Source organism: Mesocricetus auratus, unplaced genomic scaffold (assembly GCF_017639785.1).
Source record: "Mesocricetus auratus isolate SY011 unplaced genomic scaffold, BCM_Maur_2.0 Super-Scaffold_4256, whole genome shotgun sequence".
NCBI lineage: Eukaryota > Metazoa > Chordata > Mammalia > Rodentia > Cricetidae > Mesocricetus > Mesocricetus auratus.
Genome location: NW_024429182.1, coordinates 48,898,939 through 49,031,550, shown reverse-complemented (window position 1 = coordinate 49,031,550; position 132,612 = coordinate 48,898,939). Strand labels below are relative to the sequence as shown.

Below are 132,612 nucleotides of genomic sequence, written 5' to 3'. Positions count from 1 at the left end.
AGTGCCCAAATTGATGCTTCTGCTGTAGGTAGAGAGGACGAATGTGACAGAGAAACAAACACCCCACTCCCTGTCACAGCATGAGGACTCAGCGTGTTTGCTTAACTGAGGATGGAGCGATCCTGCAACTGAGAGAACAACTCTCAGAATTCCAAAGCAGATTCAAGAGAACAAAGAGGCCCCCAAGTCCAGAGGACCCAGGTTTAGGGTTTCCTGATAGCAAATTCCAAGCAGTCTTGAGTCCTAGGTGCATAATGGAATGGAGCTCACAGGGCTGGGTCAGTCTCCGCCATGCCTGTCCTCCAGCCCAGTGAAGCACAAGCCCAGATGTGGCTTTTGGACCACACAGAATCCTAGTGCATGGTCACCTGCTTACACCTTCCACCCCTCCTCTCTCCTGGGACAACAGAGCCCCAGCAACAGAGGTGGCAGACCCAGCCTATCATGGTGGATCCTAGTGGTTCCTGACCAGGTGACCCTGTCGTGGGTTGTCGGATTGAAGGCTGTTCAGGGTGTGAGCTCTAGGAGAGTAGCAGCCTCTGTTTCATGCTCTCATGGGATCACCTGTTCCCTTGAGCTCCTCATTCTCTCTGAATCCCAATCCTTCCTTACACCTGGAGAACAAGCCTGAACTGAGTGTAGGGTGGGGGGAGGCACTTGCCATGTCTCAAAACCAGAAAGGCATTAGTTGCTGATGTATTTGCCTCAAAACCATGGAGACATGAATCTGATTCCCAGAGCTCATGTAAAAAGCTATGTGGTGACATGTGCTTGAAACTCCAGCACTGGAGAGGCAGATGAAGATGGATCCCCAGGGCACACGGGCCAGCCAGGCCTAATCAACAAGTTCCAAGCAAGTGAGAGACCCTGTCTCAAAAAACAAGGTGGACAGCCTCTGAGGAACAATACTCAAGTTGTCTTTTGACCTCCAAAACCACACACACACACACATACACATGCTGTGTATCTGCACACACATGAATACATGAACAAGCACACACACCAAATTTAAACAATAAGGGCTGAAAAACTAAGATAGAAAACTTGTTCATAAGTAAATAACACTTTCATGCAATGTGTGTGTCAGGTACACACATCTAAGCACAAAGGCCAGAGAGAACTTGACTGCCCTACTCTAACACTTTCTCCCTTACTCCTTTGAGACAGGGTTGTCACTGAGCCTGGGGCTAGGCTATTGGTCAGCAAACCCCAGTGACCCTGTCTCCATCCCTCACCTTACCCCAGCTCTGGAGTTACAGCTACACGGATTCATGCCCACTTTTTTATGTAGATTCTGGTTCCCCCCTCCATCTTTCCATCCCTCACCCCCTCTCTCTGTCTCTCCCTCCCTCTCTCTCCTTCACCCCTTCTCTCTCCCTCCCTTTCTCATTCCCTTCCTCTCCCTCTCCCTGTGTGTCTCTCTCCTCTCTCTCTCCCTCTCCCCCTTCTCCCCTCTCTCCCTCACCCCTCTCTCCTCCCTCCCTCCCTCGCTCTCTGTGTCCCTCACCCCTCTCTCTGTATGTGGATACATGTGTGTATAAAGGCACACATGTGGGTAGTGTTTGTTCCTTCGAGTATGCATGAGTACAGATGATCACAGTTGATGTTAGGAATTATCCTTGTTTACTCTTCCTCTTCATTCAACGAGACAAGGTCTCTCAATCAAGCCCAGAGCTTCCTCTTCATTCAATGAGACAAGGTCTCTCAATCAAGCCCAGGGCTTCCTCAGTGTTTCTGCCTCCTGAGGCTGGAATTATGGGAGGATGGGGCTACCAGACCCACCCATCATTTATCTAAATTCTGAGGATCCAAACTCTGGGCCCCATGCTTGTGAGGCAAGTGTTTAACCACTGAGCTATCTCCCCAGCCCCTAATTCTCAGCAATTCTCAGGATCTCATGCTTGGCCAGGAAGTGCTCTTACCTGTTAAGATATCTACCAACCTAATTTTTGGCACTCTCTAAAGTGTGGTCTCCTTCTCCCTCCCTCTCCAGTCCACAAGGGACAGAACCACTCTGCCTTGGGGAATCTCCATGAAGCTCAGGGCAGGGTGGCTGGTCAAGCAAAGCCAGGTTCTTCAGAAGACACTATCTATCCTCCATCCTTTCCCTCCATTCATAAGCGGAGCTGGCTTCCCAGCCTGCTACTCTCCAGGGGAACCAGAACAAAGAGGCAAATCCTAGGCTCAGAGTTGCAAAAGAGGCTTTGAAATCCAGAGCTGAGACTAGACTCTTATAATAGCCAGGGTTTGAATGAGAAAAAGAATCTTTGTAGGTCCAAAAGCCTGCCTTTGAAATTGAAGAGCAGACAGCTGATGTCTATAAGCTCTGGAGAGGGACAGCATGCATAATTACAGAAGCCAAGATTCTACCCAAAAGAACATCCAGGCTGGACCTGCAGGTGAGAGAGAAGGAAAGGAACCTCACAGGTGCCAGGGAGAGAGGCCTAGGGGGATAGGAAAGAAGCCCCATCTGTATGGGGCCACCAGCACATGAGGCACCAGCCCTGAGGCCTGAGAATGTGGCCAGCTTCTGCCTGTCGCAGAAGCCTTGGAGCAGAGGCAGAGGTCAGCTAGTTCTCCTCTGACTCCTTCCTCACCAGGTTCGAGCAGATGTTTCTGAAGCTCCAAGATGGGTATAGGTGTGTCAATGCTCAGGGTGTCAGGCTCAAAGGGGCTGAACAGTAGAGGTCATAAGCCAGCTGCAGGGGCAGTTCTGCGACCCTAAAGAATCATGGGCCAGGTCGTATGGGCAGTTGGAAGAGGATGGATCGTGATGAATGACACAGAGATAACAGACCTGGTGGCACTCACCTGCCATCCCATCCGTTGAGAAGTGATGGCAGAAGGGGCAGGAGTTAAGGCCAGCTTCAATGACATAGCAAGTTTGAGACTAACCTGATACACGTGAAACCCTGTCTCAAGAAAGCCCAAACTGGGCCAAGGAGATTACTTAGTGGATTAAAAAAAAAAAAAAGAGCTCATCTTGCTTGCCTGACTACCTGAGGCTGATCCCATTACTACTAAGGTAGAAAGCTGACTCTACAACGTTGCTCTCTGACCTCCAAATGCTGTGATACACACCACACACACACACACTCACACACACACACACACACACTCACACACCATGAAGATACACATATATACACTAGTAATTTTTATAAAGATTTTGTGTAAGAGTGTTTTGCCTGTGTGTGTGTGTGTGTGTGTGCGTGCACGCATGTGTGTGTGTACACTACCAGCTTGCCTCGTCCATGAGGAGGTCAGAGAGGGTATTAGATCCCCCTGGAACTGGAGTTACAGGTGTTTGTGAGCTGCTATGTGGGTCCTGAGAAACCAGTCTGAGTCATCTGCAATTCAGCTCCAATATTAACATTTTCTTTATTTCTTTATTTTTTGTTTTTGAGACAGAACCTCACTATGAAGCCCTGGCTTGCCTGGAACTTGCTATGTCTAATAGGCTGATCTCAGACATCTTCCTATCTCTGCCTCCCAAACGCTGAGATTAAAGGCACATACCATACCACCATGCGCCATTGAAAAGGCTTTTTAAAAGTCAAAACAAAACCATGTGAATAGGTATGTCTCTCCTGCTTACAAGCTGTGTGGAAGGCAGTCCACTCCCCAGGGAGAAGGAAATGACAAGGAAGACAGAAGTCCAGACCTGCTTAGATTTGAGACTTTAAGGACAGATTCATTCACTGGAAATTGAGACTGGGAATAACTAGACTAATATCTTTATTAAGTCTAACTACTAAAAGACCAAGACACAAGTGAGCACACATGCACACATACACATCTATCTATCTATCTATCTATCTATCTATCTATCTATCTATCTCCCCCTTCTCTCCCTTGAGACACTGTTTCATGTACTATAGCCCAGGCTGGCCTTGAACTCAGTATGTGGGATGGCCCTGAACTGCTGATCCTTCTGGGGCCATCTTCCAAATGCTGGGATCATAGGCATGTGCTGCTTCTACCAAGTTTTAAGTGGTTCTGGGGATGAAACCCAGGACTTGTGTATGCTAGGCAAGAACTCTATCAACTGAGCTACATCCTCAGTTACATAACAAGATGTAGACTCCCAGCTCACTGCGAGTGGTGCCATCCCTAGGCTATTTGTTCTGGGTGCTGTGAGAAAGCAGGTTCAGCACACCATGGGGAACAAGCCAGCAAGGAGCACTCCTCTGCTGGCCCTGCTTCAATTCCTGCCTCCAGATCCCTGTTTTGAGTTCCTTCCCTGACTTCACTGGATGATGGACTATAAGCTGTAAGAAGAAATAAACCCTTCCCTCTCCAAATTGAATTTAGTCATGGAGTTTTATCACAGCAATACACAGCTAGCTAAGACACTAAGCTGAGCACATGTATGCTACCTACGTGTCCCAGGAGTCTCCCCAGTAAGCACCACAGATTTTGAAGCAGAGTGGAGAACAGCCAAGCAGGATTCTGCCTGATGAAGGGGACCAGCAGCTGGGGATCTATCCAGAGCAGTGGAGAACAGCCAAGCAGGATTCTGCCTGATGAAGGGGACCAGCAGCTGGGGATCTATCCAGAGCAGTGGAGAACAGCCAAGCAGGATTCTGCCTGATGAAGGGGACCAGCAGCTGGGGATCTATCCAGAGCAGTGGGGAACAGCCAAGCAGGATTCTGCCTGATGAAGGGGACCAGCAGCTGGGGATCTATCCAGAGCAGTGGAGAACAGCCAAGCAGGATTCTGCCTGATGAAGGGGACCAGCAGCTGGGGATCTATCCAGAGCAGTGGAGAACAGCCAAGCAGGATTCTGCCTGATGAAGGGGACCAGCAGCTGGGGATCTATCCAGAGCAGTGGAGAACAGCCAAGCAGGATTCTGCCTGATGAAGGGGACCAGCAGCTGGGGATCTATCCAGAGCAGTGGGGGCACTCAGGACCATAGCAGATAACTGTGTGCCTCTAAGCCTTGTCCTCACATCCACTTGAGGATTGTGTGAGAGTTCAAAACCCTTAAAATGCTGTCATTATGTTTTTTGTTATATGGTGGGGAGGGAACGGTTTGTACATTCAGAGTGTCCTGCATTTGGAGTGTCACGGCTGTCTGTAATCCCAGCACTTGGTAGATTGAATCCAAAAGATTGTCATAGGATGTCATAGGCCAAAGGATATCAGAGGAAATGGACAGATGGTTCAGTGGTTAAGATTGCTGGCTATTCTTCCAGAGGACCTGGGTTCAATCCACAACACTCACATGGTAGCTCACAACTGTAACTCCAGTTCCAGGGAATCCAATAACCTCACCCAGACATACATATAGGAAAAACACCAATGCACATAAAACTAAAAAAAATAATTTTTTAAAGGTTGTTATAGGATTGACACTATCCTGAGCTACAAAGTGGGATTCTGACTCCCAAAATAATAAAATAAAATAGGACACCACGTCAGCAGGCCGTTCAGAGGGTAAATTTGCCTGCTGCCAAGCCTGACGACCCCAGCTGGATCCAAATGATGGAGAGAATCAACTCCTTCAAGCTGTCCTCTGGCCTAAGAGAGCTATGGCACATTTGTACTCACCTCCCCTACCCACACAAAATAAATGAGTAATGTATATTGTCAAATATAAAATAAGGTCATCAAATTGGTTTCTGTTTCTTTCAAGGAGCTCTGAGACCCAGATTGCTATCACTCTGGGAGTCACATGAGCTACCTCCCCCCATCCCCACCTCCACCCACCTTCTCCCATGTGACCCAGGAGTCCCCACCACCAGATGCTGTTCCTGTGGGTTGGCAGTGTGAGCCTTCTGCCTAGGGTGCCAGGGCCCGGAGGAAGGAGGTGACTGTTGTAAGATTGTGTGCCTAGGGTCCTACCCTGTCACTGGACACTGGAGCTCATAGCACCTTCACTGAAAACAGCTCAACATCATCCGACCCTGGGTCACATGGGCAGTTGCCTCTCTGACTTGGCTGTTTACCTAGGACTTCACCCAAACACACACAAGCACCTTACACATTCTAACACATACACCCACACCCTCTCCATTTAACACAAAAACAAATGAAGCCCTTACTGTCACTGACTGCAAATAAGAAGCTTCTAGGCTCCAGCCCATCCCAGGCCCCCAGCTAAGTGACCTGATAAGAAAGGCCAGAGACTGCATGTACTCCCAAGTCACAAGACTTTGGGCAGGTGGCTTCTTCTCTCTGGCTCAGGTTGACCTGGTTATTCCAAAGGTCTTTGGGCGTTGAGGGAGGACATGTGTTCCTCAAAGACTTTTCTTGGCAGATCTGTTTGGAGCAGTGCCTGGAGGAAGCCAGAACTACTCAGGGCCCTGACCCTTCAAGAAAAACCCTGGGTGGGCGGCCCCTGGTCCCATGCCTCCCTTCTGCCTGTGTGGTTGTTTGGGGAACAGTTCCTGGGGAATGGGTGGCTCTCCAGATGGTCAGAGAGGAAATCGGAGAAGTTTCATGTGCTCCATCTGCCTGTGTGTATCATGCCCACTAGCCTCATCCCTCAACCAGCCCAGAGCCTCCAGTTCCCACAGACAGATGCCTTGGAGCAACACCCCCTTCACTCTCCTGGGAGCCCTGTTTTCCCAGCTGGCCAGCTGCTGAGCCCATGGGCTGCTGGTTCTGTGTTATCACGTGCTCCAGGCCAGATGGGCCCTGCCAACATCAGTTGTCATGCTGCTGTGACAGGCAGCAGCCTCACACACGTCCCTGTGCGCCAGAGGTACAGCCCAACCCAGCTTCATTCCCTCTCTGCCCTACACTGTGCCCCCACCCCAATGCCGTCACCGCCCTGCCTACATGTGTCCTCAGCATGCCCCCACAGGGAGACACTCTGTGCTCTAGCTGCAGAAGGGAAGGCCCACGGAATATTCTCAGCACCTGGCAAGCCGTGGGAGCTTAATAAAGGTTAATCACGAGCGTGGCAGCCCTAGAACCTTTTCTAAGGTATCTGTAGCATGGGGAAGCAAGCATTCTGGAAGATACAGTAGGCAGCTGCCACACAGGTCTGCCACAGTGTGACTCTGGGGACAGGTGGGGCCCTGCCCTGCTGAGGGACAGCCTCCCTGCCAGGTTAGACAGACTGACTGCTCACCTGCCAGGTTGGAATGTAGGGCCCCTTCACCCCGACAGGAAAGCTGCTAGGGTCAGAGAGGGCAATCAAAAAGAGCACAACAGATGTCCTGAGGGTCACAGCCTGGTGGCTAGGCAGGTAGCACGGCAGAGCCTGAGCTGTCTGCTGCACAGGTGCAAGGGGCCTGCTGACCAACATCCTATTGTTGACAGGGCAGGTGACACCAAGAAACCACAGCTGGTACTTCACAGGCAAACAGCGTAATCCCACCCACCCACCCACCCACCCACCCACCCACCCACCCACCTGTATTTACCATGTTCTTCCAAACATTCTGGACAGCACCGTGCTGGGCTCTGGTATGTCAGCTACTAACAAGACAGATGTTGTTTGTGCCCCTGCTGAGTCTTATTTGGCCAGGAGGTAAATATGGAGAGCCATGAGCAAGGTCTTCAGACCAGAGGGGCCTGCCTTCTCCAGGGTGCCCATTTCTTCCTTCCTTCCTTCCTTCCTTCCTTCCTTTCTATCTTTCTTCTTCTTTTTTTTTTTTTTTGTTTGTTTTTCAAGACAGGGTTTCTCTGTGGCTTTGGAGGCTGTCCTGGAACTCGCTCTTGTAGACCAGGCTGGCCTCGAACTCACAAAGATCCTCCTGCCTCTGCCTCCCAAGTGCTGGGATTAAAGGCATGTGCCACCAACGCCCGGCTTCAGGGTGCCCATTTCTAAGGCCCCTAGCCATGGCCCAGGCTCAGCCCATCCCCCACTGTCTTCCTATACCTCAGCTCCCTGTAGGCCCATTGCAGATATTTCTAAGGAAGCAAGCTTGACTTGGGATGAGTCACCCTACCAGGCTATAGTTGCCACTGAGGGATCCCAACTCCACCCCTTACCAGCAGGCCTTACTCACATCCCTTATGGCTATGTGGCCTGAGACAACTCAGGCCTACAACCACCACCATGGCCCCGCCTTGACCCTTTCTAGACATCCTTTCTGCCCCAGGACCTTAGGCTGCCTTGTCCTCACAGAGTTCCTTGGGCTGGGGCAGAGGACCCAAACAAGGACCCATGAACTGTCTACCTGGAAGCAGGTGGTACCTGTGCTGAAGGTAGAAACAGATTCAGGGAGCACACAGTATTTCTTCATGCCTGCTCAAGTCATTATTGGGTGCCTCACCTCACATGTCATGGAAACTGGGCATGCAGGGTACAGAATAAAGAGAAGAAATGGAGACAGGGTGTTATCAGACTCCGGTGTCTCTGACGCAGACACCATGTCCCTGTTGGGTCAGGTGGAGAAACAGAACAAGCAGGAAACATGAGCTGTAGAGAGACTCATGGGAAACAGATTCAAGAAGTGAAGTGGGGGTGGTGAATGTAGTGTGTGTGTGTGAGTGTGTGTGTATGTGTGTGTGTGTGTGTGTGTGTGCCATGCAGGTTGTTATATGCACACCCATTTGTGTGTGTGTGATGTATGTGTGAGTGTTTGCATGTGCGTTTATGCTTGAGGGAGGGGTAGAGTTTCACCTTGAATGTCTTCCTCCGTTGTCTCTCAACTTATTTTTTAAGGCAGAGTCTCTCATCAAACCCAAAGCTCATGGACTGACCAGGCTGTCTCCAGAAGCTCCAGGAATCTTCTGTGTCTACCCGCCCAGCACTGGGACCAGAGACACATGCCACTGCGCCTAGCTTTTGGAGACACATGCCACTGCGCCTAGCTTTTGTCCGTGGGTGTCTGGGATCCAAACTCGTCGTCATGCTTGTGCAACAGTCAATGTGCTGACTGAGCTGTCTCCCCACCCCTGTATGTCTATTCTCCTGTGTCTGCATTCCCATGTCCTTGGTCATCGCTGTGTTCAAATGTGCATGTTCGAGCATCTTAAGTGCTCATGAACATCCATGTATTGTGTACATGTTCTTCTTGTGTTTTTAGGTGTGCTCATGTTTTTGTTATTGCCTTTTTTTTTTAAGTTTTCCTGACCCGCCGGGTGGCGGTGGCGCACACCTTTAATCCCAGCACTCGGGAGGCAGAGGCAGGCGGATCTCTGTGAGTTCGAGGCCAGGCTGGACCGACAGCCTCCAAAACAATACAGAGAAACCTGCCTCGTAAAACCCAAAAAAAAAAAGTTTTCCTGAAACAAGGTCTCATGTAGTCCAGGCTGGCCCATGTAGCTGAAGATGATCTTAAATTCCCGATCCTCTTGTTTCTGCCTCACTAGTGCTCCTCAGACATGTGCCACCATGCCCAAGTGTGTAACTGCTGTATTTTGTTGCCACAAATGTGCCTGTGTGTTTGTATATAGGTGTGTTCAGGACTCTGTGTCCTTTTTAACTGCTTGTGTGTGCTTTTGTGCTGACTGTGTGTGTGTGTGCACATGTGTGTGCATGTGTGTGTGAGTGCGTGTGAGTGTGTGTGTGTGTGTTTTGGGCAGGGTGGGACAAGGGTAATTACGGATGCCCTCACCCCAGTATGAAATTATGACAAGACACTGTTGAGACCCAGGCCTGTCTCGGGTTGGTGACTCACCCCTAATGTTGTAGGCCATGGAGCAGCAAGTCCCCACGCACAGCTTGTGAGCCTGTCACTGGGCCCTGAGTCTGGCTGGGTTTAGAGCCCAGAGACTGTGTGTCCCTGACTCCCCTCCTCCAACCCTGGAACCAGCTGGAGCCTCCCACAGCCCACATGGAGCCCCTTCCAGGCTGTGGACAGCCCCCGGGCCTGCTACACAGGACTGCACGGGGTATAGCTGGGCTCCAGGGCCAGCAAAACTGCAACATGGACTCCCACTGAGAAGCGCAGAAGGACACAAGAGTGGTGAATGGCTGCCGGACGGGAGAGTCCCCTCCGTCTCCCTGGCATCTTCCTGGCCTATCCCCATAGATTTCTGTCTTCTGAGACCATCAGTGGGACCCAAAAGTCCTACTTTAATATGCGCTCCCCTTTTATTGAGGTAACCAGACCTAGGGAATTCAGTAAGTGGCCTCTCACCTGCCCCTGCCCTGCATCCCACCTCTGTCCTGGCCTGACTGATCGCTATCCTCGACAGCATATGCCGAGGGCAGGAAACAGTGGTGCATCTTGTCTGTGAAGCCACTGTGGCTCAGATGCTCCAGTGTGTCCCCTGACTCCAAATCTCCAGAGTGTCCCCTGACCTCTACCCAGACACACCCTAGCTCAGTACCTTTCCCCAGCACCACCCTGCCCCACAGGGACTGCAACACTGTGCAGATTCAGTGTCCTTTATTTCCTTAGAAAAGTAACTGGGGATCTTGGGGAGCATGGGGAAAGCAGCTTGTCCCATCACGGCAAACCTGGGTAGAAGGAACAAAGATAAGGTCTGAGGAGGACCCTGGGGTGGTCCTGAACACATCCTGACCCCATCCCTCAAAACCTAACTTAGCCCAGGGAAGGGAGCTGACCAATGACGCCTTCCCCCCAGGGAGTGGGGGCAGGAGGGGACCCTATCCCTTACCCCTCAAGACTCAGCTGGAAGCCGTGTAGCGATTGCTATGAGGCGTGTCTCGATAGAAGGGGTCAACTGAAGTCAAGGTTCTGCAGGAATAGGGGAAGTCGATAGAAGGATGGTGACCAGGTTTGTGCCTCTCTCCTGTGCCTCCCTCCCTGAGATCCCAAGAGCCTGCAAGGCCCAGACAAGGACAGCCAAACCACAGATATTCTCTGCCTGCCAAGTGGAGCCTTTACTGTCCAAGTGGAGGTTCTGAAGAGCTGAGTAGGAGTCACAGGAGGGGCAGGCCTACAGTTCATTCATCCTTAAATCCATCCTCCACAGCCCTGACACCATGGAGGGCGGGAGACATGCAGAGGAAGGAGTCACCAAACAGCCAACGGACTGAATCTGGGCAGGTAGCAGGCCAGAGGCCATAGATTCTAACGGCCTGCCTGAGGAAACGGCCTTACAGACACAACAGAGGCAGGGGAGAGGGCTGAGCCCAGGGAGGAGGCTACCAAGTGAGGAAAGGGGACAAGGGCAGAACTGAGGTGGCATACTACCTTCCCACATGGGGGTGCAGGTGCCGCAGCGTCTCCGTGGGGTTGGGGGTGGCGTCCATGCGGGTAACTGGCTCGTTGAGGGCGAAGCCTCCTGCTTTCTGGGGCTGGATGCCACCTCGAGTCCAGCCTTCGCGGTCCAGCCCCTTGGGGATGTTCTCGAAGTACCTAATGTGGTACGAGGGTCCTTGACCACCGCTTACCTCTTCCTGAGGCCTGTCTCACCCTTCACGGCCAACAGGTCTTGGGCTTCAGAGCTCTCCAGTTCCCTCACCTCTGCCCACATGTCTCCTCTGCCTGTCATGCCTGAGTCCTTGTCCACCAAGGACACTCTCACTCAGGAAGCCTGTCCCCATCCCTGCAGCTGAGTGCCTCTTACCTCACTCCAAAGTTGAGATAGCAAAGGTCTGAGGTGTTCCCACCTGTGGCGCTGCCAGAACCCAGGGAGGAGCCCTGCTCCACCAGCCTCCCCTGAGCCTCTGATTCCCTTCCATGCACCAAAAGAACTGAGCCTTTGGCCAGGCTTTTGTGTGTGTGGTTGTTTTTGTTGTTGTTGTTTTGTTTTCTGAGACTGGGTTTCTCTGTATTGTTTTGGAACCTGTACTGGAACTCGCTCTATAGACCAAGCTGGCCTCAAACTCACAGAGATCCGCCTGCCTCTGCCTCCTAAGTGCTGGGATTAAAGGTGTGCGCCACCAACACCCAGCTTAGGCCGGGTTTTAAGACCCTTGGCTTATGGAGATGCAATGCCAAGATGTCAATAGGTCCATTTGGAAATCAATGATTACAACCCCTGCGGGCTTTGAACTCTCCAGCAAAGAACAGGATGCCTGAAACCCGGCAGGAATCCCTGACAGCTAATAGAGACAGGTGTGTGGACAGAGTAGGGACTTGCAGAAAGACTAGAGCCCGAGGAAGCCTACTGGGGCTTCAGAAGGGGAGTGGTCAGCTAAAGAGGGACAGACCTTTGTCTCCCAACACCCAAAGTGCTCTCCCTTTCCTACCCACCTCGTGGGAAGGAGAGCAGTTACTGTGCCCCTAAGCTGAGGCCCAGGGGTTTAGCCCAGAAGCCACAAGGGCTCTTCTATCTCACACCTCTACTGCTGGCTGGCCCTCAGTCAGAACATTCCGCTGTCTAGACTCCAATGCCACCCTATCCCAGCTCCTCCTCTCCGCCAACCATACTGCCCATGTGACCACACGGTTTGCCCACCAGGGCCTAGGCTAAAATCTGCCCTCAGGACCCTGAAAAAACAGGAAGTACCCTAGGACAGGAGTAGGAGAAGGAAGGCCTGACAAGTCAGAGAAACTTGGAGTACTCGGGTATCGGGGGGCAGTGTGCGTATATCGATAAGAGGTGTGCTGGCAGGAAGCCTGGATTTCCCAGCTTTAGGATTCTGTCCCCCCCCATAACCACTTCCCATGGGCTAATAAATGTGTAATTCCAATGCTCAGAAGGCAAAGACATAAGGGGCTATCGCCACAAGCTCCAGGCCAGTCTGGGCAGCAAAACTATCTCAAAAAAAAAAAAAAAAAAAAAAAAAGGGAAAGACATTGCACTATTGCACTTCCTTTTTGTTGTTCCTTCTGACCTGGTCTCAGAAGCTGCCCCGGTGGCTCTTGGGCTGCCTCCCCCTGGAAGCCCTCCTCCAGGCCTCAGGCATGGCTCATAGCTTGCCTATGAGGGAACACTGAGCCTACCTGGCATGCAAACAATGCAGTACCTAAGGCAACTTAGCTGCAGACCCCTGTGTTCATTTACCCTTCCTGAGCCCACCAGCCTGCCCTAGCATCTTGCTCTGCCTGTCGGTGTGAGAGCTGCCCTTGAGTTGCTAACCCTGCCTCTGAGCAAAGAGCCCCCATGAAACTTAATGTAACCCTGGGGACAGCTTTTTAACTAGTGACTAATGGGCCTGGGATGTGACAATCCTGGAGGGGGGCAGCTCAGAGCTGTGCGCCTTACACTGTTATCTGGAGTTCCTGTCACAGGGCAGCTGACCTCATAACAGCCCATCGCTGTCCTGGCACGCAGTGCTCAGCTGACGGTCAGTGTCTGGGAGAGTTCAGTGTGGGTCTTAGTTCTCCTTCCAGAGGCTATAGACTCATTATTTGCTCTGCCTCACTCGCAGTCTGTCAAATGGGTCTCAGCTTTCAGCCAGGAAAGGAGCCTCACCCTTGGTTGTAGGTAGTCAGGTACCGTTGATCTTTGTCAGGTTCATAGGTGTTCCGGACATAGCTGGGGTTGTTAATAGTGAACCCTGTGGGTTCCTGCACAAGATGAAAGGGGGGCGGTCAGGACTTAGGAGCATAGTTAGGGCAGGGATGGGTGTGGCGCTCTTACCTTGTTCCCCACAGACTCCCTGCCAAGCATGGCAACATTTGTCTGTTGCATCCTCTGGGGAGGCTGGTAGGACCTGTGGCTCATGCTGATAGGCTGTGGGCTTGGAGCAGGCATCTGTAGGGAACACAGCCACAAGATGGGAGGCTGGGTGGCTGGCTATGGTCATAGGTCATAGGTCATAGGTCATAGGACGGAGGATGGGTGGACAGAGCTGATTTCACCCCTGCCAAATCATTCTGCATTTCAAAGTACACAGCCCCAGCCCCCAGCTTCACACAGCATCTGAGATGCCCTTCCTCGACTTCTCCGGATAGTCTGCCTGTTCCCATTCTTCCCTGCTGGGCCCCTGTCACTCACTCTAGGGTTCAAGGTCCTTTCATTCACTCGGCTGTATCCTGTGTCACGATCAGAGCCTCTGGCCAGCGCAGGGAGAAACTCATTTCCCTGAAGGGAGCAAAGCAGTTGTGGGTACCACCCCTTCACAATTCCAACCCAGGTGCAACTGTCCTCACAAGTGGTCCTGCCCGCCCCCAGGAGCACAGAGCTTACCTGAGGGTGAGTTATAGGGAGGAAGTGTGACTTGGTGACACTCTGTCCTGGGTGGAGGACCTGGAATGCACAGTGGGGAATCAGCCTAGCCTCCCTTGCCCTTAGTGGCTCCCACACCCTCTGACTCCAGCCCCCACTGTGTCAAGCATGCAGAAGGGCTCTGTACAGACAGGTATGACTAGACACTAAGGGACAGGTAGAGTTTGTGTAGAACGACCAACCCCAAGGTCCTGAATGGCAGCCAGCAGGGAAGGTTTCCATCTGAGCACTGAGTGACCTCGGCCCTGCCCCTTCATCTACTTGGACCTCAGTATTCTCATCTGTAAAGTGGTGGTCTCTCATACTCTTTCACTCCATATTTGACTGGAAGGCTTTGTGTCAGAAGTTTAAAAGGTAACTATAGAGCCCTAGCCTTGAGCATTTCAATGATCCTGAGTCCACACTTACAGGATCCCCAGGAAATGCCTGTGAGTGCGGCTGGAAGACAATGGGATTCTTGGTAGACTCTTCAGTGAAGCCACTCTCTTCTTTGGCGCCAATTGTCTTCTTGAGCAAGAGATCTGCAAAAGCACAGTTCTCTGTACTTAGTGGGGCTGCCTCATTGTCCCAGCAGGAGAGGGACAGACTTCAGGCGCTAGGACAGGAAAGCGAAGGAAGAATGGGAACTGACAGGCCAGGAGGAGCTGCTGTCAGGCCTTAGTGACATGCCACAATAGCAGGCCAGAGCACTGAAATCAGTGCTGGGACATGACACAGCTCCCTGAAGCCACTTGTACGTTTGTCCTTCTTTGTCCCCTGATGGCTTCTGAGAACTGTACTAGCTCCAGTGCCCCCTTGAGTCTCCCCTAGGGGTTGGAGAAGGAAGACGAAGTTGGGAGGTCCTACCTGGATGGCTTGGAGTCTCCTTCATATACTTGGAATTGTATTCAGAAGTCATGAAGCGTGGACCCTGAAACACACAGCAGGGCAGTAGGGACACAGTGGGCCAGGGTTCGAGGTGGCAGTAGGGACACAGTGGGCCAGGGTGCGGGGTGGCAGTAGGGACACAGTGGGCCAGGGTGCGGGGTGGCAGTAGCTCTTTGGCTACGGGAACTCCCTGTAGGCCTTGGAGGAGGAAACTAACACAACACCACAAAAGACATCTAATATGCCTGGTAAGGCATGGCTATGTCCCAAGTGCCTCCATGATAAGTTCCTGGAAATGACCCTGAGGAACCCAGACAGAAGCAAGGGGGTCATGATGAAGGGGGAAAAGCTGATGGCAGAAAACATATAAGCTTGGTCACGAGACACATGGGACAGGGCAGGGTATGGTGGCCACTTTGATGCAGTTGATAACTATCAAATTGAAAATGCCTTGCTCTCTGCATTGTTTCTTGGGGCCCAAGCCCATGTGCAGCAGCTCCCAGGGAGAGTAATCACAGGTCCAACCTCTGCGGGGGGAGGAGGCTGTTGTGACCCCCAACCCTTCCCATCCCAGCCCTAGCAGACACACACTCACATAGTGCGAGTTCTCCCACTCTACAGAGCCCTTGCCCTGATGCTGGTGGAGCAGGGGAGCCTCCTTGGGCTCCAGTCCTGGGATGATCTGAGGCCCGTGATCCTGGGTGTCAAAATGAACCTTCTTAACCTGGAGAGGGAATACAAATGGTTATCCTGGCAGGTGAGGGAGTGCCGTACACTTTCTACCCTCCTTGTGCAAAGCACCTTCACGGCAGTCTACGTGACTCTCTGATAGTGAAGCTCCTGTATCAGAGCTCGCAACATCTTGCTCATAGTGACTCTCATACCCTGGCAGAGTCTGTGGGAACTTGGGGTCCTCAGGCTGCTGCAGACACTCAACCCCTTGTTGGGCCCCTCAACTAGAGAGACCGGCCTCGGGGCCTTTGCACTGATACGTCCCTTGAGTAGCCATGGCTAGAGGAATACCAGCCTCTTTAAACCTTTCTCGGTGTCACCATAGTAACCTCTGCCCCAGCCTTGGGCTTGAACTTCATCCCTCCTTCTCCCGTGTTGCAGTTTCCTCTGCTCTTATCCCTTCCAATTTTTCAGAATTCATTTTATCCTAAAAGATTTATTAGTGGGGCTGGAGAGATGGCTCAGAGGTTAAGAGCACTGGCTGTTCTTCCCGAGGACCTGAGTTCAATTCCTAGCAATCACATGGTGGCTCACAACCATCTGTAATGATATCTGGTGTACAGTATATATACAGATATAACAAATCATTAAAAATAGATTTATTAGTATGCGTCTGTGCTTATGTATGCCACATGTAGACGGGTATCCACAGAAGCCAGATGAGGCACCAGATACCCTGGAGCTGGAATTCCAGGAAGTTATGAGTCTCCTGAGGTGGGTGCTGGGAACTGAATCACACCCTCTCCAAGGACAGCAAACACTCAATCTCTGAGCCACATCTCCTGTCACCATCATCATCATTATCATCATCATTTAAACTGAGATGCAGTCTCATGTGACTCAGGCTGGCCTCAAACTTGGTATGTAGCTAAGGATAATTTTGAACTTCTTATATTGCTGCCTCCATCGCCCCAGTGCTGGGATTACAGGTAGATACCATTATTCCTGGCAACGGAGCCCAGAATCATGAATGTTAGGCAAGCACCATACCCACAGCCTAAGCACACTCCCTCCAAATTTAAAATGTGTTCAGAACAGACTGGTTGGATGAATGAATACCTGTCCTCATGACCATGGTGGTGATGATGTCAGAAGCAAGGACGACGGGTGGCTATGACAGTGAGTGTGAGGCAGAGTGGCGGCCAGGGTTTGGACATGTGAATAGGACACTGGTATGTGAGGATGGGGGAGAGGGGAGGGTGGTGGCAGGGCTGTGGGCAGCAACGGAGATGGGAGTCATGGTAGGGATAGCATGGGTGAAGATGAGATCACAGCGGGGAGTGGCCCCTTGCCCTCGACTGCAGCTCCTCCACGCTATGTCATCTCAGTTCTGTGCAACGGTTCCTGCTTGCTAGAAGGAACCCCCCACCCTCCCTGCCCTCCTGTACACATCCTGGATTCACTCCTCCCCAGCATGGGCCCAGGACTGACCTCCTTGGAGAGTGGCACACTACTGAGCTTATCTCGCCCATAGCCAGAGGTGGTCTGGTACAGGTTCCAGGGTAAGGGGTGCTTGCCATCAGGCACTTCTAGGGGACAGTAGCTCTGACTGGTCACAGACTTGGAAGTGTCACGGAGTTGTTCCCTAAGGGGTAGGAGGGAGCAAGAGCTGGGACCTCCGGGACCGTCTGCCTTTGTTCTGGGGCTGAAGCTGCCCAGAAGCTTCCATCTCTCCTGTCCCTCTCCCAAACATTGCAACAGGGCAGCATGCCCAGAGCCACCCAGACCCTACCTTGGAGCTTGGGGCAATGACATCGCTTATATCTAAGATCCAGCAGGGCAGAGGTGGGAGGAAAGGGGTAATGGGAACTGTACCCCATGGCTGGATTATCCAGGGTATCCAGGTGGGGTTGGTAGGAGACCAGAGGCCGATAGTTGGATTTGTAGCCTGTGCCTATGTGGCTTCCCATTCGGGGCTTGAACTCCTCCCGACCTGCCAGGGGGCAAGAGGGAGACAGGACCAAAGGTCATCAGAAGGGGAGGAGTGGCTTCCCAGGCAAGGTTAGCATCCCCAGGGCCCAGGGGCCACCCAACGCCCCAGGTGACAGAAGCTGGGTAGGCCTGACTCTTCAGAGCACTTTGATGGCAGGAAACAGAGCCAATGGCATGGGGACCCAAGAACCATGTGGCAGACTTACTGCAGTGACAGGACGAGAGGGAAGAGGGCGGCCAGACAAGACCACCCTGACAGTGTAAGCCCTTGGGTTCAGGGAATAATAGGTTAGTTCTGTGCAGCAGGTCGCAGGGGTAGGATGGACCTAGAGACGGCGCCTCTCCTGGTCCTTTCCCACCCAGGATCCTGAAGGGCGCTCCCATGTAGGGGGTCCTCACCATAGGCTGTGCAGTAGCTGGTAGCATAAAACTTCAGAGGGTCAGAGCATCCCCCTGAACTCATCTTCACATAAGGAGAGACAACGCCAAGAGGGAGTTTTCCCATCATGGTGCTGTGGGCAGGGCCCTGTGGGCCTGAAAAGAAACGCAGGAGGCCATCAGGAGTCCTGATCCCAGGCCCCAACCTCAGCAGTGGCGATCACCCCTCATGACTTGAGTCCTTCTCATAAGGCTCCTGTCCCCATTTCTCAACACTGCTTCCCAAGCCAAAGGAAGAACCCTTCTCCAACTCTCACACTGGCTTGTCTCATACCCGCTCTCAAATGCCCCCATTTTAGAGTCAAGAAATGAACTGACACTCTTAACAAGAAACAAGAGCTGGGATTCAGACCTGGGGTATCTGAACCCTGTCCTCTGGTCCAACCCCTCCTGACATGTACATCTTAGGGCGAACATGACCAGATAACAGACTACCTGGGATCTCTCTCCTGTGAACTCGGTTGCTTCCCCAGCCGCCTCCCCCTGGAAGTCCTCTAAGCTCTCCTGGGGCCCCAGAGAGTCAGCCCCACCGTCACCTGCCCTCTGCAACTGGCTCTGAGGTCGGCAGAGGCCACAGGAGGCAGGAGCAGCTCAAAAGAAGCCGGCCCTCCTGAGGTGGAGATGGCCAAGCTAGAAGAAACAGAATGTTGCTTAGCAACCAGCACCTAGCAACAGCGTCCCATGAAGGGCTGACCTGTCCAGGAGGGGAAAGCCAGGCATGGCACAGACTTGGTCCTGTCTCCATGACTCTGGCTCCAGCAGCCAGACCATGAATAGTTGCTTGTCTAACTGAGATGAAATAAAAGATAAGTCTGGACAATTATTCCCATTTATAGAGTACCCACTTCTCACCAGACACTTTATATCCTTCACCTCCATCCTCCTATCCGCTCTTCCAGGTACCTATTGTTATCCTCTCTTCGCTGGGGAACAAGATCTTGGCGTAGATAGGCAAAGTAGCTCAACCAGCCGAAGAGCTCATAATAATAAAAAAAAAAATAGTAAAATAACCCAGTTGAGAGTCCACGTGGGTGGATCCTGATCCCACTCATGCCTCTTGGTAAATTAATGTTTACTATGTTCTGCTCCAGTCAAATCTGTGCTAAGCTCTCTATACACATTACCTCTTACAATCCCCCAGACTCTCGCATGAGCTTGGGGCTCTTGGTATATGGCCAATAACCACAGCAGTGGTTCAAGTCACAGCTCCAACCAGGCCTGTTGGCTTTGATAATGTGTCTTTCCTTTTCACACCCTCGCTTCTCCATCTTCATCAAGTATGTGATTTCTGGCAGAAAGTGTGGGTCCAGTACTTAATGAAGGGAGGGGCAACATTGGTACTTCCCTGCAAGCCATGGTCTAGAGGCAGCCCCCAGCCAGCTCTCTGGGGACTTCTGTTGTTAGCCTGCATGCCTAAAGCTGGTTTTCAGCCTTGTAAACATTATGATGACAGTTGGATCTCCAGGGGTAGGGCGGAGCTGCCAATGACTGGGGTGCAAATTCTACCATCACTGCTGCTTTCCAACAGCCAATGCAGTGTCCCAAGTGGAAACTTTAAATAATTTCATTTTTAAGACATCAGGGGTTAACAGTCAGCCTACAGATTTCCTGCCTTCCGCTGTCATGAGTGTGTGAGCTTCTCTTCTGGGATAGGTGAAGAAAAGGAACACAGAAAGTAGCCACCGTGCATGTCACATTAGCCTTACCGGCACCAGGGACCCTGAGCTTGTCATACCCCAACAGAAAAACCCTGAACTCAGAAGTAACCATAGTCTAGGAGGGCTTCAGGACAAATTGAGGCACACTGGATTCTCACCCTCCAAAGTCATGACTCAGCCCAGAGATCAGGGGCTACAAGGCAGAGGAGTGAATGCACTCAGCCTTGTCATCATCAAGCAGCTCCCAGCTTGCAAATTGAGAGTGCTCATGGGCACTCCACACATGGAACATGGGAAGGTTGAGACGGCCATGGTGGGACTCACTCAGGGCAAAGGCGGAGAGCTGTGCTTTTCCAGGCATCCCTGGAGAAGAGGTCACAGCCTGAGCTCAGATTCTGAAGTGGGGTGGTATGGGCTCTGACTCTGCCACTAAATGCATATGAAACTTGGTACCGGGATGTGTGCCTGAATAGCCCTTTCTAGAAAATAGGGACAATAATGACCACTGTCTGTGGGTTGCAGCACAAATGGAGCACTTAACCAAGCACTAATGCATGGTAAAGGACATCTACTGAGTTAGGGAAAGCCCTAGAGAGAGGCTCCGTGTGTGTATGTGTGTGTGTGTGTGTGTGTGTATGTGTCTATGTCTGTGTGTCTGTATGTGTGTGCCTGTGTGTCTGTGTGTCTCTGTGTGTGTGTATGTGTCTGTGTCTGTGTGTCTGTATGTGTGTGTCTGTGTGTCTGTGTGTGTGTATGTGTCTGTGTGTCTGTATGTGTGTGTATGTGTCTGTGTCTATGTGTCTGTATGTGAGTGTGTCTGTGTGTCTGTGTGTGTGTCTGTGTGTCTGTGTGAATGTATGAATGTATGTATGAATGAACATGATTTGCATGTGCATGTCAGAGGTTGGCCTCAGTTTATGACCTTAGGCACTGCCTCAGTTTCTTTCCCTGTTGCTGTGACAAGATACTCTGAAAAGAGCAACTTATGGGTTTATTCCACTCGCAGTTCAAGTGTTCAGCCCAGCAAGGCAGAGAAGTCAAAGTGACAGAGGCTTGAAGTAGCTGGTCTCATTGCATGCACAGCTGGAAAGCGGAGAGCAGGGTCTGGAGAGGCGGCTTGGTGGTTAAGAGCACTTCCTGCTCTTGCAGAAAACACCTCTTCAGGTGACTCACAGTCATCTATAATTCCAGCTCCAGGAAATCCTATGCCCTCTAAGAAAACAGCGAATGAATACATCCTACTGTTCAGCTAGCTTTCTCCATTTTACACAGTCCAGCTTCCCCTTCTTATCCAGGAAATGGTGCTGTTCATAATTTAAATAAAATTTTCCCACATCAGTTAATCCAGGGGCAGAGGCAGGGAGACCTCTGGAGGTTTGAGGCCAGCCTAGTCTACATATGGAGTTCCAGGACAGCCAGGCCTCCAGAGAGAGAAAGACCTTGCATCAAAAACAAAACAAAACAACCCATCTTATAAGCATACTCTATGGCTCATCTCCCAGTAAAACCTAGGTCCTGTCAATTTGACAATGAGCCCTTACCATTGTAGACTCTTTCCACATTCTGTTTGAGACCCAGTAGTCCCTCATTGGTCTGGAACTCTGCCACATAAACCACACTATCTGGTCCCTAAGCTTCCAGGAATCTGCCTGTCTCTATCTCCTATCCTGCCATGGCTGGAATTACAAGTCCATTCCTTCACACACATGTTTTATACATTGTATCAGGCTTTCTTGGTCTGCCAGCCCCCAAATCATGACATGGAGACTTACTAATTATTAATGCTCAGTCTTAGCTTAGGCTTGTTTCTATCTAGCTCTTCTTTCTGTTTAACTTAAATGAACCTATTTCTATTACTCTATGTGCTGCCCTGAGACCCATTTACCTCATCTTTGTACTGTCCATCCTGCTTTCCTGCTTCCCCATGTCTGTCTAGCCAGCTCCCCCTTTTTCTCTGCCCACCAGTCCCGCCTACCCCTCCTCTGCCTGGCTATTGGCCATTCAGCTTTTTATTAGACCAATCAGGCAGGCAAGGTAAAGCAGCAACACATCTTTTTGTTTGTTTGTTTGTTTTTGTTTTTTGTTTTTCGAGACAGGGTTTCTCTGTATTGTTTTGGAGGCTGTCCTGGAACTCACTCTGTAGACCAGACTGGCCTCAAACTCACAGTGATCCACCTGCCTCTGCCTCCCAAGTGCTGGGATTAAAGGCATGCACCACCAATGCCCGGCTTACAGCAACACATCTTTACATAAACAAATACAGCATAAACAAAAACAACACAGCTTTACACAGTTAAATAAATGTAATTCACCTTTACATAGTTGAACAATTATTCTATTCCACAATAATGCATGGATTCTTTTTTTTTTTTTTTTTTTTTTTTTGGTTTTACGAGACAGGGTTTCTCTGTATTTGGAGGCTGTCGGTCCAGCCTGGCCTCAAACTCACAGAGATCCGCCTGCCTCTGCCTCCCGAGTGCTGGGATTAAAGGCATGCGCCACCACTGCCCGGCAATAATGCATGAATTCTAGGGATCTGAAATCAGGTCTGCATGCTTGTGAGGCAAGTGCTTTACCTACTGAGGCATGTCCCAGCTCTCTAGGGAAAATGGTTGAGGCAAACAGTTGAAGACAGAATTCCACAGGATCTCATGTGATGGGGTGAAAGAAAGTTCTACTCTGAGTCTGAGCTCAAAAACTCTCCTCTGTAGGACTTCTTTGAGCCTGTTTCTGCATCTGCAAGCCAAGAGGACACATCTGACTCACGAGATCATGGTCTTTGGTAAGATGAAATACCTGACAACCATGTCTGGCAGTCTGCAAAGGCAGAGGGGAGAGAGGACTCTCCACCAGGAAGGTATGGCAAGCATGAAGTGGCCTTCAGCCTGGGTTCTGAGATGGATTCTGTGAGGCTGGATGCTGTACAGGGAAGAGGTGGGGGAAAGTTCTGAATAGCTTTGTTGGGCATTTTGAACTGCTGGGGCTTAAAAAGCGTCTGCTTAGGGCTGACAACCCCAGGATGCACAGACCTTCTTTTGTGATGCAGCGGCATCTAGTGGCTGTAATGCAGACCTGCGGGTCAGGACATTAACAGAGCTGGGACTCCTTGGAGTAACTTCCCTGAGAGTGGACAGATGGCTAGAGCCTGGTTCACGTTTGCACCCCTACCTACACATCCACTCTTTAGAGCAAATGGGACAGGCCTGGATCTCATGAGGGCCTGAAACCTAAGGGTTTCCCACATGGTTGAAGGTCCTTGTAGCCAAATTGTGTGACTTGGGCCTCTCTGCGTTTTTCTACCTCTACAGAGAAGCTTGAATATTCAAGGCCCACATCACCCCCTTATGCTTCCCATACTCATTACTATTTATTAACTACAATCTCTGTTCCAGGCATCAACCGAGGAAACATCTCCCAGCTCTTTAATTTAGAGACAGGGCTTCATGTCTATTTGATACGTAGCCACTGGTGGCCTTGGCTTTGTAATCTTGCTGTGTCCACCCCCAAGTGCTGGGATCACAGGCATGGACTACTATATTCAGTTTATGCAGTGCTTTGTGTATGCCAGGCAAGCACTTTACCAAGAGAGTTACACTCCCAGTCCTCTCCCCACAGTAGCTCATCAATTTTTGCTCCAGCCCTAAGAGCTAGGAATTATTGTTAATAAACCTGTTTTACAAATGGAGAGGCCAACTGCAGTGCCACAGGCGGGAAGAGGTGGATCTTGGATCCAAATCCAGCTTTAACTCAAGAGTCCATTCCCTTCTTGCCGGGAAATCCTCTGAAGAGTGCTGGACAGCAGCAGTGAGCTCTGACACCCACTTGCTTCAACTTAATGGTTTTGCTAAGTAATGGCCGCCTCAGGCAGGAGGGCAGCATCCTCCTCTTTTTTGGATGTGAATCAGTTCAGATATTTATGCTCTGGGTTGCAGATCCCCATAAGAGGACTAAATGGAGCATGTAAGATGTCATACCATCAAGCATGCATGGTTTCACCTTGGTTGGTGCATCTCGATGGCTGATCTCAGAGTGCAGAGCTCCCAAGAAGAGACAGGCCAGTAGATTCCAGCTTAATGGAAGGACACCGTCCAAAAAGGGCATTCAAGCAAGAAGCTCGCAGGCCGACAACAGCAGCAGACCGACTCGGGATTTGCTGGGTACCAGACACCATTCTAATCATCGCCCACATATTAGCACATCTTACCACATGCAAATGGAAAAGATCAGATCCTCCATTTCATGGATGAAGGAACCGAGACACAGAGAGAGTGCCTGACTTAGCTGGGGTCACACAGCCTGTAAAGGAAGCAGCCACTGTTTGAAGCAGGTTGGCCTGCCTCCAAGGCCATGCTGCTAGCCACTGTGATAGCACATCAGAGATTGTGTCAGAGGTTCTCCGAGCTCTTTCAAAAATCTTGCTTTTGATGACATGTTTTTAAATCCCTTTTTGTTTGTTAGGTTGGTTGGCTTTTGTTTTTTGAGATAGTGTTTCTCTATGTACCCTTGGCTATCTTGTAGCTCAATTTGTAGACCAGGTTGGCTTCAAATTTGGAGATTCACCTGCTTCTGCCTCCCAAATGCTAGGATTAAAATCATGTGCTGGGCTGGAGAGATGTTTCAGTGGTTATGTAAGAGCTGCTCTTGCAGAGGACCCAGGTTAAATTCCCAGCATCCACATGGCAGCTCACAACTGTCTGTAACTCCAGTTCCAGGGGATCTGACAGTCTCACACAGACACATGTGCAGGCAAAACACCAATGCATATAAAATAAATCTTAAAATTATTATAAGCCATCACTGCCCACCCTTAATTCTTTTAAAAATACTCATCTATCCCTCTGGTGGTCTCTCACATCCAGTTCCTCAAATGCCCTGGGCAAACAATTCACGAAAGAAAAACATCAAAAGTGGGAAGAGGGGAGTGGAGGTAGTTCAGTTGGTAGAGTGCTTGCCCAGCATGCATGAGGCCCTGGGTTCAATTCCCAGTGCTGTATAAAACTGGTGATGCCGCCGGGCGGTGGTGGCGCACACCTTTAATCCCAGCACTCGGGAGGCAGAGGCAGGCGGATCTCTGTGAGTTCGAGGCCAGGCTGGACCGACAGCCTCCAAAACAATACAGAGAATCCCTGTCTCGAAAAAAAAAAGAAAGAAAGAAAGAAAGAAAAACTGGTGATGCCACCACACTGTGTAAAACTGGTGATGCCACCACACAGTGGCACACGCATGCAATCACAACAGCCAGGGGGTGGGAGCAGGGGGGTCCTAGAAGTTCAGTGTCGTCTCAGCTACATAGTGAATTCAAGGCCAGCTTAGGCTATGTGAAACCTTAACTCAAAAAGAAAACAGATAATGAAGATTTTAAAGAGCCCGAATTTGGGAGCTTAGTGGACATGCCTTACATCAGAGACCTGTCACAGACTGACCAAGGAGGCGTGTCCTAGTCATGACAGTGGAAGGTGGCTGCTTCCTAGGTTGGAGTAAAGAGAGATGACAGAACCAGAGAGTGAAGGGAAGTCTGAATTGTGCCAGCATGATGGCCATGGGGGAGTGGCAGGTGATGAGACTACTTGGGTAGATAGATCATGTGTCCAGAGATGCCAGTGGACAAGGCCCCATCTCTAGTTTCTCTCTGCACTGGAACCAGTGAGCCTTAGTGAGGCAGAGATGCTGGGACAGGAACAACCTTTAAAGCCTGCTTTGAGAGACTGTGGTGGCAGGACAGTTACCAGCATGTTTGCCAGGCAAGCATGGGGGCCTGAGGTCAATCCCCAGAACCCACATTTTTTTGTTTTCATTTTTGTTTTTGTTTTGAGCCAGGGTTTCTCTGTGTTGCTTTGTAGACCAGCCTGGCCTCAAACTCACAGAGATCCACAGGTCTCTGCCTCCCAAGTGCTGAGATTAAAAGAGTGTGCCACCACTGCCCCCCAGCAAACCCATATTTTCTAAAAGGAGAAGAGGACTGGAGAGATAGCTCAGCACATGTTGCTCTTACAGAGGACCCAGTTTCATTTCCCAGTACCCATACGGTGGTTCACAGTCATCTCTACTCCAGTTCAAGGAGATCTGAGGCCACCTGACCTCCACAGGCAACATGAACACATGTGGTGATGCTGTGTGACCAAACCAGGCAGACATCTACCATCAAAGTCCAACCTGATTAACCAGAGAGTTTTGTTGAGGTTACTTACAGGTGTGTGGGTGAGGAGTTACTTACAATTACTCAGAGACAGCTACATCACCAAAGCCAGCATGGGTGACAGCTCACAAAGCTGGGAACGTGGAGCTCACTGCACAGCCTGCAGGCAGCTCAAAAAGTTGACGTGTCAGGTGCCTCCATTGGTCTAAGCCTCTTTCAGGCTGATCGATTTGTTTCTTTCAGGCAGCTGGTCTGGTCTCAGAGTCTTCTTTGCAGCCTGGCTTGTCTAAGAGGGACTCTCACTTTTATAGCTGGCAGACAGGGGCACAAGTGAATCTTATCAGTTTCAGGGACTTCCTGAAGCTATTTTGAATCCTTTACCATCCTGCTTAAAGAACTTCTCCGCAGGATGGAATGTTTCAATCTCAGAGGAAACTGTTGCGGCATGAGCACACACACATATACACTCACACAAGCATTCAAGCACGTGCGCATAAACCAGGTGTGGTGACTGTAATCTTATCACTTGGAAGGCAGAGATAAGAGAACACTTGCTTGGAGTACCCTAGTCAGCTGGCCCAGCCTACTGGGCAAGTTTCAAGGCAGTGAGACACCCTATCTCAAAAATACAAGGCTGATGGTGGCAATGACTCTGTCAGTAAAGTGCTTGTCATGCAGGCATGAGGAGCTGAGCCTGATCTCCCAGAGACATGGGGACAGCAGCCCATGCCTGTAATCCCAGTCCCGTGCACCACACTGCTGTTTGGGGTCCACTGTGCATTCTGCCAATGCTCTCTTGTCTGAGGTTACTGTCCCAACCTCAGTCTCTAGTGGGTCCCATTGCACCTCAAGATTAGCCTCTTGATCCTTCTAGTAGCTGGTAGCACACAAGAGCCCACTTCTTAAATCTTCTTTGTGAAGCCAGGAGGGTGGATCGCTGGGGCTCACTGACAAGCCAATCTAGCCAATCTGTGAGTTCCAGGTTCAGTGAGAGACTCCATCTAAAATAGTGACTGAGGAAGATACCTGGCCTTCACACACACGCACACCCATGTACACACACAAACATGCATACACATACATAAAAAATAAACACGGTGGACAGTTATAAGCAGTGACAGTTAAGGGTGTTCTCTGACTTCCACATGCAAATTTAAATGCACACACTCTCTCTCTCTCTCTCTCTCTCTCTCTCTCTCTCTCTCTCTCTCTCTCTCTCTCTCTCTCTCTCTCTCTCTCTCTCTCTCTCTCTCTCTCTCTTTCTCTTTGGGGACTCTGTTCATGGAGTGACATTACCACTGGGAACTGAAATGCCCTGAGTCTAACGTTGAATGCAATCTCTCCCTACTCCCTTCTCAAAGGCACTGACTCCCAGGATGGATAGTGGCTCTCTCTGCTTCCCGCTCCTAGTGTAACTCTGTTTCCCTCTTTTAGCCTCCCATGAACATTTCCTGGAAGAATTCTGCAGCGCTGATTTGATGGCTGCTCTGGCTCTGCCTGTTCTGTTCTCTCGCTGTCTCCTCTGGGCTTTGCTGATCTTGCACAAGATTTAAAAATGTGTGAGTCCCTCAGAAGATGCAGCACGATGGAAGAGCAAGCAGGAGCCAGTCTCGGTCTCGCGCAGCAAGGGGGATTCTCCAAAGCTATCAGCAAGAGAGACACTCGGGGAAGGGGTGAGAGGGCGAGTCCTGCAGAGCCCAGGGACCTGGGCTCACATCCCAAACCCAGGCCTCCCCTGTCTAAGCCCATTTCCTCTTCTGCATGCTGGAATCATGGAGAAATGGTTCCGAATGGGGTGGAGGATCCAGAAAAGGCAGTGTTCGAGTGCTGAACACACAGCCTGCCACTCTGACCGCGGACACTCCCAGCCCGCCTAGCGTTGGATTGGCTGGTGCTATGGGAGGAGCTACTCTGTGCTACTCGAATTGAAGTCCCATGGAGGTACAAGGGTCCCCTCAAGGATGGAGACTAAATGTGGGACCTGGAAGATGGGAACAGCCTGGTGCTATATTATGGCATGTGTTTGATGGTATAAAGATGTGGTTAGAGTTAGATGATGTCAGGCAGGTTGGGCCCACGATGGCAACATTAGTGGCTTTTCATGAAGAGGAAGGGGCCGCTGAGCTGATACCCTTACTATCTAACAGGTACTGACTTGTCCCTCTGTCACTGGATGACCTGTACAAAGGTCATCACCAGATTGCACCATACTCTGGACTTCCCAGGCTCTGGAGCTGTAAACTAAATCAACTTCTGTTTCTAATTGATCTAGTCAGTGGCATTCTGTAAAGCAGCAGAAGACAGACACAACCTGAACCCGCTAACACATCCCTGTCTGTGACCTGCAGCATCCCACATGGGCACAGGGAGTGCTCTGCCAAAGCAATGGGTCTGTCCAGTCCTAGACCAGAATCTCTGAAACCTTGGACCAAACGACTTTTTTTGTATTAATAAATTATCTTAGCTGTTTCATCATAAACCTAAAACCACTGCTTTACTTTATAATTGGGGTTGTTTTAGCATGCCATACACGATCTGCCATTCTCCCCTCTTGAAGCCCCAACCTAATGCTTTCCCAGCAGATGCCCTCTGCTCTCACCCTGCCACGAACTCTGCAGCCCTCTCCAAGCACATTCTGCAGTCTCCAGGCGCTTGCTTTTGCCTGCACAACTTCCTCTGCCTGCAATCCCTCTTCTTGTTGGGGCACCCCTTCCAGAGCACAGACTTGAAAAGTCTCTTCCTGCACAGAGATCCTCGGTGGTTCCTGGAGTGACAAGAGATCCTTCTTCAGCTGCATTTGTGTTTTGTTTGGAAAGATGAAGCCATATTTAAGAAGTAGTCTACCAGCTACTAGAAGGATCAAGAGGCTAATCTTGAGGTGCAATGGGACCCACTAGAGACTGAGGTTGGGACAGTAACCTCAGACAAGAGAGCATTGGCAGAATGCATAGTAGACCCCAAACAGCAGTGTGGTGCACAGGAGACAGCTCCCCACCATTTTAGGAGGGATACAGACAAACCAGAAGATGGGGTTACACAAGGAGCGTGACATCGCAATGCCTCTGCTTTGCTCCTGCTTTTCTTTGTGAGATATGAGTGAGATATTTTGGCGGCACACTTCACACATGACAAGCACTTCTCAGCTTATGGTCTCAGACTCAGGCTCCCAGAGGTGATGGATAACCAAATTAGGGGAAGGAGGTGGTGTTTGACTGTCTTCCTGACACTGACCAGGCAACAAGCATACCATGTGACCCAGTATCCCAGTTCCAGAGCCTCTGGCAATGCTGCAGAGGGGCCTAGTAGGTGGCAAGGGTCTCTGTGGCTTCTGGAAACTACACCCGCACACACATCACTAAAACAAAACATTCTGGACATTTTATCCTCGTTGGTGACAAACTTACACTTGTGCCAGAGCAACCAACAGAAATCTTTTAAATCTTTTGCTTTCTCCCCTCCATGCATAGGGCTCTGGCTGGTGATTAACTAAGACAACCCAAGGACAGTACAGTAGAGAGGCCTCAGTACTCAGTCCCTTCCTTCTGGTCTATGGAGACAGATTAAGGACGTGCCTTCTGGGAAAGCTGAGGAAGCATCCAATGAGGCTGTGTGTGTGTGTGTTGCTGAGTCATTTTTTAAAAAAAGATTTGTTTATTTATTTTGGGTAAATGAGTGTTCTATCTACAAGTATGCCTTTATGTCAGAAAAGGGCATCAGATTGATGGTTGTGAGCCACCATGTGGTTGCTGGGAATTGAACTCAGGACCTCTGGAAGAGCTGAACCATCTCTCCAGCCCAGGTCTTTTTCTTCTTAAACATGTTTATTGATTCTCTGGGAGGTTTACATCATGTACCCCATCTCAATCATTTCCCATTCCTCCCACATCAGTCCTCCATCCTCGGAACCCCCCAAAGTAAATTTTTTAAAAAGTGAAAATTTAAAACAACAACAACCTGCCAGGCGGTGGTGGCGCACACCTTTAATCCCAGCACTCGGGAGGCAGAGGCAGGCGGATCTCTGTGAGTTCAAGGCCGGGCTGGACCGACAGCCTCCGAAACAATACAGAGAAACCCTGTCTCGTAAAAAAAAAAAAAAAAGAAAAAAGAAAAAAGAAAAAAGAAAAAAAAACAACAACCAAAAAACAGTTGGACAGTCATGCTACACACCCTTAATCTCAGCACTCAGGAGGTGGGGCGGGCAGATCTCTGTGAGTCTGAGGCCAGCCTGGTCTACAGAGTGAGTTCCAGGACAGCCAGGGTTCTTCTATTGATGGCAGACTTCTCTCACTCTTGCCACAGCCGTGTGCATCTCCGGTTCTGCTGTACATAGACCATCCCGCTCCTCCATCCTGCCTGCCTCTCCATCAGTATTCACTGGCCGTAGTGGCACTGGAAGCTGTGGCGTGTTACACAGTACACCCTTTTGCCCAAATAGCTTTACTTGCAAATGCTCATTGCAATGAATCATTGGTCTTGTTCAAGGCCTCTGGCTTCTGCTACACAATCAATACTGGACCCTCACCAAGATTCCTCTTGGATATCCTGTTGTCCTGAGTCACGGAGCTCCTGTGGCTATGGTTCTACAGGGCCAGCCCCTTCTCACACCCCAGTAACTCATAGATGGGATAGACAGGTGTTGGGGTGGGCCAACATCTAAATCTGAGCCTCAGTGGTATCTGAGTTAGTCAGCCTGCCAGCTGTCCTGTGCCCATGCCACCAGGGTCAGTTCTCCCATGCTGCCCATGTGAGGGGTGGGGTGTTGCTGAGTCTTGAACCCAGAGCTTTGTACATAATAAGTAAGAGCTCTACCACAGAGCTATGTTCCTGGATTCCTGGCCCTGTCCAGCCTTTAACGCATAGTAGAGGGGTCACATTAGCAGTCAGCTCTGTGGCTGGAACTCAGAGCATGGTTTGAAGCAGAATAATTCACATACAGGTGGTCAGGGACTCCCTGATGTGATGAGGTCACTATAGAAGAGTATACATAGAAAAGAGGTTAGCATCACAAAGATCGTCATTTTCCATGACTTGGGCATGACTCACAGAGGCAAAGGTATGACCAGCGATGCAGCAGGAAACCCAAGGAAATGTCAGACCACAAAGCCAAGGGCAGAAGTTTCTCCTACTGTCCAGAAGCAATGTCAACAGCTGCTTAAGGTCCACTCGGTGTGAGAATGCACAGATCGGTGTGCTTGGGAAGGGACACTATTCTAATGAGGTGGAAAGCTAGTGACACGCCATGAGTCCACTGTCCCCAGTTGCACTGGTGACACACCATGAGCCTTCTGTTCTAAGATGTGTCAGACTGCAGCAAGCAATAATAAGGAAATGACTATTGAGCCAAATTTATGACTTACCATGGGAAAGGTGGTTTTTCTCATACTCAGTTTGAAAGATATAGGTGACCCTCCTGCTTTGTGTAGCCCACTGTTCCGACCAGTGGCTTCTGGGAAATAAGTAGCAGTGTAATGGCAGGTTGAAGGGCCTGAGGACCAGGGCCTTTCGTTCCTTTTACCCACATTCCTCTGGCTTAACACAACACCAACCTCCTTACTGAGGCTCCCTCTGGTTTCCTGTGTATCTAGAAGTTCCCCACACACCATAGTAAACCAGAAAGTGGAAATAGTACCCTGGCCAGACATCCTCATTCCTAGCACTGTCAACCCTTTTGCTTGCCAAATCAAGGTTTACTTCACACTCAGGGCACAAAGTCCAGAATCTGCGGTGACATGCAGGAGTCTTATCTCGAGCTTATGGGCTTCTTTTTACAGCCACTCAGCCACCAAAGACCTGGCAGGCCACCTGGCCACCTGCTCAAGGTGGGTGGGATAGCCAGCTGCTGCTGGGCTCCTGGACTCTTCCTGCTGGCCCAGCTCTTCTCTCCGGGTGGGTGGGGGATCTTCCTTTGTCATCCTACTCCTTGGCTGTAAGGAAGTGGAATGGCAGAGCGTGCTATCCCTAGGAACAGCATAGTGCCCCCACTGCTAACCCAATGTCTGGCTGGAGTAAATAATCAATAGCATTAGTCATCACTTGCTGTTCAAATAGCAAAGGAGAAAATGTACATGCTCAGGTGAGATTGATGTACTAAGTGCCTAGAGTTGGAGATATTAAGTAACTACCTTCAAAAAATTGAGAACTTCAGTAGGTAAAGGTGCTTGCATCAGCCTAGGGCGTTCAATCCCCAGAACCTACATGGTGAAGGGCGAGAAGTGACTTCCACAAGCTGATCACTGACAAACTGGTAGCTAATGCCAGGACCATGGCTGATCCCATCAAAGCATAAGGCTGCCAGGCTTACGAATCTGTTTGGCAGGGCTGGAGAGATGGCTCAGAGGTTAAGAGCACTGACTGCTCTCCCAGGAGTCCTGAGTTCAATTCCCAGCAACCACATGATGGCTCACAACCATCAGTAATGATATCTGGTGCCCCTTTCTGGCCTGCAGGCATGCATGCAAACAGAACACTGTATACATAATAAATAAATAAATAAATCTTGAAAAAAATAATCTGTCTGGCAATCCTGATTGGTGAGCTGAATTTCAGAAGAAGGAGCTTAATATATGCATGGCCTTAAAGGTCCCATGGCCTGGTGTCCTCATCAATATTGCAAAGACAGATCTATCACTCCTGCTGTTGCCTTCGGGGGTCAGTGGCTGAGACACACAGACAAGGTCTCCCATGCCTTCCATTCAGCCGTTCCTCTTCAGCAGTCCCTAGGGTGTGAGCTGTATCTCATTGATCTGTCTGTGTGTCTGGTACTGAGTGTAGCACACTGCTTGGCAATCAATGAAATAAAGCACAGAAGACAACAGTGAGTGCTTCAAGGAAAGACAAGGCACATTCTTTTCCATCCCCGGTGGCTAGTGAAAACCATTACAGTATATCTTTCCAATTAGATTTCTGAGCATCACTCATCCTGTTCCCACTTAGACAGGAGACACGCTATCTAATCCAGTATCCACTAAAACCTCCACGGCATACCCACTGAGGGATGCAAGCCAGGAGCAGCAGGGGTCAGGGGTCAAAAACAACTAGCCCCAGGGTCTCCAGCCTCAGGAGGAACCAGTGTCAGCTAGTCAGCGACAGCCTTGGAGCAGCAGCTGTGATGGGATGAGAGTCAATCTGGGGTCCCTGGAATGAGGAGGTCCCTGTGTGCTTCCAGACGACTCTCATCCAACCCTCAACCATCCCCCTCACCCACACTCTGAGGAAACGGCCAGCTAGTGACAGGACAACCCTGTAAGCATCAGGGGAGTAGAAAATACTCAAAGCAGGGTGGGAATTCTAATCCTTTCCTCTTGCTCCCCCCTCCCTAAGCCCAGAGAAAGTTTGAGCTCAAACTGTCAGCAAGAGAGGCTGGCTCGGTGTGTCCTACTTGGAAGGCTTAAGTAATTAAGTCTGCAGTGGCTAAGGCTGTGACCATCTCTCTGTGAAAAGCAATGCCCCAGGGTACTCATTACAGCTTGAATATGAAATGTCCCCCTACAGACTCATATACTGGGGACTGCATTGCCGGCTTTTGGGAAGTGACTGGCCCCTGAGGACTCTGACCTCGTTCCTTATGGAGTTATCACATGGTGGCATTATTGGAAGGTAGTGAAAAGTAAGAGATGGGACCTAGTTGGAGGAAGTAGGTCCTGGAGACACACCCAGGATGCATCTTGTCCTTTCTGTCTGTCTCTCTCTACTGCCTGGACACTATGAGATGGGGAATGTTGGTCCTCCATACCTTCCTGCTGTGATGCTCTGTTTCAACAGCCCCGAAGCATCAGAGTCAGCCAACCATGGACCATAACTTTTAAAACTGTGAGTCAAAACAAATCTTTCCTCCTTTTAAGTTATTATCTTACAAGTGACTAACAGTTCTTCAGGGAGCCACTAGAGAGAGGGTAGCTACAGCCTAGTCATCAGGATCAGTGCCCTTCCATAGACCGTGGCAAGATCTTCAAAGGGGTTCATGCCATGACGCAGTCTGGCACATGGTAGCCCTGGGAACCACTGCCTCCTTTTAGACCCTAGTCCTATTGCTTTCTACCTGTGACTCTGAGCAAACAACCCATTTTACCAAGCCTTACTTCCTTCAAAGAATGGGGGGAGGAATGACAAACAAGGATTAAATGATAAAACAATAAAGCCCTTAGCAATCTGGGCACATGGCCAGAGCAAACCATTTACTATAGCTACTATTGCGTCACTAGGGCTCCAGGTACCACACTGAGCACTTTCAATGCATTCCTTCCTTTAGTCCTTGTCCCTGCACTAGGTTAGGTTCAGATACATCCACAGAAGAGAAGCAGAAGCTGGAGAAGAGCCATGGCCAGGGTCACCAGGCTGATCAGTGACAGCTCTAGGGTTCTGAACATGAGTTCCAAACAGCAGTTTTAGTTGTTTTTTTTTTTTAATGTGCATTGGTGTTTTTGCCTGCATGTATGCCTGTGTGAGGGTGTTGGGTCCCCGGAACTGGAGTTACAGGTAGTTGTGAGCTGCTATGTGGATACTGGGAATTGAGTCTGGGTCCTCTGGAAGAGCAATCAGTGCTCTTAACTGCTGACCTATCTCTCCAGCCCTGCTGCTGCTTTGGTTTTACAGATTTGTTGTAGGGCTAGGGATTGAACTCAAGATCTCATGCATACTAGGTAAGTGCTTAACCACTGGGCCATACCCTGAACCCCCACTCTCAAATACCTACTCTTAACAGCTTTGTTCTTTGCGTTGTAGGGTAAAATAGGCACTTTATTTTTTTTAACATTTGTGTGTGTGTGTGTGTGTGTGCAGGCGCACTTGTGCAGATGCTCTCTGACATCAGAAGAGGAAGTCAGATGCCCTGGGGCTAGAGCTACAGGTGATTATGAGCTGCCTGATGAGTACTGGGAAATAAACTTAGGACCTCTGCAAGAACAGCAATTGTTCTTAACCACTGAGATGTCTCTCTTGATTCACATTTTTATTGTATTTAATTCTGAGTCCATGTGGGGTATGTGCATGTGAATGTGGGTGTACATGGAAGTCAAAGAGGCTGGATCCCTCTGGAGCTTAGTTACAGGAAGTTGTGATTCCCCCAACATGAATGCTAGACTAGGAACCAAACTCAAGTCGTCTGCAAGAGCAGTAGTCACTGTTAACCATTAAGCCATCTCTCCAGCCCCCATAGGCGATTATCACTATTAAATATTAGCAAGCTGGGTATGGTAGCACACACCTGTATTTTGTGTGTGAGATGCTACAGCACGTGTGTGGAGGTTAGAGGACACTTGGAGGAGTCAGTTCTTTGACTGACCTCAGGCTCTAAGGCTTGGTGGAAAAGTAAGTACCTTTACCAGCTGAGCCAGATCACTGGCCTCACAGTACACTTGTAGTCTCAGCATGTGGTAAAGGCAGGAGGACCATTAAGGTCATAAGCTCAAGGCCAGCTAGCCTGCGCTACATGAGACCACGCCTAACATTAACAGCAACAAAAACAATCAATCACATGCAGTGCTGCCTAGTTACATAAGATGATGTGTCAATTTCAAGTTTTCAGACAACACTCTCACGTTGGCCAAGAATCTCTAGATTCAGGTTCAACCTGGGCTCCGGCTTTAACACCTCTCATCATTGTGGGTCAGAATTCTTTATACATGTCCACTTTTCAAGACTGATGCTGTCCTGCATAGCTTAGATGTCTACATTTCTCCCAGTTGACTGCTTTTAAAAGTTCATCTTTGGAAGCAGGACCCCACTGTCACCCAGGCTGGGCCATATGAATCACCAGGTATGGTTAGATGTTTGTTTCTCAAAACCACGGTGTCCCTATCTGAAGTTACCCACCCACCCATGCTGCTTTACTAGACGGGGGAAGATGCTTACACAGCTCAACCCCAGAGAGCTCACTGAGAAACTAAGTGTCACCGGGTGCCCTGGTTGGCATTTGAATAGTCTCAAGTGGCTAGTTGCAAGGCAAGAAGTTCAGCATCATACAAACGATGGGCTGTACTAACAGGGACTTTCAGCTCCCCAGTCTCACTGACCTTCTTACCATATAAGGCTGTTTGACTTACCTTTGTGCATGAATGGTTGTGCTCAGTGGTGCTGATGTACATGCACACATGTTTATGTGAATGTGTGTGCCTTTACATGTATGTAAAGGCCAAAGGTTGACATCCAGGGTCTTCTTCAGTTTCTTTTTACCTCATTTTTTCAGATAGTTTTATTCCATAACCCTGGTTGGGCTGGTATTAACTATGTAGCCCAGGCTAACCCTTAGTGGAAGACAACAACCTTATATGCAAACAAAATTCAGAGGCTTTTAGCTTGAAATTAATTTTAATACTAATCTATCTCAGTTGCCTGCACGTTGGGCTTATAGGTGAGTGCCACCATACCTGGCTTTGGGCTTACTTATTACAAAGCTCTCCTCCCCCTGTCTAGTCTCAACATAGCAGACAGACTGAAGGATAAATGTGAAGCTCTCAATTATCTCAGAGGAGTCTGCTTCCCCAGTGATGCTTAAAAATATAAGCCAGGTTGTGCCACTGCCGCCTTGGCTGGACTGAAGAAAAGGGCTGGATGACCTCCAACTGGTGCTCCAAGCCAGTAAGAGGCGCCTCTCCAATGGCAGCCACAAGAGCCACTCACCTGTCAGGTAAAGCCTGGATACAACTTAAAACAATGAGGTGAGGAGGTGATGGGAGGGAAGCAGCCTTGACCCGGTTGATGCATCAGGAGGAGCCTGTGCAAGGGGATTCAGATCCACTGAAGACCTCCCAGGGCAGATCAGATGCTCACGTGTTGACACAGGCTCGGAATGAGGTCAGTGAGCAGCAACATGTCAAGCTGAGAACAATGCGTCTAGCTGGTGCTTCTTGTGGGTCCTAGGGAGCTGCTGGCCCTGTGGTAAGTTTATTAATTTTTCTGAAAATGTACTGTAGCCGGCCTAGTTTTCCTTAATGCCTAATAAAGAGGAAAACTGTTTACACTGCACCCTTGGGCTTGACACTGAGCAGTTGAAGTTAGCAAGATCCTTCACTTTCAAAGATTATACAAACCAGCAGCCTGGAAGGAAAACAATTCCTTTAGAAGCATGCCATTCTCAGGTACAAGTGACAGCAACCGAACACGATGGGAAATAAGACAAAATGAGGGTAAGAAGGGATCAGAGCTGAGGTGGGGAGAGCCCACACAGCATACTTGGCTTCTGGGGCTTGTTGTATAATGGGCTCAGGATAAACAGGGGAGGTGCTAGCAATTCCTGTGCACGTCTTACAGTCCAGATGTTTCTATATATAAATCCTGCCCGTTTAGACTCCCCCCACCCCACCACACACACCCAAAGGACAACAGAAGCGCAAGCAAAAGGTCAGCATTTCTGTAACCTCCTGCTTCTACTCTGTAGGTCTCATTCCCATTTCTTGCTTAAGTGAGAACTATACTTTTCCATCAAAGGATTTGTCACCAAGGTACATTTTTTTCCTTTCCATTTCCACTGTCTGGTAAGGCACTATGTGGTTCCTTTAGTAGGCTCAGCCTTCTGACTTTCAGATGAAACTGCCCTGCATGTATGCATGCAATTGATGATAGGGAATCTGTTAGGAGACAGGCTCTAAGTCTCAGGATGAGGCTACAAGCAAAGGTTCCTGTCTTCCTACGCCCTGTGTGCTGGGAACCATCCCAGTGTTACAATACACCTTTAGTTAGAAACCAAAGCTTAGGCCAGCAGGTTTATTCGGCAGCTAAGCAATGAGGGGAAGGCTTGAACTCACGGCCATGGTGCTGTACTGCTTCCTTCCTTACCAGAGCTATTCTGGGTGACCAAGGTGAGGGCATTTCCCCATTTGGGAAGTAGCTGGTGGCCTCCTACTCACCACAGAGCAACACAGAGTTCGTGTCTAAGAACTGTCATTTCTTTACCTGCCTTCTTGTTTCCAGTGCAATGTCCAAAAGTGAGGGTTGTTACTAAATGTTAGTAGTGAAGCCCTGTTGTCTAGCAGAAAGCTAGGTCAAACAATAATAAATTGCAGTTTTTTCTTTTTTATGATTTATTTCTTTTTATGTGCATATTGACTTTGCCTGCATGCATGTGAGGTGTCAGATCCCCTGGGTTTGGAGTTACAGACAGTTATGAGCTGCCTTGTGGATGCTGGGAACTGAACCCAGGTCCTCTGGAAGAGCGGCCAGTGCTCAACTGTTGAGCCATTTCTCCAGCCCATATTTACTTTATATTCTACGTGTTTGCCTGTATGTATGTCTATGCAGTATGTGCATACGGTGCCCACAGAGACCAGGAGAGGGCATCAGCTCCTTTGGAACTGGAGTTTCAGTTGTGAGCCACCATGTATGTGCTGAGAACTAAGCCTGAGTTCCCGGGAGGAGCAGCCAGTGCTCTTAGCCACTGAGTCTTCTGTCCAGCTCCAAATCCTGGCTTTTTGATCATGGATGTATTACTGACTCCTTCCAAGGCAACTCTGTTGTCTACAAACAGGCCTAATGCCCCCTGTCTGTGGGAGTGCTGTGAGGTAACGCGTCCTCCCCTGGCCAGGAAACTTTTTTTCCTCTTTGTCTACAGCTCTTGTAGTTACCAACCTCATGTTTATCAGTTCTGGCCTTGCTTTCCTCTGGACATCACTTCACACATCAGCCAGAGTGACTGCCTCTCCTCAGCTGAGAGCAGAGCTCTTACAGAGAGAATACCTTCAGCAATGCACAGCCCCCCAGCTACTTCATTCTAAACGGAGTGGTCCAGGCTGGCCTCAAACTCACTTAGCCCAGGCTGGCTTCAAATTCTTAGTGTTACTATTACCTCAGACCCCAAGGGCTGGGATTACAGGCGTGACCCATGACACCCAGTTAACATGTTATTTATTTCTTATGTGTCATTATTATTTGGTCAACTAAAATGATTTTAAAAGCTGTAAGAATGAGGAGGAAAGTTTGCCACAGTGCCACAAGTCAGAAAACCCATGATTGTAAGTTTGTAAAACAGCAGGGCGGTGGTGGTACACGCCTTTAATCTCTGTGAGTTTGAGGCCAGCCTGATCTACAGAACTAGTTCCAGGACAGGCTCCAAAACAATACAGAGAAACCTTGTCTTGAAATACCCCCCAAAAAAGTTTGTAAAACTCCAAATATACGACTATGGGTTGCACAGGAACAGACAAAATGAAGATAATTGTAAGGGTTGGAGAACTGTCAATCTCCTTCCCTTGACACCCTTCAGTGTTCCATTGTTAGGTTTACAAAGGGCATGTTGTGAAGAAAATCTGATGGTGATGGGGATGTTGACTTAAGCAGTGTGCCCACACCATGCCTGCTTGGTGCCCTCACTCAGCTTGCTGTGCCTTTGATGGCCTCAGCTCAGGGGCTTGGATCGGCTCTCTTTGGCAGAAAGAACTATACCAAGTTGGAAGAGGGCAACTTTATCTTAACAAAGCCTAGGGCCACTGGGTGTAGGATTGGGAGGGCAGCTCTTCCTACAGCAGCTGGGTCTTTGGTACTGTCAGGGCTGAGGCAGTGGAACTGCAGTGCCCTCTTGTGGCAGATCTGTGCTGTACAGACAAGTGCAGGTTAGAATGAGTGAGTCATCTTGCAGAGTACACGTCTGTCATGGTAGAGGTTCAAGTGCCTAAGGGAAAGCAGGAAGCCAAAATCAGTACCAGAAGCAGTTTCTGTTCATATACTAATCACCATGACAGGCAGTGGCACACACTTTAACGAGGCTTTTCACAGAGATATTCCAGATCTGGGGCACGGAGTCTCTGCTCTTTGTTTTTGTTTTTCGTGAACTCTCTCAGCAGTTCCATGACTTCATTTTCAAATATTTCTGGGGCTGGCTTTGCTTCTGCAACAGAAGAAAGAATTGTACCACGTCACTGCTCATGTGAAAGACTTGGAGCTATGAAGCTGCATACAGTGCTCATGTCTGTCGAGTCCCAGCACTTACCAGGCTAAAGCAGGATGATTACTGCAAGTTCAAGACCAGCCTGGGTCAGAGTGAGCTCCAGGCTAGCCTGGGCTAGAGTAAAACCCTATCTCCAAAAACAAAAACAGTGGCCAAGAGATGGCTCATCTGGGCGAGTGCTTGCTGCTCTTCAAGTGGACCAGAGATCACTTCCCAAACACCCACATCAGGCTGCTCACCATTACCTGTGACTCGAATTCCAAGAGATCTTCTGGCCACCCATAGGCACCCACACATCAATAAAAATAAAAAGTAAATTTTAAGGGCCAGCTCAAAGGCTCAATAAGTAGACACTTGCCACCAAGCATAATAACCTGAGTTCAATCCCTAGATCCCACATGGTAGAAGGAAAGAAACAACTTCCACAAGCTATCCTCTGACCGCTTACACACACACCACAAAATTAATTTTTAAAGAAAAGTATATTCCTTTTTAAAATCTAAAAGCAAATAACAACAAAGAGCAAGTTGAAACTCCAGCAATAGCCAAGAACCACAGATGGATAAATGGACCATGGGTCATCACCATTCTTCCTCCAAATACTCTAGGTTATACCAAATACTAGTATATACCAAATACTCTGTGTTGGTCTATACGTGTGAATAGTTTTGTTAGTACAGCAGTTTGCGTAAGGTCCAGACTACTTTGCATTACAATGGCAGAGCTAAGGAATGACAACAGAGCTTATATAGCCTCATGACTAAAATATTTACTATCTGATACTTAAGGAACAAATCTGATGATCCTTTCTGCAATTTTGGTAATTCTGCTTTCCTTTGCATTTGATCTCAGTTGTCTTCTGGGTACAGAGTAGTTTCCCCCTTACTTTTGGTTTCAACATCCACAGTATCACAGTATTCCTCTATAGTTTGACAATATAAAGTGCAAAACTGTGAGAGTCAACAGCTATGAATCCATTCCATCTTGATGTAAGGTCAGAGAGTTCAAACTTATTCTTCTTCCTCAAGGCCAAATAACAGAATAATTTGACTAAAGGTGTGCTTACTAGATGGTTTGAGAATTAATGGGATAATTACATTTGATTGTTTCTTGTATCACAGTTAGGAAGTTTTTTGCCCTCCCCTTTTGCTTTGGGTATAAAAGGACTATAAGAAAAAATTTGGGGCTGCTACAGTACTCATTGAGAGCCCTCCTGACTCTATCTTCTGTCTTTCGTCTTTTTCCCCTTTTCAGGCATGTTCAACAGGTCCACTGGTCCCAACACAAAATTCCAGAAATAATTTGTGAGTTTCAAACGCTGATAAAATCTTATACTATCCTGCTCTGTCTACCTTGTATATGAATTATTCTTTGTCCTATATATCCACTGTATATGCTACCCATGCATTAGTCACTTAAACACTTTAGTTTTGAGAATATAAATGGATGTTGAACTATTGCAGGCTTATGTTCAAGTGACCACATTCTTTGTTTTTTGTTTGTTTGTTTTTGAGACTGGGTCTCACTATATAACTCTATCTTTTCTGGAACCCACTATGTAGACTAAGCTATCCTTGAACTCACAGAGATATGCCTGCCTCTGCCTCCTGAATGCTAGGATTAAAGCCGTGCGCCACCAATGCCCGGCTGTAACCATTTTTTTTATTTTTATTCAATAACAGACCCAAAGAACAAGAGTAGTGATACAAAGGCACTGGGGCACAGAAATGGGCAAACAGGTTAATTACGGTACTCTGTGGCAGGTAACACTGCAGAGTATATGGGCTATCCAGGGCTTGAGATCATCCAGTTTTAAGAATCCTCTGAGGATTTTATAATGAATTCCCTACAAATAAAGGCAGACTCTAGCAGTGTTTCCTTTTATTCTTTTGTTTTGTGGTGCTGAAGACTGAACCTAGGTGGAGCCTCATATATGCTCTGTAAGTGCTCTGCCATTGAACTCCATTTTCAGTCCTCCTATTCTAAGCTATAAACCCCCAAAACAAAGCTCTGCTTCTTCTCTTTACTAGTTACCGACCCTTGGGTAAATGACAGAAATTAGCTATAGTAAACTTAAGTAAATGGGGCTTTTTTTTTTTAAGAAATGAGAGGTCCACAGTATGAACATAAACTTGCCTAATGAGATGTTAATAGACAGGCAAAGGGGCAGTAAGACAGAAAACAAAAGTTCCAGTCTTGTCTAATGGTAGGAGTCTAGCTGCACTTCAACTTTTCTTTCCACACTAGAGATACTTGTTTAAGATGCCAATTACAGCAAAGCTTCCCACTAGCAAAGCTTAGGTAGCAAGCGCTAGAAAGTTAAATAACATGCTAGGTGGAATCGCTTTAATTTAAGACAGATTCTACCAAGCCACAGCCTGACACCCAGTGAGTACTCGAGGGGTTTTGCTGTATTTTGGATTTGGGGGTTAAAATTTTTTTCTTAATACTTATTTTTTGTGTATGAGTATTTTGCCTGCAGGTATATATTTTTACTATATGCATGACTAGTGGCAGCTAAGGCCAAAAGAAGGCATCAGATCTCCAGGATTTGGAATTATAGCCATTTGTGAGCAATCATGTGAATGCTTGAAACCAAACGTGGGTTTTCTGCAAGAATAGCAAGTGCTCTTAATCGTGAAGCCATCTCCCCACCCCATTTTATTTTTAAAATGTGTGTGTGTGTGTGTGTGTGTGTGTGTGTGTGTGTGTGTGTGTATGTACATGCCTGTGTGCGGGTAGGCACAGGCATGCTACAGCATGGCCATGGAGGTGGGTTTTCTTCTCCCACCTTGTTTCTACGCTGGATGTTCCAGGCTGGCTGGCCTACCAGCTTCCAGAGGATTTGCTGTAAGAGTGCTGGCATTACAGCCATGTACTATTTGGATGTGGTGGTGAGCCTGTAATTCTAGCATAAAAACAAGCGGATTTCTGTTTCATTCAGGGCCAGTCTGAGATACATAATGAGACCCCATCTTAACAAACAAACAAATAACAAAACAATAAAAAACATGCTCTACTGCATGAGCTTTTTACATGAGTTTCAGGGATCCAACCCAGGTCCTAGACTTGTGAGGCAAGCACTTTTCCCTGCTAAGCCATACTGGAGGAACAGCCCTGGCTTGTTCTGAGGTAACAGTGCAGCAAAGTATAAGGAATAAGTAAGAGAAACTCATCAAACAGGTAGTTGGACATGAACACTTGCTGGACTGGGACGGGGGAGCCAGTGGGTGTAATACAAACAGACAGGAATTCATAAGCCAGTCATGGTTGTTGTAGAATGGGTGTGGGTTCACGTGGATTTGAGGAAGAAGACACAGGGCACTTTAAGGATGAATCTAACGTTTCTAGCTACAGGGAGACTCAGCCTCTCAGTGTGTGGACTGAGACACTCTCCCTTAGTACAGGGCTTTTCTTATTGTTATCAAATTGACACCTTTAACAAGTTCATTACCACATCCCAAAACACCTCATCTGAGTCTCTCAAAGGGACAATGCCAAAGGCAAATTCCCAATTAAGGTTTGTTTGCTGGATTTTTCCCAACCAAGTTTTGCATAGGCTTTGCACCTTTGGTAAACACTCAGACAAGATTTACATATTTCAAACAGAAGGACAAAGGGCAGATTAAAGCTAGGCCCAACACTTCAAAATCCAGCCAGCTGCAGCTCTGTAGGAGTTCTCCTTACATATGGTGTTGCACGCCTTTAATCCCAGCACTCAGGAGGTAGAGGCAGGTTGATGTCTACATGTTGGAGGCTAGTCTGTTCTAGTGAGTTCCAGGCTATCCAAGGCTACATAGTGAGACTCTGTCTCAAAACAAACAAACAAACAAACAAACAAAAATCAGCTACATCTTAAGTAACTTCCCAAAGCTAGTGTGGGGCCCACACACCCACGTGGAGCTGGTACTCTCACTCACAGGCTCTTGCTTGAAAGCCTACAGCAGACATGCCCTGATGGAGTCTGGCCTCATGTGGTCAAAGAACATGAAGCTCAACTGGGGCCCTCTCTTGGAAGGAACAAAGATAAATCTGTAACTGAAAGTGAGTAAATCAATCTTGTCTCTCTCATATGGGCTGGAAGAAGAGTCAAAGGAGGAAAAAAAATGGAAGAAAGAAAGAAAGAAAGAAAGAAAGAAAGAAAGAAGGAAGGAAGGAAGGAAGGAAGGAAGGAAGGAAGGAAGGAAGGAAGGAAGGAAGACACGTAGGCCTGAGGGTGGGATAGTATCACTGATCAACCCCACCTCTAAGAGCCCCGCCACAGGGGTTGCCTGAGACCAAGGCTGGATAAGGAAAAGAAAGAAGGTTATCCTTGCCACCTCTCAACTAGCAAGGCCAAGTGGGAAGGCACAGGAATCTAGCAGTAAAGGTCAGAGCATGCAGAAAGACCCTCTGAGGCCCAGAAATACAGGAAGACTGAAGGCTGGGAATGACATAGAAACACTGAGAACATTCTTTAGAAACAACTTCTTCCCTGAGCACACCATTACATGGGGCTGCTGAGGTCTTGAACATAAACAAAGCAAAATCATATCTAGACTGAGCTTAACTGCCAAGCTCACAAACTTGATTGCCTACACTAACAGCCTAGCTGCTGCATAGCTCCTCAAGGAACAGACACTACATATCTTGATCTCCAATGTCTAACTAAGGAATATAACATTCAGTTAGACATGGGTATGTTGGCACATACCTATAATCCTGCTACTGGCAAAACTGAGGCAGAAGAATCAAGAATTTAAAACCAAAGCCAGGTGAGGTAGAGCTTGCCTTTAATCCCAGTATAGGAGGCAGAGGTGAGCAGATCTCTGTGAGTCCCAGGACAACCAGGGTTACACAGTGAGACCCTGTCTCAAAAGGAAAAAAAAAAAAGGACTTGAAGCCAGCCTACAATACACAATGAGAACCCATCTCAAAAAGCTAACAAAGGGCTCAGGAAATAGCCCAGTAAGTAAAACACTTGGCATGTAAGTATGAGGGCCCATGTTAGAATGTCCAGGACTCACGTAAAGCCAAGTGTGAAAGTGTATGTAATCCCAGTGCTCCTCTAACAAGACAGGAGAATTCCTGGAAGCATCTAGCAAACTAAACAAGGCTGTTTGCCACGCTTGAATTCCACTCCGGAAACCCATGTAAAGGTAAAAGAGAACTACCTTCACACTCCACATGTGCGCTGTAACACACTCACACACAATCTCTCTCTCTCTCTCTGAACTTTTTAAAAGCTAACAAACAAGAATGTGATGCAGGGGCTGGAGAGATGGCTCAGCAGTTAAGAGCATGTACTGTATTGAACTCAGAGGTCCTAAATTTGATTCCAGCCCCTAGGTCAGGTGGCTCACAACCACTTGTATTCCTGCTCCAGAGATCCAATGCCTTTAGCTTCCACTGACACACCTGCACTCTCATGGGGCATACAGACACACATTCACATGATGAAAAAGAAAATAAATCCACAAGAGGGAAGCTACAAGAAAGCAAGCAATAGGAACAAGCTCAGGGATAACTTGTGTCAGGACTCCCAGTAAGAATTTAAAGTCATTATGAGTAACATCAAAAGCTTCAGTGGGAAAGAAAGGCAAAGTATAAGAACAGATGAGGAATTCCAGCAGGGATAAAGTCTAAATGTCATGTGGAAATGCTAAAAATAAAATCACAGCAGCAGCAATGAAAAATTACTTCAAGAGGCTCATCGTGACATCTGACACAATTAAGAAAGAATCAGTGAAAAAGAGGCCAAGAGATGCTGCTAAATACAAAGGACCCAAACTGATTCACAAAGAGAGAAGCACCAGAAGAGATGCCAAGAACTGTGGACACACGTTGTTCAGGGTACAATCAGAATTGCAAAAGGAAGAGAACATGGAGACTGAAGAATCTTCCAATAATAATCAAAGACATAAAAACCCAGACCCAACATGTCAAAGAACTCCAAACAGAGTAAATACCCAAACACACACCTAAACAGTGCTATAGTTAGGATGGGAAATGTTCTCCAAGGACAATGTTCCCTGTGGGTCCCCATCTTGGTGCTATTGGGCGGTAGTGGAAACGTTGGGGGTCCTAGGAAGTCTTCCAGTCATTGGAGATACACTCTAAAGGAAATAACAGGATGTAGTCCCTCCCTTCCCTACCCTCCAACACACCTGACACGTGCTTCCTGGCCACCAAGTGAACACAGCTTATCAGACACCTGCTGCTGCCTCACCTACATACTACACTTCTTCCAGCACTGGGGTCCATTGCCAGGGACTGAACTCCACAAAACTGTGAGTCAAACAAACCTTTTCTAAACTGGGCATGGTGTCTGTAATTCTAGCTACTCAGGAGGCTGAAGCATAAGGTTTGTTGGAGGCTCAGGAGTTTGGGGCCAACCTGGACAGAACAGCAAAAGCTCATCTCTTAAAGAATAATTTAAAAATACCTTTTTATTCTAATTTTGGATTTATTTATTTTATGTGTATGAGTGTTATGCCTCTGTGTATGTATGTGTACCATATGTTTGCCTGGTACCCACAGAGGCCAGAACCCCTGGAACTAGAGTTACATACTGGCAGCCTGACAAAAGAAGTAAGTCTTCATAAAGTGCTGAAAAGCAAACAAACCTGTGAGCCTTCAGTTCCACACCCAAGGCAGGGAACTCAAAGCAGCCAGTTTGGGCCACAAGTAATAATAAAGGAAGTTCAGCAGAGGGATTACGACAGGACAGGAACATAGATTTATATAAAGAAACAACCATCTCCAGAAATGGCCACAATTAATGAGAGCAGAACATGTATTTTGAATTATTTTCCTTTATTGCCCACAGTAAAACAGGAGAAATGTGTTCCAGGCTTAGAGTAAAGGTCAAAGTAAAAAGAATCAAGGCCATACATTATACATGTGGCTCACAGGTCTCGAAATCAGAGTAGGATTAATTAAAGCTGTATACTGTGAACCCAGGAGCAATCATTAAAAGCCTAGAAGGACATAAATAACCCAAGAGTGGCGACAATTACCTCCACAAACAAACAAAAGACAAAGAACAGATGGAAGAAACAATGAACAACCAAAAATGGTAGCACTTAATTCAAACACAGTGAGAATGTAGTAAATATGAAAGGTCTAAACCCACTAGTAAAAGGCAGAGACTATCAGATTGAATAAAAAAAGAAAGACTATTCTGTCTACAGAAAAACTCAATTTAGATATAAAGACAAAGACAGTCTATGATTTTACAATACAAGCACTCCAGCTGGTATGGAAGGGGTAGTCAGATAACTGGGAAGTATGAGGGATAGTCGCCAATGCTTAGGCAGAGGGGGCTTTGGAGCAAGGCCCTCAAAAAGCCAAAGGAAACTGGATGCTGGTAGGTCAATAGGGAACTCAGCCCTCCAATGTAAAGAAACAATTTTTCAGGAAAAAAAATGTCAATGAGCTTAGAATTAGATTCTTCCCTAGAGCCGGGCGTTGGTGGCGCACACCTTTAATCCCAGCACTCGGGAGGCAGAGGCAGGCGGATCTCTGTAAGTTCGAGACCAGCCTGGACTACCAAGCAAGTTCCAGGACAGCCTCCAAAGCCACAGAGAAACCCTGTCTTGAAAAACAAAACAAACAAACAAACAAAAAAGATTCTTCCCTAGAGTCTCCAGGTGAAACAGAATGCCTGTCTCACTAATTTCAGAGTGTGAGATCTGGGCAGAGCTTTTGACCCACAGAACTATGATCCAAGAAATACATATGGCTTCAAGTTTAGTAAACTTGGGTAACTGTTTACAAACCAAGAGGAAAACAATTCAAACAAGAAGTTACACATCAGGCAAAAACTAATAAAAAGAAATATGAAAGACCAGCAAGCTGGCTAGGTTGATCAAGGCACTTGCCACCAAATCCTGAGTTCAATCCTTGGAAGATACAAGTGGAAGCAGAGAATCAACTCCTACAAGTTGTCCTATGACCTCCACAAGTACACTGTGGTATGCAGCTGCTCCTCCTACACACACACACACACACACACACACACACACACACACACACACACACACACACAAATAAATGCTTAAAGAAAAAAAGTTAGAGTGTCTATACTAACAGACACCTCTAAGCAAGTATCAGTAACTGATAGAACAGGCACTCAGAAACGGAAACCATGGAGAACACATCATCACCTCCTTGTCCTAGTTGTCACTTATAGAATACTCTGCCCACAAGAACAAAAGACACACATTCAAGTGTATATGAAATATTTACCAAAGTACTTGTATTTCAGGCCTGAAAGCAAACTTCAACAAACTCTGACAAATTCCCAAATACTTAAAACTTAAACATACTTTCGAATAAGTCATGGGCTGAACAGGGTCATGAGACAAATATGGCCATGTCATACAACATGAGAAACTGTATTAAAGGGTCACAGCATTAGAAGGGTGAGAACCACTGCCTTAGAGGGACTGAATGTTTATGGTGGAAAAGAAGATCTCTGATAAGCTTAGCATCTACTTCAAACAACTGGGAAATGCCAACCACACTTAAGACAAGAAGAACGCGTGAGCAACAACAGAAACCACTGGGACTGAAAGCTGGAAACAACAGAAAATACCAATGACATAAGAAAACAAGCCCTGTGAAGGAAGAAAAGGAAATCAAATGGCAACTTCTGCAATATTGACCAAAACAGAGGGGAGGGGAGATAAAATACAAATTACAAATAACAGATATAAAAGATACCTATTATTATTTATTTTCTGGGGAGGGCGAGGTCTTACTATGTAGATCTGGCTATCCAGGGACTCACTATGAAGACCAAGTTGGCCTCAAACTCACAGAGATCTACCTGCTTCTGCCTCCCAAGTGCTGTGATTAGAGGTGTGTGCCACCACGCCTGGCTTATTATTTATTCTTAGTAATTGTGTGTGGTGATATTTTATTTATGATCTAACAAATACAGCTTGCCTGAATATCAGAGTGCAAAGTTAGCCACACTAGTTAGCCAAAGAGGCCAGGCTGTGGTGGCATAGTAGCAAATTTTATCACGTATTTATTGAAAAGTAACACCAGTTCTACATATATTCTCTAGAAAATTGAAAAGGGCACTTCACAACCTATCTGATCAAAACCAGATGACAACTTATGAAATATTATACACCAAAATATTCATGAAGACGAAAGATCTTGAACTGTTAAGAAATCTAGACTCTCTAGTGTTAATTTTGGTATATAAGGCTGGTACAGGATTTGAAAGCCAAATAACTTACATTAATAAACTTGGATGGGAGAGTCACTTCACCAAAGAAAATAAAGGAAGGTACCTGAGGTGGTTTGAAAGAAGACAGCCTCCAAAGGAAATGGCACTATTAGGAGGTGTGGCCTTGTTGGAGCAGGTGTGGTCTTGTTGGAGGACGTATGTCACTGTGGAGGTGGGCTTGGAGGTCTCACATATGCTCAAGACATGCCCATTGAGACAGACCACTTCCTGTTGCCTGTATCCAGCACCAATCCTGTTGCCTGTATCCAGCACCAATCTGCCTACACATTGCCATATCCCACCACGATAATGGACTGAACCTCTGCAACTGTAAGCTGTTCACCAATTAAATGTTTCCCTCTATAAGAGTTGCCATGGTCATGGTGTCTCTTCACAGAAACCTAAGACAACATCATTCAGGGTTCCAAAGTATGGAGGCAACCAACAGTCCTATTCATCTATGACATCTCTGAATCACAACAACCAGCATGGCATGATAACTATAAGGATGCAATAATGGTGCATATACCTTAGCAGTAACCAACAGTTCTCTAATTGGAATTAAGATCTGTTCAATAGGAAAGAAACCATGCCCGGGACTAGAAACCTAGTTAATTACTCAGAGGTAGTGAAATCATAGATCTTGGAGGAGAACCTTAACTGCTACTTCACTAAACTAGCATAATCCTAACTGCATTCTAAATACCTGTCCTTATGCCCACAGAAACAGTAGTTCTCACCTTCCACCAAGTCAGTTTCTCTTTGCAACAGACAGAGACCATTACAGAAAACAACAACTGACCAAAATGAAGTTGTGGAGCCCAGTGCCAACTACAACACAATGCCTGCACCTAAGATTCAGAAAACATTGTGGAAGAAGGGGCAGAAAGATTACAAGAGCCAGAGGAACAATGAATTTGCTATTAGATTATATCTCCTAGCAATGTCAAAAGCTACACCCATGAAGTGTCACCAACATGGCTGTCATGTTGACAATACCAAGTATGGTAGTTTGAATGTAATTGGGCCTCAAAAGTTCATAGTGTGTGGCACTATTAGGAGGTGTGGCTTTGTTGGAGTGGGTATGGCATTGTTGAAGAAAGTGTGTCACTGTGAGGGTGGACTTTGAGGTTTCCTGTGCTCAGTATTTCAGTTGACTTCCTGTTGCTTGCTACTTCTCCAGCACTATGTCTGCCTGCACAAAGTCATGCTCCCCACCATGACTGAACCTCTGAAACTTAAGTGAGCCACCCTAATTATTTTATTTTTAAGAGCTGCCACAGTCATGGTGTGTCTTCACAGAAATAAAAACCCTAACACAGAAGCTGGTACCAGAAATGGGGTATTGCTGTGGTAGACCTGATCATGTTCTTATCTGGAGGAATCTGGGCTTTGGTACTTTGGGTTAAGAAAGAAGTGGAATGAGCCGGGCGTTGGTGGCGCACGCCTTTAATCCCAGCACTCGGGAGGCAGAGGCAGGCGGATCTCTGTAAGTTCGAGACCAGCCTGGACTACCAAGCAAGTTCCAGGACAGCCTCCAAAGCCACAGAGAACCCTGTCTCGAAAAACCAAAAAAAAAAAAAAGAAGTGGAATGAATGTTTTAAGTGCTACTTAATAGGTCATACTAGTAAGAGCATGGAAGACCGTGGTGCTGAATGTGATTTGATGAACTGTGGGGATCAAGAGGTTTCATAGGAGAAGAACGTTAGTATGTTACCTGGAGACTGGTCTTGTGATACTTTGGTGAAGAAAGTGGTTGTTTTTTGCCCTTGTCTGAAGAGTCTGCCTGAGGCTAAAGTGAAGAGTTTTGGATTAATTCTGTTGGCAGAGGAAATCTCAGAATAGCCTAGTGTAGACTCTGTTGTGTGGTTATTAGTGTTAACTCTGGTAAAGATTTATGATGAAAAGGGGCAAGCTGAGCAAGGGAAAATATTTGAGGAGAAAAGGAGTACCAGAAAGTGTAAAGCTAAATTCTGTGTTCAAGGAGGTAAATGGATTAAGAAATGGAAAAAAGGGAGTGGTGACCTCAGGGTAAAATCCTACCCAGCTAAATTTCCAACTTGTAAAAGGAATTACAGGCAAGTTTAGAGTTGGGTGTGATGAGGCACATACTGAAAAGGCAGGGGCTGTTAGATCTCTGAGTTTGAGGCCAGTCTGGACTACAGATCAAGTTTTAGGACAGCGAAGATTAGGTAGTGGAAAACAAAATTGGTAAAAATGTAATTGAACAAGGGGAGGGGCACATTCCAGCCCCAGCAAGTAGAACTTGGCAGCTTCGGCTACATGGCTCTGGCTTTAGAGTTAAGGACAGAAGAAACAGGTTACAGAATTTGCCTCTGTGCCTAAGGAAAGCCACTGAGGCCAGCATGTGTCAGGGATGTCCCTGGATGGAGGACTAGAAAAGTCACTACATGAAGCAGTGAAGTTGAAGCCTGAATTACCTTGGAGACCCCAAAATGTTAGACACAGCAGAGTCATGAAATACCTGCCAAAGAGAGCTGTTAATGGGGAGTGGAACCAGCCCAAGAAAAATAAGTGTGTTGCAGTCAACAAAGCTGAATAGAGTTGGAAATCTGAAGAGTGTTTTGACATCAAACATGGAGATACAGAGTTTGGAGTTGCCCAGCTGGTTTTCGGTCTTGCTTGGGTTCAGTATTTCCTCATGATGATCCTTTTCCTATGTTTTGGAATAGTAATATATCTTCTGTGCCATTATATGTTAGAAGTATGTGATCTATTTTTTTATTTTGATTTTATAGGGAATTACAATTATAAGACTGCATGAATTTCAGAAGAGATTTTGAACTTTTAAACAATATTGAGCCTGTGATAGACTATGGGGACTTTTGAAGTTGAACTAAATGTATTTTGCATTATGATATTGTTACAAGCTTATAGGGATAAGGGAGTGGAGTGTGGTAATTTGAATACAACTGGCCCCCATAAGCTCATAGAGCACTATTAGGAGGTGTGACTTTGTTGGAATGGGTATGGCCTTGTTGGAAGAAATGTGTCACTGTAGGAGCAGGCTTTGATGTTTCCTATGCTCAGGATACCACCCAGTGTTTCAGTTGACTTCCTGTTGCCTGTAAGACATACGATTCTCAGTTACTTCTCCGGCACCAAGTCTGCCTACATTGCCACAATGTTCCCTTCCATGATGATAATGGACTGAACCCGTGAAACTGTAAGTAAGCCACCCCAATTAAATGTTTTCATTTATAAGAGTTGTTGTGGGCATGGTGTCTCTTTACAGAGACCCTAAGACACCAAGTATCCCTTCATAATTTGTCCTTGGCAATCACTGGTATCTATTGTCTCTGTTGTTTTACCTTTCTCAGAATATCATAAAAATGTAAGCACATAGAAGGTACTCCTAAATCTTAGCATAAGCAGTGGAAACTATGGTCAGTTGCCTATTTTTGTAATGGCTCATATGCAAAGAATGACATACTTTATTTTTTGTTTTGAGATACGGTCTCATTATGTAGCCTTGGCTGGCCTCAAACTCAGAGATCAACTGTCTCTGCCTCCCAAGTGCTGGGGTTAAAGGTGTGCACCACCATGCCCAGCAAGAATGATTTTTTTTAAAATTAAGAGGGTGAAAACTCAAAAGGATAATACTTCATGATTGGAAATTATATGAAGTTCAAATCCACAAGTGACATTCTATTGAGACACAGGCACATTCATTTGTAGACCTGCTACCTGTGGTTGATCGCATGCTACAGACACAGTTAGTTATGAGAGGTCATATGGCTTGTAGCACTTAAAATATTTACTGTCTAGCCCATATGGGTGAAGTGTGGTATAAAAGTAAACATATTCACAATCCAATGATTCTTCTGGGTATTTATTCAAGAAAACCTGAAATCTATTTTCACAAAATCTATACACAAATGTTTATGGTAGCTATGGTCATAATTGTCTACAACTGAAAACACTGAAATCCCTCTCTGGTCAATAAGTAAATTATGGTATAATCCTCACACTGGAATATTACTCAACAAACCAAAGAAGGAACTATTGACCCAAGTAACAAAGGTCAATCTCAAATGTCTTATGCTAAGCCAGCATCAAACTTGTTCTACATAGAGCCAGATAGTAAATATTTAAGATTTGCTGGATTTTCAAATAACTAAATAAGCCTCTAGACTCCTGTTTTTAAAAAGAATCTACTTTATCTTTAATTGTAATTGTGTGAATATGAACATGAGTGTACATGCCCATAAAAGGCTAGAGGCTTTTGATCCCCTGGAGCTGGAGTTACAAGAAGTTATGAGCAGGCAGTCTGTTAATATATAGCATAAGATGGCCATTACACTAACATGAAACTGTTTAAGTCACAGAAAACTCAGAAAGTTCAGAGTGCATTACCCTGAGAAAGTCAATCTTCATTATGCCTGTGGCCTGCAATTAAAAAATGCTTGATTTATTTGCAGCCTCTGTTCCTACTTCCTTAAACCTTCCCTTTCCCGAGCCCTCCCTGGCCCCCCAAGACTTAAGTGGGCTTGGACAAGAGTCCTCCATCTTTACATTAAGCTGATTTTCAGAATGAAAAGTGATCATTCTGACAAGGGATGGTGGCACATGTCTGTATTCCCAACACTCTGTAAACTCAGCCCTGAGAAGGCTGGGATGGAAGGATCATGAATTTAAAGCCAACCTGGGCCACACAGTGAGTCATTGTCTGTCTCAAAACAAAGCAAGTACCTGGCCATTAATCCAACACTCATGGGGCAGAAGCAGGCAGGAGAAAACTAAGTTGTTTTCTGACCTCAAGCACATGTGCACATGTATGCTCACTCACACATGCACACAAAATAAACAAATGTCAAAAAAATGTTTTAAAGAAACCCATTAAGCAAATTTTGCACATTCTGGAAAAATGTGAATAGTGTTTAGGTTTGGTGAGTCAGTATCTCCTTTGGAAGGGTTTGGTGGCGAGGAGTATGTGGGTGTTCCATTAAAAATTGTGTATGTGTGTGATACATGTTTGTATGTATGTGAGAGAGGGAGGGGGGGAGGAAAGTGCCTGCCTATCCTTGTATGGAGGATACATATATAAATAAAAATAACCCTAACCCTAACCCTAACCCTAACCCTAACCCTAACCTTGTATGGAGGATACATATATAAATAAAAATAATGAAAACAGGGCCTGACTTAGTGGCACACACCTTTACTCCCAGCACTCAGGGGGCAGAGGCAGGCAGATCTCTGTGAGTTCAAAACTAGCCTGGCCTAAATAGAGAATTCTAGGACAGTCAGGACTACACAGAAAGATTCTGTCTCCAAAAAAAAAAAAGGGATTGCTAAGATACAATTTCAGACACAAATAGGCTTGTTATCCTATCATCACAAAATGCAGCTTATCATATGGAATACCTGTGGCCCAGTAGTAAATATCCCAGTCATTGCTAGGCTCATTAATCAGGCGATCGTAAAGGTTCAGCTGCTTCTCTGTCATGTTGTGCAGATATTCTTTAGCAAAGAGGCTAAAAATTAAAAGGAAAATGAGGTTGACAAGACAAGACTGTTTTGTCAAAGAGAGTAACACCCAGAGTCCTCTTCCCCACTACCTCAGAAGAATGCAGTTCTCCAGCATCCCCCTCTTTCTGCTCTCATAGAGTAGGCGGGCTCTTTTGGTTTCTATGGATTCATCAGTTCTCTCCTGCCATGGAGGCAAAGGGATTTCAATCATGTCTTTTTGAGAATCTGTTGGGCTGTCACCTCTGTAGAATCGTCTGATTGATGTCACACTGAGCAAAGGAGATAGCAGGCTGTGCTTTGACAGTACCTGGAACAAACAAACCACAAACATCTTTATAAGACAATGATTACTATCACTGCTATTTATTCAACACATAAGATGCATTAGATCTCACTCAGTCCTTCTGCTGATTCTGGTCCCTTTATAGGAAAGGAAATGGAAACCAATGAACCCAAGGTTTAGAGGGGATAGTCATTGAAATAGATACACAGACATGTTCACAAATTAGGTAACACCTCATTCTACAACACAGAATGAGTATTCCAGATGTACTGTTAACCAATCTTTCCAGAAAGTATCCCAGTAGAAACATGTCTCCTTTTGCATTCCTTTAAAACTGTACAATATAGTTGTGTTCCAGTTACTCACCTGCTAAACCCAGAGGATACCTAGATCTCCTAAAAACTCCAAACCTAAGAAGGGCATAAACTCTAAGATATAAGGAAGGGCTGGCTGATGTCTCAATAAGTGCTTGCTATGCAACCATGAGGACCTGAGTGCAGAACGACATAAGAGCCAATCACAGCCAGGAATGGCATCCTACATCTGTAGCCCTAGCACAAGTAGATCCTAGAGGCTCATTGGTAAGGTGGTCTAGCCAAAATAGAGAGATCCTGTCTCAGGAAATAAAGTGAAAATAGAAGAAGACACCTGAAGTTGACTTCTGGTCTCCATACAAGGATAGGCAGGCACTTTCCTCCCCCCCTCCCTCTCTCACATACATACAAACATATATCACACACATACACAATTTTTAATAGGAACACCCACATCCTCCTCGCCACCAAACCCTTCCAAAGGAGATACTGACTCAACAATTCACAGATCTATTCCCCCTGTGAGAAGTCGGGAAAACAAGATCCTGCTCCATGATGAGTACAAAATCAGCTGCCTAGAGGAAGGCTGTGGACTGCACATGCCACAATACTGCTTTCCCCAACCCCACCCCACCCTCGCCCCACAACCATCACCCAAGCACAAGATGATGGGGAGAGTATTCCAGCACCAGGCTTCTACCTGTGAGGGAAAGGTAAGACTCCTAGGTCATCCAAACAAGTGCTATAGGAAAGGTCACCTGGTTGAAAGCTGCAGCAAAGGTGATAGTTAGCATCAGTAGCATTCACTTGCCATGGTCCCCATTCCTGCCTTACTGCAGAGTGAAAAGTAAAAAATCATAACTCACAGCTTTTCCTGGGGAAACAGAGTTAGGGTGGCCATGTAAGGCTCCAGCATCTCAGGGGCTGCCTATGGGGGCTGGCTTTTGTCTCTCTTGCTTCAGAGCAACATCAGGACTCAACCCATTCCAGATACTTAAGGATCACGAGGACCAAGAGAGCTGAGAGGCTTATTTTTGGTGCAGAGGAAACCTTACAAAGCAGACAGAAATCTAATATCACTCAGGAGCCTCTTTCCCAGGGCTCAGAGAATAGTGTATGGTTAATGTTCTGGAGCATGGGGTTGGCATTGCCTAAGGGGTTGGTTGGTTTCTGTTTTGAACAACTTGTAACACTAATACAGTCAGCATACTCTAGAAGTCCTGCAACCACTGGGAATAAGAGAGCAGAGTAACAGCCGGGCGTTAGTGGCGCACGCCTTTAATCCCAGCGCTTGGGAGGCAGAGGCAGGCGGATCTCTGTGAGTTCGAGGCCAGTCTGGTCTACAGAGAGAGTTCCAGGACAGCCTCCAAAGCCACAGAGAAACCCTGTCTCGGGGAAAAAAAAAAAAAAAAAAAAAAGAGAGCAGAGTAACTAGCTAGGGCACGGTGCCTTGTGTCGGTAAGCGCAGCACTTGAGAGGCTAGAGCAGGCTCCTATGAAGCTGAAGGGCTACAGTACCAAACAAAACGGAGGTAGGCAAAGGAGGAGGAAGGGGACTTTGAACAACTTTCAGTGATTACAAAGAAACTATAGCATCACAGACACTAGGGAAAGCTACTGATTATGTGCTGATAGAGGAAGGTACATATACTTGAGGACTTGAATTCTATCCCCACAACACATGCAGAGAAAACATAGACACAGACAGACAGACAGACAGACAGACAGACACCATCTTTAAAGAAAAAAAGAAATGACTGAAACTTCCAAAACTTGGAAAAAGAAATGGCCATTCAGTTTTGAGACGCTCAAGAGACCTCAAGTGTCATGAACCTAAGGAAGTCCACACCCAGGCATAAATTGCCCAGCAAGTAGAAATGTGCATGTAAAAAGAAGGACAATGTGAGGGCACAAAGGAAAAGTAACAATCTGCAAGCCATGGAGACCATGAGAGAGAGTAACTGTGATACCATCATCCGAGACTCCCAGGCTCCAGAACGTTGAAAACAGAAATCTCTGCAGCTCCAGTAAATGAACACAGCAGGCTGTGAAAGCTCAGTTTCCTAAGCCACAGCCTAAGCATTCTGGATCAGCATCTCTGGGAAAAGGTACTTGAAAATACAGTTAGGGGCTGGAGACATAGCTCAGCGGTCAAGAATGCTGGATGCTCTTCCAGAGGTGGTGAATTCAATTCCCAACAACCACTCACAACCGTCTATAGTGGGATCTGATGCCCTCTTCTGGCATAAAGTTGTACATCCATATAGAGCACTCACATGTTTTTATGTTTTTTTTGTTTTGTTTTGGTTTTGGTTTTTCGAGACAGGGTTTCTCTGTGGCTTTGGAGGCTGCCCTGGAACTCGCTCTGTAGACCAGGCTGGTATCAAACTCACAGAGATCCACCTGCCTCTGCCTCCCGAGTGCTGGGATTAAAGGCTGTGCCACCAACGCCCAGCTCACATGTTTTTAAAAAAAGAAAATGAATTCAAAATCTTTGTTTGTAAACATGGGTGTCAGTTCACCTTGTTCTGAGACAAGTCTTTGTTGTTTTCTATTGTGTGCACAGTCTAGCGCGCCTGTGAGCCTCCAGTGATTTTCTTATCTCTACCTTCCATCTCGTCATAGAGGCACCAGGCTGGCCTTGAGCTTGCTGAAGAACCAAGGAAGATGACCTTGGACTTCTCATTCTCCTGCCACCAACTTTAGAGTGCTAAAATCACAGGCACATGCCACTATACTCTGTTGTGACACTAGGGATCAAACCCAGGGCTTTCATGAATGACAGGTGTTGTGCAGCAATTTCCTACAGGATAAAACCTTCAATTTTGGAGGGAACCTCATTAAGACATAGAATGCTATTGTTATTATTATTCATTATATATTATTATTATTATTATTCATGATGTAGCCCTAGCTGTCCTGGAACTTGACAGCTGGGTCAGGTTAGTCTTGAACTCAAGAGACCTTCCAGCCTCTGCCTTATGCTACCACACCCAGCCAAGATACAGGATGCTCTAAAGGAAGGTAATATATCCCATCCTACAGAGATGTTCCCTCCCCACATATAACTTAAGCTCCAGGGGATCCAACACCCTCTTCAGCTTCAGTAGATAGCTATACTCAAAAGTGTGTGTGAGTACACACACGCTCACTCTTTAAAGAAATCTTCAAAAAAAAAGGTATACTCTACGGCATCTATACCCTGAACACAAGGAGTAAAAGAGAAGTTTTTCTATGCAATTAAAATTATCAATTTAAAATACCACAAGGACAATTCCTGTAAAGAGACTCAGAAGAAAATGAGATTGCTGGAGCTAGAGACAGCTCAGCAGTTAAGAGCATTTACTGTTCTTACATAGGACTGGGGTTCAGTTCCCAACACACACAGCAGGAGGCTCAAACCCACTTGTAACTCCAATTCCAGAAAATCCAAAACCCTCTTCTGGCCTTCATGGGCACCTACACACATAGTAAACATAAGCTCAAGAAAGCACACACATATGTACATACTTTTTTAATCTTAAGAAAAAAAGAAAGAATAGAAAATGAGATTTCTTAGCATGTCAAGGCCCTGGATTGGGGCTTAGAACAAAAAACAAAATTGTCGAATGAAATAAAGAACATTTATATAATATTAAGAAGAGCTCTCAGGAAGGTATAACAGTCATAACTAAATGTAGATCTAATATTAGAGAACCCAAATATATGAAACAGACACTGAGAACTGAAGGGAGGGGAAAGTAAAAGCAGCAAACAGATTTCAATGCCACACTTTCAATACGGGATAGGACATCCAGACGGGGTGGACTGGGTTGGGGGTTTCAATACTAGACAACTAGAACACTATAAGCTAAGTTTACCTAACTGAGTTACATATACAGACATTCCACACAACAGACCATACATTCCTCTCAAATTCATGGATGAACATTCTCAAGAGCTCACAAGTTATGTCACAAGTCTTGACAAATTTATGATAAATCGTAACAATAACCTCTCAACAACACAGAAATAAAACCGAAAACCAACAACATGTCAAAACTGGAAAATCCACAAATATGTAGGTATTTAAATCCACACATTTGAAGAACGATTTTTTTTAATCTCGAGGCAGATTAAAGCCTACCGTACGAAAAAAAAAAGTGAAGAGGAACCAAAATAGTACCAAGATTAAAGTTTATAGCGACCCACTAAGTGTGATGGTTCAAGCCTATAATCCCAGTACTTGGGAGGATGAGGTAGAATTGTAAATTTGAGGCCAGCATGGGCAACACATAAAAGACCAGCTAAAAGTGGGGAGAAGGCACTGAAGGCTTTAAGAATACAAGCTCGAAGTGGGCTTTTGGAGGAGGTTCGGTAACTGTGCCTGGGAACTTAAGATCTGAGTTGTCTCGCACGATGACTGACCACTTAACTACATATTACCAAGTGTTCTCACTCGAGCACACCAAGGGCTCAGCAAAGAATGAGAAATGACCTGCACGTCCAGCGCCTGCATGCGTCTTGCCTTGAGGGGATCTTTCCCTGAGCTGTGGGGTAATTGAACGGTCTCCACGACACAGAGGACGAAAGTGTCCTCCTAGCTGCTCCCCGCCCGGAACCCTAAATCTTCGGCTCTCTCACCCGCGCCAGCGTCGGGATCAAGGTGACCATCGCCATTTCCCCCTACGGCACCGGAAGCTGGCAACCGGGCCACTTCCGGGAACTCCCGGAGGTCTATCTGGGGACTTCACGAGCGGAGGAGGTGGACCTCTCCAGTGGAGCTGGACCTCAAGCCGGAAGGCGCGTCCCAGCGTATGGCGGAAGTAGCGGTGCGTGTGACGCCGCCGGCTGGGGGGGCGGGACCTGGGGCGGAGAGCGGTTCGCGCGCTTCGGGCCTAGTCGGGACTCTCCGCGGCCGCCGCCATATTCCCGGTAACGGGGGCGCGCGGCCGGGGGCCGGCGGGGCCGGAAGGAGGGCCGGGACTGGCGCCGCGGCGGGGAGGGGGTCGGTTGAGGTGGCGACGGAAGGCGGCGGGTGGCGGGAAGCGCGGGCCTCTGAGGGAGGGGCTGTGGTCCTGGAGCTGTGGGAAGGAACAGGATAGGCCTAGCCGAGGGCGAGGACCGGGCCCGGTTGGAGTGGAGACGGCGGTAGCTTCCGGGCCCGCGGGGGACTCCGGCTTGGCCGCCCCCTGGGCCTAGCAGGTGCGGCGGGCTGAGCTTGCGGCCTACGCCGCGATGGTTCTTCACATCGCGGCCCTAGGGCCCTCTCGAGAGTCGAGGCCTGAGCTTGGCGGTGGCGCCACAGGCAGCTACCGGCGCCGACTCGGCGCAACTCGGGTCGGGCCCGCGGGGTGATGGGCAGCGAGCCCCGCGAGCCCGGGCGGCCTGGGAGAGCTGGGGGCGGCGCGAGGCTGGGGGCGGGGCGGAGCGGGTGGGGCCGGGCTCTGGCTGCCGGGATGTTGCCCCTCGGGAGACTAGAGATTGAAGATCATTGCCCTCCTCCCAACCTGGAACCCTCGTGCCTTAAAATTTTTTACCCTTTTCTGAACACCCTAGTGTCATCTTTCTTACTTTGTCCGTTCTCCGGGCTCGAGAGCGTATTTCCGGAGCCATGTCAGAAGGAGTGGACTTGATTGATATATACGCTGATGAAGAGTTCAATCAGGTGAGAGGAATCAGCAGCAGCTTTTGGGTTTCCTTCATCAGTCTACTAGCAGTGCTTTCTCTCTCAGCTCTAAATGATTCCCCTTAGTATCGAAGCATTTCCCCCTAGCGGAGGCGTTGAAGACAACTGACCATTCCTCTTTAATTTGAACCTCCAGGCTGCAATTTTAAAGGGTTTGCTTTAAGAGCAAATAAAAAGACAAGTGTAATAGAATGGTGAATCAGCCTGTGGAATTTGTTTCCCCAAGTCATTCCAAAGTTGAATGACTAGCCATAATTAAAAGTCAAAATTACATTTGTTGCAGTATTGTGAAGATAATTTTGATACTTGTTACTTTGCTGTTCTCTCAGCCTGTGGCTCCAGAATGTTAGCTCTTCCTCCTGCTATCCCCCCCACCCCCCATGGTGCCGACAATACAAAAGATAACTTTGAAAGACACAGTATGCTTTAAAGATGGGGTTCCAGCTCCACTCCAGGTGTCTTTAGTCTTTTTAAATAGCTTGACTGTGGTCTTGAGAAGTCTATGGGTATTTTGGTGTAAATATTATGTATATAAACATTACGATTTCAGGAGAATGAAAGGGAAGTAAAGACGATTGAATAAACTAAAGGCAAGTCAAAGGCTCAGTCACCCCAGGTTGAATTTGTCTGTGTCTTTGCATTTTTATTACAGTACCAGGAAATTTATACAGTGTCCATTGAAATAGTAATCTATGCGGTTGAGTTCTGTGATCTTGAAGTCAAAGCTCAACGGAAGCTTTCTATTTAAAACTTTATCTTACCTGGGTTCTTCAGCAAGTTATTCTTGAGCAAGCTGGTTCTTGTCATTGCTGTATTTCAATAGGTACACATAAAGACCTGGGAAGAATGAACTAGAGAAGTAGAATGCTTGGGTTGAACCCTGACTTCTATAGGAGGCAACAAAGAGGCCCATGTGCCCCATTATTTTATTTTCAATTTTGTGTATGTGTGTGGTTATGTGCGTGTTAGTGCAGGTGCTCAAGGAGCCCAGCAGTGTGGGGTCCCCCTGGAACTGTTGTTACAGGTGGTTGTGAGCTGCCTGGTATGGGTACTAATAACCAAACTCGGCTTCTCTGGACAAACAGAAAGTGTTCTTCACTGCTGAGCCCTCTCCAGTGTTTGTTTGAATCAGACTGTCACTATTTTGAAATTTATGTCTTTGTCATTAATTAATAGAGTCTCTTAGTTCTGTAATACTAAAAGATAGTGTGTCCCCCTACCCCACCCCCAATTCTGAATCTGTGTTGTTGACTGCTACTGCATGTAGCTCACTTTAGAGAACAGATGTCAGAATCCTTGACCATGAGCCATTTTTTATCTAAAATAAAAATTAATTAATAATTGGCTAAGCAATATGGCTTGGGGGAATCATAGACAAGACCTAGTTCTTGTTCAGTGGTTACTACTTTGTCAATGTAGACATTATTAACCTCGGTAATTTGTTCCTTAATTGGCTTTGGGGAAAAAAAGAAAAAGGATTTACTGGTCTAAAGCCAAAATTAGTGTGTGAACCCTTTGACATATATACCAAAAGGGCAATGTTTGGTACAGGGAAAATTGAAACAAGTATAGATTTTGAAAGTCTTAGTTCTGAAAGTTGCACCCCATCCCTGTAAGTTAATTTTTTGCAAAGCTGGTTTTAGTGTAATCTGGAAGCTGCTAAATGATTAAAAAGTCTGGGTAGAGTTGTTAAAAGTTGTCTTAAATAGCCAGGCAGTGGTGGTGTATGCCTTTAATGCCAGCACTTGGAGGCAAAGTCAGGCAGGTCTCTGTGAGTTCAAGGCCAGCCTGGTCTACATAGCAAGTTCCAGGACAGACTTCCGAGCTACACAGAGAAACCCTGTCTCAAAAAAAAAAAAAAAAAAAAAAAAGAGGAGATTGGCTTAGAAGGAAGGCATTCAGTATAAATTGGGTTTCTGAATGTCTAGCTTTGCCCCAAGCTAGCCCTACATACAACTCCCTCAAGAGAGAGCACTTTGCTCCCGAAGGAAAATTAACGCCTTAACTACATGGAACCCTGTATTTACTTCTGATCTCTGGCAGCATATACTGCAAAAAACCTTTTGCAGAGATACTTTATTGATGTGGCATTGGGAGTCCTGGGACTCAAACTGCTCTACTGGACAGGGAAAAACTGAAAAGATGACTGAGAACCAACTGCCACTCTGCTGAATTTTCTGTTTTTTTGTTTTGTTTTTTTTTTCCTTCTCATCTGAGATGGGCTTTATAGTATGCTTGGTTCTACATAGAAAGGATTTGAACTACTTCTGTTTACTGGGCACTGCCAAAGGTAGTGAGTTGTGAGAGTGTGAATCTCTGTGCTGGAAAATTGATGCCATTCCTAATGGCTAAAAGTAAATGATATTAGCTGGGTGTGGTGATATGCATCCATAAGTTCAGTGCTCTAAAGACTAGGGCAGTATTGCTACAAATTGGAGGCCAGCTTGGCTACAATGTGAAACTGTTAGAATCCATCCTCCCTGCCTTCTCCCAGCAACAACAACAAAAGTTGTAAAATAGCAAAAAGGTTAGTAACAATGCAGAATAATGGGCAACAGTTATGGAGGAGAGGTGTAAGATGAGAACTATGGAGGAAAAAAATATCCAAGTTAGTTACTTCACTGGGTCAAATACCAAGAAAGGGATAGAAGATCGGAACATTGAGCATATTAGAGGGCAAAATCAAACTACTAATAGGAAATTTCATGATATAACTGTAGCTTTGTGTGTGTGTGTGTGTGTGTGTGTCCTTGAACACAAAATTCTTGCTTTTTTTTTTTTTTTTTTTTTTTTTTTTTTTTGAGACAGGGTTTCTCTGTGGCTTTGGAGGCTGTCGTGGAACTTGCTTGGTAGTCCAGGTTGGTCTCGAACTCACAGAGATCCTCCTGCCTCTGCCTCCCGAGTGCTGGGATTAAAGGTGTGCGCCACCAACGCCCAGCAAAATTCTTGCTATTTATTATTCAATGTTGAATGCGTATTTCCAATTTAAACTTCTTTTTTTTTTTTTTTGGTTTTTTTTTTTTTTTTTTGGTTTTTTTCGAGACAGGGTTTCTCTGTATTGTTTTGGAGGCTTTTCTGGAACTCACTTTGTAGACCAGGATGGCCTCGAATTTACAGAGATCCACCTGCCTCTGCCTCCCGAGTGCTGGGATTAAAGGCGTGCGCCACCAACGCCCAGCTCCAATTTAAACTTCTTATAATAAAAAATTTAGCATTGCCACCTATAAAATGTGGGTGTGTGTTTTTTACTTGTTTTGTAAGATGGTGGGTTGGTTTTTATTTTTATTTTTTTCAAGTCAGGGTTTTTGTAGTCACCGATGTCCTGGAATTCACTCTAGACCATACTTGCCTCAAACTCAAGAGATCCTCCTGCCTCTGCCTCCTGAGTACTGGGATAGAAGGAAGGCATGCACCGCCATGTCCAGCTACTGCTCACTTTTTAAAAACAGATTCCATGACTGGGATAGACCACTGAAACTTGGAACATTTAAATCCATTAGATTTTCTTTCTGAAGTTGTAATATATAGAAACAAGGACCTCCAGGATTGAGCCTATATTGTTTTGAAGGCTGTCCTGGAACTCACTCTGTAGACCAGGCCGGCCTCAAACTCAAAGAGATCCACCTGCCTCTGCCTCCTGAGTGCTGGGATTAAAGGCGTGCGTCACCAACGCCTGATGAGCCTATCTTGTTCTTGTAGAGGTTTTGGAAGAGCCCATTGATTGTCTTAAGCTAACAGTATGAAAAGGTTCCCACTGATAATGTTTGCTAAGTTGAAATCTTCCTTTAGCTCAGTGACTTTTTTTATCTAGCCAGTTTTCAGTGATGACTTTTGTTTTACAACTTTTAGATATATCTCTGAATCACAGATTCTGTATAAAAGAAATCCTGGTTTTCTGGCATTGAATATATAAAATAGTTTCCTTATTGTCTTTTAAGTTTCATTTGAAAATCTTTCTTTCCCCTTTAAAAAGTCTTGGTGGGTTCTATAAAGTCTAATTATTCTTAATATCCTTGGGGAATTGGTCTTAGATCTTCCTCTTTAACAAAATATTCCGGTGCTTAAATATTTAAAAAACTGGGCCTGTAACCCCAGCTACGGAGGAGGCTAAGGCAAAAAGGAATTTCAAGTTCAAGACCAGTCTTACTAGCTTCGCTAGACCCTGTCTTAAATTAAAAAAAAAAAATCCAAAGATATAGTTCATTGGTAGAGCCATGTTCAGAACCACTCGGAAGAGGTATTTTTGCATATTAAAATCTTTATGCATTCCTTCCCATGCTTTAAAAACATCTCCAGATGAAGACAATGATTATTTCAGCTTTGCTAAGGGTTGAATACAGGACTTGCCTTTTGCTAAGCAAGAGCTCTACCCCCGTTTTTTAATTCTTTCAATTTATTTTTATGCATATGGGTATTTTGCTTACATGTATGTCTGTACACCATATATGTGCATTGCCTTCAGTGGCAGAGGCGGGCATCTGATCCCCTGGGACTGGAGTTGTGAGTTGCCAGTGGGTGCTGGAATCAAACCCAGGTACTCTGGAAGAGTGGCCAGTGTTTTTAACCAATGAGCTATATATCTTCTACCCCGTCTTTTAAAACTTTTTGAAGGGTGTTTTCAGTTGATATTTGTCTGGTTAAGTCTGTAGATGGGAAACTGAAAGGTATAGAGAGCTAATTATAATGTCTTCTGAGGATTAGAGCATTGAACGGGATGCTCTAATCAAGTCTTTTTTGGGAGGAAGAATTTTTTTGTGTGGGATTTTGGAGATATATGTATATTTTTATATTTGTTTTGTATATGGTAAATGTGTTGACAAAACTTTTCTTCCACCATGTGGGTCCTGATAGTTGAACATCCATTAAGTCATCTCACTGGCCTTTTTATTTGTTTGTTTGTTTGTTTGTTTGTTTGTTTTTGTTGTTGTTTTTGAGATGGTCTGGTACAGCCCATGCTAGTCTCAAACTCTGTGTGAAGCTGGGTGTGAACTGCTGATCTCCTGTCTCTACCTCCCAAATTCTGGACCCAGTCTTTGGTTTGCTTTGTTTTTTGTTTGGTTGGTTGGTTTTGGGTTTTTGTTTGTTTGGTTGGTTGGTTGGTTTTTATACTATACCCAGTCTTAAGTCCTTTTTGTATGTCAAGATATAAGGGAAAATCATTGTATCTGATAATTGACATATAAGTACTAGGGCTTGAACCCAGGGCCTTCTTGTTCAAGGCTAGCACTCTGCTATAACTGAACTATATACCCAATCCTCTACTCTTGTGTGTGTGTGTGTGTGTGTGTGTGTGTGTGTGTGTGTGTGTGTGTGTGTGTGTTAGATGGTTATTAGAAAGCTGAGATTGTCTTCTAAGAGCTTGAAATTTCCCTGGATCAGTTGTATAAACCAAAGGGTAACTCATTGTTGTCTTTTGCATTTTGTTGCCTACTTACATGAACATTCTTTTCCCCTTCTTTATGTTTCTATTAAATGTACTCTTATTAAATGTAATAATAGTGTATAACCTGATATTGAAAATACATTTTTACTAATATATTTTAGATGTGGTCTTTGAAGCTGATATCATTGTTGACAGTAGCACGTGTATCTAATTATTAGTGGCTTGCTTATTCATCATTTGTCTTTTGATCCTCTCAGGAGGCTAAGGTCAGAAACTTGCATACTAGGAATAGCCTTGGAAATTTCATAAGCAATACTAAGAGTTTCTAATCAGGAATTGTTTCCTAGAGTGGGACAGGGAGGTCTTGTGCATTTCTTTATAAAGCATTTGACTATTGGTTCTAAGTCAACTAGAATGAAGCAGAGGAAACAAACTGAAAAGTTCGAAGACTCCATTGTCAATACCTCATCTTTTAGGACTCAGAGTTCAACAATACAGATCAGATTGACCTGTATGATGATGTATTGACGGCTACCTCACAGCCTTCAGATGATAGAAGCAGCAGCACTGAACCACCCCCTCCTGTTCGCCAGGAGCCATCTCCCAAACCAAACAACAAGACCCCTGCAATCCTGTATACATACAGTGGCCTGCGGAGTAGGCGAGCAGCTGTCTATGTAGGCAGCTTCTCCTGGGTAAGCAAGGATAACCAAAAGTCTTATGGTGGGCTGGAGGGAGAGCACTGGGAGGTGATGGCATTTTCAGAAACCACTGTTGCACTGTTTTGTGCTCTGATGGGGTTGGATTTCTTTTTCCTGGGATCAGGTTGGATTGATCTCTGAAAGAGAACTATCCTGAGGACGTACTGGTGCCGAAGAAAGCATTGATTAAGTGGGTAGTTGCCTTTTCTGCCATCTTATTACTGCCCCTGACCCTGGGGCTTTATGTCTAGCAGGGTCATCTATGGGACGAGATTTCAGAGTGAACACCTTGAACTCTTGGTGGTCATTAGATGGTCCTGTGCTAATGGTGGGTGATGGGGATCAAAGACCTTGATAGCTTAGGGTACTTGGGGTATGCATTAACTATTCTGTAAAAGTTAACTGTCTGACATGTTTTTGGGCTGGTGGTGGGGGATGCCAAATCAGGAAATGTATATACTGATGGGAAAGTTCCTGGCATGGTCAACTCTAGCCTGTCAGCATCTATAATTAAAGTTGCTGGCAATCTGTTTGATTTCATGATCAACCAGCCCACATGTCAGTCAAAATTTAAATAAATTTCTGTCTTAATCCCCAAACATAGGGGCTGTGGGATTAGATGGGTTTAGAGTTCAGGACAACGGGAAAAGCCTGCGCTGACTGAAATATTGCTGGGCTTTAGGGTTTCCTGTGGGCGGTCATGGTTGTGGCTAGAGTCTTAGATTTGGGAACAGGACATGGGACATCTGGGTGGGTGGGTATCAGGCATGTAGCTCTTGACATTTCTCCCTTTTCCATCTTGCCGGCCCCAGTGGACTACAGACCAGCAGCTGATCCAGGTTATTCGCTCTATAGGAGTCTATGATGTGGTGGAGTTGAAATTTGCAGAGAACCGTGCAAATGGCCAGTCTAAAGGGTGAGGTCTGAATTTGGGGAGTCAACTTTAGTTTGTGACTATTAGGGTAGTTTGGATTCCAATCCCTTTCTGCCCTGGCCTAGCTTACTACCTTGTTTTTGACAAATTGCCATAGATTGAGAACCTAGCTAGATTGAAGTTGAGGATCCATCTCTTAAAGTGAAGAATGTTAATTTTAAATTCCAAAAAGTAAGGAAAGATGTAGAGTAGCATCTTCTTGTTGCTGATTTTTTTGTGTGTGTGTGTGTGTGTGTGTGTGTGTGTGTGTGTGTGTGTGTGTGTTATACATATTTAACATAGCAAGATGCCTTTTCCTTTGTAAATAGAATTTTTTGTTCCTTTTTCAGTGTCTTAAATATTTTTTTCTTTTTACTTTGTTCTTCCAGGTATGCTGAGGTGGTGGTAGCCTCTGAAAATTCTGTCCACAAATTGCTGGAACTCTTGCCAGGAAAAGTTCTTAATGGAGAAAAAGTGGATGTGAGACCAGCCACCCGGCAGAACTTATCACAGTTTGAGGCGCAGGCTCGGAAACGTGAGTGCGTCCGAGTCCCAAGAGGGGGTACGTGGAGACCATCTGTATGATGGGGGGAGGTTGTGGGCTTGTTGGTGTGGTATGGGCTCAGACTGATGTGGAATATTTGGGGGAAGGGTACTGCTGGTTACAGCTTGCTCTTGTGAGATTTTGTGTTCACAGCACAATCTGGAAATCAGATTCAAGTTGTCAGTGGGTTCTGCCTTTGACTCTTTTGACCTTTTGAACAAGATAGTTCACTGCTCAAGGCCTCTTTCCCTTGAAACAGAAAAATGATTAAGGTTCCTGTCACCTCTTGATTCTATTTCTTCCATAAATAGATAACCATAAATGGGCTTGGTTTTTAAGTAAGATGTGGTTCTCTTGAGTTTTGAAAAAGCAGACAACCTAAAGTGTACAAAGGTGACTGTAATCTTACCGTGAGTATATATGTGGAGTGCTCTATAAAAATCCACCAAAAGAAGTTAGGTAGTAAAAATTAAGCATTGTTTCTCCATTGTTGTCCTAGAGAAAGGAAACAGTTATTGAATACTTAGTCGGTTTGGCAAGTATATCACATTAGTTTTTGTTGTCGTCGTTTTAATGCAGATGGGCAATGATGGCTCGAACCTTTAATTCCAACACTTGGCAGGCAGAGGCAGTGAATCTCTGAGAGTTTGAGGCTAGCTTGCTCTACAGAGTAAGTTCCAGGACTGCCAGGGCTACACAGAGAAGAGTGAGGGTGTATTTGGGGCTAGAGAGATGGATTATAGTGGTTAAGAGACTGGCAGTTCTTCCAGAGGACTCCAATTCCAAGGGATCCAGTGCCCTCTTCTGATCTTAGTGGGTCCTGCATGTATGTAGTACACAAACATACATGTAGGCTGATTACCCATACATATAATAAATTAATTTTTAAATGCAACATTCTGTTAGTTTGATCCCTTAAGAAGTCCATCTTACTCCCTGGTGAATTATTAAAATCAGATTTCTAAATCTGAGGACCAATCTTGGCTTACTCTTACCTCACAAGGTGCAACTACCCTGCGAAGCCCTGCCTGAAATAGTCCACTCCTTTTCTGTCACTACTAGGGAATAGGTGGTGGCAGCAACATTTCATCACATACCTGCTGTCACTGTTATACCTCATTCTAAAACAGTAGTTCCTTGTATTAATGGGGTATATTCTTCATGTGGAAATAGAGCCTCTTGAATAGAAATAATTGTCCTTGTCGTTGTATTGATAGCCTAGGTGGATGAGGTATGAGCTCCAATTGCCTTGGGTTAAAGGAAAACACTTAGCTTCCCTGGTAGTTTCACATTTTCAAGACCCTTCTGTTTCAGAGTCTCTGTGCAATTCTGCCCTATCATGATTTCCCCAAGATGCATCAAGAGTGACATTTCTACTTCTCTGCTTTTTCCTCATGTGTGTCACTACTAAAAAGAATAAAGCTGGTGGACTGCTACTTAAAATGGCTGCTTTTCTGAGGACTTATAACCAAATATACAAGTCAGTATTGAACAGTACTTAAGAAAGTGGTTAACTAGCCAGGCGTTGGTGGCACACGCCTTTAATCCCAGCACTGTGAGTTCGAGACCAGCCTGGTCTACAAAGTGAGTTCCAGGACAGGCTCCAAGACAATACAGAGAAACCCTGTCTCAAAAAACCAAAAAAAGAAAAGAAAAGAAAGTGGTTAACTGTTACAGTAGATTGCACTTGCTTTTGAAATCCCTTCAGTTTATAACAGCTTGTTGTGTGTTTGAAACATGAAGAACAGGGCCTATGTCGGGCTGGCAATATCCCAAAGTAAAAAAGTCAAGGTGGTTGTCATTGTAGTTGTTCCCACCATAGGCTTGCCTTGGGCATTGGTCCTGACTGTAAGTTCTGGTGTAAAAAGCATTCTTCTCCTCTATATTTGCTAAGCATCTTTCTACCTGCAAGACTCTCAAGGCTATACTATCATGTTCTGTTGTGGTCTGTATCAAGAAAGCTAAGTTAGCTCTCTAAGAATTATGTGCATAGAGAATGTCTCTGTCTCCTGCTTTCCCTATACTTTTTCAATTTTATGACCAGAGTTCTGTGGCAAAGAGAATGCTTCTAGAGTACAGCATAATAAAGAAGGCCTTAAGAGTCTCTGAACTCTGAGGGATGTAGGATTTCAAGGCAGGTAGAATCCAGCAGAACATCAGTGAGAATGCTTCAAACATCAAATTCTCGTGGGTTTGGAATGTGTGTGTTTGAAAACAGGAAACAAGTTTAAGGGTTAAATGTGTTTGTTCTAAGCACTCTTTTTTTTTTTTTTTTTTTTTTTTCCCGAGACAGGGTTTCTCTGTGGCTTTGGAGGCTGTCCTGGAACTAGCTCTTGTAGACCAGGCTGGCCTCGAACTCACAGAGATCCGCCTGCCTCTGCCTCCCAAGTGCTGGGATTAAAGGCGTGTGCCACCAACGCCCGGCCCCTAAGCACTCTGAAGATCCCTTGACATACAGGACTTAAGAACCACGTTGCTTTTTGGGGTTGTCTTAACCAAGATACTTCTAATCTTTCCACTGAGGCCAACAGAAAGGCACCAAATGATTTTATTCTTCTCTCAGCTGCTTTACTTGCCGTCTTCAGTATGGTGCCCAGTGACTTGCTGAGGGATGAGATGGTCCTGTTATATGTCCAAAGCCTGCCTGGGCAGTAACATTAGCTCTATTTTGCTTTGCAGGAATACCTCCACGGGCCCACTCCCGAGATTCTAGTGATTCTGCTGATGGACGGGCAACTCCCTCTGAGAACCTTGTACCCTCATCTGCTCGTGTGGATAAGCCCCCCAGCGTGTTACCCTACTTTAACCGTCCTCCTTCAGCCCTTCCCCTGATGGGTCTGCCCCCACCCCCAATTCCACCCCCACCACCTCTCTCCTCAAGCTTTGGTGTCCCTCCTCCTCCTCCTGGTATCCACTACCAGCATCTCATGCCCCCTCCTCCTCGATTACCTCCTCATCTGGCTGTACCTCCCCCTGGGGCCATTCCACCAGCCCTTCACCTCAATCCAGCCTTCTTCCCCCCACCAAATGCTACAGTGGGGCCTCCACCAGATACTTACATGAAGGCCTCTACACCCTATAACCACCATGGCAGGTAACTATTTCTCTACAGATTTGAGCCAGGATAGTAAAATAGATAGTGTTTTTATTTATGTGTTTGCTTTTGAGACAAGGTCTCACTATGTAGACCAGGTTGACCTCTAACTTAATTAATAGATATTTTGCCAGGCAGTGGTGGCACATATTCCAGAGGCAGAGGCAGGCCAGTCTGGGTCCATAGAGTGAGTTCCAGAACAGCTAGAGCTATACAGAGAAACCTGTTTAAAAAAAAAAAGGAAAAAAAATTAAAGACCGTATTTTAGACATTTGTTTTGTATGATTTAGTACTAAATGCTGATTGCTTTTCCTCTATAATTTTGTTGTGATGTTGTGTCCTGGGGCATAGATTAGTATCTGTCAGAGGCATGTTTTGCATGCCTGTATGTGCAAGTCTGCATGTGTGCTTGTATACACTTGAATGTGGAAACCAAAGGACATTTGGTGTCATCCTCAATTATGTTGTCCACCTTGCTTAAGACAGTCTTTCATTGACCTAGAGCTCACCAAGTAGATTAAATTGGCTAACCCATGAGCCCCAGGGATCCACTTGTCTCCACTTTCCCAGCACTGAGGTTAAAAGCATCCTCCCCCATTCCTGGTATTTTTACATGGATTCTGGGCATTTGAACTCAGGATCTCATGCTTGCCTGGCAGGCACTTACTAAGTTAATTCCCCAAGTTCTATTGGTGTTTTTTATTTAGTGTTTTCTGTTTTCACCTTAACTATCCGACCCAAATCATATCTTTCATAACTCTGTTTAAGCAGCTTGATGTCATAAATGGCTTTTGCAACCGCTGCAGTGATTCGTACTGTTGAGTCAAGCCAAAATTATGAACATATATATATACATATATATATATGACATAAATCCTGAGCTTGAAGGAAAAAGATGAACATTTGAGACTTATCCTAGAGAAGAATTGAATACAGTACTACAGAACATGGTGAAAAGTAGTAAAGGATGTGGGTAGTCTGACCTAGTGTTATCTCTCTGCAGCCGAGATTCAGGCCCTCCACCCTCTACAGTGAGTGAAGCTGAGTTTGAAGAGATAATGAAGCGAAACAGAGCAATTTCCAGCAGTGCCATTTCCAAAGCAGTGTCTGGAGCCAGTGCAGGTAATTAACTCTTACTTAATTGCCTTTGGCTTAAATGTTCCCCTTTGTCATTTCCATTTGGAAAAGTTTGAAAAGTTGGAGTGCTGTTAGATGTCAAAAATATGCACTTCAAAAGAAGTATTTGACGTGGTTTCTTGGATTTGGGAAGAGCCCGTCATGTGTCTAGACCTGCTCTGTAGAAACCAACTCAGTACCTACAGTATGACTAATAAACACTATTTCCTTTTTGTATTTATAGTAGAATGTAATTGCTATCTCTGGGAAATCCTTATCTCAGAACTAATCTTTAGACCTTGTGACTATGCAGTAACCCCAATACCAAGTAGAATTTAAAAGCCCCAGGGTTTTAGACTTAGTGCCTTAACTAGATAGTGCTATGGTAATGGATCTGTTATACTAAAAAATCTGAACGGAGCTAGTGGCCTGTGGGCAGCTTGTTCTAGAAAGGCAAGTTTGTTTTCATCTGAAGGCATATCACATCCTTGCAGCTAACTTGCCCTGCTTTTAGCATTAGCGGAAGAATCAGTAGCTGCCATTCTGAAAACCCTGGGCATAAAAGAAGAGGGTATAGAGTGGAAAGTTTATGAATGGAACTCAGTAGGAAGCAATGGCCTGGCATACTAGAATAGAAAGGTTGGGGACTCTGATCCAAGTCATGCTCACTTTCTTCCTGGGGGTTTCCCACGTGGATCTAAATGTATGTAGACTGTCAGTACCCAAAGAAGTAAGTTAGCACAGTTAATCTGTTTTCGTAATTTCTGATCTGTGGCTTCAGTTTAACTCTACAGAGTAGTTTTAAAGCTGTGAGTATGTGTTCTTATCTTTGTCCCTTTTTCAATGCTGGTCCCTTCACACTGACATGACTAATGAATTCCCCTGCCATTTTTTATTGCAGCTATAGGAACTATAATATTTATTCACTGTGCCTCTAAAACAGACAGAAACTTCACTGTCTATTTGGAGCTGATGTACCAGTGTTCCTGGTCCTTCACAGTGCTGCACTTCATCCATAGTTTCTGTCCCTTCTGTTCTTTGCATAAAGAAAGCCACCCAGGCCGGGCGTTGGTGGCGCAAGCCTTTAATCCCAGCACTCGGGAGGCAGAGGCAGGCGGATCTTTGTGAGTTCGAGACCAGCCTGGTCTATAAGAGCTAGTTCCAGGACAGCCTCCAAAGCCACAGGGAAACCCTGTCAGATTTCAAGCTATACTCTAACTGGTCATTCAGTTTTATACCTGCTATGTCTGCGTTGTACATTTTATCGTGGCTCTTTAAAACAGCCAGTCACTCAGAATTTATGTTCCTTTTGATTCAGATTGGTTACGGTCTTTTCTCATCTTTGGCCTTTCCCTCCATCCTATCAGGGGATTACAGTGATGCCATTGAGACACTACTCACAGCCATTGCAGTTATCAAACAGTCTCGAGTCGCCAACGATGAGCGTTGCCGTGTCCTTATCTCCTCTCTAAAGGACTGTCTTCATGGCATAGAGGCCAAGTCATATAGTGTGGGTGCCAGTGGAAGCTCTTCCAGGTGAGGTGATTGTTTTGGTGGCTGATTGGCCTTGAGCAATACCCTTCTGCAGGTTGGTTGGGAAAAGAAGGAAACCCAGGGTATCTGATAAAGGTCTGAATTGAAGAGGGGACCTAACTTCACATGATTCTTTAAGGAGAAGAAATTAATGAGATGTTTTCATTAAGTATTGTTTGGAACCTGTATTCAGTAGAAGCACTGACCTCATTTAGAAAAAGAAATACATAGGCTTCCATGCCGGAATTTCTTGCCTAGCATTCATGGGGCCCTAGGTTCAATCTTCAGCAACATGGGGTCAAGGAAAAGGGGGAATGGGACTAAGTGGACACATGGGGATTTTAAATCTTAGGTTTGAATCTCATTTCTGTTGCTGACTACCTGTTTGACCATCTTGAGTATGGAAGTTAGCAACGTTGCAAGATTACGGGCAAAGTCCTAGCACTTAACCTACAGACCTGTTATAAAGATGAAATCACAATACTTGCAAAATTCTAAATACCCTATGCAGTATATTAGTATGGTCTTAACAAATCTGTCAACCATTTCCCCCATAAAGATTAGGCTTCAGTGTTAAGATCCTCAGATAGTACCCCATGATAGAGAGCTAAGAATATTTTAAGCAAACACTGGAAGATACAAGACCCCATGTAGAAAGAATGTGGTAGGCCCTCTGAGTTGAGACTGAAGGATCTCTCTGACAGGAAAAGACATCGGTCCAGAGAGAGGTCACCCAGCCGGTCCCGAGAGAGCAGCAGGCGGCACCGAGACTTGCTTCATAATGAAGACCGGCATGATGATTACTTCCAGGAGAGGAACCGGGAGCATGAGAGACACCGGGATAGAGAACGGGACCGGCACCACTGAGAAAGGTGGGAAGAAGCCCTGTTCCTGCCCAGTGGATTAAGTGTAAACTGGGTGTGGTGGCTCATGCCCGTAATCCCAGCACTTGGGAGGTCAAGGCAGGAGGCTTGCCATGAGTTGAAGGGCAGCCTGGACTACAAAGTGAGACCCTGTCTCAAGACATAAAGATTTGTGATAGAGATGTTCCTCCCTCCTCCGAGTTCTTAATAAGTGAACACCACTGTTACTATCATTATTACATTTTAATCCCAATTTTCAAGTAAAAGGGAAAACTGGCCAAGGCAGAAGAGATTGTTACCTTAGTTTTCATAAAACCAATGACTTCAGGAATCCATTAGAAAGATTTTGAAAATTGGAATTTTAGAGTAGAAAACCACTCTGAAAAATCTTTTTTAAAGACCCCATGAATAGTAAAAGGATTTTTTTTAAAGCAAGTTTTGTTAAAAGCAGGAGTATTGGGGAATTGGCATGGATAATTGAAGTTAGGTGGGATTGTCTGGCTTGGGGACTGTATCATCAGGACTTAGGCTCCCTGTCTCTCAACTCTGCTTTCCTATATTTGCATTCACAGATTTCCATCTTAGAGAATGAGCCTATAGCTCTTGAGTTTTATCCCACCATTTTGCAATCCCAACTGAAAGAAAACTGCTAACAAGGATTGTTTGTGTGTAAGAAAGAATAGATGTTGGTTCTGTTTCTGTGGAAATGTATAAAATAGATCAGAATATGGCTAGGAGGATATAGGAGGCTATGTCTGATGTGTTGTCTGCTTGATTGTTTGGAAGTAATGTAGTTGAACATGTAGTTAACTATGGATGACTGGATGAAGAAGACTGGGAGCCCTTATCCCTTGTACATCAGAGTAAACTCAAACCTTTTGAAAATTATGCAGCATTCTGCCTAGGTACAACCTACTATTAGACAAGAAAGCATTCCCTTGGGTTTGCCCTCTGCTTTATACTGGTATTATCTACCTTAATTTTTTCCGGTTTTTTTTTTTTTTGAGACAGTGTCTCTTTCATATTGTCTTGACTGTCCTGGAATCATTAGATCATTATATAGACCACCTCCTGCCTCTGACTCTTGAGAGCTGGTATTAAAAACCACCTGGCACTTACTTAAACAGTTTTATAGCTGAGTGTTTTTGTCATCTTCCACAGAAAGTAAATTGAATGATAAAAATTGCTAATGTTTTCAATCTACACCTTTCTCTGTCCTTTTTATTTTTAAGCTTCATATTTCTCTTGTGTGTCTGTCCTATCCCCCATGTCCCATCCCCCCCCCCCCCCCCCCACCAAACAGGGTTTCTCTGTGTAGCAGCCCTGGCTGTATTGGAACTCACTCTGCAGACAGGCTGGCCTCAAACTTATAGAGAACCGCCTGCCTCTGCCTCTCAAGTGCTGGAATTAAAGGCATGTGCCATCACTGGCCAGCGTGAATCAGATACTTTAAAGAATAAAAAGGGGGGGAAATATCATCTTTAATTTTCATGGTAGTCTGAATTCTCATTTACTAAATTGTAGCTTAGAAGGTTTCATGTTGATAAAGTGATGAACAGGTCTCTGTAAAGAACTTATTCCTCCAAGCTATTTAAACAGCATTTACAACATCTTATTTAAAAAGATAGTTTTATTTCTATGCTATGAACATGGTTCCCTGGTCAGGAAAGGTGTGTTTTGTGCAGAGGCTTCAATGGAACAGCAGCATCCTCTTCTGTTCCTCAGGAGAGGGCCCCAGGTCTGGGGCTTCAGACTGATGGGCCAACTGAGTGATGGATCTTTGACTCTGTCTGCACTCAGGCACTACTGTCAGTACCAGTTCCTTGATGTGCCAGTTATCCTCTGCATCTCATTCTGTAAGGACACCTCACAAATGCCTTTTCTTCAGGGCATGTATGTGTATGCTTTGGAGTTTGAGGATATTCTAGGTGGTCTGTGTCTTCAACTCTCTATAATTATCCCATTATTTTAGGGTGTTTACTTGAAATAGAATCATTCTCACTTCATCCATATCCTCCTGGTCCATTGAAAACTGGGCTTTCTGTTCAAGTTTGATCCTGCTTAAAGATTCAGCCAATTGTGATGGTACATGCCTGTAATCCCAGCACTTGGAAGACTAAGGTAGGAGGATCATGATTTCAAAGCAAGCCTAAGCTGCTCAGCAGAATCCTGTCTGGAGAAAACATTCAGAAGCCAAAATGTCAGGAAACAGAAGGCACTAAGAGCTTTAGTTTAGTGTTTATGTTTAGAGAAGTCAGGAAGGCAGAGATCTGCAGATTCTGAGTAGCATTCTAAGATAGTGCCATCCCAGGGTTAAGAGGGTGAGGCAGCATGCAGATGTCTTTTGCCTGTATGTGTCTTCATGTGTGGCTCTTACAAGATTTGTGAGGCTTCTTTACAAAGGTACTTATATAAAGGGTAAGCATTTGTGTATGACTGCAGTTCCAGATTTGGTTTAGTAAACATTCTACACCTGAATTTAATTCTCCCCTTTCCTTCTCACTGTTGGTTCTGTTTTATATCATCTAGGGACCTTAAGATTAGCAATATGGCAAGTGACCTATCAGACTCTTCCTACTGAGTGTAAAGGTTCTTCACAGGCTGTCAGATGTTCTTGATGACTACTGTATTCTTCTTCTGGGCTTTGCTTTGGTTCTGGCTTAGCCAACTCATTCCTGGTTAGTGTTCTTGTACTTTTGGATCCTCATCTACAACTATTGTCTGGGAAAAGTCTTAAAATCATTTGTATTTTATTCAGTACAGCCTGGAAAGACTGGTGCTGTGTATCTGTGTGCACATGTATAAGCATACTGTTTGGATCTGTGTTTTGGTTTGGTTTGTGGGTTTTTGGTCGGGGTGTGGGGGTGTGTGTTTGCTTTTTGGTTTTGAAGTCTGTTCTAGGCAGGGCCACTTTAAAAGAAAACAGATATTAAGGAGTTTGCTATGGGAGTTCATGCTTCCTGCTAGGGCCTCTGGGATGTTTGGGGATCAATGGATTTGGTGATATACACACTTGTTTCCTTACTATTGTTTCTCCCATCTCTCTCTCTCTCTCTCTCTCTCTCTCTCTCTCTCTCTCTCTCTCTCTCTCTCTCTCTCTCTCTCTCTCTTTTATCCCTTCCCCTTAGAGTAAGCTGTGTCTTAACTCACAGTAGATTTTCTGAAGCTGTTTCCTTGAAACTGCTTTTCTTGAAATTTTAGTTTCCACCCTTTCCCCACTAAAATACTCTCAAACTGCTTTCAGAGACCTCATTCCATTGTCTGTGTTTTCCTCTTAACCTTAAAGATGTCAGCATTTTGGTTATTCTTAATCACTACTTATTATATTCTCTCCACCCATTTCCTCACATTACTCAATGCCAGACAGTCCACTTTGTTGTACTTTGCTAAGCTTGTGTTCTCTGCCTACATTCTGACTTAGGTTGTGATTTCAGGAAATTCCAGTGTATCTCATAGAAGCCCTTACTGATGAGAGGGTGGCCTCTAACTGGTGTTTTCTCTCTTCTGGTGCTTTCATTGCAGGAGTCTGGGTGGAACCAAATTGTTTTTAATGGACTTGGCATCTCCTCACCTTGAACAGGACTAAAGGACGGAGGCCGCTCCACCCCTTCCCCTTCTTCCAAACCCCTAACTTCCTCCAGGCAATACCCTCTGCCCTACAGGATTGAAGATGGCTTGGCAGCCCTCCCAATCCCACACCTCCTGTTTGCCGGGGCGGGGGGGAAGAACCTAAAGACTTGATGGGGTAAGGGTTGGGGGCAGACAGGAAGACAGCAACATGTCCAGCCCCTAGTCTCCATAGAGAACGGTGCTTTGTCCAAGGAAACCTGAGTTTCTGATTCCCCCAGAGCAGTCAATGGTGAGATTACTGAGAAAACTTCCTTCCCAGAGAAAAATGGAGATCCTCTTTGTGGGATCTTAGGAGAGTGAGTGACTGGGTGTGCCAAAAATACCCAGGGTTCTGCCCTCGGTACTAGATTTGGTGGGGGCAAGAGGGTCCAAACCCTGCTAACATACCACTTCTTTGTTCAACTCTTTTACCTTCCTAGCCCTTTGAGGAGGGACCATGAGAACAGAAACTACCTTGTGACAAGCTGCTGTTCTGGGTTTTCTCTTCTCACATATTGACAGTTTATTTCCCTGGCCTTCTAGAGGACTGAATCCTTTTGGCTCCTTGCTATCTGACTCATAGTGAACTTGCCCCTTGAAAGCAAAACCCAGGAGGTTGCTTTCTCCTGGAAACCTAGCCAAGTCAGTTACCACCATTTGCTGCTTCAGACTCCGTTGTCTGTTGCAATAACCAGCTCTTAGGTGTTCCCTTTCCCTGAGGCTTTCCATTTAACATGGAATCCTTCCCCCAAGAAGGCTTCTTCCTTGTTTTAGAGGAAGAAGATACTGCCTTTGGAACATAGGGATGTCATGGGACCTCAGTAATGAGGACCCCTAGTTAATTAAGTACCAGGAGTGGGGAAGAAAGCAGTTTGAGCAGGATGTGGCCTACTTGCATGGGCTCTTCTTTTTCAGGTTTGATGTAAGCATGGGCTTGCATCCCCACGGTACATACTTTGACTTATTGTGGGATAACTCAGCACTAGTAGGCAGGAAAAGTCACAGATGTGGTTGGTTTTTTTGTTTTGTTTTGTTTTTTTTTTTTTTTTAATCCTTTACTATAATACTCCCCTTACTTGGCCTGGAGGTACTTCCTGCCTTTGACAAAGAACAGAGAAGAAATGGAGCCTGACTTAAGTGAACTTAGCTCAGAGTTCTAAGGACCAGCACACTGGTGGCTATTTTCTGCAAGGCAAATGGAAATGCTTTTCTCAGCATCCAAATTGTGATAGGTTGCTCCTGCAGGAGGCAGCTTCAGTCCTGGAATACCATAGGGTGATGTTCCTTCTGCATGCATCTGCAGGGTCTATGACATCTAATGTGAAAAGAGACATGGCATGTAAAATGAGACTTGGTTTGTGAGGTATAGGATCACTGGAGAACCATCAGACTTAAGAGGAGAGACTGAATTGGATCCTTCCTCCCTTCCCAGAACACTTCTGATAGACCCCTTCAGTCACTGAGGGAGTACCTACCCCCCAGGGTTGGAGAAACATACTGTTGGGACAGAGGCTACAGTTGTAGCTTATTTTCCTGTCCCCAAGCCAATCCCTATTAAGAACATGGCACCCTGCCCAGTTGGCCAAGTGTTAAGTGATGTGCTTATTCTTGAAAGCAGCTTGAGGTGTCTTTTTAAAATGTGACAGTTGAGGGAAAACAATATATATAGAATATCAGAAAAGCTGTTTACTCAGAGAATTGTTTTCTCCCCATTTTGTTTTATTTTTACTCAAGGACAGAATTTTTTAGTTTTATTCCTCATAGCAAAAGGAGAAAAAAAAATCCCAGCCCTCAAAAGGTCAAGGCCCCAACCCCCTGTTGTCAGTGATTTGTTTGTCTTTCTGATAGGTTGAAAATTGTGTAATAAACTTGATGACGATGTCAATCTTTTATACTGCATTGTATTTTTTTCCTTTTGTAACAAAATATTTTTAAATAATAAATGGGGTGTGAGCTGTTTACGGATTCTGCATTGAATAGATTTGTTGAGGTGTCTGGGGCATGGGTCTGGACTGAGGTTCTCTTTTTTTGTTGTTGTTTTGTTTTGTTTTTCAAGACAGGGTTTCTCTGTAGCTTTGGAGGCTGGCCTGGAACTCACTCAGTAGACCAGGCTGGCCTCAAACTCTCTGAGATCTGCCTGCTTCTGCCTCCCGAGTGCTGGGATTAAAGGTGTGGGCCACCAACGCCCAGCCCTTGAACTGAGGTTCTTAACTGTAATTTACAGCTGTAGCTGACATGGGGAATCCCCTAGAAGTACAATTTGAACCTTTGCTTGTTTGTCCTTTCCCTGAGTTAAAGAGAGCTTCCAAGTCATCCTAACCCACTCATGGTTCTCAAGTGTTGCTTGCAGATTTTATTTTACGCCCTGTGGAGTTCTGGTGGTAGCCCGATTGGGGTGAACACCTGGGGTCGCTAGTGCTTAGGTCGTCCTCCATCTGCTTAACCATAGGCAAGCAATGCGACCTCAGTCTCTCATGAAAAATGAGAGTAATCGCTGTTCTGCCTTTGTATTAAGGATGTGTTAGGAATCACATAATGAATGTGCTTTGTGAACAGAATTGCCATTTAGTAGAAACTAGAAAGCTTAGTAGTACTGAGGAATTTCCAGAAGAGCTCTCCTTTTAAAGCAGTACATACAGATAAAGGTCACTGGCAAAGTAGTCATAACTTACCAATTTGCTGTTTAGACAAACATGACAAGAGGGATTAAGTATTTAAATGTCATTGCTACCAAGATATCCAAACCCGAATGGAGGAATCAGATTTAGAATCCATAAAGTCACTGGGGTTTTGTGTGTGTCTGTGTGTCTGTGTCTGTCTGCCTGTCTTCATGCATGCACATAGACATAAATCTAGAGGTCAGGGTAACTTGCAGACTGTTCTCTTTCTATCATGCTGTTCCTGGGCACTCAGGCTCTGGTCAGGCTTGCCACCTTAACCCAGTGAACTATCACACCAGCCCTTTGGAGGTTTTTGGTGTGTTTTTGTTGTTGGTTTGGTTTTGGTTTTTCAATACAGGGTTTCTCTGTGTAGCTTTGGAATTCTGTAGACCAGGCTGGCCTTGAACTCAGAGATCCGCCTACTTCTGCCTCCTGAGTCCTGGGATTAAAGGCGTGGGCCACCCTTCCCATCTCAGCCCTTTGTTGTTTTGGTTATGAGCCTAGTCTTTAATGGCTGAGCCATTTCTCCAGCCTGGCCCTTTGGGGTTTTGTTTTTTTGTTTTGTTTTGTTTTGTTTTGTTTTGGTTGTGAGCCTAGCCTTTAATGGCTGAGCTATCCCTCCAGCCCGCCCTTTGTTTTTTCAAGACATTCTCTTACATCTTATGCTGACAATGAACTCCTTACCCTTCTGCTTCACCTCCACAGTGCTAGGATTATATGGATATACTGCCATGCCTAGTTAAGTCACTTTAAGCGAAGAGTAGGCTTACGTGACAAAAACATAAACTGCAAACCAGATAGATATGTGTAGTGCTCTGGAGGGGATTCATTAGAGGGGCTAGATTTTTCTAGTGCCTCACCATTGAGATGGGTGCTTTCACATTGAGGTCAGTGGTCACTTGTATCTCAGTTACCTGCTGTGCAGGTTAAGTACCAGCTACATCTATTTAACATCCAGCCATCTGCTTTTTTAATGCCACCAAAGACTTGTACTCTCTCAGAATATAGGTGCCTCCAGGTCTGTAAAGTAGCTTGCCTCATTCTATAAGCACAGCTTTTAGCCACATTAACTCCCTAGGCCATATAATTTCAGCACTGAAAGAAATGGAGCAGGAGAGCCGGGCGTTGGTGGCGCACGCCTTTAATCCCAGCACTCAGGAGGCAGAGGCAGGTGAATCTCTGTGAGTTCGAGGCCAGCCTGGTCTACACAGCAAGTTCCAGAACAGCCTCCAAAGCCACAGAGAAACCCTGTCTCGAAAAACCAAAAAAAAGAAAAAAAGAAAAAGAAAGAAATGGAGCAGGAGGATAGTTTTCAGGCTGGACTAAGTAGAGAATCCCTGTTTCAAAAACAAAAATAAAACCAGGCCAGATGAGTGGTATGCCTATAGTCGTACATAGCACTTAGGAATTTGAAACGGGGAATCATTTGAAGCTACCTGTAAACACAAAGACTCTCCCCATCTTTAAAAAAAATTGTAAGCACGTATATTATAGTGTTTGCTTCATGATCACAGTAAAATGCTGTGATCTTCAAAACAGCTGCTAGAGCTGTGTTGAGATGGGGCCCCAGGCTAGTCTCAAAGCTGTGACCCTCTCACCCCTGCTTCCTTAGTAGTTGGGACTAAGATGTACCACCACATCCAGTCACTGCCTTGGTTTCTCTTTTGCATGACTATTCAAGTTCCAGCATCATCAAGAACAAAGAGCCGCCCATGAGAACCAGTGAACTAATCTTCCATATGTCCTAATCAGCATGTTCTGCCATTAAACCTCATCCTCAGTGGCATTGTAGGGGTACACCAATGAGCCCTGGCTGGGATCTGCTTGAGTTTACTTTGTGAATACTGGCTTGTAAAACAGGCTTTTACTTCTCACTTCTAAACCTGTAAAGTGGAGGAATTCAGTCTCAAAGGCCCTTTTGGGGCACTAGAGAGGTGGCTCTGAGGTTAAAAGCACTGGCTATTCTTCCAAAGGACCAGGGTTCAATTCCTAGCACCCACATGGCAACTTACAACTCAGCTATCTGTAACTCCATTTCCAGGGGATCTGATACCTTCACACTAATGCACACAAATATATATATGGATAAATATATATATGAATGGCTTTTTAAAGGCCCTTTTAAATTTTAACGAGATATAAAAGCCACTTTAATTTGTGCTCCTGGGCAAGGAGTTGAAACCAGTGAACATCTAAATTAAGTCAGGAAGTCACAGAGAATGAGTTCCTCTCTATTCTATGCCACTAACCAAAGCAAAGCTAGAGAAAGCAAGTGTGAGAAGCAGAAAATTGGTACTTAATGAGATAGGAGATGGGAACACCAGGGTAGTGCCTGTTAGACATTTTTGGTTTTTTGTTTGTTTGGTTGGTTGGTTTTTTTTGTTTGTTTGTTTGTTTTTGTTTGTTTTTTTGTGGTTGATCTTTGACCATAGACTCAAGGACAACTAGAAAGCAGGGACATGGAGAAGAGAAAACATGAGCATCAATGCTTTGATCTGTGGAGCCCAAAGAATGACAGCCTTAAGAAAGGGGGCTGGAGAGATGGACCAACAGTTAAGAGCATTGGCTGCCCTTCCACAAGACCCAAGTTCAATTCCCAGTACCCACATGGCAACTCAAAACTGTAACTCCAGTTCCAGGGGACCTGACACTCTCACACCAGTGCACATAAGATGAATTTAAATTATTAATAAAAATGTTAAGGGGGGGAGACTGTCTTAAAAAGCAGCATAGGAAAACAAAAATATTCCGAGATCTGCCTGATGGAAGACTGACCTCAAGGCTTCCTAAAATGGACTCTTTCACAACTCCTGGTAGCTCGCTGGAATAAAGTAACACGGCAATACTCAACAAGATACTGACCAATACATGTTCCTTTTAAGCTAACTCAAGGAAAAAGATTTTAGTCAGTTTTAGAATATACTTCTTTCAGTTTCTAATTATACATGGCCTATGCTGGAAAGAACTGAGACAAGCAAACTTGGGGCAGAGGTAAACATATATATATACAGTCTGACAAACCTGAAGAAGACAGACAAGATAGTAGTGCCTTTTGGCATTCAGGCTATAACTTGGGCATGGGGAGTAAGGATCAGAGGGACATTCCCATCACTATCTTTATGTCAGCTTACCACTAAACAGCCTCAGAACACACTGTTGGGATAGTTTATGCCCTCAGAAGAGATGAAACTTAAAGACAGTTGTCACACACAAAAGATAACCAGCCCCACATCAGAAAATAATTTTTATTATAAAACCATGTTTGCTTCATGATCAGAATAGAAAAATATTATGACTACTAAAAGGGTTCTGGATCTCCATCTCTGAGCATGGAGGGTGGGGGGTATTTGAATCAGCCCAGGAGGCCACCATCATGAGGATTTTCATGCTCATGTAGAACAGATGTGGTTCATATACAGGATGCTGTGGCTTAGGTCCTACTGGAAGCCCAACAAGCCTAGATGGTCCACACAAGGTGCTCTGGCCATGGCAACCAGGGAGGAGAACTTGAGGTCAGTAGGAAGCTATTAGACCAAGATAGCGACAGCCTTGCCAACCCCTACCATAAAATGTCAGTGTTTCCTGCTGATGATCCTGGGTTAAAGATGATGCCACTGTCCTCAGGTAGGTACTCAATGCCCAAATGTCTGTGATGAGGAAAAACCACACAACCTTTCCCAGGCCAACTTGACCTACCACATTTCACAAGTGTGGCTCAAGTACCAGAAGTTGTGTGTTGTCGTCCTGATGGGCTACCAGCTGGAATCCTTGTACTTCAGATCCTGTCCATACTAAAGGCAGAAAAAAAGATGTTAAAAGACCAGTGAGTGGAGCTGGAGAGATAGCTCAGTACTTAAGAGCATTGGCTGCTCTTCTAGAAGACCCAGGTTCAATTCCAAGCACCCACATGGCAGCTCAAAATTGTAACTCAAGGTGTAGTGGATCTGAATTCCTCACACAGACATACATGCAGGCAAAACACGAATACATATAAAATTAAAGTCCATTGAGTAACAGCTGTTAGCTTTAACTCTGTATATTTGAAGCCTCTTAACGCCAAAGAACCAAAAGACTATCTTCCTTAAAAAAGAAAATTTTGGGACTGGGGAGATGGTTCAGTGGGTAAAAAGTACTTGCCACCCAAGCATGAAGACCAGCACCCTTGGAAGGAGAGATGGGATTCTTGGGATAAGCTGACTAGCTTGGCTAGCTGGACTAGCCAAATTGGAGAGCTTTGGGTTCAAATATATAAGGTGGAAAGTGATTAATGAAGATATCTGATATCAACCTCTGGTCTGCATACACCCATACACACAACTATCTACCTGAATATTTGTGTATACACACAGGTGAACATACATACGTAGACCACACACACACAACCTTCCTACCTACTGAAAGAAAGAAAAGCATCTCCATAGACACCCCCTCAAATCCAGTTTTCCACACCTTCCAGGCCTTTAAATAACAATGCATCCCTCCCTGGGTGGGGACCCAGCCCTTCAGCAGAAATACCTGGAGAAGGTGGCCAACGTGAGCATCTCAAGCAGCAGCTCTGAGCCACAAAAGAAGAGCAAGATGCTGTTCATGATGGCTTCTAGACGGAGTACGTAGGTCTGCAGCAGTAGGTAATACGAAGCCATCATGGCAGATGGGAAGGTCAAGGCCACACTAATGCCAAGGGGCATCTTTCGCTGGCAGAGGTTTCCCTTTGTACCTAAAAAACACAGCACCCAGAGGTACCTCCAAGTGGTGATTACTTTTCCTGGCATCAGCCTGTTTTTTTCTCACCACAGGAAATATCTTGATGTGACAGATGGGCAGGGCAGAGAAAAATTTCCCTGAGTGGGAATGTCGTATTCAAAAGTGAAATCCAGCTGAACTAAAAATTTGAAGCTTCAGGACATTACAATTGACCTCACTTACTCCAGAGGCTCTGCTTCATTCTGACTCTACCCAGGGAGCAATGGGATTCTGCATCAAGAAAAAAAATTAGGAGGCAAAGACAGGTGGATCTCTTGAGTTTGAGGCCAGCCTGGTCTACATTGAGAGTTCAGGACAGCCAGGGCTAAGGTGTCAAAATTGAAAGTTCAAGATCATCCTGAACCAAAAAAAAAAAGTCATTTAGCCATTAATCCCAGCACTCGGGAGACTGATACAGGCGGATCTCTGTGAGTTCGAGACCAACCTGGCCTACAAGAGCTAGTTCCAGGACAGCCTCCAAAGCCACAGAGAAACCACATCTCAAAAAAAGATCCTGGTCTCCTTGCTTCAAAATATCAAAACCAAAGTGTGTGTGTATAACATATATGCATTTGTATCCAACAACAACTTATAAAAATTGTATATGTAAAATATACAATGTATATATGTATGTGTATGTGTATATATGTGTATACATATATATACACTAGAAACTTTTCAACTAATGAAAAACAAAATATAGAAAATGCATTAAAAGTTTCTGTTACTTGGAACTGGAGAGATGGATGGCTCAGTGGTTAAGAGCCATTGCCAATCTTCCTGAACCTAGGTTCAATTCCCAGCACCCAAATGGCAGCTCAATAGTCTGTAACTCCAGTTCCAGAGGACCTGATGCCCTCTTCTTTTTTTCCTTTTAATTCTTACTTGTATATTTATATGTGTTCCCAAAGGCCAGAAGACAACATTGGATCCCCTGGAATTGGAGTTACAGGCAAACTGGGGTCCTCCTGCAAAAGCCTCCTCATAACCACTGATCCATCTCTCCAGCCTAACACCTTCTTCTGACATCTGTTGGTATCAGACACAATGTGGTGTACAGACATACATACAAGCAAAACATCCATATACATAAAATAACTTTTAATTAAAAATTTTGTGTGTTCCAGGGGCTGGAGAGATGGATCAGTGGTTAAGAGCACAGGCTGCTCTTCCAGAGGTCCTGAGTTTGATTCCCAGCAACCACATGGTGGCTCACAGCCATCTGTAATGAGATCTGGTGCCTTCTGGCATGCAGACATACATGCAGGCAGAACAGTGTATACCCTAATAAATAAATAAATAGATCTTTTTTAAAAATTGGGGGGCTGGAGAGATGGCTCAGAGGTTAAGAGCAGTGACTGCTCCTCCTAGAGGTCCTGAGTTCAATTCTCAGCTACCACATGGTGGCTCACAACCATCTATTATGAGTTCTGTTGCCTTCTAGTGTGGAGGAAGAACACTGTATACATAGTAAATAAATAAATCTTTTAAAAAAATTTGTGTTCCAAAAGCCAAATATGGGTTCTGTAGTGTATAAATTTTTGTTGCTATTGCCAATGTAACTTGTGAAAAAAAATGTTGCCTTGTTTCAGCTTGCTTTTCTTTACTGAGTTTGAGCACATTAGCAAGTTTTTTGTTTTTTTGGTTTTTTTGAGATGGATCTCATTATGCAGTATTGGCTGGCCTGGGAGTCACTATGTGGCCTTGAATCCACAGAGATCCCTTTGCCTCTGCCTGGAAATCCTAGGATTAAAGACATGCCTCACCATGCTCACCCTGGCAAGATTTTTGATCCTCTGTAATCACTTACGTGAATTGACTGCTAGTATCCCTTTACCACTTCCTGCACTTGGGTTTGTATTTTAATACTGTTTTCAGATATGATAGGTCCTAAGTAATAAGGGTTTTTGCTCTCTTTCTGGGGTTTAAAAACTTCTAGAGAAACCCTAGAAGTGAAGGGAATCTTAGAGCTCTTAGGTATGTAATGCTTTATTCTCCCAAACAAAGCAAGGAGAAACAGGAACTCTTGTAGCTGTCAGGCAACTGGAAAGGAAGATCAAATGCTACTGCCAGCCTCCAGCCCCATTCAGAAACTCACAGGTAAACCTTAGTCTAAAATATGGAGCAGCAGCTCCGAGCTTCAGGGAAGAAGTAATGGAATATATTACCAGATTCAGACTCTGATAGTGAACCATAGGTTATGTTCTTTGTCTTGTTAATCAAGTTACAGGCTCCAGCATGTCTCATAAGGAATGGAAATATTTTCTGAACAACACTCACCAAAAAACAGTCGTATTACTTCAATGCCAAGATAAAGGAGCAGCATCACCACATCCAGGACTAGGTTGGCTGTTGGGTATGGCAGCAAGAGACCTGCCGGTGTAAAAGCCAGAGTCTGCAAACACCATCTAACAGTTCCCAGCACAATAAGGACTCTACTCATCACCCAATGAACGACTTAGTGAGGTGTGGATTTTTACTAAGTCTGTGGGGATTCCAATCTGCCTAATGACTGAGTTATAAAGGTACACAGATCTGAGGATGAGTCAGGATGGAGAAGCCCACTTTTCCCAAACTCAAGATAGTCTTGCTTCGAGAAATTTCCTACTGAATCATTCTAAAGCTATCAGTTGGAGAGACTTCTGCCTTGCAATGAAGAGAGATGCTGCAGGGGCCAGAAAAGAATGGAAGGTTCTTGGTGGGTGTTGGCACTGGGCTAAAGTGGAAAGGGTTGTTGGGGTAGTCAGTCAAGCCCAGCCTTACCTTTATACAGGAAGATAAGGAGCTCCAGCAGGAAATAGGTGGCATAGTACCACCCATTCAGAAAGAACAGGACTTCCAGAGGGGTTGAGGACAACCTTTTATCTGAAAAAAAAAAAAAAGCAACACAAAGAATGGGCAGAAGAGCAGCTGGAGCTCTGCTCCCTGTTTGGTTCTGTGTGATCTGAAGAAAACCCAAGGTCATGGTGAATCAAAGATAAATTGCTTATGAAGTGAGAGTATGAAGGGGGTGGCCTTCGACCTCCTTTCCCAGGAATCACTTTCAGGTCGACTTTTCTGGCAATTCAGCTATCATCACAGCTGAGAGGCACCTCAAGGATCCAACCCTGTCACTACTGAAGGGGAAATTGAGGCGCAGAGACCAGCAGCGTGTCTGTCCGGGGTCAGAGGATTCATAACTGAGCTATCCCAAAATAGGGACAGCCCGGGATTTTTTAAGGGTACAGTTTCCGAGTTCTGCACATGTAGGCACTCGGGATGACCAGGGAAACGCAAGCCTAATTCGGACAAATGAAGTGACGCCCCCACCCCCAACTCTTAAGAATGGAGGATTAGGTCGAGCTCGGAGAGCAGAGAGATGGAGGTCTGACAGGTACCGATGGGGTAAGGGCAGAGACACACACCTCCAGAGTCTCACCTCGCGGCGCCATGTTCAGTCTCCATGGAAACAGTGTACGCGGCAGCTCCTGGAGCAATGTGGCGCTGCCGGAAGCGGGGCACTGAGCGACCGGGGCTGGCCGCTCTGCCTGTCCATGCCACTCTATGATCACCCCACCGGGGGCGCGCGCGCGCGAAAGAGCGCTCGCCGCCAACCGTCTGCTGTGGTCTATGGGAGGATGACGGTTTTGTACGAAGCCAGAGAGTCCAGGAGACCCGAGCAGCTCTCGAACTCTCTATCCCCAGCGCCCTGGCGATGAGCCTGAGTGGCCCAGTGTGACAGTGTGGTCGGAGGATCGGCCCTGGGCCTTGTGAAAAACAAATGCCACTGTGGTGCTCTAGGCTTGCCTGGGCGGGCGGGGCTGGGGAGAGTGGTTGGCCTAACAAGACACTGAATCCGTCAGAAGAAGAGTGCCCTTTCTAGGAATACAAGTAAAAGAAGTGGCGCCATAACGTGATCCTCCTGCGACCCAAAAAGTGCAAGGGTGTTGAGGGGAAGCAGCATACACCCAAGTGCGAATTGAGAGGCGTTTCCAACAAGCTGAGCTATGAACCCTGGTTGCAATTTGAAGTAGCAAGAGCATGTTGTTGCAGGCAGGGGAGTGGAAGAGTAAGGTTTCTAAAGGGACGCAGGTTGTTGACTCAGCCGTTGGGCCTTAAAGTTTGTCAGACAGGCAACAAATAACTGGGAGGAATAACTTGTAATACAAATGCTACTACCAGCCGTGCGTTGGTGGCGCACGCCTTTAATCCCAGCACTCGGGAGGCAGAGGCAGGCGGATCTCTGTGAGTTCGAGGTCAGCCTGGTCTACAGAGTGAGTTCAGGGACAGCCTCCAAAGCCACAGAGAAACCCTGTCTCGAAAAACCAAAAAAAAAAAAACAAATGCTACTACCATAGCTAGTAGTTTTGTACCCCCTCTGGATCCCCCAAACCCATCAACAGACCAGATCCGATGCAAAAGCAAAGAATCTTTATGAGTTAACTCGGGTCCTCTCTGTCTTTCCGACACAGCAGGTAGAGTAGGCGGAACCCTGAGCAGCCGTGAGACAGGGCGTATATTGGGGATAAAGCAAGAGGCGAGGGCATGCCTGGGGGTCTGCTAGTTGCATAGTAACAGTCTCAGGATTGGTGTAACTCTGGGATGGGGGAACCTGTCCTGAGTTGATTGGTCAGCTGCAGCTGCAGAAAGGTTTCTGTGCCTGGAGGCTGTCCCAGGGCCATTGCTACCTACTGCATTCCACTGTTATCAGAAAAGCACATCCAAAGCCTGCCAGCTAACTTCTGCATACCATGTGGAGGGTATCTGGCAATTTATTCCCAGTAATTAGGGCCAGGGGATAGGGGGGCTCAGCACAGGCTGCTGAGTCAGGGCCTACATCCTGCTGGGTCTTTTCTGCAGCCTGTCATGGCTGCCAAAGCAGGGGCTGGGTGAGGTCTGGGCCCTTCAGTAGAAATGTGGATAAAGACAGAAATTGTTACTTCTCAACGAGACCTAAAGGGGAAGGGAAAAAGTAACTCCTCGACTGGGGAGAGAAATTCCTGTAGACAGCCTCCCTCCACTACTCCTCTCCTCCTCCTTTGCTTTCCTGGCTCCTTCGCCTGTGTTTTTGCCTTCCACGGGCATATTGTTTTGTTTTGTTTTGTTTCGGTTTGGTTTAGTTTGGTTAGACAGGTCTCCCTGTGTAGGCCAGGTAGGCCTCAAATTCTCCTGCCTTTGTTTCCCACCCAGTACTGGGATTATAGATGGGTGCTGCAATGCTCTGTGTGATCTAAGCTGGAACTTCTAGGGACCTTCTAACAAGGGCCAGGGCCAACTGAGGCAATGGAAAGGAACTCTGGTCCTGTATCCCATCTGCACTGTCTTTATACACACTCCTGCTCTGGGCCAGTTGCTTTTTTGTTTGTAAATCACCCTGTCCACACATTTAGGTGTTGTATATACTTACAGCTCTTTCATGCTACAGTGAAAAGCTCACCCCTTGTCAACAGAGATTATAGACTTTATATCACCTGGCTCTTTAAAAAACAACGCTGTTCAGAGGGTGTCACAACTACATAGGTGCCAAAAGTGGACACTGAGACTAAGTCAGTAAACATCAGGAACCTCAAAATAGCAGCCTGCTGTCCTGCCCCCAAGTCAGCGAGCATGACACAATGGGCCATGGCACCCACAAGTTTGCCAGGGCTGAGGAAACCAGGACAAAGACGCAGCATTCTTGCCAGGTGGTGGTGGTAGAGTATGCCTTCAAGCTCAACCCCTGAGAGGCACAGGCAGGCAGATCTCAAAGGTCAGCCTGGTCTACAAAGTGAATTCCAGGACTGCCAGGAATGTCATACAAAGAAATCCTGTCTTAAAGAACCATTAAAAAAAAAAAGACTCAGCATTCTTTTTAAACATTATTGATTAATTGATTCATTCATTGAAGTCATTGCATTTCTGGACTCTTAAGGCCTGGGCATGCTGGGCAAACACTCCCCATTGAACTGTATCTCTAGTCTTTAAGTTCTTTTGTTGTTGGGTTTTTTTGGGGGGGGGCTTCGAGGCAGGGTTTCTCTATGACTTTGAAGGCTGTCCTGGAACTAGCTCTTGCAGACAGGCTGGTCTCAAACTCACAGAAATCTGCCTGTCTCTGCCTCCCAAATGGTGGGATTAAAGACATGTGCCACCACCGCCTGGAGAACGTTTTGTGGCGGGCTTGTTTGTTTCTCTAAAGACTGTGTGGTGGGCTTGGTGTTTGTTTTCTCTTTTGATAGCATTCAGAATAGCTTCCTGTACCAAAGACACTAGAACATAGGAGTGAAGCCTCTGTGCAGGCTTCAGCTCCTCATCTCCGTTGTTCAATGTGTTTCGTAGGTGTTGTCTATTGCACTTTTGATAGAATGGCCATTTTTACTATGTTGTTAATCCTACTAATTCATGAGCATGGGAGATCTTTCCATTTTCTAATATCTTCTTCAATTTCCTCCTTCAGTGACTTGAAGTTTTTATCATACAAGTCTTTCTCTTACTTAGTTAGACATATCCCAATACATTATTTGAGGCTATTGTGGAAGGTGTTGGTCCTCTGATTTCTTTCTCAGATTGTTTGTCATTTGTACATAAGAGAGCTCCTGATTTTTGTGAGTTATTTTTGTATCTAGCCACTGTGCTGAAAGTGTTTATCAGCTGTAGGCATTTCCTAATGGAATTGGATCACTTATGTATACTATCATATCATCTGCAAATGAAGATACTTTGACTTCTTCCTTTCCAAATTGCATACCATTGGTCTCCTTCACTTGTCTTATTGTTCTAACTAAGACTTCAAGTGCTATATTGAATAGATATGGAGAATATATCCCTTATATTACCACTCTCTTCAAGATTTTTGTTTGTTGTTTGTTTTTTGAGACAGGGTTTCTCTGTATTGTTTTGATGCCTGTCCTGGAACTCGATCTGTAGACCAGGCTGGCCTTGAACTCACAGAGATCCACCTGCCTCTGCCTCCCAAGTGGTGGGAGGCGTTCTCTCCAAGACTTTTATCATGAAGGGATGTTGGATTTTGTTAAAGTCCTTCTCTGTATTAATATTGTCTTTAGGTTTCTTTATATAGTGTATTACATTTACATATGTTGAATAATCTTTACATCTTTGGGATGAAGCTTCCTTGATCACAGTGGATGATCTTTTTGATGTGTTCTTGAATTTGATTTGCAAGTGTTTTATTTTAAGACAGGGTTTCTTTTTGTAGGCTTGGCTGTCTTAGAACTCACTTTATAGACCAGGCTGGCTTCAAACTCAGAGGTCTGCCTGCTTCTGCCTCCCAAGTGCTAGGATTAAAGGTGTGCACCACCAGCCCAGCTGGTTTGTAAGTTTTTGTTTTGCTAGTTTGTTTCTATTTTATTGGTTTCAGCCCTGAGTTTGATTATTTGTTGCTGTCTACTCTTTTGGGGTATGAGTTCTTCTTTTTGTTCTAGAGTTTTCAGGTGAGCTATTGCTAGTATGATATCTCTCCAGTTTTTTAATATAAACACTTAGTGCTATAAGCTTACCTCATTTTTGTTTTGTTTTATGAGACAGGGTTTCTCTGTATTGTTTTGGAGGCTGTCGGAGAGCTTACCTCTTAAAACAGTCTGCATTGTGTCCCACAAATTTGGGTATGTCATGTATACATCTTCATTCAGTTCTAGAAAGTCTCTGATTTCTTTTTTTTTTTAATTTCTGTCTTGACCCATTTCTTTTTCGTTTTTCGAGACAGTGTGGAGCCTGTCCTGGAACTCACTCTATAGATCAGGCTGGCCTTGAACTCACAGAGATCTGCCTGCCTCTACCTCCCGAGTGCTGGGATTAAAGGCGTGCGCCACCAACGCCTGGCTTTTTTTTTTTTTAATTTCTGTCTTGACCTATTTCTTTTCTTTTTTCCAGACAGGGTGGAGCCTGTCCTGGAACTCACTCTGTAGACCAGGCTGGCCTTGAACTCACAGAAATCCACCAGTTTGCCTCCCAAGTGCAGGGATTAAAGGTGTGCACCAACCACTGTCCGGCTTGATCCATTTTTCAGTCAATAGAAAGCTGTTCAGTTTCCATGAGTTTGTAAGACTTTTCTTGTTTCTATTGTTGTTACTCAGCTTTAATCTGTGGTAGTCAAATAGGATGCAGAGTGTTATGTTGATTTTATTATGTCTATTGAAATTTACTTTGTGTCTGAGTATGGGGTCAATTTTGGAGAAAGTTCTAGGAGATGCTGAGAAGGTATATTCTTTTGTGTTTGGATAAAATGTTCTGTAAATATCTGTCAGGTTCATCTGGTTTATAAGCAACCTCAGTTAGCTCTAGCATTTCTCTGTTTAGTTTTTGTCTAGATGACCTGTCTATTGGCAAGAGCAGAGTATTGAAGTCTCCCACTATGAGTGTGTGAGGACCAATATGTGATTTAAGCTATAGTAGTATTTCTTTTCCAGACTTGGATGCCCTTGTGTTTGGGTGTTGTGGAATATTTCATTACACTGTGTAAAGATATGTCACTGTAATTTGTTTAATAGAAAGCTAAACAACCAATAGCTAGGCAGGAGGTATGGCAGGGACTTCTGGACAGAGAGAGCTTTGGGAAGAAGAAAGGTAGAATTTCCAGCCAGACCCTGAGGAAGTCAGACACGCAGGAGGGAAGGTAAAAGTCATGGGACATGCACAGCATGTAGATAAATAGGAACTGGTTAATTTAAGTTATAAGAGATATTTGAAGGGTTGGAGAGATGACTCAGAGGTTAAGAGCACTGGCTGCCCTTCCAGAGGACCTGAGTTCAATTCCAGCAACCACATGGTGGCTTACAACCACCTATAATGTGATCTGGTGCCCTCTTCTGGCCTGCAGGCAGAACATTGTATACATAATAAATAAATAAATCTTTAAAAAAAAAAAAAAAGAAAAAGAAAGATAGTTGGAAACAAACCCAAACTAAAGTTGAGTTTTTTTTTTTTCTCAAGACAGGGTTTCTCTGTGGCTTTGGAGGCTGTCCTGGTACTAGCTCTTGTAGACTAGGCTGGTCTTGAACTCACAGAGATCCACCTGCATCTGCCTCCTGAGTGCTGGAATTAAAGACATGTGCCACCAACGCCTGGCTCTCTGTGTAATTTTTTGTGAGCTGGCAGCCCAAAGAAAAATCCATTTATATTTGGGACGTAGATATTAAGAATTGAAATGTCCTCTTTGTAGATTTTTCCTTTGGTGAGTATGTAGTATCCTTCCCTATCTATTCTGATTAGTTTTGATTTGAAGTATATTTTGTCAGATATTAAGGTGACTACAACAGCTTGTTTCTTAGGTTCATTTGCTTGAAATATATTTTTTTCCACTTTTTACCTTGAGATAATGCCTATCCTTGATATTATGGTGTGTTTCATAGATGCAGCAGACAGATGGATCCTGTTTTTTATCCATTCTTTTAGAATGTGTCTTTTTATATAATTGGTTTAAATTTATTTTATGTGCACTGGTGTGAAGGTGTCAGATCCCCTAGAACTAGCGTTATAGTTGTGAGCTGCCATGTAGGTGCTGGGAATTGAACCTGGGTCCTCTGGAAGAGCAGCCAGTACTCTTAACCACTGAACCATCTCTCCAGACCACCGAACCATCTCTCCAGACGCAGTCTGCGTCTTTATATTGGGGAATTGAGGCAATTGATGATTGTTGGCTTCTGTTTTCTTGCTATTGGTGGTGGTGATGTGTGTGTGTTTGCACACGCTCGTGCACATGCTCACACTCAGGTTCACTTCCCTTCTTTGACTTTGTTCATCTGGGATTATTGATGCCCTGTGTTTACTTGGATGTCTTTAGTCTGGAGCTGACTTTGTAGCACTTTCTTTGGGATGGATTTGTAGATATTGATTATATTTGACTCTATTGTTGACTGTCTTATTCTCTCCAACTATGATGAGTGAAAGCTCTGCTGGGTGTAGCAGTCTGAGCAGGCATCTGTGGTCTCTTTTTTTTTTTTTTGTTTTGTTTTGTTTTGTTTTTGAGACAGGGTTTCTCTGTGGCTTTGGAGCCTGTCCTGGAACTCGCTTTGTAGATCAGGCTGGCCTTGAACTCACAGAGATCCACCTGCCTCTGCCTCCTGAGTGCTGGGATTAAAGGCGTGTGCCACCAACGCCTGGCTTTCATAGATTTTTTAAAGGGATTTATTTGTTTCCTCTTTAAGAACCTCTCTCATATTCACAAAGACTGTTCTAAGGTTTTTTTTTTCCTTGTGCTTCAGGTATGTTGAATATTCCAGGCCTGTTGTGCTAGGGTTGCTGGGCTCTTGTTGAGACAGAGTGTCCTAGCTGTTATTGTGTTTTTGCTCTGGTATCTAGGCATCTGGGATTAGGAAATTTATGTTCTAGATGCTGATATCTGGTCTTGTCTTTGTTGGGTGTGTGTTTTGTTCCTTGGTTTCTATTTGCTCTCTTTCTTAGCTTAGGAGAGTGGTGACTGTGTGTTGCCTGTAGGAAAATCTTCTGGGGTCCTGATAGGTGTAGGCACTGGGAGTTCCAAGTAAAATGTGTTTCTGTGTATTGGGACCTGAGACTTAGGAATGGGGATGGTCTGGGGGCAGTGAAGGGGCTTTACAAGAGGGAACAAATCAGGGTGTTCCAGCAGGATCTGCTTAGTTCCCTGGGAACTGGGGGCAGAGTAAGGAGAGGTCACAGCAACAGGTCTGCTATAGAGCTGGGGATGAGACTGAGGGGTTGGTGGAAGGATGAAGGGAGAGTTGAAGACCTCCAGTTAGCCTGCCTGCTTCCCTGGCCAGAGTAGCCTGTGGGTTCCCAGAGAGTGCCTGCTGGAGTTGGGGGCTGGGACAAAACCATGAGTGGAGGGAAGGAATTTTGGAGGGGAAGATTTGTGTGATGCCCTGGAGATGGGTGCAGGAGGGGAAGGGAGCCTGCAGGTGTTCTGCTGCAGATCTGGGGGTGAGGCTGGGGAAGTGGAGTTGAAGGAGCAGAGAGAAGTGAAGGCCTTCAATTAGTGTACCAGCTTCTCTGCCTAACATGGCCAGATCTTTGAGGTGGGGAGATCCACCTTTAATCTGGGCCACACCTTCTGCTGGCAGCCTGAATATAGGACATGGAAGAAGGGAGCTTGCCCTCTTTGCCTGCTTACTCTTGATCTCACTGGAACTTCCAGTCCTTCGCTGGGATCAGACTCTCCCTCTTGGAATTCTGGTGTACACTGAAGACCAGCTCAGATAGCCAGCCTTGTGGACTGAACAACTGCTGGATTCTTGAACCTTCTGTTGATAGATACCAATTGTTGGATCACAGCTCATAAACCATTCTAATAAACCCCATATAGATAGCTATTCATTCTATAAATGCTGTTCCTCTAGAGAACCTTGAATAATACACCTATTTTAAGTAAGTTTTAGTAGATTTTTTTGTTGTTGTTTCTATAACCCAGACTGGCCTTGAACTTCCTATGTAACTAAAGAGGGTTGTGAACTTCCAATCTTCCTGCCTCCACTTCCTTAGTGATTAGATAACAGAAGTATACCAGTCAGCTTTTTTTTTTAAGATTTATTTATTATGTATGTATGTCTGCATGTATGCCTGCAGGCCAGAAGAGGGCACCAGATCTCATTTCAGATGGTTGTGAGCAATCATGTGGTTTTTGGGAATTGAACTCAGGACCTCTGGAAGAACAATCAGTGCATCAGTGCTGTTAACTTCTGAGCTATCTCTCCAGCCCTCAACTTTTTTTTTTTTTTCCGAGACAGGGTTTCTCTGTAGCTTTGGAGGCTGTCCTGGAACTCACTTTGTAGACCAGGCTGGCCTCAAACTCACAGAGATCCACCTGCCTCTGCCTCCCGAGTGCTGGGATTAAAGGCATGCGCCACCAACACCCAGCTTTTTTTGGTTTTTCAAGACAGGGTTTCTTTTTTTGGTTTTTTTTGTTGTTGTTGTTGTTGTTGTTGTTGTTTTTTTCAAGACAGGGTTTCTCTGTATTGTTTTGGAGGCTGTTGGTCCAGCCCGGCCTCGAACTCACAGAGATCCGCCTGCCTCTGCCTCCCGAGTGCTGGGATTAAAGGTGTGCGCCACCAACGCCCGGACCTCAACTCTTGATAAAAAAAAAAATACATTAATTTTTGTGTATGTGATGGGGTATGATAAGTTCTGTGCTTTCTCCTGGTGAACCACTGAAACTAGGTGTGGTCGTGGGAACTACTGACATAGATATGTCATCTTTCTTTTTTTTTTAAAAGATCTATTTAATTATGTATACAGTATCCTGCCTGCATGTATGCCTGCAGGCCAGAAGAGGTCACTAGATCTCATTACATGTGTTTGTGATCCACCATGTGGTTGCTGGGAATTGAACTCAGGACCTCTGAAAAAGCATCCAGTGCTCTTAACCTGTGAGCCTGATATATTATCTTTTTAAAGGTTTATTTGTTTTTTATATTATGTACCTGAGTGTTTTTGCCTTTGTGTATGTGCACCTTGTGTGTGCAGTGCCTGAGGAGGCACAAGAACAGGAGTAACAGATGTTTCAGAGCTTTCTTCCATGTGGGTACTGGGAACCAAATCCTGGACTTCAGATAGAGTAGTTAAGTGCTGTGAGCCATTTCTCCAGCCTGATCCATTCTCCTATGTCTATGGCTGGATTTCACTTACTAACGTTTTCTTCAGGTCTTGTGTTCATGAAAGGAACTGGTCCAGAGCGAGTTCCAGGACAGCCACCAAAACAATACAGAGAAACCCTGTCTTGAAAAAAAAAAAAAGAAAGAAAGAAAAAGAAGGGGAAGAAAAGAAAGAAAGAAAGGAACTGGTCTGTAACTTTACTTTCTTGTAAGGACATTGTCAAATGGGTATTAAGGTTAAGTTACCTTCATAAAATAAAATAAAATAAAGGCTGGGCTGGAGAGATGGCTCACAGGTTAAGAGCACTGGATGCTTTTTCAGGGGTCCTGAGCTCAATTCCCAGGAACCACATGGTGGCTCACAACCATCTATAATTTGATCTGGCGCCCTCATCTGGCCTGTAGGCAGAACACTGTATACATAATAAATCTTTTTTTTTTTTTAATGGCGCAAGACTACGAATGTAGCTCAGTGACACAGTGCTTGCCTAGCATATGTAAGGTCCTGGGTTTGATCCTCAGCCACAAAAAAGAAGAAAAAAGAGGCACGGGGCAAGGGAGCAAAAGCAGGCAAAGCGAAGCAGCAGCAGCAGCATTGCTGGGGAGATGGATGATGCGTGCCTGTAATCTTAGTCCTCAGGAGCGGGAGGTGGGGCGGTCTGACATCGGCCACCATGGGCTGTATAGCAAGACTCTGTCTCAAAAGGAACAAATAAGGGGGCTGGAGAGATGACTACGAAGTTAAGAGTCCTTGCTACTCTCCCAGAGGACTAAAATCAGGTGGCTCACGCCCACAAGTAGACATGTACACCTACACATAATTAAAATGACAATGAAGATAAATCTTTAAAAAATAAAATGAATGCCATTAATTCCAGCACTGGGGAGGCAAAGGTAGGTGGATCTCTGTGAGTTCAAGACCAGCCTGGTCTAGAAGAGCTATTTCCAGGACAGCCTCCAAAACCACAAAGAAACCCTGTCTTGAAACACCCCCCCCCAAAATAAATAAATAAAGTAAAATGAAGCAGAAGCTTCTCTTGTTCTAATCTCTGGAAGAGATGAAGAGATTAGGTATTTCTTTAAATGTGAAATTTCACTGATAAAGCAAAGCTAAATCCGGAATTTTTGTGTGTGTGAATGTCTCTAAGTTCTTTTAATGTATTTAAGACAGTTTATATTTTCTACCTCTCCAGTAAGGTTGGAATACTCTTGTTTTTCTTTTTTTAAATAATTTTTTAATAAATTAGAAACAATCTTATTTTGCATATCAATCCCAGTTCCCTCTCCCTCGCATCCTCCCATGATACTCTTGTTTTTCCAAGACCTTCCCATTCTTTAAAATAAAATCCCAAATATCATGACTCAAGTTTTTATTGCCTGTGAGAACCACAGGACAGCCCCTTTTCCTTCCTGATACCGTTTGTATTTGCGGGATTGTCTTGTTTTGCTTTGAGGGACTAGGAACTGAACCCAGGACTCAGGAGGTTCCTCTGTATCCTGGCAGAGTAGCTCCGCCTTGCAGCAAGTTGCCATTTAACATCCCGGGGTTCCAGAGGGCAGCAAAGCAATCCTTCCCACTGTAGGGCAGTGTTTGCCGAGAGCAGCAGAATCCCTGATAGCAATCAGGATGTGCACGCTGAACTTTCCCAGTCTCTCTCTGGCTTTGTCTGTGTCTTTTGTCTCAGCCTGCAGTTACCCCAGCATTTTAACACTAGGTAGCGCTCTGAACCTAGATTTGCAGCCATGTGCTGCACTTTTTTTTTTTTTTTTTTTTTTGGTTTTTCGAGACAGGGTTTCTTTGTGGCTTTGGAGGCTATCCTGGAACTCACTTGGTAGTCCAGGCTGGTCTCGAACTCACAGAGATCCGCCTGCCTCTGCCTCCCGAGTGCTGGGATTAAAGGCGTGCGCCACCAACGCCCAGCTGCACTTTTTTTTTTTAAACATTGTATTTGTGCATGCATTTTGTGTGTGAGAGAGGAAAGAGTGGAGAGAGAGAGAGAGAGAGAGAGAGAGAGAGAGAGAGAGAGAGAGAGAGAGAGAGAGAGAGAGAGAGAGAGCGCATGATGGGTGTGCCCATGCCACCACTAGAATGTGAAGACTAGAGGACAACTTTTAGGAGTCATTTCTCTCCATTATGTGGTCCTGCAGTTCAAATTCGGTCACTTGGTCATCTCACCAGTTTTATACATTTAGAGCCATCTAAAATAGGCCTTTCTGGGGGCTGGAGAGATGGCTCAAAGGTTAAGAGCACTGGCTGGTCTTCCAAAGGTCCTGAGTTCAATTCCCAGCCACCACATGGTGGCTCAAAACCATCTGTAATGAGATCTCATACCCTCTCTGGCTTGCATGCCAGAACACTGTATGCATTATAAATAAATAAATCTTTAAAAAAAAAATAGCCCTTTCTGGGCCGGCAAGATGGCTCAGTGGGTAAAGGCCTTTCTCACCAATCCTGATACCTGACTTCAAGCCCCAAGACCTGATAGTGAAAGTATAAAATCAGCTCCTGAAAGTTGTCCTCTGATCACCACATGCGCTGGTGGAGCTCTCTTCTTTAGTGGAATGTGACTGTGATACACCCAGATACAGGCCTTTTTCTTTTTTCTCACTGTGTACCCCTGGCTGGACTAGAAATAATACACACACACACACACACACACACACACACACACACCAGGCTGCCTTTGAACTGGAAGAGATCCACCTGCCTTGCCCCCCCAAGTGCTGGGATTAAAGGTGTGTGTCACCACCGCCCGGCTCCTGCCTGCTCTTTTCTTTCTCTTTGCCTCCTAAGCTCTAATTATATTTATGTTAGACCATCTGATTCTCCCTAATAGTTCCTGAAACTGGGTTGTCCTATTTCTCTTCCATCTGTTCTTTGGTTTGGATAATTTCTGTTGTCTGTCTTCCAGGCCACTGATCCTTACTCAAGTCCTCTGACTGTTAAACTAGAGGTAGGATAGAAAGAAAAAGCTAAGGGGATATGAGAACGGGATGAGGCCCCTTCCACTACACACACCCTCACCTGGTGGAGAACCTTGGCATGTTGGGCTTGTCTGTAAACGCAGCATTCAGAAGGCAGAGACAGGAGGACTGCCAGTTCAGGGGCAGCCTAGGAACAGCAAGATGACCCTGTAGGTAAAGGCTCTTTCACCAAAACTAATGACCTGAGTTTGATCTCTGGGATGCACATGATTAAAGAAGAAAACCAACTCCTCAAGTTGTTCTCTGCCTTTCACCTGATACGCAGTATGACACACACGTAAATAAAATGTAAAAAAAAAATAGAAAAGAAATTGAACAAACTGGAGGGATGGGAGTACCATAAAGAGTGCCCACAAACATAATACCCCTTTAACCAAAGGTAGCTCCTACTTGTAATGCCAGCACTCAGGATGCTAAGGCAAGAATATATAAAGTTTGAGGCTAGTGTGGACTGCATTAGACTCTCAAAAAATCAAAGAGGGGTTGGTGAGATTGAAACGTGTTTGCTGTCAAACCTGATGAATTCAATCCCAAAGGGAGGAGAGAACTGACTACCCCAAGTTGTCCTCTGACCTACATATGTACTCTATGACATGTATACAGCTCCCCTCCAACACACAAATAAGTAAATGTGAGCTAGGGAACTGGCTCAGTGATTAAGAACACTTGTTCCTTTTGTAGAGGACTTGGGCTTAATTCTTAGCACCCACATGGTGTAACTCCGGTCCCGGGAGATCTGATGTTCTCTTCTGATCTCCTTTGGCACCAGGCACAGATACGGTACACATTCATACTTGCAGGGAAAACACTCATACACATGAATCTTAGCTATCCCTCCAACCCTATAAACATGAATCTTTAAATTTTTTTTTAAAAATTCAAGGGCATCCTCACCTACCTAGTGAGTTTGAGCCAGAACTGGGCTACCCGAGACCTTGTCTCAAAATAATAGAAAACAAAATATGATTGTGAAAGCCCCAGAAGACAGAGAGAGACAAAAGGAGTCTTAACACACTGAGCCATCTCCCCAGTCTTCCAAAATGTTATTAGATGTGTAAAGACTTGGTGTCTCCAAATTGTTTTCACTCCCGCTCCTTCCTCTGCTAGACAAGATGAGAATTATTCACCTTAACCCAACTAGGATGGAAGCTATACTGCAACATCATCTCCTGACCTGGGGTTCTGAAGATTGATCCAAGGACGTGTGCTTGGCACGTACTCAACCTCTGAGTGATTCCCTAACCCATCACTGCAAACCTAACGTGCCTCATGACACGTTTCTGCTTGTTCCCAGTAAGGAGACCTGATCCTTCACCCTCCACCTCATGGGTGTTGGCTTGTAATTATCAGCACCATCAGCCTAAAATCTTGCTCTGCTTTTCAGAGTTTGAGGCTTTTTTTTTTTTTTTTTGCCCCTGGCCTTCCTCTAGTCTTACAATTTGGAATACCTCAGGGCAAAATTTGTTATGTTTCAGAGCTCCCCAAGTCCCCAGTTTTGTCCCTCCATGTTCGGAGGCCACTCAGTTCAACTGGCTTGTTTGTGACCAGGTGCATTCTTGGATTCCTAAACTTTTACTCAAACTCAGAACAGCAAATAAGCCCTGGAAGAAACTCCTGCAATTGTTGGCTCACTTGTGTGTCCTACTCTGCAATGGAAGGCTCTGGTCCCTCTGGCTTCAGCAGTGGTTGGGAACACGCATTCACACAGTACATTTGCGTATGTTCCTGTAGTTGCTAGCGTCACAGTCTGGGCTCTGACAGTCCCAACAAGCGACACTGGGGCAGCCATCCTCAATATACCAATTAAAGAGTTAATAGTGAAAACAGAAACAGGAGACTTAGTCAACGTGGCTACATAGACAAAAGGAGCAAGTGAACAGGTCCAGTGACTCCCCTGCCAAAAGGCCATCTTCTAGGTCCTACACGAAGTTATGGTTTAGAGAGAGGGCAAGAGTATGTATAGGGAAATAATCCTGGTCAAGCTGCGGTCCCGCCCATCACTGACTGACTCATCATTGCTTCTGCTCCAGTCTGTCCTCCAAAATGGAGTTGGCAAAATCTTTTTGGGAGAGGATTTTTTTTTCTCGAGACAGGGTTTCTCTGTGGCTTTGGAGGCTGTCCTGGAACTCGCTTGGTAGTCCAGGCTGGTCTCGAACTCACAGAGATCCACCTGCCTCTGCCTCCCGAGTGCTGGGGAGGATTTTTTTTTGGGGGGGGGACTGGTGTCAGGGTTACAGACTTCACCTTCCCTCAACATAGGATTCCTAGGAAAAAATTTTTTTTTTTTTTGGTTTTTCGAGACAGGGTTTCTCTGTATTGTCTTGGAAGCTGTCCTGGAACTCGCTTTGTAGACCAGGCTGGCCTCGAACTCACAGAGATCCACCTGTCTCTGCCTCCCGAGTGCTGGGATTAAAGGCATGCGCCACCAATGCCCGGCTCCTAGGAAAATTTTAATAAATTTTAATATTTAGGGGCCTATTGTTTTAATAATCTATTAGCCAAAGGAAAGGGCACAAGTGTCTGTTTAGGCTATCTTATTTCTTTTCAGTATGAGAGTGCGTGTGTGTGTGTGTGTGTGTGTGTGTGTGTGTGTGTGTGTGTGTGTGTGTTTGAGGGTGGGGTGGTCAGATGGAATCCAGGGCTTGTACATGCTGAGCACACAGTCTATCACTGAGCTGCTACCATCTCTCTCTGAGACTGTTGAAAAAGTGACATTTGTTTGTGTGTTTTATCTAGTTTTTCTAGTTCTTGGCCAGCTAGAAGCAATTCTGCTCTACTGAAAGTAGGACTAGATAAACACCCTTTTTTCTTTTTGTTTTTTTGTTTTTTTGAGAAAGGGTTTCTTGTACTGCAGGCTGGCTTCCAACTGTATAGCAGAGGATGACCTTGAGCCTTCTGTTCCTTCTGCCTACACCTCCAAAGTGCCTGGATTACAGACAAGAGACCACCACACCCAATTTGTGCAGTTCTTGGGATCAAACCCAGGGCTTTGTGGATGTTAGACAAGCATTGTCCTCAGGTACATCCCAGTCTCTTTTTAGACTACAGTAACAGTTTGTTTCTTTTTTTCTTTTTCTTTTTCTTTTGTTTTTGTTTTTTGTTTTTTGGGTTTTTTTTTTTTTTTTTTTTGGTTTTTTCGAGACAGGGTTTCTCTGTGGCTTTGGAGGCTGTCCTAGAACTCGCTTGGTAGTCCAGGCTGGCCTCGAACTCACAGAGATCCACCTGCCTCTGCCTCCTGAGTGCTGGGATTAAAGGCGTGCGCCACCAACGCCCGGCTTGTTTTTGTTTTTGAGATAAGGTTTCTCCGTGTAACTGCTGAACTAGCTCTCTAGACCAGGCTGGCCTCAGACTCACAAACATCGGCCTGTCTGTGCCTCCTGAGTACTGGGACTAAAGACATGTGCAGCCAGTGCCCGGCAGCTTGTTCCTTAAAAATATTAAACATTTATTTAATGTGTGTTGGGGGGAGACAGAAAGCTAGGGTGGGGGAGAGAACAGTCTGTGGGAGTTAATTCTCTCCTTCCACAAGTAGGTCCTGGAGATCTGATCTAACTCAGGTCCTCAGGTTTGGCTGCAGGCTCTTTTGCCTGTTGAGCCATCTTGCTGGCCTGGTTACTTGTTATTTAAAGGCTCCACCGCTCCACTTAGCTCTTATCTGTCCCAGTGCTTGTCATCTTATCTTTCTGAGTTGTCCAGCTGGTACTTGCTTGGATAGCTGATGTAACTTTTTTTGTTGTTGCTGCTGTCCTTATCTTTGGTGGCATCCTGCACCCCAGCACTGGGTATTGAACACAGGACCCTTTTGCATGCAAGTTACATGCTATGCTTCTGAGCTACACCCCAGGCCGGATGGCTGTTGTTGTTCCTTCAAAAATTCTTGACTTATAGAAGTCAGGCAAATAGCTGACTCCATATGTTACTATTTTAGTATAAAGGGCACAACGGAGGCTGGGTGTGTTGACTCACATACAAGAGACCAGCACTCAGGAAGCCAAGACTGGGAATCACCATGTGTTTGAGCCAGCCTGAGCTACACAGTTCCAAGCTAGCAAAACAAAGCAAAATAGAACACAACTCAAAGATAAGTGCTAGAATGAGGTTCATCCACTCCCTCTCCATGTGCGGGCGCTACCCTCATCTATGGCACCTGGATTTGCTTTTTCATTTCAGTCACTCTCTGAATTGTTCTTTAGGACTTCTGAAAGGGCTCCACCACATGTGTGTGACTGAATAATTATTGGTGGTTGGTGACTGGCTTCATCTTCAGCACTCCTTCCTCTCCAGAGGTCTGGGTGGGCCTGAAAGCTCCCACCCTTTAATCACAGGAGCTCCCCAACAGCCAGCCATACCAAGTGAAGCAATCCAGACACCTTCAACTCATCAGCATCCAAAATGATGATGAGAGTTTTGAGAATTAAATGTCAGGAAACAGGGCAGAAACCAAATATATTTTATGCCCCCCTCCACATTACAAGTATCTATAAAATATGCATAGTGTCAAGGATTTGAAATAAATGACTGAGGTAGAATTATAGCAATTTTTCCTTTGTAAGGTAGAATTATAGGAATTTTTCCTTTGTAAAATGTTTCTGATTGGGGCTGGAAAGAGGATTCAGTTGTTAAAAACACTGACTGTTCTTCCAGAGAACCCAGGCTCAATTCCCAGCACCCACATGGCAGCTCACAACTATAACCCCAGTGCCAGGCAATCAGACACCCTCACACAGACAAATTTGCACATAAAAGAAAAAATGATTCTGATCATTATCATATTGTCTGTTAGAAGGCTATAAATAAAGCCTACAGTATGGTAGCACATGCCCATTATCACAATATAGCAGGCTTTTTCTATACCATCAGCTCCCAAATGACAACATGGAGACTTATTATCAATTATGAAAGCTTGGCCTTTAGCTTGGTCTTGTCCCACTAGCTCTTATAACTTAAATTAACTCATTTATATTAATCTCCATTTTGCCTTGTGTCTTTTTACCTCCCCCTCCATCTTGCACCCCTGTTTCCTCTCTGTGTCTTCTGGCATCTCTCCCACACCTAGAGTCAACTCATCTTTCTCACTCTCTGCTCAGGAGTTTTGCCTAACCTCTTCCTGACCAGCTATTGGCCATTCAGCTCTTTATTAAGCCATGACAAAGATACATCCTCACAGTGTAAGAAAGGATTATTCCGCCAGGCAGTGGTGGCACACACCTTTAATCCCAGTATTCAGGAGACAGAGGCAGGTGAATCTCTGTGAGTTCGAGACCAGTCTGGTCTACAAGAGCTAGTTCCAAGACAGCCTCCAAAGCCACAGAGAAACCCTGTCTCAAAAAACCAAAAAAAAAAAAAAAAAAAGGATTACCATAACATTACAACACTCAAGAGGCTGAGGCAGGAGAAGCGAATCTTGAGTTGGAGGCCAGTGTGTGATACACAGAAAAATCTGTCTTTAACAAAAGGGGAAAGGATTCCATAAATAGATACAGATTATCAAGGAGGGCAGGGACAAGAAACTCTAGTGGATTGGGGATGGTAATGGAGATTGTGGTGTATTCCTTTTTACAGGGTTTAGGATGAAATCCAATGTCTCACACATGTTAGGTGTGTTTTACCACTGAGCTGTATTCCAACCTTATATAATATGTATGTATTCATGCATGCATGCATTTGTTGAGACAGGGTCATGCTATATTGACTAGACCACCTCTGCCTTCCAACTGGCTGGAATTATAGATGTGTGCCACTGTACCTGGCTTAGATGTTTTTATAACTTGAATTCTGTGCCATGTGAATGCCTAAATATTATGTTTTAGCCTAGGGGCTAATCAGGCCATGCGCACTGCAGCAGCCTCTTTCTCATAGCTGCTGTGAGGGAAACTGAGAGCCTGTCACTAAAGCTGAAGCTGTCTAACATGTGCCCCAAGTGCCCAGATTCCTAGAGAAAGGCAGGTGTTCTAACTCTCACTTCTCCAAGGAAGTCTGTAGGCTCAGGCTGCCAGGCATGGAGTCAACAGAGGGCCACCAGTGTAATGGGCACACTAGATGTGCCTCTCCTCTCTACTGCCCCCACATTCTCAAGGGAAGGTCATACATTCCTTCCCCATGCCTTCACTCCCACCCCATCCAACCCGTGCTGGGGAATCAAAGACAGCCTAGGGGCAGGCCTGTGCTGTGGAGTGAACTACTCACCAACTCTGAAGTCTGTAAGAAGGGACTCCCACTCGGTCACACGGGCCTGAGCTCTCCTCAGAACCTTCTTCATGCTGCCGTCTGTCTGTCTGTCCCTGGTATTAATAACTCTTCTATACTCCCCAATCTCCTGTGACATAGAGCTGAGTCCCCGAGTAGTAACCAATGTGGATAAAGATCCCTGCCTCAGAGCCTATCTCTATGGAACCAGACCTTTCTCCCTCTGTCACTGTTTCTTGTTTCAACACTATGGAAGCAGAAGCACACACTAACACACACCAATGGTCACCCGGCCAGCAGATGTGTAAATATTTTGAGAAGTGGGTAATTGGTTGTACTCCCTTGCTGTAAAAACAACAGGAACAATGCAACTGCTTCATTTCAGGGACAAAGAAAATTGTGGATCTTTAAGAGATTGTGATAAACAAAGAGATTATAATATCTATGTAAAAGCTTGTTACCAGAGCCATTAAGAGTCAAAGTCTGGGCTCTGGTGGTCCTGACAGAGTAGACTGTGTGTCCTGCTCCCTGTATGGAAAATAAACTCATAGCAGCTGAAGGGATGGCTCAGTGGTTAAGAGCACAGACTGCTCTTCCAGAGCGTCTGTGGTGATACTTATGATTTAGTAAAGCTTGTCTGAGGATTCAGAAAGCAAAGTCAGTCACAAGTCATAGAAGCCAGTCACACACCTTTAATCCCAGGACTCAGGATTCAGAGGTGGATGGATCTCTGACAGTTCAAGGCCACATTGACTACACGAAATTGATCCAGTGGTAAGAGAAACGGCTCACACAAAGATGATCTCAGCACTTGGGATCACCCTCCTTTAGTCCCAGCTCCAGAGGTATAAAAGATAGGAACAGGGTCTCAGATCTAAAACTCATTCTTTAGCCACATTAAGGATAGGAAGACATTGAAGTCTCAGGATTCTTTGCATCCACACAGAGAAGAGGCACCACTCTGAGGCTTGGTGAAGAGCTCATGAATCAGTCTTTCAGCCTGAGCTAGAGGTAAGAGCTAGTTACCAACTGCTTTGCTTTTCTGATCTTCAGCTTGGAGCTTGAACCCCAATATCAGTCTCTGAGTCTTTTATTTTTCGTGTTATATTGGTGCCCACTTTTTTTTTTTTCCGAGACAGGATTTCTCTGTATTGTTTTGGAAGCTGTCCTGGAACTCGCTCTGTAGACCAGGCTGGCCTCGAACTCACAGAGATCCTCCTACCTCTGCCTCCCGAGTGCTGGGATTAAAGGCGTGCGCCACCAAAGCCCGGCTAGTGTCCAAAGTTAAAGTATAAATTCACGAAAAGCTGCTTTGAGGCCACGGGCCCAGGCCCAAGCCTGAGCTGCAGGCAGGACTCCCACCTGAGTCTCTGCCCAACCAGGTAGGTTTTCTTCTCAAATCTTTGAGCAAGTGTGGGTTTTTTCAGTTGTAGTTTTTCTTAACAGTCTTCAGCTGTCACCCAAACTCAGCAGGCTTTTGGGTTTTTCCTACAACCCCTCTCCTCAAGCTATCAGGAGAGGTACAAACTTTCACGAAAAGACTCAAGATCAGGCTATTCCCTGGTCCCTGTCTTTCTTTTCTGTAGCAAATGTAGGAAATGCAGATGGTAACTTTGTTAGCATTTAAGACCATTTGTTCCAATTGGAGGACTCCAGGCCAGCACCTTATACACTGTATCTGAACGTTCTGTATCAAGTCAAGAACCATTATTTACCAGACCAGAACCCTATTGAGTCTCACTGTATCATTCAGTCTGGCCTAAAACTCACTATGTAGACTGAGCTGGCCTTGAACTCACAGTAATCCTCTTGGCTCAGTCTTTCTCAACCCCCAGTACACAAGAGGGTTGGGACCACAAGTGTGCACCATCAGTTCAGCTGACATGGGAGAGACAAAAGGAGAGATATGGGTGAATTCTCAGAGACTTCCCCAACAGAGGAAGCAAGAGTGGGGGTTCTTTGATACAGTTAAGGGGAGTTGCTTGACCTCATCTCTTGTCATTTGTGTGGGATTCATGTCTATAGAAGTAAGCAGACATCTCACAATCTTGTTAAGTAGTAAGTTTTCTATCCAGTTATCTTTCTTGAGACTGGACATTTGAGGTAAGACCATGGGTCACTGGGTGTTATACTCTAGATGTTTCTGTGAAGGCATTAAAAGACACGGGGCAGGCTCCAAGTAGTTAGGTAGGGTTTATTGTTAGGGCAGTTTTGTTTTTATTTCTGGCATTTGCGCATACATTTTGCCTATTTATTTACTAGATTTTATTTTGTTTGTACATATGTGTGAGAAGGGGTGGGGAAAGTGTGCCTGCCTATGCACAGGACAATTTGGGGGTTCTCAGTTCTCTCCTACTTTTTTTTAGTTAATGTGTGTGCCCATGTGAGTTTATGTGCTATGTGCCTTCAGAGGGCAGAGAGCATCGGCTCCCCTGGAGCTGGAGTTACAGATGATGAGCCCCTGTGTGGTTCTGGAAACCATACCCGAGTCCTCTGGGAGACTGCCTGTTCTTAAGCACTCAGGCGCCTCTCCACCTTGGTTTTAAGGCAGGGTTTTTCCTGTTGTTTCTGCCATTGAACTTTTGATAAAAGCTACAGTGTGACTCTCCTGTCTCTCTTCCCATCCTCCATACCAGTTCTGGAATTATAGAACTCATTTGGCTTAAACAAAATGTACTGGGGCTGGCTAGATGGCTCAGCAGTCATGAGCACTGGCTGTTTTCCTAGAGGACCAGGGTTAGATTCCCTGCAAACACATGGCAGTTTACAACTGTCTGTCACTCCATTTCCAGGGCATCTGACACCCTCTCCTGGTTTCTGTGGGTAACACGCATGCATGTAGTGCAAAGACAGACAGAATACACATAAAGGGAAATAATATTGTAGTGATATATTATTTATGATTTATTAAAACTTGCCTGAGGAGCCGGGCGTTGGTGACGCACGCCTTTAATCCCAGCACTCGGGAGGCAGAGGCAGGCGGATCTCTGTAAGTTCGAGACCAGCCTGGTCTACAAGAGTTAGTTCCAGGACAGCCTCCAAAGCCATGCAGAGAAACCCTGTCTTGAAAAACCAAAAAGAGCCGGGCATTGGTGGCGCATGCCTTTAATCCCAGCACTTGGGAGGTAGAGGCAGGCGGATCTCTGTAAGTTCGAGACCAGCCTGGACTACCAAGCGAGTTCCAGGACAGCCTCCAAGGCCACAGAAAAACCCTGTCTCGAAAAAACAAAACAAAACAAACAAACAAAAAAACAAAAACAAACAAAAAAAAACTTGCCTGAGGATTCAGAAAGCAAAGTCAGCCACAAGCCACAGAAGCCAGGCACACACCTTTAATCCCAGCAGCTAGAAGCTAGGAGGTGGTGGTACACACCTTCAATCTTAAGACGCAGGATTAAGAGGTGCTGCTGTCCAATGGACATATTTACTAGGCTAACCCACCGGGATTGTCATCAGTGCATTCTGCTGGAGAGAAACCACATTTGCAAAGCCTTGGGGATACCTGCCTTTTGAATAGTCACTGTCATCTCTGAAATGCCCTTGTGAAGCCATGGTGCTCCCCCTTTCCCATAGTGGGATTTGTCTCCCAAAATCACAGCAGTGTATTAATCAATTATTGGACACAACTCCTTCTTGTACTTGTAACTGGCTAACCATGGGGCCGTGGTGTGGAAGTATTCATACAGTCAAGGAAATCTTCATAGTCAAATCTACATAACTTAGAAGCTAGCAGCCTACAATTATCTCCTATGGCAGGACACCTGGCAAGGAGAGGAGCCTTGCAAACAAACCACATGCAGAGCTTCAAAAGACAAGAGACACAAACGTCTGCCCCCACTGACAAGCAGGACTGGATGGCACCAGTGGACTCAGGAAAGTACAGTCTACTAGCCCGAGGCTGGGCTGGAAGCTGCAGCCCCCAGATCTCAGGATCTCACTCACATAGCTTCCCCCCTTTGATCTAGTGTTGAGAATTGAGCCCTGCTCCTCTGCAAGTGCACCAAGTGCTGACCATCTTTCCAGTACCCTTATCTGGATTTTTATGTGGATTCTAGGAATTTTAACTCAGGTCCAGGCTTGTATGGAAAGCACTTTTACACACTGAGCCTTTTGGGACTGGATATTACTATAATGCCCAAGCTGGTCTCAAATGTAAAGCAGAAGTTAGCAAACTTTGGCCTTACACCAAATCCAGGCGTTTTGTTTAGTTCTTAAGAAAAGTTTGGACCTTTTTTTTTTTTTTTTGGTTTTTCGAGAAAGGGTTTCTCTGTGGCTTTGGAGGCTGTCCTGGAACTAGCTCTTGTAGACCAGGCTGGCCTCAAACTCACAGAGATCCACCTGCCTCTGCCTCCCAAGTGCTGGAACTAAAGGTGTGCGCCACCATGACCTGGCTGGTAAAATTTTTTATATGAAAAAAAAATCAAAAGAAGAGTATTTGGTGACATATGCAAATAATAAAAAACTAAAAGTTCAGTGTACACACTAGTTTTTCTAGAACACAGGGGTTTTCATTCAGGTACTGTAGCATCTATGGCTTCGTTCTTGCTTCAGTGTCACAGTCCAGAAGTCCTCAGCATCAGTATTTGCTACCTGTCCTCTTCAATGTGTTAGTCATTGTGCTGAAACATTCTATATGCTCCTCAGTTATGGTCTCATCTGGTTAATAGTCTGCTCTTTGTCCTGTATTCACGCTCTCTTTTGGTGCTGGGGATCAAACCCAAGGCCATATTCTGCTCATGCTGTGGTGCTGAGCTACACTCCCAGTCCTTTCCAAACCTTCTGCCTTGAAACTTTGTGCTGCTTCTACTTTGCCCTTGTTTTAGGTCACATGACTAGCTTTGACCAATAGGAATTTAAATAGAAGACTGACCTGTGAGTGCAATGTGACACGCTCTCTCCTGCTCTAAGTCACCATCATGCGCACAGACCCAGGGTAGTCTGCTGGTGGATGAGTCATAAGACCCGCAGCCCAGTAAACTGTTATTCCTTCTGAGGTCATCCTAGGCTAGCCAAGTTAAAGGTCCAAGATTACCATGGCTGACCACAAACAGACTTGAGCAGGCCCAGCTGCAGTCACCCTCATCAGCCCAGATCAGCTGAACCCCACCTTGTGCCAGTGAACTGCACAGGGATGGATGCACACTACTGAGCCTGGTGATGGTTTGTTACATGTTACTCCAGCAATAGAAAGCAGCATATAGCCAGGTGATGGCGGTGACGCCTTTAAACCCAGCATTTGGGAGGCAGAGGCAGGTGGATCCCTCTAAGTTCAAGGTCAGCCTGGTCTATGGAGCTAGCTCAGGACAGCCAGGGCTATACAGAGAAATCCTGTCCCTAACCCCCTCTCCTAACACCAAAAAGAAAGTAGCATACAAATTCTAAAACTTTCCTTTGCCAAACAGGTGCTGGAGCATTTTTTTTCTCCTGAGGGCAATTTTCGCTTCTAGCAAACATAGAATCTGAAGGAAGCACAGAAATCTGGGGGCAGGCATGAGATCACACCTTGAATTTCCAAAGAAGTAAGTACCAGAACAGAACTCTTGTTTCGTTTTGTTAGAGACAGTCTTCATATCGAAGCCCAGTGTGAATCTCTATCTAGTTTATAGCTCAATCTGCCCCATGGGTCAAAGAGACTCTCTGACTTGGTATACCTCTCCACCATGAAGACACCTAGATAGACACAGACTTTACCATTTATAAAAAGAGAGAGAGAGATTCAATTTATTTCCTTTTAGAACTGTAAAAAAGTACTTTGGTTATAAAGTCTAAATGACTAAGATGTGGTTGGTTAGCAGGACACGCCCATCATTGTCTATAACCTCCAGTCCCTCAAGTATGGTATCAGGAGAGCAGGGTGGGCTGGGAGGCTGATACCTAAAAGCTGAATGAACCGTAAGCTTCAAAGAGTGGGAGCTCCAGAGCTGCAGAGCCCTTGGGAAGGACGGGGGGGGAAGAGAAAGTGCGTGGTACGGAGCAAGAGGAGAAGGAAAAGGATGGACTGAGGTAGGAGGCAAGATTGCACTTTGTTCTACAGTCTGGGGAAATACTTTAACTTGGAATGGGGAAGGTCTTCCTTCTTTCTGAGATCGGGTCTCTCTCTGCAGGCTATCCTAGAACTCACTAGGTAGGCCCAGGGTGGACTCAAACTCATAAAAATTCTCCTGCCTCAGTTTCCAACCACGCCTGAGAGTCTTCCTTCTTGAATGCTGAGCACAGCTGGCCTGAGCATGTCCTAAGAAGTCCGTGTCTCCTGGTGCCAAGGGCTGTCCTTCCCTGGAGAGCAGCCCAGAAGTTTCTACCAGGAAGGAAAGGCATTCGCCAACGGGACATGAAGTAGTCACCTTCGGACTTGCATGAACTCCTTTCGCAGCCATAGTGAGTCCTGGTAAAAGCGGGGGTCGCCCAGTCTCACAGCTGTCCGTTTGTAGAAGTAGAAGTATAGCACTGCCGCTGAGGACAAAAGCAGAGAGTAGCTTCAGTCAGGGACAGCCTCAGTAAATCCCTTCGGGGAAAGCCAAGCCCAGCTGGCCCCGGCACTGCCCCAGGCTTCTCCCTGTCTCCCAGGAAGAGAGGAGTGCAGCCCTTCCTCTTTCCTTTCTGTGTGGCTGTCCCAACCATCCCAGGCCATCCTGATGGAGCCGGGAAGCCAGAATCAAGGCTGTGCTGCCGGACACAGCAGGACATGAGTACACCTGAAGCTGCTCCACTCCTCACCTAGTCTCTGGAATACAAACAGTGTTTGAAGTCCGTCTGTCCAAATGAAGCCGCTGGAGTTTTTCCATCGCAGGTTCTAAAGGAGACAGGAGTAGAAAGGGAAAGGTTAAAGGCTACATGACACTATTACATCTACGTGACACTATTACATCTACGTGACACTATTACATCTACGTGACACTATTACATCTACGTGACACTATTACATCTTCTACTTGCTTGAAAGCAGCAAAGCCACTTGGTTAAAAAATTCACTCTAATCTTACTTCTTTTCACAAGGCCAAAGCCTCAAACTCCTCTGTAAAGATTCTTATGAGGCTGGAAAGATGGTTAAGTGGTTAAGAGCACTGACCTATATTCAGTTCCTAGCACCTACACAATGGCTCCTATAACTCCTATACAATACTATATCTCTAGTTTCAGGGGATCCAGTGCTCTCTTCTGGCCTCTGTGGACACTGGGCATGCTCATGATGTACATATGCAGGCAAACACTCATACACATAAAACAAGTAAATAGAATTTTTAGCTAGCCTGACCTAAATAATGAGTTCTAGACCAACCAAGACCATAGTAGTGAGACTCTGTCTCAAAAAAATCTTTAATTAACAAAAATTGTGTGTGTGTGTGTGTGTGTATGCGTGCGCCAGTATGACACAGCATGCATGCAGAGATAGAGTCCGTTCTCTCCTTCTGTCATGGAATCAAACTCAGGTTGTAAAGCTTGGCAGCAAGTTCCTTTACCTGTTTAGTTATCTTACCATCTCTCAGCTGCCCCCCTGTTTCCCCACCTTTTTTTTTTTTTTTTTTTTTGCTTCAAAGGGATCTCCTCTAAGCTTGAACTGAAGCATTTATCTCCTTCCACTCTATTGCCTTTGTCAAGAAGAAATGATCTCAGGAGCTTCGGTGCTCACTGTCCAGGCCTCAGTCTCAGGCTCAGGAGAAGGTCACAACTTCGGTGCATTTAGGCTCAGGGCTCAATCACATCAACAGCCTGAACACAGGGCTCCAGGAAGAGGAGCACAAACTCTGGGAGAGGAAGCCCCTGGACCCCTGCACACTGCTCTGCTTCTTCTCTGTGGCATCCCAGCGGCACCCACACAGTGGGTCAAATGAAAAGCAAAAAAGTGACCGCTTTATTTTGTTTGTGATGCTGAGAACCAAGGCCAGGGTCTCACAAATTCTAGGTAAGAGCTCTAACCCTGGGGCCACACTCCTAACACAGAGTCAGGGATTTTAATAAGTTTCATCAAAATAAGCATATAAGAGAAACATAAGCTATCCAAAAACATGGAAAAAATTATAAAACGGAAGAAATCTGAATGGTAATGGCCTGCAAGACCTCCCAGGAACCCAAGTAAATGTAAAAATGGAAGGAGAGAGGGGACAGAGAGACAGCTCAATGGCTAGGAGCATTTGATGCTCTTTCAGAGCACCAGAGTTTAGTTCCTCGCACCTACACTGGGTGTCTCACAACGCCTGTAACTCCAGCTGCAGATCAAACTCCTTCTTCTGGGGCACCTGCACCCACTCAGCCACATGCACACACACAAACACACACACATGCGTGTACACACTGACATAAACTTCCAAATTATATTCTTAAAAAAGCAACCTGAAACCATGAGAACTAGATCTAATCTGGAACCTACAGGAAAACTAAGGAGAAAAATCTTGGGGATTGAGTTTCTGGTATAAAGATGGGGACTCAGCACTGGGCAGAGAGGAAAGCAACACTCGAGTGGCTGCTTCTCAGAGACACCCAATGCCTGTAATATTAACCACGGAACACTAACCCTAACCCCGGTAAACACCCACCTACCCATGTATCTGATGACAAAACAGACTCAACTTCCTGTTTTAACCCTGGTAGGTAAACTGACTGCTACAAATAGAAAAGTCCCTGGATTCTATAAGACAGAAAGCTGGACAAAGTGCCTATGAACTGTCACATGCTAAACTCCATCCAGAACACCTTCATATAGCCACCTTCTACCAGAATTTCCAGAGGACAGAGACTTCTAGTTGGATTTCCTTTTGGCAGGATGGGGTTTTATCAAACCTAGGGCACTGAGCCTTCCAGGTAAATACCCTGCTGCCAAGCTATATTCCCTAGCCCTTACCATTTTCTTCCGGGTGTTTTGTTTTTGTTTTGTGTTGCTTTTTAAATCAAGCCTTTTGTATCTGTAGGAATGAATCAGATCAACAGCCTGAATATAAAGCATCTATGTCACATAGACCCCAGATCAGATCTGATTTTCATAGCTTCTGATTTCTGCATCCCCATTTCTTCTATCTCTTTGTGTACATCGTGTTTTTCATACTTCTTTAAAAAGAGAGAGATTTATTTATTTTTGGCATGGTGTATAATGCTATTAAGTCCTGGCTGGCTAGAACTATTTTTATAGACCAGACTGACCTCTAGCTCACAGAGATCTGCCTGCCTCTGCCTCCCAAGTACTGGGATTAAAGGCGTGCGCCACACATGTCTGGAAACTGATTTACTTTTATGTGTATATGTGAGTGCTTCCTGTGCATATGTGTACCATGTATGTGCCAGTGCCATCAGAGCCCAAAGAGTTGGATCCCTTTGAATTGGAGTTACAAGAGATTGTGAGCCAAATCTAGATCTTCTGCAAAAGAAGCAAGTGCTCATAACTGCTAAGCCATCTCTCTAGTCCATCATGTTCTGAGTTGGAAGAATGGTTCAGCAAAGCTTGCTTTTGAACTTATATGTAGCCCAGACTGAACTTGCCATGGTCTTTAGAGAACTAATTATTACAGGTATACACTACCACATTTTTCTTGTTTTCCCCTCTTGAGGCAGGGTCTTACACTATAACCCAGGCTGGTCTAGAACTTAACTGTGTAGCCTGGGATGGCCTTGAATTTGTGGTAATCCTCTTGCCTTAGCCTACTGTGCTAGAATTACATGTTTTAGCCACCATGCCAAGGTATTTCTAGCTCCTTAAAGATGTGAAAGGCCTGGTGAGGCAGCTCAGTGGTTGGGGGCATTTGCTGCCAGGCCTGATGACCTTAGTTCAATCCCCAGAACCTACACGATGGAAGAGAACCAGCTCCCACAAGTTATCATTTGGCACCCAGAGCTCTATCCACCTGCACACTGACATAACACAATACCTGTATAAAGTTTTTAAAAATTAAACATGTAAGAATTCAGGGCTTTCACTCTTACCATGACCCATATATGAAGGGAGATGCTGAGGGCGAGGTACACAGCAGTTAGAATGATGGTCCCTTTGAACTTATGGAATAGGAGGCTGACCAGGCCAGCCTGGAAGACGAAGGTGTTGAAGAACATGAGGAAAATTATGATGATGTTGAAGAGAATTGCAATATCCTGGATGCTGTGGACACATAAAGTATAGCCAAGTGAGGGTTATGTGCGGACTTAAGAGATGGCCCTAAGTTCTAAGGGACACCATGAAATCTGTTCTTCTCTGAAATATAGTCACCCCAAACCCCCAGACAGCACAGACTTCTGGACACACTGATGACTTTTAAGATGCTCAACTGTGACTGTCAGACCCTTCAAACTGTTTGGATTCAGCTTTTCAAGTCTGTCTCCTATACTCACATGAAGAGCACCAGCTGGATGACAGGAGCCATTCGGAGTAGCTCCGAGAAGGAATTGACAAACAGGTCATAGGACAGCAGCAGGAACTGCAGGGAGAGCACCAGGCTGTAGTTGCTAGTTTGGAGCATCTTCTGTTTGCTTTTGGGGACTCCCAAGTGCACATTCCACAGCTCTGTAGAGGATAACTTCTGCTTCTCTACCGGGTATTTGGGGAGAGAAGTCTAGTTTTTCCAAATCAGAGCTGTTTCCCTGGCTCTGATGCAAGGACCTGTTTGGAGGGGAGAGAATCAAGGAAGGAAGGAAGATATGACAAAGAGAGCAACACTAGAAGCCTAGTGATAAAACATTACTGAGCACCAGTAAGCAAAACACCGAGAAAACAAAACAATAGAGAAAACAAAAACCCAGCTAAAGCCCAGGAGTAGCGGCATACACTTGCAATCACAATATTCAGGAGCTAGAAACAGGACTGAGTGTTTGAGTCTGGCCTGGGCTAAGACAGCCAAGCCTCTTCTGCAAACAAAACAAGAGAAAGCCAGACCACACCCATCCTGACTCTGCCCCACGGCACCTCAATTGCCATTCTTTCTAGAGACTAGTAACACCAGACTGTTCTCCACACCTGGGTCCTTTTACACATACAGCTCTTTTCTTTTTCCTTCTTTCCCCCGAACTTGCTATGTAGCCCCAGCTGGTTTTGAATTCTTGATCCTCCTGCCTCAGCTTCCTGAGTGCTTGTTTTACAGGAGCACCTCGTTACACCTGACAAATGCACAGGCCTAACCAAGAATATTCAGGAGCACTTACAGACAAGTGACAGCCTGGTTATGTTGTAGTAGTGGAAGTAATAAATCCTTACATATTACATGCAACACCCTAGAGACTGTTTCCATCACAGATATTATTTAAATCTTACAATAACCTCATGAAGTAGGAGACACTTTCATTTTCCCCAATTCATAGATGAGAACACTGAGGCCCAGCAAGGTGAACTAATTTGGCAGATTACACAGCTGGTAAGTGGCAGAGTGCTATTCTGATGGAGGCACTGTGCGGCCAGTCTATTTCATAACTGACAGATATCTAAGTGGAGGGTGTGGTCTCATATAAATAGGCAGTGTCAGACAGAAAGAGCTCAGAGGACACAGTACCTTCCTAGAAGAGCTTATTAAGCTTATGACAGAAACACAGCAGCAGGAGTAAGGGAGTATATGCATAACCTACTTAATCCCTGGCCTTGAAAAGCAGTCATTTTAGTGCATATAAGCCCTGTTTTTCAGGGGCTCTGAGAGTCCCAGACCCTGTCCACCTCCTATGGTGGAAAAGCCCCATGTTATTGGACATACGAATATCCAAGCTTTTCTGGGCTTGAGTTTTCACTCTCCTCTCTCTCCAGGTACCGGCGCCAGGATAATCTTGTTGACCAAGAGAATTTCCTTTAATCCTCCCAACACTCTGCATGGTAGGAAAGAATTATCCCCTAGCTACAGGCAGGGACACACATTTAGAGTTCAAGTCATTTTCTCCAGATCCCAAGGGCCAAACGCGTCACTTAACGAGGGCCACTGTGAGCATCCCTTAGAAGCACCCTCCAGTTTAACGCGGTTTTCCTTACCCTTCCCAATCCTCCCACAGATCGATGCCTCGGCAGAAGGCCCACAGCAAAGGCAACGGCAACAAAAAATTCTGACTTCTGGCCACTCTTCGCTCGGCTCATCAACTATACTCACCTCAAAGAGCCAACGTCGGTTGTCATGGAAACCCAGTCTCGGCTTCCGGAAGCCGGCTTTAAATTCCGGAAGTAGATGGCTAATTGCCCGCCGTGTTTGGGCCTTCCCTCTCTCCGTGCCTGGTCCTTCCATGCCCCTCGCTGAGGGCGGGCCCTAGGCGAGAGGCTGTTAACGCCAGCATTTCTCCTTCCTCAGGATGGGGGTGGGGTTAGAGACAAGGCACACCACAGGACGCAGGGCTCCTGCGAATCCGTCCAGGAACTCGCGCCTTAGCACGCAAACTTCATTTCCCAGACGCCCTAGCGTACCATCGGAAGTGCCCGAGCCTATAAGTTTCCAGGCAGCGCCCTCTGTAGCGAATCCCGCGGACTGCAGGCTTGCCGGAAAGTGAGTTTTTCAACGTCCTGGAGGAGCCTGGCTAGTGGCAGCTCCCGCGCTTGGCAGCGGCCAAACGGTCGCAGAGACCTGGCCCCGAGGTGTCCCACTGTGTGGTTAGGGGTGAGAAAGAGCCCGGGCTGGGAGAGCCGGGACGTGGCTTCCAGCGGTGGCCCCACTGCTTCCTTGCTTCGCGCTGTCATATCCTGGCATTCAGCCTGCTTTTCCTTTTAAGAATCGGACGCTTTCCGTGCCCCTTCCATACTGTACCACAGGTGGTGTTTGTAGAGGCTTTGCCGCTTTTCAGAAAGAAGGCTTCTTATCTAAAACTTGCTAGGACCAGGCTGACCAGAGGGATCAGCGTCTACCCCTTGTGCCTCGAACAGATCTGACCGTCCGAAGGACGAAGGAGCAGCCTGTGAGCACTTGTGCTAAGGTGACTTTCTTCACACTCCTGAGTGGAATGTTATAGGTCGCTCACTCCTGAGTCCTGCACTTTGGAGGAGCTGCCCTTGGAAATGAGTTCTGGGAACTGAGGACAGGACCCGGATGCCCGTTCCAGGCTTGCCACTTGCCTTGACCAAGTCACTGTCCTTTGGATCCCAACTTTGCAGTGCTTTTGAACTGTAAGACGTGGGTTGATAGGATTTGAACTCTAAACCTGGTCTGCGGGATTCTTAATGTTCCTCCGTCTTTGAGGAGAGAGCAACAAACTGCCCCATGGTCTGAAAAGTAACTGCATCTGGAGTGCAGCCTTTTCCTGAGAGGAAGGACTGAATGAAGATTCATTTCTTACCCCTGGGACTGGTTCTGGTTTCTTCAGCCTATGAGAACCCTTTAGCCAGAGAATTGAGGAAAACATTAAATAAAGATAAAGATTAGGTACAAGTCTTAAGCCTGGATAGATAAACTACACCCCATAGGCCTCATCTAACCCTGAGTGGCCTTTCCACTTTATTTATTTGTTTATTTATTTACTTATTTATTTGGTTTTTCGAGACAGAGTTTCTCAGTATTGTTTTGGAGGCTGTCCTGGAATTCACTTTGTAGACCAGGCTGGCCTCAAACTCACAGAGATCCACCTGCCTCTGCCTCCTGAGTGCTGGGATTAAAGGCATGTGCCACCACCGCCCGGCTGGTTTTTCCACTTTTAAACTATGTGAAAATCGTATGAAACTTAGACATCAGTGTCCATAAAGTGTTAGTGAGGCACAGTCATACTAATTTGTTAAGATACTCTTGGCTGTTCTTGTATTGCATCAGCCCAGAATGAATGACACAATTGTGACAGAGACTTTATAAGCCCTCTAAAGCCTAAGGAGTTTGCTGCCTCCCCTCCTGAGCATGGGGCTTGGCAGAGTGAGGAGACTTCAGCTGTGGTGCTCATGTCTTTAAATCTTAGTCCAAAGGGCTCTCTCAGTACAAATGCTCTTAGTCTCTTCATTCGAACATGTTCTTTCCCTTGCTTTTGCTAGGTTAGGAAAAGAAAGGGCTTATTTGTGAGCTGTGGTCAGCAATATAACTTTCCTGCCTTCTGTCACAGAAGTGCCACAATCATCTGTTCTAAGTCTGCCACAAAGCAGTAATCCAGGACTTGTAAGCGGCATGGGTACAGTTCCTTATGAAAATTTTTGCCTTCCCTTTTCCTTTTCCCCTCAAATATGTGTGTGTGTGTGTGTATACATACATATATATATATATACATATGTATTGTGTGTGTGTATGTTTGTGTGAATGTCACATGTGAGCAGGTGTCTGGGGTGTCTAGAAGTGGGTATTTGGTCCCATGGAGTTGAAGTTATAGGCAGCTGTGAACTGTCTGATGTGGGTTCTGGGAACTCAACTCTGGTGCTCTGCGAAACCAATATGTACTCTTAACTATACTGAGCCCACTCCTGCCTTTTGATTTTGATTTTTTGTTTTTTGTTTATTTGTTTGTTTTGAGCTAGGGTCTTATATAGCCTAGGCTAGCCTTGACTATGCACATATATCTGAAGATGACCTTGACCTTCTGGTTCTTCTGCTTTTTACCTCTGGATTGCTGGGATTACAGGTATGAACCACACTCCCAGTTTTAACTTTCAGTATAGAAGATATGTGGAGTTTATTACAAGGTGAGATGGGGGCACCCTCAAGTAAACAGTGTTCAGAGAGAACATTTTATAGAACACATTCTCAGTGGCTGAGAGTGGACAAGGGCTAAAGGGACCGTTGCCTCCTCTTTTCCTTTGTAGAAAGTAAATAAGTAAACTGCAGAAGTCAATATTGTCGAATGACTGGAGCATTTCACTGGAGGAATGGAGGTGTGCTAGGCAGACACTTGATAACCCCGAACCTCTTTTGCTCTGCGTGACTCAAGGAAGTAGCTCTGAGGCTGGGTAACATCCCTGGACCCAGTAGCTCAGTCAGGAAGCTGTGTGTTCTCTAGCCCTCGGCCCTTTCCCAGATGTTGCTACTAATGTGGGTCACCTGGTGAGAGTCCAGCATCTGCTGCTGCTGGCTGGCTGGCAGTGTGACATACATATCTCAAGGCTGCTGAGAGGCCTGGGCAGGCATGGGGACCATGAGCTAGCTTCCGGGTTGGGGGAGCTGGTCTCACTATGTTGCTCAGGCTAGTATTGAATTCTTTTACTCAAGTGATCCTCCTGATCCAGCCTCCCAAGTAGCAAGTGGCATAGGTTCCACCTTGTCTAACTAGCTGTAGGTTTTGTTAGTACTTAGGATAAAAATCCTGTGCTGGGGGCTGAGAGATGGCTCAGTAGTTAAGAATGCTGGCTGCTCTTGCATAGGACCTGAATTTGGTTTCTAGCTCCCAAGTTGGTTTGTCCACAACTGACTGTAACTAGCTCCAGAGAACCCAACACCCTTTTCTGACTTCTATGGATGCTTGAACATATACATCACATAGCATACCTCTCTCTCTCTTCTCTCTCTCTCTCTCTCTCTCTCTCTCTCTCTCTCTCTCTCTCTCTCTCTCTCTCTCTCTCTCCCTATCTCCCTCCCTCTCTCCCTCCCTCCCTCCCTCCCCCCTCTCAAATTCTATGATAGTAATAAATGTGAAGTCATAGTACTTGACTCTCAATAATGTCCTTACATATTTTTTGTCTTGATCTTATAACCTGTCGATAAGGATAAAGGTCTAAGGCCTTAGAGCCAAGTAGACAAAGGTTTGACACTCCTGTGGACTTGCTCAGTCCTGGTGCTAGATACTTAGTATGTCTGAGCTTTAGTTTCTTCATGTATAGGGTTGGGTGATAGTCCTCACAAGAGTTATCAAGAGGAGTAAGTGGGACTGTGGGCCAGTATCTAGTGGTCGTAGCTGGTGTTCAATTAATAATTTTTATTGCCATACTTTTTTTTCAGAGAACAAATCTTGCAGTGTTAGGTGTTTTCCTCAGGGTACTCAGACTATGAAAATCAGAGACCAGGCCAGCCTTCTATTGGGTCTGAAGGTGATGATTTGGCTATTCCTCCTTGGGCACCACTGGCTATTCTTCCTGTTACTAGAAGCAGGACTGGACCTTTGCCCCACTTGTCTCTCTCTCTCTCTCTCTCTCTGTGTGTTTCTATGGACTCATGATTTACTTATACTAAAGGGACCATTGCCTGTTTTTTAAGAGTAACTGCTTGTCACTTAAATATTCACCAGAGAAAGCCTGAAAGCTGAGTTGGTTCCTGGTAGAAATCTAAAAATAATCACTTTCTAGACCTTCTAGACCTTGAGTTCTTGCTTCCTCTTCTCTCCTCTGGACTTTCCGCAGAAAAGAGAAAGCAGAAGTAAGTCTCAGGTGTAGAAACAGCCTTAGTTCAAGGAGAGCAGTGGAGGGTCCTGGGGTTGAGGCCTGGCCTCATGGAATTCATCTTCTTTAAAGGAAGACCTTTTTGTTGTTGTTTGTTTGTTGTTTTTTTTTTTTTGAGACAGGGTTTCTCTGTATTGCTTTGGATGCTATCCTGGAACTCGCTCTGTAGACCAGGCTGGCCTCAAACTCACAGAGATCTACCTACCTCTGTCTCCTGAGTGCTCGGAATAAAGGCATGCGCCACCACTGCCTGGCAAGAAAGACCTTTTTATACAGAAGTGGGAACACCTAGAACTTTTTTACAGGTGACATAAATAAAATAATGGTAGGAATTGAGCCTTCCTAGCCAAAAGTCTAGAAGATTCTGAAACTTAAAACTTGGGGTTTGGCTTTGTTTTTTGTTTGTTTTTATTTATTTTTTTACTATGGTTCGTTGGGTTTTGTTTGTTTTTGAGTTTTTTGTTTGTTTGGTTTTGAGTTTTTTATTTGTTTGTTTTCCTTTTATTTTTTTAAGACAGGGTTTCTTTGTGTAGTCCTGGCTGTCCTAGAACTCACTCTGTAGACTAGACAGGCTCTAACTCAGAGATCTGCCTGCCTCTGCCTCCCAAGGACTGATATTAAAGGCATGTGCCACTATGTCTGGCCAAACCTAAAACCTTTTGGTCACCAAAATGAGCACTCAAAACAAGCAACATGGAAACATTCCCAAATCAAAAAACCTTTGCCATCTACAATTGTTCCACACCCAATCGTTTTAAAAAAATTATATATATGGCTTGGTGGTGGTGGCACACACCTTTAATCCAAGCAGGCACAGGCAGATCTTTGAGTTCAAGACCTGTTTGGTCTACAGGGTGAGTTCCAGGACACCCAGGGCTTTATACAGAGAAGCACTGTCTTCAAAAATTTTACATATATATGGATATGTACCATATGTTTGTGTATCACATGCATGCCTGTCCATGGAAACTACTAGAAGAAGGCATTAGATTCCCTGGAACTGGAATTACAGATTTTTATTGTTGGGAACCACCATGTAGGTGTTGGGAATTAGTGATCGTATCCGCTGAGAGACTTCTCCAGCCCCCACATCCAGTCATTTTGTTGAATGTATATCCAGCCTAGAATGTGCGTACCCCTCTTAGATTGTGGTTTTGCTGCTTTATGTTGGAACCCAGGGCCTGGGAATGTGTGGTCTAAGCATTTAGAGTTTTGATTTGTCTCTCTACTGGGTTGGGTGTGGCAGTCATTTTTTACCTTCTGGTTCTGTGTAGGGAAGTTAATCAGTACCAAGGATGTGAGCCCAGGGCTTTGTCATCTCACTAGAGCTCCACATCTGTGCTCCCAGGTGCAGGGGTGGGGACTCATTCATTGTGAGCTTACCTCACTCAACATTGAGGCCATCTGGGGACAGGGGAACTGAAGCAAAAGATTCTTTACCACAGGTATAAAGGGAGGTCAGTGTCACTTCCTTTAGCTGCTGTGTGGGTTCATCATGGTTAGCCCAGGACATGTGACTTCTGCTTTTTCTAGGAGTTCTTGATCAGAATGGCTTCAGGACGGTTTTACCTGTTCTGCATGGTCCTGGGGTCCCTGGGATCAATGTGCATCCTCTTCACCGCCTATTGGATGCAGTACTGGCGTGACGGCTTTGCCTGGGATGGCAGTGTGCACATGTTCAACTGGCACCCTGTGCTCATGGTCTCTGGCATGGTGGTGCTCTATGGAGCTGGTGAGTAATGTGTTCACAGTGTGAGGGGCCTGAGCAGAACACTATTTACTCTCTCCAAGGATGATATTTTGGGGGTTGAGTTTGAGGCTATCATGGCAGTGTGAATTGGGTTGTTCCTGGGACCAGCTATCATTTGGGGAAAGAAGTGGAATGTGTAGGGACAGCTTCCCAGATACTCAGAGACAAGGTCAGTGAAACTGTCTGTAAAGGACCAGACCATAATTTTTTCAGGCTTTGTAATGGTATGATTGTAATACGTATTGCAGTTACTCAGCTCTGCCATTGTATCATGGGAAGCACATAAAACACATGAATGTAACTGTGTCCCAACAGAATGTTATTCACAGAATTAGGCGGCAGGCTAGATTTGGCCCGGCACTGCATTTTGACTCCTGCTCTAGAATACAAGAAGCTGAAACCTCTTATATTATTATAGTTGAGTCAAGGATCCATCTTTGTCTCATGAATTCAAATCTGTGTCCTGTAACATGGGAAGTGAACCCTGATTGTAGGATGGGAATGATGATAGCATTGGCAAAAGCTGCTTACCATGTATACATCATACATCATCCCCTCTGGTCCTTGACTTTTTATGATGTATATTTTATATGCATATGCATGTACACATGTATGTATGTATGTGAAGGCTATAGGACAATCTCTGGTGTCATTCATTATTAAGCATCTTGTACCTTTAAATTTTTCTTTAAAAAAAATTTTAAGGCATGGTCTCACTGTGTATCCCTGGCTGTCCTTGAACTCTCTCTGTAGACTAAGCTGGCCTTAAACTCACAGAGATCCACCTGCTTCTGCCTCCCAAGTGCTGGGATTAAAGGCATGTACCTCTATGCCTTATCCTAAATTCTTTCCTATATTATTTATTACTGGTGTGGTGGTGGTGGTGGTGTCTGTGTATGTGTATGTGAGCATAGGCATGCCATGTCATGCGTGTGGAAGTCAGAGAACAACTTTTAGGAGTCAGTTCTCTTTTTACTGTGGGTTCTAGGGATCAAACTGAAGTCATTAGGCTTGTGTGGCAAATGCTTTTACCTCTGAGCTATCTTGTGAACCCCATTTTGATTTTTTGAGATAGGCCTCTTCACTGGCCTGGGACTAGTTGATTAGGTTAGGCTGGCCTAAGCATCCTGTCTCTGCTTCCCCAGGGCTGGGATTACAAGTGTGTGTTACCCTGTCCAGATTTTTTATATGGGTTTTGAGGATTAAACTCAGGCCCTCATGCTCATGCAGCAAGCACTTTACCCACTGACCTATCCCTCACCCCATACCCAACCCCCCTTTCTTCTTTTTGAGACAGGGTCTTCCTATATAGCCCAGTCTGACTTTGACCTATACGGCAGTCCTGTCTCAGCCTCTTGGGTGCTGGGATTACAGGCATGTACTACCATGTTTGCTTTCCATGTTGTTCTCTTTTGTTTTGTTTTGTTTTGTTTTTTCAAGATAGGGTTTCTCTGTATAACAGTTCTGGCTGTCCAGGAACTCTCTCTGTGGACCAGGCTGGCCTCAAATTCACAGAGATCCTCCTGCCTCTGCCTTTTAAGTGGAATTAAAAGCATGTGCCACCACCACCAGGTGTCCATTTTGTTCTTTGGGCAAGTTTGTGAGGTGGACTCTGGGCTCTGTAGTCATCTTTTTTGTTGTTGTTGTTGATTTTTTTTTTTTTGGTTTTTCGAGACAAGGTTTCTTTGTATTGTTTTGGAGACTGTCCTGGAACTCGCTCTGTAGACCAGGCTGGCCTTGAACTCACAGAGATCCACCTGCCTCTGCCTCCAGAGTGCTAGGATTAAAGGCATGCGCCATCAACGCCCGGCTTGTAGTCATCTTTTTTTTATAGAAGAGGAAACAGACTTAGAAGAAGCCAGACATGTAAGGAGCAGATGTTAGGTTTGAACCTCTATGCCTGAGCTCTTTAGATTTTTCTTTTTGCTTTTGGTGATATTGGGAATGAAAGTGAACCCAGGGCTCTGCACATGATAGACAGGTACTGAGCTGCACCCTTGGCTTTCATGCCTGGGTTCTTTTGTCCCCCAATCTCTACCCCAACAAGGAGATCCATTCGCCTCTGCCTCCTGAGTGCTGGGATTAAAGGCATATGCCAGTACCACCTGGCCTTGACTGTATGGATGCAGTATGGTGAGACCATGCTAAGACAGCGCTTATCAGCCCACAAGGCTGCACTCAGGATTGAGACAGGACAGTTAAGGAAACTGCTCCTCCCATTTTAACTGGCCCTTCCTGGCCAACTGCCTCTCATAAATGACGGGAAGGTGGCAGGTACTGAGTAGTCTTAGTTAGGGTTTCTATTACTGTGATAAAACAGCATGACCAAAAGCAACTTGGGGAAGAAAAGGTTTGTTTCACCTTATACTTTTAGTCGAGCGTGAAGAGAAGTGAGGGCAGGAACTGAGGCAGAGGCTGTGAAGGAAAGTGACTTACTGGGTTGTACCTCGTGGCTTGTTCACCCTGCTTTCTTTCTTAATCTTTAGTCTTTATTGTGTGTGTATGGTTGTTCTGTCTGCATGTCTGTGCACTATGTGTATCCAGTGCCTATGGAGGCCAGAAGAGGGTGTTGGATACCCCTGGGACTGGAGTTACAGATGGCTGGGAACTGTCATGTAGGTGCTGGGCATTGAACTCTGGCCCTCTGGAAGAGCAACCAGTGCTGTTAACAACTGAGCCATTTCTCCATCTCTGCTTTCTAGGACCACCAGCCCAGGGATGGTATCACCTCCAGTGAACTTGGCCCTCCCATATCAGTGGTTAAAGTAAATGCCCTACATACTTTCCTATAGGCAATCTGATGAGAGGGAGTTTCTCAATTGAGATTCCCTCTTCTCAGCTAACTAGCTTGTGTCAAGCTGACAAGAAACCAACCAGGACAGGAGTTGATGTTCTGACACTTATGTGGGGTCACAGCAGGGGAGTGTAAGGCGATGTGGCCAAGCCCTGGGACTGTTTTCTCCTGCAGCCTCGCTGGTGTACCGCCTGCCCTTGTCATGGGTAGGGCCCAAACTGCCCTGGAAAGTTCTCCATGCAGCACTGCACCTGCTGGCCTTCACCTTCACCGTTGTGGGGTTAGTTGCTGTCTTTCAGTTCCACAACCATTCAAAAATCACACACCTCTATTCCCTGCATAGCTGGCTGGGCATCACCACTGTCATCTTCTTCGCCTGTCAGGTAGGTGCCCTCTGCCCTCTTCTGAGTCCTTATGGGGACCATGGGTTCTGGGTGTGGCTTTACCAGCCTCAGCTCCAAATATTCTCTCTGGCCTCCTATCCCGTTAGACTGCCCACCCCTCCTGACTTTGTCATCCCACATGTCATCCCACATGTCATGCTGACTCCAAAGCACCCTCTTTTCCTGCTTTCTCCACTCTTCCCTCTTTGAACCAAAGCAGTTCTAAGAGGGGTTTCAGTATTCCAGTGCCAGTTCTGTGCTTGAATTGTTTATGACCCAGGACTGGCAGGCATTGAAAGCTAACAAGGATGACTGGGCTTTTTGAGTATATTGCTGTAAGCCTTTCACACACAAGTTGCTGGTTGCTTTCACACACTTGTGTAATAGAAATGGGCAGATCACAGTGAGGTATGGTGTGTGCTTGGGGCTGTGCATGGTGGCAATGTCTGAGTTGAAAAAGAAGGGCCAGAGGACAGTGGCCAGCAGGAGTAATCGATGTCATATGGGGGTAGATGGCGTGATAGACGGGTACAACTATAGTCGACCAGTCGCTTCAGGGACTTCCTCCCTTGTGTCCACAGTGGTCCCTGGGCTTTGCCATCTTCCTGCTGCCCTGGGCATCTCAGTGGCTGCGAAGCCTCCTGAAACCTGTGCATGTCTACTTTGGAGCCTGCATCCTTTCCCTGTCCATCACATCTGTTATTTCCGGCATCAATGAGAAGCTTTTCTTTGTTTTGTAAGTTCTAAGGGGCCTCTGACACTAAGGCATATGGGAGGGGGTGGGGGCTTCAGGAGATGCATCCTATAATCACAGGACCCAGCCAGCAGAGGTCAGCCTCTGGGCTTGAGTCCATTCTGATCTGGAAGGTGACAGTGTTTAGGTTGAAATTGGTAACCTGGCAATACTTACTGAACATCAAGTGATACAGCACTCACTGTTTGTCAGAAGTTGCTCAAAGCACCCCAACTTTAATCCTCTTAAGCACCTACAACATTTGGTGCTGTTGTCAAAAGAGTATAATGACCTAGGCATGGTGGTGTCTGCCTGTAATCCTACTACCACAGGCAGGCAGATCCTGTGAGTTCAAGGCAGGCAGGTCTCCATTGAGACCTTGTTTAAAAAAAAGTGTAGTGGGGCACAGAGTAACTTATCTAAGAGCACACAGCCAGAAAAGGCAGACGTAGGAACTGAGTTAGGCAGACTGCCTCCACAGCAGCATGTCTAGCTGCTGTCGTCCTGGGTTTTGAAGTAGTATGGTAAAGTGAGCAACAAATAAAATTGGAGATCTTGGTTGTGCTATGTACTGATTATGTAAATGTGGGCAGGTTCATTTCACTTGGGTCTTCCGTTTTTCTCATAGGAAAAGCATTACAAAGTTCTTCCCTGGCACTATGGTAGGGGCTTAGGAGGTATGTTAATTCCAGGTCATAGGAATCTAGTCTCCTGCTAGGCTGACTAAAAAAAAAGTTAGAAAATTATTTCAAAGACCTACATTATTTTGTCATTTTCAGGAAAAATGTCACCAAACCCTACTCCAGCCTGCCTAGTGAGGCAGTCTTTGCCAACAGCACTGGGATCTTGGTTGTGGCTTTTGGCCTGCTGGTTCTCTATGTTCTTCTGGCTTCACCATGGAAACGTCCAGATCCAGGAGCTCTGACTGACAGACAGGTATGGCTGCTTGCCTCCCACTCTCGGTGGGGTAAGGCCAGGTCTAGAGAAGGACCCAGAAAGGACTTGCACCTTGCTGAGAAGATTGATCCTGTAGCTAGGTGGAAAGCTAAGCACCTTGAAGGTGGAGACTGAGTGGCAGATGGGAACTCTGGCATCAGAGCAGCAATCCTGGGAGTGACTTCCCAAGCTTCCCCGTCCCCTGTAAGAGTCCTTGGCTTTGTGAGATGACACAGTGAAGGGCTTGAGCCTGGTGAAGGTGTGCCAGCTCTGTGGCCAGTGCTTAGTGACACATCAAATGCTGAAAGCAGGTCTTGCCTGTGCTTGGCCTGCAGATGTGGGAAGATGTGCTGTGAACTAGTCTCGGGGACTTTTGGGCTTCCCTGAAAAATCTGGTGGCTCGGTTGGGTTCACCCTGCAGGGGGCGGGTCTATCTGAGCAGCTCAGCCTGGTGTGCCTCCTGAAGCTCAGGGGCTCTTCCAAGGTCATGTCTTTAATCCCTATGCATCTTCCTTCTTTCCAGCCCCTGTTGCATGACAGGGAGTGAAGCGGGCGGTGCACTCTGCTCCCTCAGAAACTCTTCTATACTTGGAGCTCCTGGTTCATTTCAGCAACCGACTTCTCTTGGACTACAGACAAACTTACTACTACAGTTCCTGGCCTGCTCTCTCCAGCTGCTTGCTGTCCATCTGCTTTTCTTGATGGCATTTTTTCAAGGGCCACCTTGCCTTGGTAATTCATGTCTCTCCTGCTGGTCTGAAGAATGGGCTGCCTTCTCCTCACCACTCCCAGGGATGTGGTAGAAGTCAAAGCAGAGGCTCAAATGTAGTTCATACAGGCAAGGTAGAAAGGCTGCTGTTTGTGGGAGCATTTGTGTACATTGGCAGGCTTCCTCTGCTGTGTCCTGGATGTGCATTTGGTGGGCAGAGACGCTGGGAAGTACTCGTAGGACAGTGTCCGCAGGAGGCTTTGCAGGAGTCAGGTCACTCAGCTGCTCTGCTCACTGTGACACACTGTGTTGTGTGTGTCGTGACTATGCCTCCCTTTCTTCTAGTTGCTGCTTCAGCTGCTGCCTGGATCCCGCCCTTTCCCTGTGACTTACATGCCTGTCCCCCTCAGGCAACCCTATGAGCCCTGGTAAACTGTTCTCCCATGAACAAAGAGTCTGACCCTAGAGTCCCAAGTGATGAGTAACAGGTTTCTGTGGCCTTCCTTTCTGTCCCCTTGTGGGTATAGGCTTTTGTGCCTCTTTTAGTCACGCTCTTCCCTGACAGGGTCCAGCCCACTAAGAAATTGAAACCAGCATTATGAAGCAATTTTCTTAGCAGAGATCTGGGAGCCACCACTGCCTTCAGAGGTGTTCCTTACTGAGTACTGGGTGCTTTTGTCCCTCCACCCCCTCCATGGTATGCCAGAGTGTGAGCTTTGCCTTTCTCCTGAATAGAAACTGCGTAGAAGGGACGAATCTTGCCCCTCTGCTTCGTATTAGCCTGTGGCACATCATACCTTCTCAGATAAGCCCTGCACAGTCCCTTGCAGACTGCTGTACTTAGCAGACCAATAGGAGGAGTTGGGTTCCTGACTCCTTGCAGATAGGCTGAACTTCAACCCTGTGGCCAGAAGTTGGCAGGAGGGCTGCCATGGATTTCCTGACCAAATGAAGCCTGCACATCGTTGATCCTGTGGGGCACCTTGGACAAGACCAGGTCCCCTGGTTTGCTCATGAGTTTGCTACTTCTTCATGAATCTGATTTTTATTAAATGTGTTTTTAAACACTAAAAGTGTCTTCTTTTGTTCAGATTGGATAGCTTAAACACAACCACTTATTTCTCATACTTTAGGAGGCTAGAAGTCCAGGATGAAGGCAACAACATGTGTCTGGTGAGGGCCTCTCCCCACTATCTTTGTACTGTGGCTTCACATGGTGCAGAGTATAAGTTGTTCCCAGACCTTTGTAAATGATGGTGCATCCCATTCAGAAGGGTCCCACCCTTACCTCTAATCACTTACAAGGGTCCTACCTCTTTTATTGCTATTTTTGAGACAGTGTCTCACTATGGAGCCCTGGCTGGCCTGGAACTTGTCATGTAGACCAAGCTGGCCTCAAACTCATAGAGATCTACCTACCTCTGCCTCCAGAGTGCTCAGACTAAAGGGTATGCCACCAGGCTGGGCTCAAGGCTCTGCCTCTTAATTCCATCACATTAGGGATAAAGTTTCAAGCATAGGAGTTCTGTTGGAACACAGAAGTCGTCTTTGCTGACATGAAAATGTACTCAAGTGAGAGTTTTGGCAATATACAAAGGCCTCAGGACAGAT

The 132,612-nt window shown here is 45.7% G+C and overlaps 6 protein-coding genes across 26 annotated transcripts; 2 read left to right on the top strand and 4 right to left on the bottom strand.

Moving 5' to 3' along the window:
• Positions 1-10,280: 10,280 nt before the first annotated feature.
• On the bottom strand, positions 10,281-18,608 carry Ppp1r32 (protein phosphatase 1 regulatory subunit 32). Of its 3 annotated transcripts, none has more exons than XM_040747783.1 (14): positions 18,500-18,608; positions 17,925-18,059; positions 17,409-17,526; positions 17,025-17,178; positions 15,457-15,585; positions 14,841-14,904; positions 14,403-14,515; positions 13,956-14,015; positions 13,764-13,850; positions 13,407-13,520; positions 13,239-13,333; positions 11,069-11,233; positions 10,530-10,609; positions 10,281-10,368 (listed from the first exon to the last, which is right to left on the bottom strand). In XM_040747783.1, exons 2-13 carry the CDS (start codon positions 18,031-18,033, stop codon positions 10,540-10,542), a joined length of 1,278 nt encoding a protein of 425 aa, XP_040603717.1. In that variant the 5' UTR covers positions 18,034-18,059; positions 18,500-18,608; the 3' UTR covers positions 10,281-10,368; positions 10,530-10,539. The 3 variants fall into 3 exon arrangements, with proteins under 3 accessions (XP_040603717.1, XP_040603723.1, XP_040603721.1); XM_040747789.1 differs by having other exon boundaries at positions 18,504-18,577; XM_040747787.1 differs by lacking the exon at positions 18,500-18,608 and adding an exon at positions 18,399-18,417.
• A 19,969-nt stretch (positions 18,609-38,577) lies between these two features.
• Positions 38,578-60,614, bottom strand: Sdhaf2 (succinate dehydrogenase complex assembly factor 2). Of its 4 annotated transcripts, XM_021225953.2 has the most exons (5): positions 60,500-60,556; positions 54,440-54,657; positions 54,246-54,355; positions 39,442-39,573; positions 38,578-39,357 (listed from the first exon to the last, which is right to left on the bottom strand). In XM_021225953.2, the coding sequence occupies exons 1-4, from the start codon at positions 60,539-60,541 to the stop codon at positions 39,443-39,445; spliced, it is 501 nt and encodes a 166-aa protein (XP_021081612.1). In that variant the 5' UTR covers positions 60,542-60,556; the 3' UTR covers positions 38,578-39,357; position 39,442. The 4 variants fall into 4 exon arrangements, with proteins under 4 accessions (XP_021081612.1, XP_021081616.1, XP_012969461.1 ...); XM_021225957.2 differs by lacking the exon at positions 60,500-60,556 and adding an exon at positions 59,570-59,761 and having other exon boundaries at positions 38,578-39,573; XM_013114007.1 differs by lacking the exon at positions 60,500-60,556 and adding an exon at positions 59,424-59,563 and having other exon boundaries at positions 38,578-39,573.
• On the top strand, positions 60,491-80,329 carry Cpsf7 (cleavage and polyadenylation specific factor 7). 5 transcript variants are annotated; one of them, XR_002382307.2, is made up of 10 exons: positions 60,491-60,593; positions 66,474-66,692; positions 67,511-67,614; positions 68,001-68,173; positions 70,835-71,249; positions 72,253-72,371; positions 73,733-73,901; positions 74,603-74,770; positions 76,734-76,882; positions 78,284-80,329. XR_002382307.2 is itself a non-coding variant. In XM_005063842.4 (9 exons), the coding sequence occupies exons 1-8, from the start codon at positions 60,540-60,542 to the stop codon at positions 74,763-74,765; spliced, it is 1,389 nt and encodes a 462-aa protein (XP_005063899.1). In that variant the 5' UTR covers positions 60,491-60,539; the 3' UTR covers positions 74,766-74,770; positions 78,284-80,329. The 5 variants fall into 5 exon arrangements, 4 of the variants coding, with proteins under 4 accessions (XP_005063899.1, XP_005063898.1, XP_012969449.1 ...); XM_005063842.4 differs by lacking the exon at positions 76,734-76,882 and having other exon boundaries at positions 68,001-68,146; XM_005063841.4 differs by lacking the exon at positions 76,734-76,882.
• A 3,932-nt stretch (positions 80,330-84,261) lies between these two features.
• Tmem216 (transmembrane protein 216) lies at positions 84,262-107,695 on the bottom strand. Of its 3 annotated transcripts, none has more exons than XM_040747732.1 (5): positions 107,481-107,695; positions 88,537-88,638; positions 88,054-88,146; positions 85,546-85,747; positions 84,262-84,821 (listed from the first exon to the last, which is right to left on the bottom strand). In XM_040747732.1, exons 1-5 carry the CDS (start codon positions 107,617-107,619, stop codon positions 84,806-84,808), a joined length of 552 nt encoding a protein of 183 aa, XP_040603666.1. In that variant the 5' UTR covers positions 107,620-107,695; the 3' UTR covers positions 84,262-84,805. The 3 variants fall into 3 exon arrangements, with proteins under 3 accessions (XP_040603666.1, XP_040603671.1, XP_040603675.1); XM_040747737.1 differs by lacking the exon at positions 107,481-107,695 and adding an exon at positions 89,192-89,497; XM_040747741.1 differs by lacking the exon at positions 107,481-107,695 and adding an exon at positions 89,178-89,290.
• Positions 107,696-113,177: 5,482 nt separating this feature from the next.
• Positions 113,178-119,664, bottom strand: Tmem138 (transmembrane protein 138). Of its 2 annotated transcripts, none has more exons than XM_013111990.3 (5): positions 119,522-119,664; positions 117,792-118,059; positions 117,390-117,561; positions 114,195-114,270; positions 113,178-113,930 (listed from the first exon to the last, which is right to left on the bottom strand). In XM_013111990.3, the coding sequence occupies exons 2-5, from the start codon at positions 117,917-117,919 to the stop codon at positions 113,818-113,820; spliced, it is 489 nt and encodes a 162-aa protein (XP_012967444.1). In that variant the 5' UTR covers positions 117,920-118,059; positions 119,522-119,664; the 3' UTR covers positions 113,178-113,817. The 2 variants fall into 2 exon arrangements, with proteins under 2 accessions (XP_012967444.1, XP_005063897.1); XM_005063840.4 differs by having other exon boundaries at positions 119,407-119,537.
• Positions 119,665-119,769: 105 nt separating this feature from the next.
• On the top strand, positions 119,770-132,074 carry LOC101841130 (cytochrome b ascorbate-dependent protein 3). Of its 9 annotated transcripts, none has more exons than XM_040747676.1 (7): positions 119,773-119,908; positions 120,172-120,332; positions 125,230-125,428; positions 128,415-128,623; positions 129,205-129,359; positions 130,136-130,292; positions 131,347-132,074. In XM_040747676.1, exons 3-7 carry the CDS (start codon positions 125,245-125,247, stop codon positions 131,431-131,433), a joined length of 792 nt encoding a protein of 263 aa, XP_040603610.1. In that variant the 5' UTR covers positions 119,773-119,908; positions 120,172-120,332; positions 125,230-125,244; the 3' UTR covers positions 131,434-132,074. The 9 variants fall into 9 exon arrangements, 8 of the variants coding, with proteins under 8 accessions (XP_040603615.1, XP_040603610.1, XP_040603605.1 ...); XM_040747671.1 differs by having other exon boundaries at positions 119,887-120,019; XR_005877893.1 differs by lacking the exon at positions 119,773-119,908 and adding an exon at positions 130,816-131,024 and having other exon boundaries at positions 119,917-120,332.
• The last annotated feature ends 538 nt before the right edge of the window (positions 132,075-132,612 follow it).

What these genes read in the sequence shown, in the direction of transcription:
- Ppp1r32 (XM_040747783.1), bottom strand. Translation starts at nt 18,033, where the DNA reads ATGATGGGAAAACTCCCTCTTGGCGTTGTCTCTCCTTATGTGAAGATG. An exon ending in AGTGGGAGAACTCGCACTAT is followed by an intron (nt 14,905 to 15,456) that starts GTGAGTGTGTGT and finishes TGTGTGTTTCAG; the next exon opens with GGTCCACGCTTCATGACTTC. An exon ending in TCCCTATAACTCACCCTCAG is followed by an intron (nt 13,851 to 13,955) that starts GTAAGCTCTGTG and finishes TGCTCCCTTCAG; the next exon opens with GGAAATGAGTTTCTCCCTGC.
- Cpsf7 (XM_005063841.4), top strand. Translation starts at nt 60,540, where the DNA reads ATGTCAGAAGGAGTGGACTTGATTGATATATACGCTGATGAAGAGTTC. An exon ending in ATGTAGGCAGCTTCTCCTGG is followed by an intron (nt 66,693 to 67,510) that starts GTAAGCAAGGAT and finishes TGCCGGCCCCAG; the next exon opens with TGGACTACAGACCAGCAGCT. An exon ending in CCCTATAACCACCATGGCAG is followed by an intron (nt 71,250 to 72,252) that starts GTAACTATTTCT and finishes ATCTCTCTGCAG; the next exon opens with CCGAGATTCAGGCCCTCCAC.
- Sdhaf2 (XM_021225953.2), bottom strand. Translation starts at nt 60,541, where the DNA reads ATGGCTCCGGAAATACGCTCTCGAGCCCGGAGAACGGACAAA. An exon ending in GAGCCCGGAGAACGGACAAA is followed by an intron (nt 54,658 to 60,499) that starts GTAAGAAAGATG and finishes TGTTTGTTCCAG; the next exon opens with GTACTGTCAAAGCACAGCCT. An exon ending in GAGAACTGCATTCTTCTGAG is followed by an intron (nt 54,356 to 54,439) that starts GTAGTGGGGAAG and finishes TTTAATTTTTAG; the next exon opens with CCTCTTTGCTAAAGAATATC.
- Tmem216 (XM_040747732.1), bottom strand. Translation starts at nt 107,619, where the DNA reads ATGTCACAGGAGATTGGGGAGTATAGAAGAGTTATTAATACCAGGGAC. An exon ending in TCTTACAGACTTCAGAGTTG is followed by an intron (nt 88,639 to 107,480) that starts GTGAGTAGTTCA and finishes TTTTTTTTTCAG; the next exon opens with ATAAAAGGTTGTCCTCAACC. An exon ending in CCTTATCTTCCTGTATAAAG is followed by an intron (nt 88,147 to 88,536) that starts GTAAGGCTGGGC and finishes TTACACCGGCAG; the next exon opens with GTCTCTTGCTGCCATACCCA.
- Tmem138 (XM_013111990.3), bottom strand. Translation starts at nt 117,919, where the DNA reads ATGCTCCAAACTAGCAACTACAGCCTGGTGCTCTCCCTGCAGTTCCTG. An exon ending in ATCCAGCTGGTGCTCTTCAT is followed by an intron (nt 117,562 to 117,791) that starts GTGAGTATAGGA and finishes ATGTGTCCACAG; the next exon opens with CATCCAGGATATTGCAATTC. An exon ending in GTTTGTATTCCAGAGACTAG is followed by an intron (nt 113,931 to 114,194) that starts GTGAGGAGTGGA and finishes TTTTGTCCTCAG; the next exon opens with CGGCAGTGCTATACTTCTAC.
- LOC101841130 (XM_040747681.1), top strand. Translation starts at nt 125,245, where the DNA reads ATGGCTTCAGGACGGTTTTACCTGTTCTGCATGGTCCTGGGGTCCCTG. An exon ending in GGTGGTGCTCTATGGAGCTG is followed by an intron (nt 125,429 to 128,414) that starts GTGAGTAATGTG and finishes TTTCTCCTGCAG; the next exon opens with CCTCGCTGGTGTACCGCCTG. An exon ending in TCATCTTCTTCGCCTGTCAG is followed by an intron (nt 128,624 to 129,204) that starts GTAGGTGCCCTC and finishes TTGTGTCCACAG; the next exon opens with TGGTCCCTGGGCTTTGCCAT.